The sequence below is a fragment of the Mobula birostris genome, chromosome 23 (genome assembly GCF_030028105.1).
Source record: "Mobula birostris isolate sMobBir1 chromosome 23, sMobBir1.hap1, whole genome shotgun sequence".
Lineage (NCBI taxonomy): Eukaryota > Metazoa > Chordata > Chondrichthyes > Myliobatiformes > Myliobatidae > Mobula > Mobula birostris.
Window position 1 is genome coordinate 43,430,165 of NC_092392.1, and position 144,179 is coordinate 43,574,343.

At 39.4% G+C, this 144,179-nt stretch overlaps 1 protein-coding gene across 1 annotated transcript; it reads right to left on the reverse strand.

Annotated features, from left to right (window-relative positions):
* Positions 1 to 12,941: 12,941 nt before the first annotated feature.
* On the reverse strand, positions 12,942 to 111,211 carry LOC140187006 (uncharacterized). The gene is made up of 43 exons (XM_072241867.1): positions 111,144 to 111,211; positions 106,798 to 106,851; positions 104,748 to 104,822; positions 104,420 to 104,648; positions 101,396 to 101,513; positions 95,850 to 95,940; positions 91,742 to 91,830; positions 82,036 to 82,225; positions 81,773 to 81,895; positions 78,264 to 78,384; positions 78,034 to 78,172; positions 77,842 to 77,934; positions 77,694 to 77,766; positions 77,473 to 77,610; positions 74,492 to 74,647; positions 72,124 to 72,218; positions 70,896 to 71,022; positions 66,110 to 66,344; positions 65,963 to 66,024; positions 65,784 to 65,875; positions 59,292 to 59,440; positions 58,401 to 58,539; positions 57,552 to 57,656; positions 57,228 to 57,413; positions 54,176 to 54,421; positions 53,257 to 53,413; positions 48,174 to 48,299; positions 46,605 to 46,743; positions 38,341 to 38,369; positions 33,891 to 37,616; positions 31,389 to 32,026; positions 29,069 to 29,228; positions 28,709 to 28,941; positions 27,931 to 28,117; positions 27,597 to 27,813; positions 25,417 to 25,592; positions 20,488 to 20,557; positions 19,516 to 19,616; positions 19,397 to 19,428; positions 17,745 to 17,855; positions 16,705 to 16,753; positions 14,459 to 14,576; positions 12,942 to 13,276 (listed from the first exon to the last, which is right to left on the reverse strand). The coding sequence occupies exons 1-43, from the start codon at positions 111,190 to 111,192 to the stop codon at positions 13,096 to 13,098; spliced, it is 9,624 nt and encodes a 3,207-aa protein (XP_072097968.1). The 5' UTR covers positions 111,193 to 111,211; the 3' UTR covers positions 12,942 to 13,095.
* Positions 111,212 to 144,179: the final 32,968 nt, after the last annotated feature.

Sequence of the window (144,179 nt, forward strand, 5' to 3'; positions counted from 1 at the left end):
GAGGCAGAAGGGAGATAATTGGGGAAGGTTGAATTGATAAAAGATTATGGAGAGCGATCCCTGTGGTGAAGCAGAGAAGTGGGCATGGGGACAGTAAAGCTGTGTTTGGTGGAAGGATCTGTTGAGATGGCCGAAGTTGCAGAGATTGAGTTCCTTGGTTTTGTTGACAGTTTGCTGACATTACCACATACTTGACACATGAAAAACATGTTTTTAGTGGCTAGGTCAAAAGTGATTCTTGATGCTGCAAAACCATTTCATCACTTAGAAGCTAAAGAAAGTAGCTTGAGGGTAAACTCTCCAGCACAGAAAGGAGTGGGTACCCATTTCAATTTGCCTTCCCATTCCCATTCTGACATGTCTGTCCATAACATTCTCCACTGCCATGGTGAGTCCAAACTCAAGCTTGAGGAGTAACAGCTCATATTCCATCTGGGCAGCCGCCAAAGTGATGTTATGATCATCGATTTCTCCAACTTCCAGCAATTTCTACTCCTCCCTCCATCTGTCTTTTGATTATCTATTCTGGTTATCCCTGACCCCATACCCCTTCTTTTCTCTTCGCCTGGTAATCATCTGCCCCTGGATCCTCTTCTCCTTCTCTTTCTTCTAAGGTCTACTGTTCTCTCCTATCAGATTCCTTCTTCTTTGGCCCTCAGGCAGCGTCCATTATAAAGGACCTTCAGCACCCAGGGCATGTCCTTTTCTCACTGTTACCACCAGGTAGGAGATACAGAAGCCTGAAGACACACACTCAGCGATTCAGGAGCAGCTTTTTCCCTCTGCCACCCGATTTCTAAATGGACGTTAAACCCTTGAACACTACCTCACTTTCTTAATATATATTATTTTTGTTTTCTGCATGATTTTTATTCCATTCAAGGTACGTATACTGTAATCCATTTACTTATTTAATTATTATTATTATTTTCTTTTTCTTTCTTCTATATTATGTATTGCATTGAACTGCTGCTGCTAAGTTAACAAATTTCACGACACATTCCGGTGATAATAAACTTGATTCCAATTCTGATTCTTTACCTCTTCCACCTATCCACTCTCAGTTTCTTAGTTCACTGAAGCCACCCCTCCACCCACCTTCCCCTTCACCTGGTCTCAAATATCACTTGCCAGATTGTATTACTTACCCTCTCTCTCCCTTCTTAAGCTGGCTTTTTCCCCATTCCTTTCCAGTCCCAATGAAGCATCTCAATTTGAAATGCCAACTGTTTATTCCCCTCCAAGGATGCTGCCTGACTTATTGAGTTCCTCCAGCATTCTGTAGTGATATTCTCCAGGTGCCTGAATGAATGTAGCTTCCTCAAATTTCAGTCAGTCCACTTGAGTAGCACCTCATCCACCAATTAAGCTATCATTCACTCCACCACTACAGCACAACAATTGAAGTGAGCCCCTACTTGACCAGGTTACTCCAACAGCATCTGCAATTTTTACCACAAGGAGAACAAGTGTAATAAGTTTGAGAAAATATCACCAACTACAGGCTTCCCTGCAAACTGGATGCCTTCCAGACTTAGAAATACATCATTGGCCTTTTTCCATTATTGGTTCTAGTTACTGGTTTTCCTGACTTAATCGCAATGTTTATCTTCACTGGAAGGAGTAGCTCAAGGCAGCAACTCACCACCTCTAGGGAAGTAGACATTGTCTGTGCTGCCAACATTCAAAAATGAATTAAATATTTTGCCTGATCTGTTGACTGTTTCCAGCAATTTTGTGTCATATGTCCATCATTGTCAGCTATTTTTTTATCTGCTACCTGATTAAAACTTGCTGACATTCTTGGAAGTATGTCTTTGGATAGAAAGCATTAGCAAAGGTTCAAAACTATTATAGCCCAGAGGGGGCTAAAGGAGTTATGGAGCAGAACAGCTGAATGCCCCTGCTAGGAGAAAGTACAAGAAATGGTGAATAGACTGTTTAAAAATCAGCTGTCAATTAAAGCATTTCAGGAAGTTAACTTATAATCACACACTCCTACTTCCTTTACCATAAATGTGATATCTGATTCCTGTGAACAAACAACTTTGTTGCATACTATACACCGTAGAAAGAGAGAGCAGAGGAAAACACAAGATGCTTGGCTTGAGGAACATCAAGTTAGAACGCCAAACAACCAGTGTACCTGTGTAGTGAGGCAAAGTGTGCTATGCTCCAAATATGATGCCTATGATTTCAAGAACATTGGAGTGGCATTTTAAGAACTTAGCCACCTTTAGACATCCACACGTGACTAGAAGCTACAAAAGTGAATTTAACAATGTTGGATGAGGTTGTGCAATCCCAGAGGTCCAGGAGTCATAGTCATAGAGCATTAGAGCACAGAAACAGGCCCTTTGGCCCATTAAGTCCATACCAAACTGACAGTCTGCCTTGTCCCATCAACCCGCACCTGAACTATAGCTCTCCATGCCCCTCCCATCCATGTACTGATCCAACTTCTAAATGTTGCAGTCGAACCCACTTCCACCACTTCCTCTGGCAGCTCGTTCCACACTCACACCACCTTATAAGCGAAGATGTTGCCCTCAGGTTCCCCCTTAAATATTTCCCTTTTCACCCTTAGCCATTGATCTCTAGTCATATTCTCTGGTTTCTATTTAGTCTATGATAATCCCAGCTCTTCTCTTTAAAGGTTCACCCTGACATCAATATACAGAACTTCATCACTGGTGAACTTCTATGCATAACAAATAAATCTGAAGAATCAGAATCAGGTTTATTACAGGGTATCATCAGCATGTGTCATGAAATTTGTTAACTTAATGCATTAATTCAATAGTGACAGACTTAGGTAGAACAAAAGATGATTGGTAAAATGTGCATATATACATTAAATTTAATGCAGAATATGAAGTGATATACCTGGTTACTATATTGTAATACAATGTAAATATTGTAATTTTAAAAGATGCAAAAGTAGAAAAAAATGGCGTATATCTATAGAAATATTTAAAGGTGATAGTTCTACGGCGGGAGGAGAAGATAGCAGTGCGACGCAGCGTGCGCAGCTCTCCGGTGAAAATGATATCATATCTGTTAAATAGGGGCCGTGGACAATTCTGATTTGATGAAGACAGACGTGAGAAGCAGAGGAACATCTGGAGAAATTTCTGGAATGCCTGGTTCGCTGCTGTTATTACTGTGCAATCGAGAATCTCTGAAGGGTAGGCCCCAAAAACCCCGGCTTTACCTGCTGCTGGCGACCGAGGCTGAGGTCGAAACGTTTGGATAGAGATGGTGCTCGGTACTCGGTGTCGGAGGGATGATCACAGCTTGAAGTTTTCGGACGACTCAGAGTCGGACTGTGGTCGGGCATGGCAGAGAGAGTTTTCTTCCTTCTCCCGTCTGCGTGAGATGTGGGACTTTTGAGAAACTTTGAACTCTTTTACTGTGCCATGGACTGTTCTTCATCAAGTTATGGTATTGTTGCACTGTTGTAACTATATGTTATAATTATGTGGTTTTGTTAGTTTTTCAGTCTTGGTCTGTCCTATGTTTTTGTGATATCGCATCGGAGGAATATTGTATCATTTCTTAATGCATGCATTACTAAATGACAATAAAAGAGGACTGTGTGTCCTCATAATCTAATAATCTAATAATCATATGGGACCTTTGTCCTTACTTACAGAAAAATAAGTTACATAAGCAAAGTGTGCTATTTTTTATAAAACATTAGTCCTCAAACAGAAAATTGTGTTTGGTAATAGGAAACTTGCATTTGAAAGGATGAGAGAGGTTTTAGTTATAGAGGTAGAGATGACTAATAACTAAATGACTAGATGACTAATGACTAATGACTGCAAAATATTTCTAATTCACTAGAAAGGCAAGAGAACTAAGCTTGGCTTCTGCATCCTTCTTTTCCAGTCCCAATGAAGAATCTAGGCCTGAAATATCTACTTCATAGATACTGCATGACTTGCTAAATTACTTTGGTTTTTTATGTGTGTTGACCCAATGTTGGTGTTCTGGTATCTAGGTGCTATGATGTACTGGTATTGCCCTGATATGAAAGCCTTAGAAGAGAGCGTTAAGTGACCATAGGACCTTTTATGTCTATCACTTCATTCCAAGTCACCCTCATTAACCAGTTTAAAACCACAAGAATGGAAATAAGTAATCCTCCATTGCAGGGGTTTGTCAAAGATATCAGTGATTATGGACACACAGTTCATATCTGAAGCCCATCATCAGGTTAACACATCTTCAGTTTAATTTTTAAATAACGGTCAGAGAAAGTGATGGAGTTGGCGAGCAGGTTACTGACAGCTTTTGGCAGTAGAGAAAGAAAAAGCTTGTGTCTTCCCAATACCTTGTACACATTTCTATTCATTCAGTTTCATCATCCAGTCATCATCATAGAAATAAACAATTTTCTATCTATTAATGGGAATAATATTATTAGCAAGAGTCAGTAATAATGATCAGAAACCACTACACTCAGCCTTTAACTTGCTGACCTCATACCTACTCATGCTTCCAAATACAGTTGTCTGAGCAATGAGCCTTCACAACCTAGTTACAAAACTGATATCCACTTGCCAAAACAGACAAAGACTAATCAAATCCAATATAACACTTTGCATACAATTAACCTACTTTCAATTCATCAGCCAATTGTATCATTAAAATGGTATTGCAATGCTTTCTTGCTAGGAATCTGATAAGTAATGCCAGTTTTTGTTTTACTGTGGCCACAGTTCTAAATTTGATTACAATGTCGATCAAGATACTCTAATAATTGGAGTTACACTGACACACACAAAAAAACATGGCCTATCACCCCAGCTACAGGATAACCCTTCATATCTTCCTCCAGGCTGTATCCTCTGCCCAATTATCTTTGGCAACTTCATCAATTACATTCTATACATTCTATACCTGCATGGAGCTACAACTAGACAATGCTTAGGAAAGTACTGATAAATGGCAAGTAATGCTCTTGTCACAAAAAGTGGCAGATATTATCCACATCTAACAAAGGAGCCCAAACACTAAGTTGAAAGATTATTCCTGCTTCTACTTCATTTGTTTATGTTCATGTTTATTGTCCTTGGGAACCCTGAAAGCTTCTTGGTTTAAACATTCTTTTTAAAACTTGACAGATTCATGGATGGACAGTATCACTGTTCTCATGAAGGCTTTCTTCATTTTTATTAAGATCAGGACATTTTTATTCATGATGTTTGTCTACACTCATGCTCCTTTGATCCAACTTTTCTTCAGTATCGTTTCTAATAGTTCTCCCAGCGGAAACCAACAAACATTGCCTTCAAAATCTGTAGGATTTGGCCCATTATTAATTAGTGGATAAATTACAGAACTGCAGCTTTCCTGTGATAATCACAATATCTTTTATATGTAATGGTTTTGCTGCATTTATCTTCCAAATTTCCATGCATTTTCAGTTGCCCAGGTCTTTAATGTGACGCGTAGATTATGCTCAGTAACAAAAGTACCCCAATGCATTACCATCCTCTGAGAAAACATTTTGTCTTGGCAGTCTGCAGTGGCCCAGGGAGTTCAAAGGTAGGTTTCCTGTGATCATAAGACCATCAGATATAGGAGCAGTATTAGGCCATCTGGCCCATTGAGTCTGCTTCACCATTTCATCACGGCTGATCCAATTTTCCTTTCAGCCCCAATCTTCTGCTTTCTCCCCATTTCCCTACATGCTCTGACCAATCAAGAATCTATCAATCTCAGCTTTAAACATACATGAAGACTTGGCCTCCATAGAATTCTGCAGATTCACCACTCTATGGTTAAAGAAATTACTCTTCACCTCTGTTCTAGAAGGACACTCTTCTATTCTGAGGCCGTGTCCTTTGGTTTTAGACTCTCCCACCATAAGAAACATCCTCTCCACATCCACTCAGTGTGGTGTGTGGCCAAGTGGTTAAGGCATTCGCCTAGTGACTTGAAGGTCCCTAGTGCGAGCCTTGGCTGAGGCAGTGTGTATGTCCTTGAGCCAGGCACTTAATCACACATTGCTCTACGACGACACCAGTGCCAAGCTGTATGGGTCCTAATGCCCTTCCCTTGGACAACATCGGTGGCATGGAGAGGGGAGACTTACAGCATGGGCAACTGCTGGTCTTCCATAAAAACCTTGCCCAGGCCTGCGCCCTGGAAACATTCCAAGGCACAAACCCATGGTCTCATGAGATTAACGGATGCCTTAAAAAAATGCTAACATCCACTCAATCAAGCCATTTTATGATTCAATAAATTTCAGTTAGTTCACTCCTCATTTCTTTGAATTCTAGTAATTACAGGTCCAGAGTCATCAAACACTCTTCATATGACAAGCTTTTCAATCCTGGGATCATTTTCATGATCCTGGAAATTATACATCATGCCAATCAAAACAATGTTTTTTTTAGCAGAAAAGAAAAGTTTTTCTTAAATAGGGAGTAGAAGTACTTCACCCAAGAGATCTTCAAAATTTGCCACATCAGTTTGACTTCTCTCAACTACTGATCAATGTCTATGCCCATAGGTGTGGATTGATTAAGGAGATACAACATGCCTTTGTGCATGGTAGGTTATGTCAAACTTAATTTTATACAGTTTTTCAAGGAAGTTACCAGGAAAGTGGATGAAGGCAAGGCAATAGATGTTGTCTACATGGACTTTAGCATGGCATTTGATAAGGTCCTGCATGGGAGGTGGGTCAAGAAGATTCAGTCACTTGGCATTCAAGAAGAGGTAGTAAAATAGACATTAGCTTTGTGGGAGAAGCCAGAGAGTGGTAGTAGATGGTTACCTCTCTGCCTGGAGACCTGTGACTAGTGATGTGCTGCAGGGATCAGTGCTGGGTCCATTGTTGTCTGTCATCTTTATCAACGATCTGGAGGATGATGTGGTTAACTGGATCAGCAAATTTGCAGACGACACCAAGATTGCGGGTGCAGTGGACAGTGAGGAAAACTATCATGGTTTGTAGAGGGATCTGTATCAGCTGGAAAAACTGGGCTGAAAAATCGCTAATGGCATTAAATGCAGACTAGTGTGAAGTGTTGCACTTCAGAAGGACCAACAATGGTCTTACACAGTGAATGTTTGGGCACTGAAGAGTGTGGTAGAACAAAGGGATCTGGGAATCCAAGTCCATCTCTTGTTGAAAGTGGCGTCATAGGTAGTCATAGTCCTGGTCATAGTCATACTTTATTGATCCCGGGGGAAATTGGTTTTCGTTACAGTTGCACCATAAATAATAAATAGTAATAGAACTAGTAATAGTAATATTACTATTAGTAAATAGTAAATAGTAATAGTCATGGAAATAATAAATAGTATAGAATAGTAATAGAAAAATAGTAATAAATAGTTAAATAGTAATATGTAAATTATGCCAGTAAATTATGGAATAAGTCCAGGACCAGCCTATCGGCTCAGGGTGTCTGACCCTCTAAGGGAGGAGCTGTAAAGTTTGATGGCCACAGACAGGAATGACTTCCTATGATGCTCTGTGCTGCATCTCGGAGGAATGAGTCTCTGGCTGAATGTACTCCTGTGCCCACCCAGTACATTATGTAGTGGATGGGAGACATTGACCAAGATGGCATGCAACTTAGACAGCATCCTCTTTTCAGACACCACCGTGAGAGAGTCCAGTTCCATCCCCACAACATCACCGGCCTCACGAATGAGTTTGTTGATTCTGTTGGTGCCTGCCACCCTCAGCCTGCTGCCCCAGCACACAACAGCAAACATGATCGCACTGGCCACCACAGACTCGTAGAACATCCTCAGCATCGTCCGGCAGATGTTAAAGGCCCTCAGTCTCCTCAGGAAATAGAGACGGCTCTGACCCTTCTTGTAGACTGCCTCAGTGTTCTTAGACCAATCCAGTTTATTGCCAATTTGTATCCCCAGTTATTTGTAATCCTCCACCATGTCCACATTGACCCCCTGGATGGAAACAGGGGTCACCGGTACCTTAGCTCTCCTCAGGTCTACCACCAGCTCCTTAGTCTTTTTCACATTAAGCTGCAGATAATTCTGCTCACTCCATGTGACAAAGTTTCCTACCGTAGCCCTGTACTCAACCTCATCTCCCTTGCTGATGCATCCAACTAGGATCATAGATAGGACACTAGATAGGATCATGAAGAAAGCTTTTGGCACATTAGCCTTCATAAATCAATATATTGAGTATTGGAGGTGGGATATTATGTTGAAGTTGTATAAGATGTTGGTGAGGACTAATATGGAGTGTTGTGCATTGTTTTGATCACCTACATACAGGAAAGAGTACAAGAGAAAATTTACAAAGATGTTGCCGGGTCTGGAGGATCTAAGTTATAAGGAAAGATTGAATAGGTTAGGACTGTATTCCTTAGAATGTAGAAGATTGAGAGAGATTTGACAGAAGTATATATATTATGAGGGATATTGATAGGGTAAAAAGAAGTAGGCTTTTTTCCACTGTGGCTGGGTGGGACGACAACCAGAAGTCATGAGTTAAGAATGAAAGGTGAAACATTTAAGAGGAACATGAGGGAAAAAATCTTCACTCAGAGGGTCGTGAGAGCATTGAATGAGCTGCCTACACAAGTGGTGGATGTGAGCTCGATTTCAACATTTAAGAAATGTTTCAGTAGGTACCTGGAGGGCTCTGAGCCCAGAGCAGGTGGATGTGAGTGGGCAATTTAAATGGTTTTTGTATGAACTAGTGGGCCAAAGCACCTATTTATGTACTGTACTTCTCTATACTCTACTGCAGAAGCTGGAACAAGTTTTTCCTCATGGCCAAGTAGCCCCTCTCTCAAATACCTGCATAGAAATCCAATGCTATCATATCTTTCAGAACTGCACATTCCAGCTGAGATCTGACCAATGTTTATAAAAAATTTCCCTGCTCTTGCATTTAACGCCCGACTAATTAACAACACTATATCATATGTCTTTTTAATCACATTGTCTACATACACTGATACCTTCAAGAACCTTTAAACTTATACACCAAGATCCCTCAGTTCTTCAAAACTCAGTCAAACCTCCTCCATTATTTTCTGTCATCTATCTCCAATCCAACTTTGGATCCCATTTTCCAACTTACCTTGGATCAAATGAGCCTCCACCAATAATTTGCCATTTGATTTTCTTCTCTTTACTCTCAATAGATATGAATATCACCCCTCGTTGTCCAATTCCAACATACTAGAATTGAGCTCAGGATTTTAGCATTTGAAATATCATGCAAAATCAGTGAGCCATAGGTGAGCAGCAGATTTTTGACTATTATGCCAAAGAGCATTACCCATGGAAATGTGAACAAGCATTAGATTTTCAGTAATCTACTTACTTCATTTTGTGGAATCAGTAGGCAGGAGAACGAAAACTCTGTGGAACTGTTAATTGTACTAAGTCAATGCAATTTCAACCAATCCATAACTGCAATAAAACAAAATTGTTACGGAAACCGCAATGGAGAATCTTACTTTAATTTTTGTTGAGGTAATAATGCAGAATAGGCCCTTTCAGCCCTTCGAACCACTCTGCCTAGCAACCCTCTCGCCCATTCAACCGTAACCTAATTACGGGACAATTTACAATGACCAATTAACCTACCAACCTGTACATCTTTGGACAGTGGGAGGAAACTGGAGCACCCAGAGGAAACCTACATGGTCACGATGAGAACATACAAACTCCTTACAGACAGTGGCAGGAATTGAACCCTTGTCGCTGGTACTGTGCAGTGTTGTGCTAACCACTACGCTACCATATCGTGTTTGCTACATCTGAATGCAATGGTATTCCTGATTGTCCATCTGGGAATTGCATGACTGACAGTAGTGAAAACTAATGAAGGAAGCCTTGAACACAACTACAGAGGGAGGATCTTCAATACTGCCCTAAACACACACACACACACACACACATAACTACAATGCAATACAATCAAATTTAATGACCTTTCAATGATGGGCAAAGCAAGTCATGGAACAACTTTCAGCTCAGCTCCAGTATTATTACATTCTCTAACAGTCAATGATTTTTTTTTCAATATCTCTCAACACTCTACAGCAAGAGGCAAGGTGGTAGTGTCTGCTTTATGAGCAATACTTTGCATTGCACTGATGTGTTGAACTACAAGGATTCTCTCAAACCTCTACAGATGTGCTATGGATACTTTCCTGACAAGCTGCATTTTAGCCTGTTTGGCAAAATATACTGTTCTAGATTACCAGAACCTGCAGAGACTGGTAAACACAGTCCAATCTATCACAGGCTCTTAATATCTTTCCATCCAGTCTATCCTCACAGTGCAACGCAGCAGGAAAGCTAACAATGCCGTCAAGAATGCCTACCACTCTGGCCATTCCTTTTTCTCCTTTCTACCTTCTTGGAGGAGGTACAGGAGCTTGAAAGTCCAAACAACCAGATGCAGGAACAGTTTCATTCCCACTGCTGTTAGACACCGGAATCAATCACCTTTTCATATTCCCTTCCCAATGATGCTACCATGCTTTTGAACACTTAATTCTATCTGTTCTTATTCTCACTTTAGCATTTCTTTTTGCATTATCTCAGTTTACATAACTGTGCTTTGTACCGTTCCATTTTTTTGTCCCTTCGTGGTATTTATTGTTGTATTTATTATTATCGTGTATACTGTTTATTGTGAGTTTTACACGATTAAGGAATTTCATAAACCGACTTGAATTTTCTTCGAACAGTCAAATGCTATTTTTACTCAAAAATCACTGTTAGAACAATGCCTGAAAATGGAGAATTACTAGAGTTTGAGAAAAATTGATTATGTGCTACATCTCCAGTCATTATGGGCTTCAAGTATCTCCATGAAATACATTTCTAAATTATTTGCATTCCTTTATTAGTTCACTATTACCTTTACCCCAAAGAAATAACCTCTATCCATCAAAAGATAAATAAGGCAAGTCCCACACTTAGAATATTAACAGATTTTCATTTCCCAGATATAATCAGAGAAAACCTCAGTTTGTGTATAAATGATTTGCTCTTTCCAATCTAGTCTCCTCTATTGCATAGAATATAGAGATTTCCTTTCGAAAAATTTGCATTGAAATCTTCACTAGTTCTAAAACAGATTTAGATGAAAGGAACCTCCAAGTATCAAAACTACTTACTACACAGGCAAAATAGCAGTAACTTCTTTTTGCCACCTCAAAACAGTATTCCCTTTGATACTATGTGATTTTCTTACACAGTGGCAGTGATGTTTTAGAATAAAGGTGAGGAAATTATTTGAAAAGTTCAGTTTTTGACAGACTTTTCAACAGACAACACCATTGCCATCACCCTCCACCTGACCCTAACCCACCTGGATAAAAAAGACATGTGCATTCGAATGCTGTTCATAGACTTCAGTTCAGCATAATCATTCCTCAGAAACTGATTGGAAAGCTGAGCCCACTGGGCCTGAACACCTCCCTCTGCAACTGGATCCTAGACTTCCTGACTGGGAGACCTCAGTCAGTCCAGATTGGAAGCAGCATCTCCAACACCATCACACTGAGCACGGGCCCCCCCCGCCCCCCCCCCGCCCCCAGGGCTGTGTGCTCAGTCCACTGCTGTTCACACTGCTGACCCACGACTGTGCTGCAACACACAGCTCGAACCACATCATCAATTTTGCTGATGACACGACCGTGGTGGGTCTCATCAGCAAGAATGATGAGTCAGCATATGGAGAGGAGGTGCAGCGGCTAACGGACTGGTGCAGAGCCAACAACCTGTCTCTGAATGTGAACAAAGCAAAAGAGATGGTTGTTGACTTCAGGAGGACATGGAGCGACAACTCTCTGCTGAATATCGACGACTCCTCCATAGAGATCGTTAAGAGCACCAAATTTCTTGGTGTTCACCTGGCAGAGAATCTCACCTGCTCCTTGAACACCAGCTCCATAGCAAAGAAAGCCCAGCAGCTTCTCTACTTTCCGTGAAGGCTGAGAAAAGTCCATCTCCCACCCCCCCCATCCTCACCACATTCTACAGAGGTTGTATTGAGAGCATCCTGAGCAGCTGCATCACTGCCTGGTTCAGAAATTGCACCATCTCCGATCGCAAGACCCTGCAGTGGATAGTGAGGTCAGCTGAGAAGATCATCGGGGTCTCTCTTCCCGCACAGACATTTACACCACATGCTGCATCCGCAAAGCAAACAGCATTAAGAAGGACCCCACGCACTCCTCATACAAACTCTTCTCCCTCCTGCCATCTGGCAAAAGGCACTGAAGCATTTGGGCTCTCACGACCAAACTATGTAACAGTTTCTTCCCCCAAGCCATCAGACTCCTCAATACCCAGAGCCCGGACTGACACCAACCTACTGCCCTCTACTGTGCCTAATGCCTTGTTTATTATTTATTGTAATGCCTGCACTGTTTTGCACACTTTATGCAGTCCTGGGTAGGTCTGTAGTCTAGTGTAGTTTTTGTGTTGTTTTACGTAGTTCAGTGTGGGTTTTGTATTGTTTCATGTAGCACCATGGTCCTGAAAAACATCGTCTGGCTTTTGCTGTGTACTGTACCAGCAGTTATGGTTGAAATGACAATAAAAAGTGACTTGACTTGACTTGAGTTACATTCATACTCCACCATTAAAAACAAAATGGCTTTGTCCTAGTAACTTAAAAATACCATGCTTTGGAGAATATTTCTGGTACATTGTATAATGGCAGATTTTAGTAAATCTTTATGCTCCTTTTCTGTCCAGGGCTGCTCAGAACTGACAACAAACAGTTGTGAACTTTAAAAAAATGTGATGAATGAAGTGTTCATCTATGTTTCAATATTTTACAAACTAAACCATCTTGAAACAGATAGTAATTGACCATGGAGATTTGCTTGCAGTTATTTATTGATAAACTTTAGTAAGTAAGTACAAGTTTAAAAAAATCATGCAGCAAATTAGCTAACGTTACAGATATTTTTGTCTCAATTTGAAAATCAGTTAGAAGCAATTCTTTCTAAACATAATGTGATTGGCTAAATGTAATGAATTATATTTTTTTGTCAAAAGGTAATAAAAAAATTGGGTTTAGTATTAGGCTTAATCATCTAGAAAAGTTGTTTAAAGAATAGCCGGCTTAAGACAGATGCTCTTCCCACAGCCACAAGACTTAATATAGGTGTAACTGTACAAAATGTTTGATGTACCATCTTGGGAAATCAGATTCACATTCTTATTTTCAGTCTGTGTTTCTTGACAGCACTCACATTGATGTTCAATTTTGTCTGTCTTAGTGTTGTATCTGGAAAAATAAGATGACAGTTATAAATACATGAACAACAGTATAGAATTATATAGTCGCAATAACCAATGTAACAAAATATACCTCTTTCATTGTGGTGGTCACTTCATCTAAAATATTTAAGTGAACTTCATATATAATGAATCGTATGTTGAGCCCAAGAAATCTTATTACATTTAAGATATATAAATCAAAACAAAGATAGAGATTAAAATATTGTAATGGAATCAGCTACCAAGTGGTTTCTGTGTCAATAAGGCCTTCTTATCTGAAAGTCTGGATTATATATAAATACTATGGCTTAAATGTGCTTGGAAAGCTTAATATAAACTCCTGCATGTTTAGCGTTGAAGTGTCAGTAACAAGCAATTTTTGTGGAACTGTATTGTAAGCAAGCATTCACTTCCACTGATGGTGGGTACTAGATGATGCAAAAGTAAAATTTGAAAAAGTGTGAGGGATCAAAGCAGAGGGTTCATGGATTCTCAGATGTAATACTGGAGGTCCTTGGAGTGCATTTGAGAGAAGGAAGTTTCAGAAGCAACAAATACAGAGGAATAGGTTGTTAATTTGGCCTGTAGCTTTTCAGCTAATCACCAGTAACAAATATGACTTCAAAAAGCTCTCAAATCCTCAGCAGTAATCGGTTTAAGTTAATAATGTATAGCTAATCACAATTTCGCTATGCAGCCTCTCTGAGCTAAATCACAATGAAGTTCTGGGCAACTGTTCCTAAGAGGCAATTCACCATATTTACCAGGTTCTTGGGTTAAAAGAAGGGCAAATCCAACACTTTAGCTTAAGACTCCACCTTGGTCAACTAACAGTGGAAAAATTGTCCTTCATGAGGAGTGAACAGGAAAGACACTAAATAAGCAAACTGCATCAACTTTGTTGTGCTCACGATCTGCAGGCTTCCTGGATAAAAAAAAATACTTCAAACATCGGTACTTAAAACATCCATATAGACAGGGAATATGTGGGAAATGGAGCGAAACAAACTTATCATATGGAAGGTTAAATTTAAATTTACCGGCATCTTTCAAACAGAATTGATTAGTTATTGAGAAAATAGTCCTCTAGTTATTGTCCAGTCCGGTTACTATTTAATCTCTCTTATAAAACAGTATTTAATGATTCATTTTTAAAATCACAATGCAAAATTAATAGGTAAATACTTACTCAGTTACGCCAGGGCAATTCCCTTGACAGATATTCATTTCAACTTCTGCTGTATAGGTTGTACTGTTGATTACTTTCGTGATGGTGGTTGCTTTAGTTATCTGCTTACATGTAACTTCTGGAATGAATAATATTTTTATACCTCAGCTCTAATTGAATAGAGTTTATTTTTATACATTTCAGACAGTAAGCAACTTTGACTTTTGGCAGGTTCATTTACACTAAGATATCCTTAACTAATCTTTACAGATTTTCTTCCAGAATGCCCGTGGCTGCATAAAAGCTAGTAATGTTAATCAAGATAAACATGCAAAAGACACTTATTTATTCTAATATTGTGAAAGAAAACTTTGCCATGATTTATTGGAACTCAAGGTATTATTTTGCTTCAAGGTAAGAATCATGAGGATTAATGTTCAACCTCAATAAAACTAGAGCTAATGAGAATGGAGAGACATAGTCTACTGCTCCTAAAACTCTGATGCCCTAACAATGATCCTCTACTCTGTTCACAACACTGTACAGTGAACAAGTGTGTTAGTTTTCAATTTATCTTTCTGCTAATGCAGCATCCCAGGTATTAAAAATTAATGGAAATTTCATGCTGTTTTTGTATTAGTTATGAGCACATAGCCTCATGTGCTGATTTGACGTCATATAAACTAATTTCAAGGTAGATTCTTATGGTTGTTAAAGATCTCATGACATCATTCATTTCAGAGAGCTATAGTAACTCACAAAGTCCAACCCTAAGTTTCCATCGTGAGAGGTGAAAATAGTTAAGACCTTCCAACAAGACTCTGGTGACGCTGTAAAGGTCAATCCCCTGTACAGTGATACAATGGATTACAGAAACATTGATGAACTCCAACCATACCAATGACTTTGGATTTTGGAGATGGGAGTACATCAATGGCATATGCACCACTTGGAGATAACAGCCCAAGCAGAAGAAGAAGGGAGTTAACTCAGTGCCCAAACAGCATTTATCCATAACAACAAATGGTCAACATCATTGTTGTTGAAAGGGCTTTGCTTTACATAAATAGGCTGTGCTGTTCTTCAACTGTGAAAATATATCAAAATTATGCTGGCTTTTTTGTAGATTTTGTAGTTCTTGGCATCTCTCAGAGTTATATATGAATGGAAATCTTTACATTCAAGTGACTCTTTTAGCTTGACCTTATATGTCACTGGTCAAAGTTCAAGGTTTAATAACCCAACATTGTGCAATTTATCACTCATAGTGCTGCCTGGTAAAATGTTTTGGGTAGGAGAGACTGTATCATTAGATCTAGCAAAGATGAATCTCTAAGATTGACTTATATGCAAAAAGGTATTGGTAATAACTTGAGGCCTATCACTATTATTCCATAATTAATAATCTTTTAGGTCAAATGTTTCAACATTATCAAAACATTGTAATAATTCCTAGTAATAACATAATATTAATTCTGAAGAAAAAAACAAAATTCTGATTTGAAGATGGATATGGTCCAAAATGACAGCAAACACTCTTTAGAATCTATAGTGTGTTATATTAATAGCTTCAATAGGTACATTTAATGTCAGAAAATGTATACAATATACATCCTGAAATTCCTTTTCTTCACAAACATCCATGAAAACAGAGGAGTTCCCCAAAGAATGAATGTCAGTTAAATGTTAGAACCCCAAAGCCTCCCCCTCCCAACTCCACCCTCCCATGCAAAATCAGCAGTAAGGCATGACTCCCCCACCCCCACCAGCCACCAAAAAAAAAGCAATGACACCCCCTACCGAGCACTCAAGCATGCAGCAAAGTATCAATAAAGACACAGACTTGTAGTACCCCAAAGACTACTCGTTCACCTGGTATTCAACATACAACAGAATCTCCCTCTCTCTCTCCCTAATAAGGGAGAAAGAGATATCTCCATTTCACAGTGAGAGGGGAGACATAGCAAAACAACTCCCTAATTTACCAATGTAAGCCAAAGATTGTAACAGAGCTTCTATGGTTCATCAGAGCTGGGAACATGAATAACAACTGGGTGTTTTGCTCCTGATGATAATTAATAATGTTACAGAAGATCCCGGTGTTAGGATAGAAAAAAAGCAAGCATAATTAATTAATTGTCACTGAAGTGAAAGTTCTATTCCTTCAGCTGATTCAAAATTAGATCTAGTTAGGAAAGTTAGATTTGATTGATCATTCATATAATGCTCTATAGATGTAAGCCTTTTGTTAATAATTAAATGCTTACTTGGAGCACACGTGTGGCAGCAGTGGTCGTCATCCCATGTCTTGTCAGACTGAACAATGAGAATTAACAGTCAGTTAATATAGTAATGACCTATGTATTCATTGTTAGACTTTGATTATATAGGAATCTCAAGGTGGTCATGTGTTAAGTTGTGAATTAAAAAAGTAAGGTATCTGCTTACGTGCTAACAAGTCTTTCAGAAATACCTCAAGTTACAACACAGAATTCTCAAATTATTTTCAAAGGTGGCAGAATCATTGTGATTTCCTTGGATCTGTTAGTTAGCAACTTGTTCCTGAATATCTGAACGCTCAGTTATGTATTTTTCTTGCCGTAAATTTTATAACATTAGCCTATTTCAGTTGTTGAGGTTAATGACAGACAGCTTCCACCATGGATGGCCTTCTGCCATGGAAGATTATTCTATTTGATTCCAATATTCAGTTGGCATGTCGATCTGCTGCTACTAGTCTTTATTTGTTTTATCCTGGAGTTACGCTGATGGCCTAAACCATAATATGTATGTGAATTGGTACACATTAGGCTGAGTACATTTCTGCTGTGGGAGGGGTTGGGAGATAAACTGAAAATGTGACAAAGTGTGGCACAGAAAATAAAAAAAAGGAGTAGGTGGAGATGGAGAGGGAAGCCACTTAAAATGGCATTGAGGAAAGAGAGTTAGAAGTCAAGTAAAGGCAAACATAAACAGAAGATGAGGCATTATTTCTGTTTGAGTGTTGACTATAACCTAACTAGTGTCTCTGCCAACATATTAGATTAACAACTTATTTATACCAAATACATGAAATGTTTTTGATGCTAAAAGAATAAAAGAAAGCACATCGTTGTCTATTTGATTTTTTTTTGTAGTTAAGGTTCCTTGGATATTTTATAATCCTAGGTTTATTCATCAAATTATTTGCTTTGTAATGATTGTTACTTTCAGTTAAACAATTGCACTTTTCATTTCACCATATCTACCTAGTTAACAACCCTTAGGATAAAGAAGTTATCAAATGTAACTTAACTAATGTACAAACCTCTTTGCAATTAGTCGTAATGGGACATGTCTTTACAGTTTCTATTATGCCCCTTGCAGTACAACTGTAGAAAGTGCAATTATCATTCCCATACTTCCATACTTCATTCATCTTGGAAAGAAAGAAACAAAATAAGTACATTCAACTGGCTTCACAGAATTAAAAAAAAATTATATTAACATTTCTTGAATCAAATGGGCAGTGACAGAAATTCCATGATTGACATTGTAAATAAACAAGTATATATGTTAACAAGTATATTGTTTAAATATAATGTGCCTAAGCATTCATTCCCATGGAACTTCCATGGCCGACACATACAGGATTGTGATGTGAAGGGCAAATCCATTTAAATCAACTCCTTTGCCACAAGTGAAACTTGGATGTTAAAATACTGAAAAGATTGTAAGCTCTTTGAAAATAAACTGTTAAAGATTGTTTTTAAAGATTATTCAGGGCTGTGATCCTAGAACCACGGCCATTTCTTAGTGTGCCTCATCTCAGCTAGCATGTTGACTCTGTAATCTTGCATGTACTTGTGGGGCTGTAGTTTCTAGTCCAGCTTGCTTTCATTTGCATCTTTTAAGAGATATAGTAGGTGGGCTGAAACTTTTCACCTTCCCACATGACCAAGATTTTCTTTTCCAGAATCCTTTCTTAATATCCAATCCTTCTGGTAATTTTCTGTTAGAAGAATTGGGAATACATGAATCACTATGAATATTTGGGGGCAATATCCTGGTTACGTGGACATGTAAGAATTGGATTTATTAACCACAAAGTTATCAATTCAGACATGTAATTGATTGTAAGTATCAGCCTGGAACTTTGCAGGAGTAATACAACAAGAGATCAATAGTTCCCTCAAGAAACTTTGTGAATAGCCATTTGTACCATTTACTTGGGATTGCTACTGAAATTACAACCAAAATTTAGGGAGAAATGCTCTGAAATTCTCAACATAGATTCTTGTTTGCTAACAGGTAGTTATTGCTGTTCCAGAAAGCTAATGTTTACTTCTTAATTTGTTAATAACAAACCTGGAAGCTGCCATTAATGTTTTACAACAACTACTTCTGTTTGTCATTTCTTGCAAGCCAGTACATGAATTAACACAGTCAATAATTTGGTTCAAAGTTATGATAACAATTTTACTAATCCAAAATATAATAAAATTTTATGACTTGGAAGGCAAAGGACTGATTCGAGCTAAATTTCCATTCCACATATTTATCTGTCTCATCAAACTGTTTCAACAAGGTTGTATCAGTAGGAAAGATGGAGTGAAAAACAAATTGTGTTTCCCATTCTAAAAATTCAAAGATCAAAGTAAATGTATAATCAAAATCATTATATACAGCCTGAGAATTCATTTTCTTGCAGTCATACTCAATAAATCTAATAACTCTAATAGAATCAATGAAAGACCACGTTCAACAAGGCAGACAATCAGTGTGCAAAAGCCAAAAGCAAGAAATAATAATTAAAATAAATAAATAAACAAACAAACAAACAAACAATAAATATCGAGAACATGACATGGAGAGTCCTTGAAAGTTGTGAAAGCCACAAATACCACTGGTAATTAATGTACTCTATGTTCTTATGAAGTATTTTTTACAAAAAGGGAATATCAAATTCTGAATTCCTACCGATCTTCGTTTTCCGTCCCTGTCCCGACAACCTGTTTTTTCAGGGAAAAGGGTTCATGAGTTCTGTGATTTTAATTGATACAATAATCAAAATTATTTGTTATTAACTCTGAGCTTACATGATGAAACACATTTTGTCTTGTCCTCAGATCTCATCATTCCATCTGGGCAGTAACAGCCTTCTTCATAAGAAAGTAGATTTTCTCCCTTCATTATTACACTAAAAAACAGAATGTAAAGTTATTACATTCAGAAGTTGTTTATTTTCCCAAAATACTTCTAGACTTTTATCCCAGCAGTTTGCCAGAAGAATGGCTACATTCTCACACCAATCCTGCTGCAGGTTCAGAGGAATAATACAAAATATTCTTGCAGTGGACCAATGGTTCAGTATCAGGAACATTAATCATATTGCCTAGTCAAGTGACAAACACCACTGTGTTGTCTTATAAGTTTGCATGATTAAAGAATTTAGCACCAGGAGTAAGTGGATTTAAAATAGCTTTAAATTTTATTTTGGGCAAATTAACTATTTCTCGGACTTGAATTTCCTTAGGATTTCCTTAATTTATGGCCTCCAGTTTTTGCTTGCCTAGGGTGAAAGATAATATTGCTATACTAAGCCATATGGCAGGTGGTGTTGGCGCCAAGTTTGTCTAGTGATCTGAAGGTCGCTAGTTTGAGCCTTGGCTGAGGCAGCGTTTTGTGTCCTTGAGCAAGGCACTTAACCACACATTGCTCTGCGACGACACCTGTGCCAAGCTGTATAGGTTTTAATGCCCTTCCCTTGGACAACATCGGTGGCGTGGAGAGGGGAGACTTACAGCATGGGCAACTGCCGGTCTTCCATACAACCTTGCCCAGGCCTGCGCCCTGCAAGCCTTCCAAGGCGCAAATCCATGGTCTCATGAGACTAACGGATTCCTACATGGCAGGTGACCTATTTGCTTATTTGACAGCTTAATTGCATGCTATAACAAACTTCTGAAGAGAAGAATATGTTTGGAAATTATTTATTTATTCCAGGGGGCAATGTAAAAACACTAACTGCAATCCAACTAAACTATAAAACAAAAATGTCCCATACTTACCCCTCCTGACAATAATCATCAGATTTCCGGGCACAAGCCTTGTAAATAAAATTTTCCTTACATTCCATTTCTAAAAAAAAATTTAAAAATGTATTAAAATGTACAACATTAAGTATTCTGAGCAACCATCATACATAAATAAATAAATAAATAAATGCTCAATTTTAAAAGAATTGAGTGCAAAAATGCCAATATTTTGATACAAGTATGAATACACATTCCTGCACTGGAATTCAAAATCTTGAAATTAAACTTATTCATATTGCTTGGTCACTCCATTCAGAAATCTGATGGTGGAAGGGAATGGATTAACTACTGGTAATGATCGAGATTGCAGAAGGTAAATCTTCTTAAGTCTCCACCTCTCTTTTCTTAGTTACTGTCCATGATGTTTTCCATGAGTATATTATGGTCTGGCATTATTAAAAGACCATAATCTTTTCCCCTATTCCAATAAAACAAAACCCAAGACATTGTGATGTTGTATAATGACCAGCGGACAGAATGAAAATATTTTCTAATTGGATGGAAAGATCGTGCTCAGAAAGCCACATAAAAATAGAAAATGTCTGCATTTTGAGGAGGACAGCACCTCTATAAAATTTGATTGCAACACCTTAGGTAAGCACATGGATGATAGAAAAATGGAAGGCTGTCCAGGAGGAAAGGGTTAAATTGATCTTAAGAGTAGGTCAAAAGGTTGGCACATCATAGGCTAAAGGGCCTGTACCATGCTGTAATGATCTATGTTGTATCTTTTTAATGTAGAGAAGTCATTCTAAATGAAACAAGTCAGCTGGATTTGGATGGTCACTAGATGCTACTATTGCTAGTATAGCTACCAAAATGACATCAGTTATCAATATAGTATTTTTTTAAAAATTATCATTTAATTAATTACGTAAATGTACTTCAACAGTTTCTCACTATCACTGACAATCAGCAGTACATGGAGTAACGATGGGGCCTCAAATGCCAATGCTTTCAAGTCTGGTTATAAATTATGGACTTTTCCACTTCATGGGGAAGATGTGATAAATCGCAGAGCTGAAATAGGTAAACACAACCTTGTTATTCATAATGAATGTAAACTTAGCTAAGGGTAACCTTGGGTACAATGCAGCCCATAAGTTTCTGTTCCCTTGACTTCTTCTGACAAACTGATTAAGTTGAATGATATCTAGAATTTATGATATCTCTTTAAGAGGCTTTAAAATGAGCAACATGCAGAATTTGCTAGAAGCACTCAGGAAGTTAGGCAGCATCTATGGGACAGAATAAACAGTCGACATTTCAGGTCAAGATCCTGCAGTAGGATTAGAAAGGAAAGGGACAGAAGCCAGAATAAGGTGCTGGGAGGGAAGGAGTACAAGCTCGGTGTTGACAGATGAGGGGGAAGGCTGGTAGGGGATGGGATGCAGTAAGAAGCTAGAAGTGGATTGGTGAAAGAGGTAAAGGGTTGAAGATGAAGTGGACTATGGAAGAAAGGAAAGGAGGAGAGGGACCAGAGAAAGGTGATGGGTAGGTAAGGGAAGAAATTACCAGAAGTTAGAGAAATCAATGTTCATGCCATCAGGTTGGAGGCTGCTCAGACAGAATATGATGTATTGCTTCTCCACTCTGAATTTGGCCTCATCATGGCAGTAAAGGAGACAAGCAATGGTGTGTCAGAATGGGAACATGAAGTTGAACTGAAATGGATAGACACTTGGAGATCCTGCCTTTTGTGGTGGACAAAGCAAAATGCTCGACATAGCAGTTCCCAAATCTGCAACAGTCTTACTGATGTACAGGAGGCCGTACCTTTATTCTAGGCTTTGTGTGCTCAAAGTTTCCAGTATTTGCAGAATCTCTTGTGTTTAAGGTGAACATGTCTTCACCTATAAATCTGTTGGGGTTGCCTATTGTATCCAATCTCGCCCGATTTGGCCTCCTCTACATTGGTGAGACCTGATGTAAATTGGAAGACTGCTTTTTCATGCACCTCCACTCCATCCACTTAAAGCAGAATTTCCAGGTAGCCAACCATTTTATTTCCTGTTCTGACATGTTGGTCTATGACCTTCTCTTCTGCCAGGATGAGGCCACTCTCAGGGTGGAGGAGCAACACCTCATATTCCATCTGGGTAGTTTCCAACCCGATGGAATGAACATCGATTTTGCCTTCTGATAATTTTTTTTCTTTTCCTCTCCCGCTTTCCCTTTCTTCTATTTCCCACTCTGGCCTCTTACCTCTTGTTCTTCCCTACATATCACTTCCCCTCCTTTCCTTTCTTCCATGGTCCTATCAGATTCATTCTTCTCCAACTTTTTACATTTACCATCCACTTGAATTCACCTATCACCTTCTAGCTTGTTCTCCTTCCCCTTAGCCTCATTTTTATTCTGGCATCTTGCATCTTCCTTTTCAGTACTGATGATGATGGGTCTTGGCCTGAAACATTGACTGTTTATTCATTTCCATAGGTGCTGCCTGACCTGCTGAGTTCCACCAATACTTTATGTGTGTTGCTTTGGATTTCCAGCATTTGCAGAATCTCTTGTGTTTAACATCAAACTGTTTTGTTTCACTCTGAATCATTCACCTCAGCAAAATGCCCTATCAGAGTACAAATAACTGTGGAATTATAGACATGTGAGCCCTACTTCAGAGGAGGACAAATTATGTGAGAAGATACTTAGAAAGGGGATTTATGAGCATTTGGTGAAGCATAGTTTGATTATGGAAAGCCAGCTTACTTGTTGAGGAGCAGGTCAAGCCTCACGGGCCTGATTGAATTCCTTGAGACTGTGACAAAGCTCACTGATGGAGGTAGAACTGTGAATGTGATGTGTATGTATTTTAGGAAGACATTTGATAAGGTTTCCCATGGTAAGCTTATTCAGAAAGACAGGAGGCAGAGGATCCAGGGAAACTTGGCAGACAAGATATGAATTGGTTTGCTCATAGAAGACAAGGTTTGGTGCAGTTAGAGTGTACACTGTCTGGAGACTGGTAACCAGTGCAGTTCTACAGGGACCTGTTCTTTTTTATTTTTATAAATGATTCGAATGAGGAAGTGAGGGTGGGTTAGTAAGTTTTCAGATGACCGGAAGGTTGGTGGAGCCGTGGATAGTGTAGAAGATTATGGTAGGTTATAATGAGGCATTAATAGGATGCAGAGCTGGTCTGAGAATCAGCAGAGAGAGTTCAGCCCGGAAAAGTGTGAAGTGACACACACAAGATGCTGGAGGAAAACAGCAAGCCAGGCCACATCTATGGAAAAGAATAAACAGTCGATGTTTCAGGCTGAAACCCTTCAGTAAGACTATTGATGAAAGGTCTCGGCCCAAAACATTGACTGTTTACTCTTTTCCGTAGACGTTGCTTAACCTGCTGAGTTCCTCCAGCAGATTGTCTGTGTTGCTTTGGATTTCTGGCATCTGCAGATTTTCTCACATTTGCGAAAGTGTGGAGTGATCACTTTGTAACGTCAAATTTGGAGGCAAAATATAGGGTTAACAGCAGGATTCTCAGAAGTGTGGAGGAACAAAGGGATCTTGGGGTCAATGTCCCTAGATCCCTTAAGGTTACCACACAAGTTGATAGGGTAGTTAAGAAGGAGTATGGTATGCTGGCATTTATTACTGGGGGGGGGGGATTGAGATCAAGGGCCATCAATATTGAAGCTCTATAAAACCCTGGTTAGATTACACTTGGAATTTTGTGTTCAGTTCTAGCTGAAAGCTTTAAAGACAGTGCAGAGAAGATTTAGCAGGATACTGCCTGGATTAGAGAGCATGACTTATGAGGATAGGTTGAGTGAGGTAGGAATTTTGTCTCTGGAGTGAAGGAAGATGACTGGTGACTCGATAGAGGTATACAAGATGATAAGAGGCATAGATCAAGTGGATAGCCAGAGACCTTTTTACCAGGGCAGAAATGACTAATACAAGAGGGCATTATTTTAAAATGATTGGGAGAAAATATGGGGGGGGGGGGATGTCAAAGGTATGTTTTTTTAAACAAGAATGTGGTGAGTGTGAGCAACACCTTTCCAGGGATGCTTGTAGAGGCAGATACAGTATATCAGGGGTATATAAGAAACTCCTAGCTAGGCACATGGATGATTCAAAAGTGGAAGGCTATGTTAGAGAGAATGGTTAGATTGATCTTAATAAACATAGCTGAGGGTTCTGAACTAATATCTTCCTTTAAAATTTCCATTAAATTATGAATTTATTCACAAAGTGAACATCATAACTTTTTTTCCCAATTTATGTTCTCTGGCCACCTCAAGTTTACTCTGCTACTGGCCAGTTACAATTTTATCTCTATTGGGAAGATCATTAACTACACACAGAAGGAACCACGGAATTAAAATATCCTAGGATGGGTACCTAAGCCAACAGTCTGCTCCTTTCCCTGTTCTGCCTGCCAACCAACTGTACTACCTATGCATTTAAAATGATCGAACGAGGATGCAGAAAGCTGGAGACTCAGCCAGCTCCATCAGGAGCACGGTCTATCCATTATCGAGGATATCTTCAAAAGGCAGCACCTCAAGAAGGCGGCATCCATCTTGAAAGAAACTCACCATCCTGAACATACCATCTTCTTATTCCCACCATCAGGGAGGAGGTACAAGAGCCTCATGGCTCGCACTGAACATTTTAGGACCAGCTTCTTCCACTCCACCATTATAATTCTGAATGGTCCATGAACCCATAGACACTACATCACTATTCCTCTTTTGCACTACTTATTTATTTTGTTTTTAATTGCAATTTATGGCAAATTTATGCCTTGCACTGTACTGCTGCCACACAGCAACAAATTTTACAACATATGTCAGAGATAATAAACCTGATTCTAAATCAAAATTAACAAATAAAATTAAAATATTCATATAAACTGTGTCATAAAGATTTTAGATTCATAGTACTTACCGCAAACACCATCATGTACTCTGGATCTCCAGTCAACACATGTGTCACCTTTACAATGGTCAGCAGCAGATTCTATGGCGGTGCAGACAAGACTTGAATTTTTTGTTAGACAAAAGTCCGTTACACAACTTTCATAATAAGGCTTAAGCTGATCCATTGTGCAATTTTTAAATACACTGTAGGGGAAAACACAAACTGGTCAAAGAAAAACATTACATTTTCTATAATGTACTTATGGCATAATGTACTTTTATGTTTTAAACTATATATTTGGTCAATTGTTTAGATCATCAATGTAAAGCCAAAATAGGGCTTTCTATTTTAACTCCACTGAGAAATAAAATTACTGTATATTTCTTCAACTTATTTAGTTGATTAATTTATTGAGATACAGTGCAGAATAGGCCCTTCCAGCCCTCCGATCCCCGCCACCCAGCAATCCCCTGATTTAATTCAAGCCTAGTCACGGGACAATTTACAATGACCAGCTACTAACTGGCATATCTTTGGACTGTGGGGAACTGGAGCACCCAGAGGAAACCCACATGGTCACGGGAAGAACATGCAAATCCCTTACAGGCAGCAGCGGGAATTGAACTCGTGTTGCCTGTACCATAGGTGTTGTGCTAACCACTACACTAATTTGCTGCCTTATTCATGATCAAAACAATCCCAGAGTGAAAAATCATTTCTATATTTTGCTGAATAGTGAAGAATTTGAAGTAAATGGTCACATAACTTGCACTGACCATTGAACAAACACTGGCATTACCTCACTAAACATCAACTTCTTGGTGATCATGAGTTCCATAAAAGTGTCAACTTCTCTCATTGAGTCCTAACAAAGAACATATATTTCCTTGACAACATGAGATTTGGTGAGAAAGCTAAAAAAAATCATGTGTTTTTAGGGTTCTTATTCTCATAATGAAACAAAATATTTCTTATGGCCGGGCAAATATGTCCCCAATGTAGCCAGTTGTCAAGGTTATCTATTCTAAAGGTTTCATTGAAAAACATCAAGAAAATTTAAATGCAATGAACAACTATTCAAACCACAAAATGTTTGAAAATAAAAAGCCCCAAAATACTTGAAACATATAATCATATTCAAACATAATACAGGTGATATTTCTCTTCAAAATATGAACCTATGTACCAATTTCAGTCTTCATCTCAACAAATATCTCAACCATTTTATTTAGTTTAAGATAATAAATTCCCTTTGAATTACCGAAGTTTGTTTTTTTCCTCGAAGAGTGGGGATTAAAAAGGATGGTCAGAACTAAGTTACAAACACTGGCAAATAATTGTCTAGAAATTCAGTTCTCAGGGTTGAATATGGTGATATGTATGTACTTTGATAATTACTTTGAACTTTAACTTTAATTCTTTATGTCATAAAATCATACAGAAGTACAGCACAGAAACAGGCCCAAAGACCCAGCTAGTCCATGCCGAATCATTTAAACTGCCTACTTCCATTAACCTACACTGGGACCATAGTCCTCCAGACCCCTAACATCTATGTACCTACCCAAACTTCTCTTAAATGTTGAAATCAAGCTTGCATGCACCACTTGTCCTGGTGGCTCGTTCCACACTCTCATAGCCCTGTGAGTTAAGACATTTCCCCTCATGTTCCACTTAAACTATTTCCCTTTCACCCTTAACCCAAAACCTCTCATTGCAGTCCCACCACACCTCAGTGGAAAAAGTCTGCTTGCATTTACCCTATCTATAACCCTCATAATTTTGAATACCTCTATCAAATCTCCTCTCAGTCTTCTATGTTCCAAGGAGTAAAGTCCTAACTTATTCAATCTTTCCTTATAACTCAGGTCCTCTAGACCCGGCAACATCCTTGTAAATTTCAATCTTATTTACATACATCCTTCCTACAGGCAAGTGACCAAAACTGCACATCATACTCCAAATTAGTTTTCATCAATGTCTTATACAACTTCAACATAACGTCCCAACATTTTGCTCTGTACTGCTGCCACAAAATGACAAATTTCGTAGCATATGTCAGTAGTAATAAATCTAATTCTGATTCTAAATTGCTGCATGGAGATGCATGGGTTATGATCCCAAGGCTTCATCATGGCCTTCCTAACTGGCATTGCCCAAAACACACACACACACACACACACACACTTGAATTTTATTTTACATACTCTGGTGAAATGGTATCACAAAAAGGTTCAGGGGGACTGCAGGGTGTTGGTGTGGCTGGGGGGATATTGCAACTTTTATCTGTAGGAGCTGTTTTACACTCTGGCTTAGTGGGATCATCATATTTCCAATCGAATGCTGTGGTGGGACAGCAGTCAGTAGCCTCCTTTGTCCCATTTGGTCTCATGCAGTCATCATCAGGAACATCTGTACAGGTGCCTAAGAAATAAAAAGAAACAATGTAGTGAACATTTGAACATGAGTAATTTAAGACTACCAATAAAATCTTAAGGTAAGGGAGGAAATAACAAATATGTGAAATTTAAAACAACATACCACACTGTCCTTGGGTATTATCAAAAAAGTGTTTTCCTGGCACACTTATCTTAAAATAAAACCGCTTAGCAATAATTGTTGTTTGAATAGCAGTGAAGTAAATCTTTACACCGCCATTAGGCATTTCATTTATCCTTATTCCATCACTTCTGTGGGGAATTCCTGTTTTAATTCCGCCAAACGTTAACTGCAAGATTATAAAACAGAGTTTCACCTAAACATCAGAACTATAGAGCAGCAAAGTAATAACGGTTGGTAGCTTATGTTTATATTTAGAGAGACAGTGCAGAATAAGCCTTTCCAGCCCTCTGAGCCACATTACCCAGCAACCCCTGACAACCCCAATTTAACCATAACATAATCAAGGACAATTTAGAATGACCAATTAACCTACCTGATAGGTCTTTAGACTGTGTGAGAAAACCACGCATTCTACAGGGAGGACGTACCAAGAGCTTTGATGGCCCGAGCTGTGGTAGCATTGCGTTAACCGTTGTGCTACCATGATGCCCACTGTGAATTACTTTGGATCTGGTTAATCATGAGGCGTTTATTCATTAAATTAATAAAAGAAATATCCACTGCCCCTAAGGGAATCTATTTAAATCAGTTCATTGCCCTCTCATACCCATTTAAAAGGCACCAAACTCAGAAATTGCGATGCAGTTTCATTGGTGCAAGCAACCCTTTATAACAAATATTAGAATATTATCAATGGCCAGTTCAATTGAAGTAATGTGGTTTTGGGCAGCAATACCATAAAAATCATAGTACTTACCACGTTGCCTTCATGGGTTGAAATGGTGAGATTAACGTCATTGTAAAAAATGATTAATCTTTTTGGGCATGAAAAAGGTACAAAAGGAATGCAGTAGTAATTGTCTACTAGAACACGCAAGTTGTGTTTTGGTTTCCGTTCTTCCATAAGAACATAGGTGCAATCCTTGTAAAAACTATAATAATGCTGATTGAAGGTCATATAATGTGGGTCACCATACACCCTGCATTCACCTAAAAAAAAGTAAGCACAGTATGGCTTGCATGTTCTTGTGAGAAGGCAAACAAAACAAAGAATGTTAATGTTTCAATTATCCATTCTACAGTATATAAGTAATTAGAAAAAGAAAGTGATACTAACATCCACATTCCCAGCCTGGGCAGCCACATTCATTGGTTACTTCAATGGGTGTTAAATTGTTTTCACATACAGGCTTTTTAGTTTCACATTCTTTAACAATTTCAGTTTTTCCATTTTTACATCTTTTAACAGCACAGTCTTCAGTCCAGGTCCCAGTGCACTGGAATTATAGATAATTAGGTTTGTAAATAAGTGGATTGCCCTATGGATTCAGCACATGTCATTTCAGTATAGAAATGTTTCAAAGCTTACCCAACATGAGTGAAACATTTTGCAAAAGTTTAGCTTTTGCATTGATTTCGTCCTTTGGGGTTTTTACCCATCTCACATAAACCGAAGATGTGAAAATATGGTTACAACCCAAAATTCACTCACAATCAAATGGCCTAGATAAATGGTCAGAAGAAGTCATTTACATGCTCTCATGTACTCTCTAATATTGTAACAGGTTCAGCTACTGAATAACAGAAGCCACCAAAAAGTTTTATGTTTGCAGAAATGCAAAATAATTCTTTAACACACAATATGCTGCTTACTATAGTGTGCAAAGTTACATTGATAAAATTGATGCAGCCCCATAAAGGACATTGAGTCCACATTGATTACGGTCATAGTACATGAAATAATATTTTTGAAAACCAACCTTATATAAAACATTTACTTCAAAGAGGGCAATTCTTTCAAAAAGCTGTAAGAGGGGAAGAGACTGCTGGTAGATTCTTGTTGGAGCCAACAGAGCTTGTGATGGATGTGGAGGCAGGTGGGATGTAAGGTAAGGACTAGGAAAACGCTGTCTGTGCTCTATCCAGAAGAACGAGGTGGAAGTTACAAGTCAAGGGTTCTGTTCAGTTTGGTAGAGGGGAAGAGCCACAGTTCAGGAAAAAGGAAGACATTTCAGAGCCACATGCAGAAGGTCTTATCTTCAGAGCAAATACAATGGAGACTAGAAAAACAGTGAAAAAGGAAGGCAGGATAGAAATACGCACAGTCAAGATAGCTATAGGAGTCTGTGGGTTTGGTAACTGATGTTTATAGGTTGTTTGTCCCTTGAGATAGAGATGAAGATGCAGAAAGAGAAGAGAAGAATTAGAGATGTACCATGTGAAAGTGAAAGCAAGAAGGAAATTAGAGCAAAATCAATGAAATTGTCAAGTTCTGGTTGAATTCAGAAAACAATGCTAAAGCGGTCATTGATATTCTGGAGAAAGAGTTGAGGGAATGCAGCTGCGTAAGAAGGAACCAAAGAGTGTTCTGTGTGTTGCCCAAGACTGGTGTAACTGGGCCCATCCAAGTCCTCATAGCTGCATCTCTAATTTGGAGAAAGGGAGTGGACTTGAAGGAGAAATTGTTCAATGTGAGTACGCATTTGGCCAACAAGATGAATGCAGATTGAGTGACTGTCTTTGAAACACATGCACGAGTGCCCTGAGCATCTAGTTTCGAATTACTTGATTCCGCCATTCCACTTAGACATTTCACTGACATTCTGCAGCCTGCCAAATACTCAATATCAAATTCTCTAACTTTAGCTAACTTGTTCTTTCTCTATATCTGCATCAGAACTAGCTATTTCTGCCAGTAATCTATCTGTGATTTTGGCTCTGTTTCCCTGTCTCCATTTGTCCACTGTTCTACAGGTCATGTGTCATAGCTTTGCCATTAGCCACACATAGACAGACAAAATGCAACGTATAAAAATGCATTTTGGAGATGATTCAAAAGTCAACAGAATTCTAATTAAACACAAGGCTTGTCAAGAACATGGTAAGGATATATATATATGGAGAAATGGAAAATAATGAAATATTCACATTTATTAGTCAAAGAAATTCCATTTTCAGGGAGACAAAATAAACCTTTAGGTCAAGACAATTGGGCGAACCAAATGTGAGGGGCTACATAGAGTCCTGAAATATTGTGAGCTTTTATCATTTAATCAGAAGCAGAAAGAAAGATTGATTAGATTGATTAGTAGCTTTAAAAAAAACTGAAGAAAATAGAAATATGATCATCCCCAAGTCAAAGTTTTTTTTTAAATATTGCCATTGGTTGAAAATTCAAATGGCTTATTGGTATTATTTATATTGTTCTTGTGGATTTAATATTTTACAAATTGTGATTGATGACAATTCAAGATTTAAAAAATGGTGTCCTACACATTTCTATGAATAAACGTTTTTATGAGAAGGAAGAATATTGATTCCCTTATGGAATATATATGTTAGAGAAAAAATAGTCAATGAATCAAATCAGTAAACTCTTTTCCTCTAAAACACTTGCAGTCTGGTCTACTACATCATATACTTCATAGCAAACTCACCTTATGTTCTTTGTTCGCTAGGCAGAAACAAGGGGTTGGTGTGGTTGTTGAGATTGTTGGTGTTGTGGTAGAAACAGTTGTTGAGGTGGTTGTTGGAGTTGTGGTTGTTGTGGTTGTTGGTGTTGTTGAAACAGTTGTGGTGATTGTTGTAGTTGTTGGGGAAGTTGTTGGAGTTGTGGTTGAAATAGTTGTTGAGCTGGCCGTTGGAGTTGTGGTTGAAATAGTTGTTGAGCTGGCCGTTGGAGTTGTGGTTGTTGGAGTTGTGGTTGTTGGTGTTGTGGTTGTTGGAGTTGTGGTTGTTGGAGTTGTGGTTGTTGGTGTTGTGGTTGTTGGTGTTGTTGTTGTTGAAACAGTTGTGGTTGTTTCAAATGTTACACAACATACTCTAATTCTGTAGTCAGGGCACATTAATTCATTGGATGATGCAATGCATATAAGTCCTTCTGGCAAGCCACATGTCACATTGTTATTTGTTTTAGAGATTGGTTTGTTGGGGGATTTAACATTTTGACATTGTATATTACTAGGTCTAGCATTGGGATCACAGGCACCCTTTGGTGATTCACGATCTCCTGTGTTCATTATATTGGGTTCATTTCTATTTATCCAAGCTGTCCACTGACCCGCACAAGGAATTGCTGCAAAGCAAAAGGGAAGAAGTATTAGGTTCAGTGAAGGTCATCTGAAATGCAGCTACTGTTCTAATGTTTGAAAGTTACTAGTTCATTTGCACTTATCAAGAATCAAAAAATTGCCATAAAATTAAACAAACTGAAATCTCCTGTCCTACTTTGCAAATCTTTATTTTCTAACTGTTAAGTGAGACTTGCAATTAATTTATGATCACAATTTCTTAATATTGACTATATCCTGCATGGAACAGGTGCTGTTTTTATAGACATCAAAAAACACCACTTGATATGGTAACCATACTGCAACAGTACTGCAATGAATGGCATCAAAAACAAGTGTGAATGATAAGAAAGATCATTTACTTAATGCTGGAGATAGGGGAAACTGGCTATGCTGTTCATATAATTGAATGCATAAAAATCTCATGGCATGGGTACGGATAGAAGACAGGCAACCAACAGAACCAGAGAGTCAGGAAATCAGTTACCATGATATAAACAATCTACTGTCACAGGACTTGGCATTAGAGCTTCAGATTTGTTGATCACTGTTTTAGTCTAAATGGAGGTGATGAATGCACTGAAGAACCTTTTCATTATTGATCCTAAGGAGGTTTGACCTTTGTGTGACAGCAGGAAGCTCAAAGGGGAGCATCTTAATGTTTTCATTACACAGAAATTTACCTAAACAACCAATAGGATACTATACTTGGGCACCTGGCAATACTCTAGGAGAAAAGGGAAATAACAAGTGATCTACCAGCTGTTATCCAGGAACGTACAGATGCTGAACATGAACAGGTTGTTTTATTTTCTGAACAGTGAGATATTCCACAAAAGTAAGTTGCTAACTCTCAAGAGGAGGATTTAAACACAACATTCTGTATGTTTTCTTAGCAAAGCTCCATAAAGTTGTAACACGATTTCCCTTACTTGTGTGTCATACACCCCCGCACCCCCATCCCACAGAGAAGCTTTTCAAATTACTTGCAGGATCTCATCTTCTTTTTGCGGAAACACACTCATAGCACCACATATCAAACCCTCAACATCATTGTTCAGACAGGTGGCAGAGGAAAACAGTGAAGGTAGCAGGGAGAAAACACATGTGACTAGGTGTATGTCTGCCATTTCAACCCTTGGTTTGGAGGCAGAAACAATGCATAACAGTTGGAGTACTGACTGGTGCACCATCATCTATACAGTTTACTAGACCTGTAATTCAATGTGCAAGATAGGTAATAATTTTCTATCAAGTTATCTTCCACATTGGTTTTTGTCAGGCAATACACCGACTCATACTCCACAGCCGGACATTTGAACCTCTTGACCAATTCTGCATGCTTTTGTGCATTGAGTACTGTCACATGATTGGCTAATTAGATACTTGCATTAACAAGCAGGGTACAGGTGGCACCGCGTGTACATTGTTAAAGTATAGAAAAATTAAAGGTAATCACTTTGAAACAAATTTAATTCAGGGATGGGGGTGATATGGCAGATGTTTCCCTCTTTGCGGATCTAAAACAAGAGGGCATAACCTTAAGTAAAGAGTCACAAATTCATGATGGAGATATTTTGGAGAGGTTAGTGAACTTTTGAAACTTTCGATCTTTGAGTGCTATTGAGTCTAAATTATTGAAAATTTTTAAGGTTGAAATGACTTGTGCATTGGATAAACCAGCAATCCAATGTGCAGGAATCAAGCAGAAAATAAACTTGGAAAGATCATACCATATGCACACCTGAGGTTCATGCAAGGGACTGTATCATGCTCAACAGATATGCAACCTGTTCTGCTGTTGCCAAGAATCCCTGTCCATCACTGTGTTTCCTCCCACATATACATACACTTTGCACCCAGACTTACGTGTTGTGGTCAGGGTTGTTGTTGGAGTTGTTGTTGGAGTTGGTGTGGTTGGAGTTGTTGTTGGTGTTGTGGTTGGTGTTGTGGTTGGTGTTGTTGATGTTGTTGTTGTAGTTGGAGTTGATGTTGGTGTTGTGGTTGGTGTTGTTGATGCTGTTGTTGTAGTTGTTGTTGTTGATGTTGCAGTTGGAGTTGATGTTGGTGTTGTGGTTGGTGTTGTTGATGTTGTTGTTGTAGTTGGAGTTGATGTTGGTGTTGTGGTTGGTGTTGTTGATGCTTTTGTTGTAGTTGTTGATGTTGCAGTTGGAGTTGATGTTGGTGTTGTGGTTGGTGTTGTGGTTGGAGTTGTTGTTGATGTTGTTGGTGTTGTGGTTGGTGTTGTTGATGTTGTTGTTGTAGTTGGAGTTGATGTTGGTGTTGTGGTTGGTGTTGTTGTAGTTGTTGTTGATGTTGCAGTTGGAGTTGATGTTGGTGTTGTGGTTGGTGTTGTTGATGTTGTTGTTGTAGTTGGAGTTGATGTTGGTGTTGTGGTTGGTGTTGTTGATGCTGTTGTTGTAGTTGTTGTTGATGTTGCAGTTGGAGTTGATGTTGGTGTTGTGGTTGGTGTTGTGGTTGGAGTTGTTGTTGATGTTGTTGGTGTTGTGGTTGGTGTTGTGGTTGGTGTTGTTGATGTTGTTGTTGTAGTTGGAGTTGATGTTGGTGTTGTGGTTGGTGTTGTTGTAGTTGTTGTTGTTGATGTTGCAGTTGGAGTTGATGTTGGTGTTGTGGTTGGTGTTGTTGATGTTGTTGTAGTAGTTGGAGTTGACGTTGGTGTTGTGGTTGGTGTTGTTGATGCTGTTGTTGTAGTTGTTGTTGTTGATGTTGCAGTTGGAGTTGATGTTGGTGTTGTGGTTGGCGGTGTTGATGTTGTTGTAGTTGGAGTTGATGTTGGTGTTGTGGTTGGTGTTGTTGATGCTGTTGTTGTAGTTGTTGTTGATGTTGCAGTTGGAGTTGATGTTGATGTTGTGGTTGGTGTTGTGGTTGGAGTTGTTGTTGATGTTGTTGGTGTTGTGGTTGGTGTTGTGGTTGGTGTTGTTGATGTTGTTGTTGTAGTTGGAGTTGATGTTGGCGTTGTGGTTGGTGTTGTTGATGTTGTTGTTGGTGTTGTGGTTGGTGTTGTGGTTGGTTTTGTTGATGTTGTTGTAGTTGGAGTTGATGTTGGTGTTGTGGTTGGTGTTGTTGTAGTTGTTGTTGTTGATGTTGCAGTTGGAGTTGATGTTGGTGTTGTGGTTGGTGTTGTTGATGTTGTTGTAGTAGTTGGAGTTGACGTTGGTGTTGTGGTTGGTGTTGTTGATGCTGTTGTTGTAGTTGTTGTTGTTGATGTTGCAGTTGGAGTTGATGTTGGTGTTGTGGTTGGCGGTGTTGATGTTGTTGTAGTTGGAGTTGATGTTGGTGTTGTGGTTGGTGTTGTTGATGCTGTTGTTGTAGTTGTTGTTGATGTTGCAGTTGGAGTTGATGTTGATGTTGTGGTTGGTGTTGTGGTTGGAGTTGTTGTTGATGTTGTTGGTGTTGTGGTTGGTGTTGTGGTTGGTGTTGTTGATGTTGTTGTTGGTGTTGTGGTTGGTGTTGTGGTTGGTGTTGTTGATGTTGTTGTTGTAGTTGGAGTTGATGTTGGTGTTGTGGTTGGTGTTGTTGATGCTGTTGTTGTAGTTGTTGTTGTTGATGTTGCAGTTGGAGTTGATGTTGGTGTTGTGGTTGGTGTTGTTGATGTTGTTGTTGTAGTTGGAGTTGATGTTGGTGTTGTGGTTGGTGTTGTTGATGCTGTTGTTGTAGTTGTTGATGTTGCAGTTGGAGTTGATGTTGGTGTTGTGGTTGGTGTTGTGGTTGGTGTTGTGGTTGGAGTTGTTGTTGATGTTGTTGGTGTTGTGGTTGGTGTTGTTGATGTTGTTGTTGTAGTTGGAGTTGATGTTGGTGTTGTGGTTGGTGTTGTTGTAGTTGTTGTTGTTGATGTTGCAGTTGGAGTTGATGTTGGTGTTGTGGTTGGTGTTGTTGATGTTGTTGTAGTTGGAGTTGATGTTGGTGTTGTGGTTGGAGTTGTTGATGTTGTTGGTGTTGTGGTTGGTGTTGTTGATGTTGTTGTTGTAGTTGGAGTTGATGTTGGTGTTGTGGTTGGTGTTGTTGATGTTGTTGTTGTAGTTGGAGTTGATGTTGGTGTTGTGGTTGGTGTTGTTGATGCTGTTGTTGTAGTTGTTGTTGATGTTGCAGTTGGAGTTGATGTTGGTGTTGTGGTTGGTGTTGTGGTTGAAGTTGTTGTTGATGTTGTTGGTGTTGTGGTTGGTGTTGTGGTTGGTGTTGTTGATGTTGTTGTTGTAGTTGGAGTTGATGTTGGTGTTGTGGTTGGTGTTGTTGTAGTTGTTGTTGTTGATGTTGCAGTTGGAGTTGATGTTGGTGTTGTGGTTGGTGTTGTTGATGTTGTAGTTGGAGTTGATGTTGGTGTTGTGGTTGGTGTTGTTGATGCTGTTGTTGTAGTTGTTGTTGATGTTGCAGTTGGAGTTGATGTTGGTGTTGTGGTTGGTGTTGTTGATGTTGTTGTAGTTGGAGTTGATGTTGGTGTTGTGGTTGGTGTTGTTGATGCTGTTGTTGTAGTTGTTGTTGATGTTGCAGTTGGAGTTGATGTTGATGTTGTGGTTGGTGTTGTGGTTGGAGTTGTTGTTGATGTTGTTGGTGTTGTGGTTGGTGTTATGGTTGGTGTTGTTGATGTTGTTGTTGTAGTTGGAGTTGATGTTGGCGTTGTGGTTGGTGTTGTTGATGTTGTTGGTGTTGTGGTTGGTGTTGTGGTTGGTGTTGTTGATGTTGTTGTTGTAGTTGGAGTTGATGTTGGTGTTGTGGTTGGTGTTGTTGATGCTGTTGTTGTTGTTGATGTTGCAGTTGGAGTTGATGTTGGTGTTGTGGTTGGTGTTGATGTTGTTGTTGTGGTTGCTGTTGATGTTGTGGTTGGTGTTGTGGTTGGAGTTGTTGTTGATGTTGTTGTTGGTGTTGTGGTTGGTGTTGTGGTTGGTGTTGATGTCGTTGTTGGAGTTGTTGTTGGAGTTGTTGTTGGTGTTGTGGTTGGTGTTGTTGATGTTGTTGTAGTTGGAGTTGATGTTGGTGTTGTGGTTGGGGTTGTTGATGCTGTTGTTGTAGTTGTTGTTGTTGATGTTGCAGTTGGAGTTGATGTTGGTGTTGTGGTTGGTGTTGAAGTTGTTGTTGTGGTTGTGGTTGATGTTGTGGTTGGTGTTGTGGTTGGAGTTGTTGTTGATGTTGTTGGTATTGTGGTTGGTGTTGTGGTTGGTGTTGATGTTGTTGTTGGAGTTGTTGTTGGAGTTGTGGTTGGAATTGTTGTTGGTGTTGTGGTTGGTGTTGATGTTGTTGTTGGAGTTGTTGTTGTTGATGTTGTAGTTGGAGTTGATGTTGGTGTTGTGGTTGGTGTTGATGTTGTTGTTGTGGTTGTTGTTGATGTTGTGGTTGGTGTTGTGGTTGGAGTTGTTGATGTTGTTGGTGTTGTGGTTGGTGTTGTGGTTGGTGTTGATGTCGTTGTTGGAGTTGTTGTTGGAGTTGTTGTTGGTGTTGTGGTTGGTGTTGTGGTTGGTGTTGTTGATGTTGTTGTTGTAGTTGTTGTTGATGTTGTAGTTGGAGTTGATGTTGGTGTTGTGGTTGGTGTTGTTGATGTCGTTGTTGGTGTAGTCGTCGTTGGCGGTGTCGTTGTAAATTCTAAAAAAGAAATATAATTACAATTACAAAAGTACAATAATGGTTTCTAAAAAAGTAATCAAATCAGTAAACACTTTATTTCGTGCCATAGAGATACTTAGGAAATGATTATAAAATAATTATGACATTTTGCTCTTAAATATAGTCATCTGGAGATTAACTGGAATATTAAAAGTTAGAACATTATTAACTTTATAGTATCTTTACTAATAAAGTTATGAAGCTATTATTGAACATATGGTAAAGTGAAATAGTATTGATCCCATCAAGATAGCAACAGTGTTCCATTGTCAGTTTATCATGTTACCATAAAAGTTAGGAAGAAAACTTATTAAATATATCTCCAGATTTGCACTATGTTTAAATATTCAGGTATATTGAGTAACATCTATGGAGGAAACAGCAATAATTTTCTTTGATGACCTTTTATCTAGTCCTGATTAAGGGCATCCGGGTGAAAGGTTAGCTCTATTTACGGATCCCGCCTAACCTGTTCTTTCTTTTCAGCATTTGTTTTTTCCAGTTTTAGATTTCCAGCATCTGAAGTTTTTTGTTTTGTATTGAAATCAACTTCTGATGTTAAAAAGTAGTCTATAAATTACTTGAGTTATCAATAATTCATTTAACAAAGAGTCAGATGAAATATCAGCCTAGTACCCGTTAATTCTTTGTTTCGATGGATTTATTCTAGTAAATTCATTGTTGAAAAGGAAAATTTACTTACCACATTCAACCTTTCCTTTGCTGCATTTACTGTAAAATATGAAATGGTTTGTTGAGTTTTAGATAATAAATTTTTTTGTCTAAATCAATGCAAAACTTCTCTCTAGAGCTTCCATATCATCTAAAGTCATCTTTAAGCCAAGGAGATATTGCAGCCTTGTATATTTATATTACAGATAAATGGAGCAGAATTATATATTCAACCCCGCTTCATTAACCAGTGAGGAAGATATAAGCATTTTTGCACACCTACCTAGCTATACCTAAAAATCATTTACAGGTTTAATCAATAAATTTAATCTAATATGCAAAGAACCAACATCCTTTAATGAGTACATTATTCCAACAGACAGGATAGTTTGATTTTGTTTTGCAACATTTTCACTGATATTGTGGCCAGTGCAAAACCCACAGCACTTGAGGATACAATTTGGCCACTGTACATGCATAAACTGATGAGACTAGTGAGAATTATTTAGTGACTTGTTAAAATTGTCTTAAGTTATTTTCATATCTTAACACCCAAGACTTACATTATTTTCATCAATCACGAGGAAGAATTATTTCCAATATTTCCAGGAGGCAAAATTACATTATTTTAAACTATTTTATCTCAAACATTTGTATTAATGGCATAATCAAACCACTTTAAAGTAGTAAGATCTGTCGAACTCATATCAAATTGTTTAAGATGCAGTTGTCATTCTAACATCTCCTGAGGAAATAGTGAAAAAAAAAATCTGACATAGGAGTTGAAAGATGCTCTTGATGTGTTGCATTTCAGGATAGTTTCCCAAACCTTTTCTATGTTTTAACTGCAATTTTTAATTCAAGATAATAAAAAACAATTTCAAGTAGGATATTAATGTTAAAATGAGAGGATATATTATTCTGTTCATGTTCTTAGTTATAATGTTGTGGAACATTTTAATTATTGCACATTCAAAACAAACAGAGTGAATCTGCTAATGACAGTAGTCATACATTTACTCATTTTAACTGCCCCTAGAAGTCCAACCCTACACCCCTGTCGTGAGAGGTGGAAACAGGCAAGGCTGACTAACAAAGCTCTTGTGAAGCTGTATAGGTGAATCACCTGTACAGTGGATACAATGGATTACAGAGACATTGACTTTCAGTCATACATAGAAACACAGAAAACCTCCAGCACAATACAGGCCCTTCAGCCCACAAAGCTGTGCCGAACATGTCCTTACCTTAGAAATTACCTAGGGTTACCCATAGCCCTCTATTTTTCTAAGTTCCAATTACCTATCCAGGAGTTTCTTAAAAGACCCTATCGTATCCGCCTCCACCACCATTGCTGGCAGCTCACTCCATGCACTTACCACTCTCTGCATAAAAAACTTACCCCTGACATCTCTGTACCTACTTCCAAACACCTTAAAACTGTGCCCTCCCCTGCTAGCCACTTCAGCCTTGGGAAAAGCCTCTGACTAGCCACATAATCAATGCCTCTCATTACCTTATACACCACTATTGGGTCACCTCTCATCCTTCGTCACTCCAAAGAGAAAAGGCCAAGCTCACTCAACCTATTCTCATAAGGCATGATCCCCAGTCCAGGCAACATCCTTGTAAATCTCCTCTGCACCTTTTCTATGGTTTCCACATCCTTCCTGTAGTGAGGCGACCAGAAATGAGCACAGTACTCCAAGTGGGGTCTGACCAGGGTCCTGCATACAGTTGAAGTCAGAAGTTTACTTACACCTTAGCCAAATACATTTAAACTCAGTTTTTCACAATTCTTGACATTTAAACCTAGAAAACATTCCCTATTAGTTAGGATCATTACTTTATTTTAAGAATGTGAAATGTCAGAATAATAGTAGAGAGAATGATTTATTTCAGCTTTTATTTCTTTCATCACTTTCCTAGTGGGTCAGAAGTTTACATACACTTTGTTAGTATTTGGTAGCATTGCCTTTAAATTGTTTAACTTGGCTCAAACATTTTGATAGCCTTCCACAAGCTTCTCACAGTAAGTTGCTGGAATTTTGTTCCATTCCTCCAGACAGAACTGGTGTAACTGAGTCAGGATTTTAGGCCTCCTTGTTCACATGCGCTTTTTCAGTTCTGCCCACAAATTTTCTATCGGATTGAAGTCAGGGCTTTGTGATGGCCACTCCAATACCTTGACTTTGTTGTCCTTAAGAAATTTTGCCATAACTTTGGAGGTATGCTTGGGGACATTGTCCACTTGGAAGACCCATTTGCGACCGAGCTTTAACTTCCTGGCTGATATCTTGAGATGTTGCTTCAATATATACACATAATTTTCCTTCCTCATGATGCTATCTATTTTGTGAAGTGCACCAGTCCCTCCTGCAGCAAAGCACCCCCACAACATGATGTTGCCACCCCCATGCTTCATGGTTGGGATGGTGTTCTTCAGCTTTCTAGCCTCATCCTTTTTCCTCCAAACATAACGATGGTCATTATGGCCAAACAGTTCCATTTTTGTTTCATCAGACCAGAGGACATTTCTCCGAAAAGTAAGATCTTTGTCCCCATGTGCACTTGCAAACTGTAGTCTGACTTTTTATGGCAGTTTTGGAGCAGTGGCTTCTTCCTTGCTGAGCAGCCTTTCAGGTTATGTCGATATAGGACTCGTTTTACTGTAGATATAGGTACTTGTCTACCTGTTTCCTCCAGCATCTTCACAAGGTCCTTTGCTGTTGTTCTGGGATTGATTTGCACTTCTCGCACCAAAGTACGTTCATCTCTAGGAGACAGAATGCGTCTCCTTCCTGAGCGGTATGACGGCTACGTGTTCCTATGGTGTTTATACTTGTGTACTATTGCTTGTACAGATGAATGTGGTACCTTCAGGCGTTTGGAAATTGCTCCCAAGGATGAACCAAACTTGACATCATTTTCTGACCTCAATCCGATAAAAAATTTGTGGGCAGAATTGAAAAAGCGCGTGTGAGCAAGGAGGCCTACAAACCTGACTCAGTTACACCAGTTCTGTCTGGAGGAATGGAAAAAAATTCCAGCAACATACTGTGAGAAGCTTGTGGAAAGCTACCCAAAATGTTTGACCCAAGTTAAACAATTTAAAGGCAATGCTACCAAATACTAACAAAGTATATGTAAACTTCAGACCCACTGGGAAAGTGATGAAAGAAATGAAAGTTGAAGTAAATCATTCTCTCTACTATTATTCTAATATTTCACATTCTTAAAATAAAGTAGTGATCCTAACTGACCGAAAATAGGGAATGTTTTCCAGGATTAAATGTCAGAAATTGCGGAAAACTGAGTTTAAATGTATTTGGCTAAGGTGTATGTAAACTTCTGACTTCAACTGTAGCTGCAACATTACTCTCAGCTCCTAAATTCAATTCCATGATTGATGAAGGCCAATGCACCGTATGCCTTCTTAACCACAGAGTCAACCTGTTAGCAGCTTTGAGTGTCCTATAGAATCTGACCCCAAGATCCCTCTGATCCTCCACACTGCCAAGAGTCTCGCCATTAATACTATATTCTGCCATCATATTCGACCTACCAAAATGAATCACCTCACACTTATATGGGTTGAACTTCATCTGCCATTTCTCAGCCCAGTTTTGCATCCTACCGATATTCCGCTGTAACTTCTGACAGTCCTCCACACTATCCAAAACACCCCCAATCTTTGTGGCATCAGCAAATTTACTAAACCATCCCTCCACTTCCACATCCAGGTCATTTATAAAAATCACAAAGAGTAGGGGTCCCAGAACAGATCCCTGAGGCACACCACTGGTCACTGACCTCCATGCAGAATATGACCCATCTACAACCACTCTTTGACTTCTGTGGGCAAGCCAGTCCTGGATCCACAAATCAATGTCCCCTTGGATCCCATGCCTCCTTACTTTCTCAATAAGCCTTGCATGGCGTACCTTATCAAATGCCTTGCTGAAATCCATATACACTACACCTACTGTTCTACATTTATCAATGTGTTTAGTCACTTTCTCAAAAAAATCATTAGGCTCGTAAGGCATGACCTGCCTTTGACAAAGCCATGCTGACTATTCCTAATCATATTATGCCTCTCCGCTATCTTTACTCCCTTTCTTCATGTCATGTCGCTTTTATGGTTATTTCAACCATAACTGCTGGTATAGTACACAATAAAAATGAAACCATGTTCCTCCAGGACCATGAATAAGGGAACAACATCCACAACCCTCCAATCCTCCAGAACATCTCCCATCCCCATTGATGATGCAAAGACCATTGCCAGAGGCTCAACAATCTCTCCCTCACCTCCCACAGTAGCCTGGGGTACATCTCGTCCAGTCCCAGTGATTTATCCAACAATGCTTTCGAAAAGCTTCAGCACATCCTCTTTCTTAATATCTACATGCTCAAGCTTTTCAGGATGCTGTAAGTCATCCCTACAATCACCAAGGTTCTTTTCCATAGTGAATACTGAAGCAAAGTATTCATTAAGTACCTCTGCTATCTGCTCTGGCTCCATACACACCTTTCCACTGTCACACTTGATTGGTCCTATTCTGTCACATCTTATCCTCTTGCTCTTCACATACTTGTAGAATACATTGGGGTTTTCTTTAATTCTGTCCACCAAGCCCTTCTCATGGTCCTTTCTGGCTCTCCTACTGTCATTTTTAAGCTCCTTCCTGCTAGCCTTATAATCTTCTAGACCTCTATCGTTACCTAGTTTTTTGAACCTTTCGTAGGCTTTTCTTTTCTTTTCCCAATAGCCTTTGTACACCACACTTCCTGTACCCTACCATCCTTTCCCTGTCTCATTGGAACATACCTATGCAGTTCTCCACACAAATATCCCCTGAAACATTTGCCACATTTCTTCCATACATTTCCCTGAGAACATCTGTTCCCAATTTATGCTTCCAAATTCCTGCCTGATAGCCTCATATTTCCCCTTACTCCAAGTAAACGCTTTCCTAACTTGTCTGTTCCTATCATTCTCCAATGCTATGATAAAGGAGATAGAATTGTGATCACTATCTCCAAAATGCTCTCCCACCGAGAGATCTGACACTTGACCAGGTTCATTTCCCAATACCAGATCAAGTATAGCCTCTCTTTTTGCAGGCTTATCTACATATTGGATCAAGAAACCTTCCTGAACATACCTAACAAACTCCACCCCATCTAAGCCCCTTGCTCTAGGGAGATGCCAATCGATATTTGGGAAATTAAAATCTCACACCACGACAATCCTGTTATTATTACACTTTTCCAGAATCTGTCTCCCTATCTGCTCCTCAATGTCCCTGTTACTATTGGGTGGTCTATAAAAAACAACCAGTAGAGTTATTGACCACTTCCTGTTCCTAACTTTGACCCACAGGAACTCCATAGACAATCCTTCCATGACTTCCTCCTCTTCTGCAGCTGTGATACTATCTCTGATCAACAGTGCCATGTCCCCACCATTTTTGTCTTCCTCCCTGTCCTTGCTAAAACATCTAAAGCCTGACACTCGAAGTAACCATTCCTGCCCCTGAGCTATCCAAGTCTTTAATGGCCACCACATCATAGCTCCAAGTACTGATCCATGCTCTAAGCTCATCCGCTTTGTTCATAATACTCCTTGCATTAAAATAGGCACACCTCAAACCATCGGGCTGAGTGCGTCCCTTCTCTATTGCCTGACTATCCTTCCTCTCGCACTGTCTCAAGCTTTTTCTATTTGTGAGCCAACCGCCTCTTGAGTTTAGTTCCCACCCCCCAGCAATTCCAGTTTAAACTCTCCCCAGTAGTCTTAGCAAACCTCCCTGCCAGGATATTGATCCTCCTGGGATTCACATGCAACCCGTCCTTTCTTGTACAGGTTACACCTGCCCCAAAAGAGGTCCCAATGATCCAGAAATCTGAATCCCTGATCCCTGCTCCAATCCCTCAGCCATATATTTATGCTCCACCTCATTCTATTCCTATGCTCACTGTCACGTGGCACAGTCAGTAATCACGAAATTATTACCTTTGAGGTCCTGCTTCTCAACTTCCTTCCTAACTCCCTGTAGTCTGTTTTCAAAACCTCCTCCCTTTTCCTACCTATGTCATTGGTACCAATATATACCACGACCTCTGGCTGTTCTCCTTCCCACTTCAGGATATCGTGGACACGATCAGAAACATCCTGGACCCTGGCACCTGGGAGGCAAACTACCATCCATGCTTCTTTCCTGCATCCACAGAATCGCCTGTCTGACCTCCTAACTATAGAGTCCCCTGTCACTGCTGCCATTCTCTTCCTTTCCCTACCCTTCTGAGCCACAGAGCCAGACTCTCTGCCAGAGGCATGGCCACTGTTGCTTCCCCAAGGTAGGCCGTTCCCCCCCCCAACAGTGCTCAAGCAGGAGTACTTATTGTTAAGGGGGACAGCCACAGGGGTACTCTTTAGCATCTGATTCCTACCCTTCCCTCTCCTGACTGTTACTCACTTGACTGTCTCCTGAGGCCCCGGTGTGACCACCTGCCTATAGCTCCTATCTATTGCTTCCTCACTCTCCCTGACCAGATGAAGGTCAACGAGCTGCATCTCCAGTTCCCTTAACATGGTCCTTAAGGAGCTGCAGCTCAACGCACGTGGCGCAGATATGGCCGCCCAGGAGGCTGGGAGTCTCCAGGACTTCTCACATCCGACACTGAGCACAGAATACCGGCCTCACACACATACTCCCTGTCTGTACTCTACACAGGCAACTTACCCCGCTTCGACCCGCTATCACCGAAGCCCCGTTAAACAAAAGCCCTCCTACTCTGTCTTCCTTTACTCAATGTTCGCTTATACAGTGTCTCCTTTCAAACTCTTCTCGCTGTTCTAACTAGCTGATGTCCACGCGCTTGCGCAGTCGTGCCTCGATCAAACTGCTGAAGAAATACCAGCGACTTCAGCGGGCGATGGAAACAAATTGTCATCGATGGGCTAAGCATGATTTGGGAGCTAAGGGTGCAAACCAAAAGAAACTATTATTGTGTACTAATATTATTAATCTTATAACTCATCTGTAAATATTGCTTACACCTTCATGTCTTATAAGACAAAAGTAAAGTTTCTTAGTGGAGTCAATGCACATGAAAGAGCTGTACAAGTTTACAGCGAGAAAGCAGACATTGCACACTGATGTGTTTTGTGAGCTGACTGTTTATTTCTTTCATTTGCATCTCATGAGTGAAGTTAGAAAACTTTCACATATTAGAGACATCTGTCCAAAGCAGTTTTGATGCTTTGGTTATGTAGATGGACACTGTGCTTGCATTGCTATATGTTGCTTTATATTAGTTTGACATACTCTACCTAGCTTAATGTTTATTGATAACTTCAGTTATTTCAGTTTTAGTTCATGGAAACATTGTTTTTGCTATTTTACAGGTAGTCATGATTACATAAGAAATATGCTGTCTACTGCCAAACCAGTCTGACTTTTATGGGCCAGTTTTATGGACCCTTAGTAAAAGCTTAAACCACGCAGCGGATGTATTCTTCAGAAATAGTAAACAAATACCCAAAAGATAAAAAAGAACTCAGGCAGAAAGATAAAGGTATAAATGAAAAATTTTCAAGGCAATACAAAGAAGGTGATACTTCATGTTGAAGATTGAAGACATGACTTTTAACTAACGTGACAATTTGTGAAAAGAAATCTCCCTGGTTCCCATGTCAGTGACAGAAGTTTGAACTTGGTAAGGCATTTAGATTAAAAAAATAATCCATAACCTTTTATCAATTTGGAGCAAATCATGACCAAAGCCCTCCAACCCACTACAAGCTAACAGTTTCCATGAAACCCTAATTTTCATGAAAGATCTTAAAATTCAACTTACTCCTTCATTATAGACCCCCAATTTAACTCTAATAGTGAGAATGTAAGATCACCAAGTTACTTCCAGTATTCTTAATGAATGTCTGTTTGGAGTACATGGATTTTTAATTTTAAAGTATTTCTGATAAGAACAGACAACTTTCAACTTTAACACTATGTTAAGCAGTATTTTCTGCACAGAAGCAGGGTATTCAGGCAAATTTTTGGGGCATCGTAATTTCTTTCCAATGCATTTCCTTAATTTAACCTATTAATATATCATCACATTCTTCTTATCCAGACATGTTCATCCAGCAATACTTGATGTACATCTAGGTTCTGCCTTCTAATACATTCTAATACACCTGGGAAAAAATTGCTTTGCTTTGGACATCCCAACAAATATAATTAATTTCCTTTCAGATTAATAACTATGAAAGTACCTTACCAGTGTTCACAATCAGTTATGGTATCATTTGGATTATATATTTGACCATTGTAGTAACAGGTACACTCTTCTAGATTGACACATTTCATGTTATTTTCATCCAGATAAGGAGCCGTCTCAGGGCACTTTGGATAGCAGCCTAATCAATACAAAAAAATTAAATTTAGTCAATGTTAAACATTTATTAGTAGATTATAAATAGATTAATTTGTGGTTTTATATAATTATACCACAGTACTTAATTTACTGGCTGGACTCTTGGAATGAAAAATGAAACTTAACTAGACCAGTCACATAAATACTGAGGTTACACGAGCAGGATAGAAGTTTGGTATACTGTGGCAAATGACTCATCTCCTAAGTAATATGGCAATTTCCAGGACAAAAAAAAAACCTGCTTAGCTGGCACCCTGCCACATGCATTCCCATCACCCCTGACTGAATGGCTGCAGTTTGTAACATCTTCCAATATGTATTGTAGGTCTCTGTCTCAGTTATTCTGACTACACCTCCCAAAATATATAATTTACAGTCAAGAAGGATAAGGAAAGCAGGTTCATGAACCACTACACTCAGGTTTCTTCCAAGTTGCATACCATCCTAACTTATATTGCTGGAACTTGTTTCTCAACAGCACTGTGGCAGTAACTTCACCAGCAGGACTGCAGTGGTTCAAGTAACCTTCTCAAAGGCAATTAAGAATGGTCAATAACACTGACCATATTGCCAGTACAGATAGTATAAACCTATTTGAAAATACTACTTACTTTAAGAAGTATTTTACAAAGAAATTAAATATATTAAAACAGGAATACACAAGGAAGCACATCTAAACCAGAAAATTAAGCAATTCTCATTTATATGTTTGATTTGCATGCTATCCTTCTCTCCCTTGTGGCTTTTTTTTATCTCACTTTAATTGGTTTGCTGGAAATGCCACATTATCTGGGTAGAAGCTTGAAGAGCAGATATCCCGTTCTGAGAATTGAGAAAGATTGTCCTTCCTTGCTAGTGTCACAACAGAGCCCAGTTGTTCATGGATTAGTGATACACTGAGCAGATTTTCTGATTTACTCCTATTTCTAATGTTAATTCTGTCCCTATCTTTCTTTCATGGATTTTATTTTAATAAAGCTGAACTGCTTCAGCCAAAAAAAGGTTCTGGCTTTCATTACACCAATCTGGCCTACACTTCAGGCTGTTTCCTTGTCTGATTAATTCTAAATATGCATTAGTAGAAGAAAGAATTAGCAATAAATTTCAACTTCCCAACATTCCCAGAAAAAGAACTAACATAATTCATGAACGGAAACCATGAATGACCAATCCATGTAAAAAACAACAGAGAGTTAAATCAATGCCTATTCCCCTCAATGCTGATCTGAACTAATGTAACATCGTAACAAGATACTGAACCTCAAACCTTCTTGTATGTGACTTAGCAGTGAAATATTAGCAGTATCGGAAAACCAGGTTAAAAGTTTGGTTAAAAGCAGCGCAAACATATAGGAAACAAGTAGAATTCCTCCAAAACATCTAAACTATAGTAAAATTATGAAATAAGCCCACCTTCAAGACGTGCAGAAAGTTTTCTTCGAACTGAATGATCAGAACATGTTTTAGCAGTTAATGTTCCACATGGCTGGTAGTGCCAGGTACATTCATTGTTGCCATTGTAGTAGTCACAGTATACAGCTGCAATGTAAAATGAAAGGAGTTAGTACATTATTGTCAGTAATTTATTCACCACCAAGTGATTAAAAAGGTTTGATTTATGTATAATCCAAACAACATTGAAATAGAATGGAAATAGTTACCACTTTTTCAAGACCTTGCCATGTAATCTGTCTCAAGGTGCAGGTCTGTGTACCAGCTAATGTAAATTAAAACTAAACGCCCCAGTCCAAGAGTCTGATACAAAACATTCAGCATTCCAAGCATCACACACACATAGGGATGGTAAGAGAACATACTTTAAAGAGGTATTTTAAAATATATCAGTTCCAAAAATTTGCCACCAGCAGTAGGGTATCTACACTAGTTAATGACTTATATGGTGGTGGCGGTAATGCACCATAAAGCTGGGTGCCAACCACCGTAAAACAAGACGGAAAAGAGTTATATGTCAATTTAACAAAAATCTTTTAGCTTTACTGGCTAAAGACATCTTGCTCCAACTTGGTGACTACCTGAGCTTTATAATGCCATCACATGGCTGGGACAACAGAAAATAAATCTAACAAATTAAAACTTTAAAAATGAAAACACACAAGAACACTTTTAAACAATTAGAAACATTTACACAAGCATAATTAATTCAATATAAACTTATCCTTCGTTATACACTTTGCAAACAGTCCTCTCCAGGCAAGTGATTTTCAAGATTCACTAGATTCTGAAATAGTTCCAGAGGACTCAAAAATTGCAAGTGTCACTCCACTCTTTAAGAAAGGAGGAAAGCAAAAGACAGGAAATTTTAAGTCATTTAGCCTGACTTCAATGGTTGGTGAGACCATTATTAAACATGAGGTTCCTGGGTACATGGAGGTATATGATAAGATAAGCCAAAGTCAGCATTGTTTCCTTTAGAGCAGTGGTCCCCAACCATCGGGCCACAAGCATGTGCTACCGGGCCGCAAGGAAATGATATGATTTGGCGATATGAACTGATATGAGTGAGCTGCATCTTTCCTCATTCCCTGTCATGCTCTGTTGAACGTGAACACCACCCCCACCCCCTGGTCGGCCGGTCCACAAGAATATCGACAATATTAAACCGGTCCACGGTGCGCAAAAGGTTGGGGACCCTTGCTTTCAAGGAAATCTTGCCTGATAAATCTGTTGGAATTCTTTTCATAAATAACAGGCAGGATAGATAAGGGAGAGTTAGTGGATGTTGCTTACTTGGATTTTCAGAAGGCTTTTGACAAGGTGCCACACATAAGAGCCATGGGATTATAGGAAAGATACTAGCATGGATAGATTGGCTGACTGACAGGAGGCAAAGAGTGAGGAAAATGGGGACCTTTTCTGGTAGGCTGCTAGTGACCGGTAGTGTTCCTCAGGGATTGGTTTTGGGACAGTTTCTTTGCTTCTTTTCACATTATATGTCAGTGACCTGGATGATGGAATTGATGGCATGGTGGCCAAGTTTGTGGATGATAAAAGGATAGATGACATGCAGGCAGTGTTGAGAAAGCAAAGAGTCTGCAAAACATCCTGAACAGATTAGGAGAAGGGGTAAAGAAGTAGCAGATGGAATACAGTGTAGGGGAGTGTAAGATCATGCACTATGTTAGAAGAAATTACTAGTTTCTAAACAGGGAGCAAATTCAGAAATTGAAGGTGCAAAGTGCCAACCAACCAGTTGGAGTGTTCAAGCATATTTTTAGTCTTTCAGTTTCCTACCTGCTTCAAAAGGGCACTAATCATACCAATGCCCAAGAAAAGCAGAATGAGCTGCCTCAACAACTTTTGTCCAGTTGGACTCACATCCAGTATGATGAAGTGCTTTGTGAGGCATAGCATGGCCAGAATTAACTCCTGCCTAAACAAGGAACTGGACTCACTGCAATTCGCCTACACCACAATAGGTTTACAGCTGATGCAATCTCACTGGCTCTCCACTTGGCCTTGGAACACTTGGACAACAGCAATACCTACATCAGGCTGCTGTTTATTGATTACATCTCAATGTTCAACACCATCTTCCCTTAGTACTAATCAATAAACTTCAAAACCTGGGACTCGGTATCTCCCTCTGCAACTGAATTCTTGACTTCCTTATCTGGAGAGAACAGTCAGTGTGGATCAGAAATAACATCTCCTCCTCTCTGACCATCAAAACTGGCGCTCCAACGCACCTCAAGGGCATGTGCTTAGCCCGCTGCTCTACCCTCTCTCCACTCTCCGTGTGACTACGCACAATGCAAACACTATGTATAAATTTGCCAATGACACAACTGTTGTTGACATAATCTCTGATAGTGATGAGGAGGCGTACAAGAATGAGTTAGATTGGCTGGTTGAGTTGTCTTGCAACAACCACCTTTCACTCAAAATCAGTAAAATCAAATAATTCATTCTGAACTTCAGGAAAGGGAAGACAAGAGAACATACGCCAATCAAGAGGTAAGCAATGGAAAGGGTGAGTAATTTCAAGTTCCTGGACACTAACATCTCTGAAAATCTATCCTGGATTCATCATTTTGATGTAATTATGAAAATGGCACTCTAGTGACTATAATTCATTAGAAATATGAGGACATTTGGTATGTCACCAATGATTAGCAAATTTCTACAGATGTACCATGGAGAGCATTCTAACTGGTTGCATCACCGCTTGATATGGAAGGGTCACAGCGCTGGTTGAAAAAAGCTGCAGAGGGTTGCATAATCAGCCAGCTCCATCATGGGCTCTAGCCTCCCCACTGTCAAGTACATCTTCAAAAGGTGATGCCTTAAAACGGCAGCATACATCTTTAAAGACCCACTCCACCCAGGACATGCCCTCTTCTAATTACTATCAAAAAAGGGAAGGTACAGAAGCCTGAAGACATGCACTCAATATCCTAGGAATAGCTTCTTCCCCTCCGACATAGATTTTTAAATGGCCAATGAACCCAGGTACACTACTTCACTATTTTTGCACAACTTAGTTAATTTTAATAATCATTTAATTATAATTTATCTACTACATTGTATAGCTGACACTAAAAGAATTAATGACATATGTCAGCACTAATAAACCTGATTCTGATTCTGTTTCTGACTTGGGAGCCTCAGTTCAGGATTCCCTAAAGGCTACTTGCAGGAACAATGAAATGTTAGCATTCATTTTAAGAGGACTTGAATACAGTATAAAAGCAAGCAAGGATGTAATGCTGAGGCATTGGTCCATCAGTCCATTTGGAGTATTGTAAGTGGTTTTGGGCTCTTAATCTAAGAAATGATGTGTTTGTATTAGAGAGAGTCCAGAGGATCAACGATCAAGGAACGACTTAATTCACCATATATATTTATATGTATTAGGAATTTTCTGTGGTGTGTTGGCCCAACATACAACAAAACAGCATCTAACAAATTATCTAGAGCAAATATATTTATAAAAATAAAGTTGGAAGTACAGATTCGGAATAAAATGTGCAAAATACATGTATACCATTATGTATTTTAAATGTAAACAGCGTATAAAAAGTGTTTTAAAATGCTTACAGTGCAGTACAGTGAATGAGGTCATACATAGAGGTGGGAGGGGTTACTAGAATAGTTGATCTGATTAACTGCCCGTGGGAAAGAACTTTTAAAATGTTATGAACTTTTTGTTTTAAAACCTTTATGGCACTTTCTGGAAAGCGCACCAGAATGATCTTGAGAATGCAATGGTTAATATATGAGGAGTGTTTGATAGTTCTGGGCCTGTACCTGCTGGAGTTTAGAAGAATGAGGAGGGATCTCTTATCAGGTACTGATAGGTATAGAGAGAGTTGGCGTTGACAGGATGTTTCCAATAGAGGGGGAGTCTAGGACCAGAGACAGCAGTCTTAGAATACAAGGACATCCCTTTAGAACAGAGATGGGGAAGAAATTATTTATTCAATGCATGGTGAATCTGTAGAATTTATTGCCACACATGGCTGTGGAAGTCAAGTCATTGGGTATATAAAAAGCATAGGTTATTGATAAGTAAGGGTTTCAGAGATTACGAGGAGAAGGCAGGAAAATGGGGATAATAAATCAGCCACAACTATGCAGAACATATTCGATAGGCCAAATGGCCTAATTCTGCTCCTGTGTCTCATGGGCTTATGCCTTATGAATGGACTCACTGTCTCTGCACCAGATCTAAAGTGGAAGAAGATCAGGAGCCAGATTTCCCAACATAACTATTAGGGAACTGCTGCTGAATACTATAAGGAAACCATCTTTGCAGCAAATTCACAGTGTGTCAACAAGTTTCGGACTTCCAGATTTGCTTTCTTAGCATGTACTAGTAAACTAAATCAGTGTTATAAAAGTAAGTATCAGAAATTACTATTATGTGATCAGTTTAACCATAAGTATTCATCTTCAGTGAACTATGTAACTTCAACTTAATCCAAAAAGCTTTCCTGCAAGTATAGAATATAGTAAGCTTCCATTAATCCAGCACCTCAAAGACTTTGGTCTTGACAAATTAGCAGATTTTCTGTGCCATTGGAAGTATTTTATTTATACAATACACTATTATTTCTTTTTTAAGATGTTATAAAATGATTTTTCAGTGGACCCAATAAATTTTAAAAGAGCATGGGAAGTTGACCCAAGGGATTGTAGCCCTCAGACCCAGAGGAGTTCAAAGAAAATATATGAACTAGGAACTTGATGAATGAACATGAGAAAGGGAACCAAAACCCAATGTGTGGATGGGAAGTGTGGAAACAGAGTCTAGTGCATGAGAAGCATTGTGGGAAGGCCACAGTGTGTGGATGATGTGGATCATAGGAAATAGGACAGGATGAATGGAAAGAAGCACAGAAGGTGAAATATGACAAATGGACAAACATTAGCTGATGAGACAGATGCTGAACCCTTGGAATTTCAGAATGGATGGAGGAATAGTGGAGTTTTATTGTAGTTTAAATTAAAATTTCTGTGAAACTAATAGACTTACGACATCGTTCAGGTGTTCTCCAGCGAATACAAACATCAGCTTGATTGCAAGCCTCTGCATACACTGCTACAGCAGTACAAAAACCCAGATACTTCCCCTCCTTATCACATGCACACGCTTCCTCAAGACAAGCTGCATAGTATGGTTCAGGGTCAACCTGTTAAAGTGTCAGAAAATCAGAGACCAAATCGATACTTTAAAAAATATTTGTTTTAAATGTGAAGAACAACCTTAATACTACTTTTGTTCACAGACGCACAGGAGATGATTTGGGTAGAATATACACTGAGGAAATTTTCCAAAGAACTCCTGGGCTGGCAGCGATTGGCCTCTATTCAATATGACCTCCTTATTTCCCAATCAGCACAGATCTAGATTTCAGAAGATATCCCATTTGACCATTCTTGGCCCACCACATGCAGTAGTAAACTCAGTATAAAGCTATCTTAATGTTAAGATCTGTTACCTTGTCCTCTCCTCTATTCCAGTTAGAGATGGCTAGGTTGTAAAGACAATGAAAATATTGGTGCCAAATCACGTATTTGTATGTGTGTCAATGAGCAGATCATGGAAGGGGAACCTGAAATGGGTGGATGACTACTTCCATCATCTTAGTATTAAAGTCATACTGCACAAGGAACAGGCAGTTTGGCCCACCAGATCCATGTTAACCTTTTTGTCTATCTACATTAATCCTTTTTGCTCAAGGCCCATATCTTTATATGCCTGTCTAAAAGCCACTTAAATTTATTATGTCTTATTTCACCATGTCTTATGATAGTGCCTTCCACTTTCTCTCTGTGATGCTTAGAGAATGGCTAATGAACAGAAATTTACTTTCACAGAAACTATGTAAAAGCTATAAGCTGCAGGAACAAATTGTGAAAATGTGAAGAGTAAATTTAGGACAGCGTTTTACCTTATTGTGACATTGTCGAAAGACTCCATCTGCATTTGTAATAATGGAACATTTCTTTTCTGCCCATACAGCACAAAATGGATTGTCTTCACAAGGAAAACTTTGATTCAGTGAACTGGGACATGATTCTGTAGTTTGCCAACTGTTACCAAACTCAATGGAATTACTTGCTTCGGAGTTAGATTTTGTTCTTTGGTCATCGTCAGTCTTCTCATTGAAGTTTCCACAGAGACCACACACGTTGCCCTGTTGTACAAGTTACAAAGTAGTCAAAATGTTATTAAAATATTAATCAGGCATTTCAAAATCAATTCAAATAAACTAAATAGGCTAACATATTCCTCCTTTCAGGCGTATATGTTGAAAACATTTAATCAGGTTATGTTTATATCTGCATTGGTTCATACGAAATAAGTCAGTTCAGCACGGCTGGCATGCCAGAACTTACACCACAGCATTGCTGGATTAGGTAAAAGGACAGGGAGAATAATTATAAACACCAAAGATTCTGCAGATGCTGGTAATCCAAAGCAACACACACACAAAATGCCAGAAGAACTCTGTAATGTGAAGGGTTAATTTACTTGCTGGTCGAAAGCAGCTTCTACAGTACTGACTGTTGACTGGCCCATTTGAAGGATGCTGAAGCTCTTTCCCATTGGTTGCCTTGCTTGCCAGGACATCGGTGTCTGATTCTGGGCTCCTCAGGGGTGTAAGAATAACACATGCGAGAGACTTGCTCACTTTTCCTTTATCTCCATAGGTTCTTCTTCACACTGATGTTACAGCCATTAGGAAAGTATGCTGCAGATATAGAAGAGCTCACGTGCACACCTAGTTAAGTATCTGTTGAATGTTTAGCTTAGTAGTTGTGCAACTTGGGGGGATGAAATGAAGTACCTGTTGAGTTTGGGGTGTAGTTGGCTGTTTGGCGCCAAAGTATTTGTGGCTTGCTTTGGCATGGATGAGTGTACATTTGCTTTGGATGTTTGGTCGAGTATTTTATTGTTAGTCTGTGGATTAATGGTTGATGTGCTTGCTTGTGGTTGGTGTCTTCTGTCTCACTTACCAAACCCATGAACCCGCTTCCCTGTAACAAACTCTCAGCCTGAAACATCAATTGTCTGTTCATTTCCAATAGAAACTGCCTAAACTGATGAGTTCCTCTAGCATTTTGTATGTGTTGCTGGAGAAAAAGATCAATTGAGTAGATCTCAACAGTAGAGAGCACTGAAGGATAAGACTTCAGAAGTCATGTGACAATTGGTTAGCCCACATTTAAAGTACCGTGTACAATTCTGGTCAATTGTGGTGGTAATAGAAAGAGTGCAGAGAAGATTCACCAAGATGTTTCCTGGAATGAAAGGCTATAATTATAAGGAGAGGTTAAATAGTCTCTCATTAGAACACAGGAGGTTGAAGAGCCATTTTATACAGGTTTATAAAATTATTAGGGGCACAGATGAGATGGATAACATCTTTATCTTTCCCCAAGGCAGGGGAGTTTAGAACTAGAGAGTACAGGTTTAAGAAAAGAAGGGAAAATTTTAAAAGACATCTGAGGAGTAAGTTTTTCACAAAGAGAGTATTGAATATCTGGAACGATGTCTCAGAAGAGATGGTGGAGGCAGATACCATGAAGATGTTTGGACAGGTCCTTGGAGAGAAAGGTATTGAAGAATGCAGGAAAATGGGATTAGCATAGTTAGAAATCATGGTTAGAATTGAGGGTTGAAAAGACCTGTTTCTGTGTTGTACGTTTCTATTATTCTAGGTTCTCATTAAATAGAACCATTCATAGAAATAGCATGTGGTTAACAGGACAGAAGTGGACTGGAATATAGAACAACTGACCACATTCTTTTGCATCATATTTGAACAATGGGTCCTTGATAGTACTGGGTAGTCAGTAATGCCTCAGGAACTCCACTCCAACACCTGGCAATGTCTTTGAGAAAGTAAACTGGGGGAAAACAACACTGTTTTGATCTAGTTTGTTGCTGGATTAAAGTGAATGGCAAAACAGGTAATAAAATGTCTTACTACCCATTAACATCCTATAAATAATTACTCTCATCTGCAACAATCTGAAAACAAGTAGGCTTTTTTAATTGTGAGGACCAAAAGAATTTTGATAATTTCCTGTGGTTTCTCAGTACTTTAGCTCTACTGTTAACTGTCACCTTAAATTTATGTACTCTGGTTCAACAGGCCACAAGAGTCATTTGGAGTAAAACAACAAACAATTCTTCCAATCATCATCCATACTATTAGTGAAAGCGTACAGGAGCAGAGGTTATAGTTTCCCTAAGGAAAGATATTCTTGCCACAAAGGAAGGGTAGTGAGTGTTCTCTGGATTTATCCCTTGAAAGATAAATGGAAGAAAATACATTCATTGTTTCTGAAGCTCAGAAGAATGAAAGACAATCTTGTTGAAACACCTATAATTCTTAGAAAGTTCAACAGGTAGAATTCTTTGGTTAGAGAGTTATGCAAATAGACTAGAGTCTGAGGAAAAGGGCTCATCAACTTTGTGACAGCCGTGAGTCGAAATTTCTGCACTTGAACAAGCTGTGGAAATTTATCAAACACAAACAATAACTTATGGCTAATTCAGCAGTGTTTTTTCAAGATCTGTTATTTTCCCATTGATGACCCGAGAAATTCAAAGGGCAATGAAGGATGATGAGGAAAACAATTTTTCATTTGTTGGTTGGAATTCAACTCCTGAAGTTATGTTACTTGATTGACCATTGTTTCTCTATTCCCTATTCATCTAATCCAAAATTGGTGCATATTTGATGATATTCTAAGATGATAATAGTTTTGTTCTCTGTCAATATTATTCTGATGAGGTTTGGCTCAAAGAAGAATGCTTTTGTTTAGCTCTCTCACGTGGTCTTTTTGAATCAAGTGCATATGCATCGCATTGCTGACAACCTACCTGTCACATCTTCATATGTGTACCATCAAAATGTCATTTGTCTAAATTCAGAAAAAAATCATAAATCTTATACAAAAGAGTACACTTAAATTCAAAGCCCAATTTACCATCCAGCGTTGATCCAGTGTGACTGAAAGCCTTGTGTGTTTGTCCCATATCACATTGATTCCATTGGGAAATGTAATGCTTAAATAAAGGCCAATGGTGTGAACTGAATAGGAATCCAGGCAACGTAAACTGGAATTTCCAATGGCCTCTTTTACTTTTCCGTCTTCCAAAATTAATACTTCTCCCTAAAAAATCACAAGTTTGGCAAAGTTATGCTCAATGGTAACTTTTATCATTGATAGTCATAAATAAATTTTGCATTCTGAAAACTTCTTTGACGACAGCAGCAGAGCTAAGTAATAACTGTAAATTGGGAGATATACCTGATTAATAATTTTAATCTTTCTTTCACATGTCACTCCATTTTCACAACAAGGAACACTTTCTATAAGTATTTGGAATGTTCCATGTTTTCCATTGCAGTTGTCCTGAGTGAAAGATAATTTAAAAAAAACATGGAGTATAACTTGTATTCCTGTGAACAGTTCAATGATTAATAACAACAGTCACACCAATATGGTGAGAAAAATATACAAAACAATTTCACTTTTAAACCAATAACATGATTAGTTATACAGTCAGATTGAAAAGTAATTCCAAAGAGCCATGCTGTTAGTTAGGTACTGAGAAAAAGTATTATAATATCTCTTTTAAGTTCAAGTTCAGTTTATTCTCATTCAACTGTACACATGTATATCGCCAAATGAAACAACGCTCCACCAGACAAGGTGCACAACGCAGTACATATAACTCAAATACATAACATTTAAAGCAATATTATCACTAGTAAATTAATAATTACTAAGGTGCTTTTACAACACAAGTTAGAAAGTAAGAAGTATAGCACTACTGGTGCTTCACACATGATGAGACCTGGGTGATAGCTAGGAGTTCAGTAGTCTTACGACCTAGGAGAAGAAGCTGTTTCTCATCCTAACAGTTGTCCTAATGCTACTGTACCTTCTTGCCTGATGGTAAGGGGTCAAATAGAGTGTTGGACAAATGGCAAGGATCATTAACAAATACTAGGGGCCCTGTGTATGTAATGCTCCTGATAATTCCTCTCAGAGACCCTGATGATCCTCTCAGCAGTCACCACAACAAGTAAAAATGTAAATATATTAATCATTTCCTCTGAAAAGTAAATGAAACATTTGGTAATTTCAACTTACCCCAACAAACATATATTCACAACTACCATCAAATTTGAATCGCAGATCATCAAAAGTTATGTAGTGACCTTCACCATAAACATGACAGGTCTTTGCACATGACTTCTTAGTACAATTCCAACTTCCACCTTGGCAAGTGCTACAATATAAAGAATGGTGAAACTTATTTCATAATATCAGGCACTTTTTAAAATATGAAATATAGAGCATATTTAACACCAAGAATTAGACATCAATTGGGACTGGTTCCTGACCCTTATTGCTCATTTTGCCCCCATGGAGCCATTGGCTCTTTTATACATTTTGTATGGAAATGTCCAGGGGTTTTTGATTTGTGGGGGAAGGTTATCAGTACTCTTACAGAACTAACAGGGGTACAATTACCAATGGACCCCGCTGTACACCTTCTAAATGATGACTCCCACCTTTCTCTTACGGAAAAAGCACGCAAAATCTGGCTGGCAGGCCTGACTGCAGCTAAGAAGATTGCAGTCCAGCGTTGGAAACCTCCCCATGATATTTCAAATACTCACTGGCTTCAGAGCTTTTTGGACATTTCTTACCTGGAACTTTCATCAGCAAGAGTAAATGATGCACGACCAAACACAATCATAATGTGGACAAATTTGATATCTAACTTAAAAGATCTTTTGTTAAAATAGGAATGCTTTGTCTGTGTATGTACTACTATTCAGTTGATTGGTGGAGGGGAGAGGGATGGGGCGGTGAGAGGGGTGGAGGGGGGATGGTGATGAAGGTTGGAGGGTAGCTGGATTAAACAGTCAAAATGTAATTGGCAACTTCTATTGAATGTAATTTGTTGGTGTTGCAATAAAAAATTAATAATAAAAAATATGAAATATATAAATTTTACCATTTCTTGGACCTCACCATTTTTTGCAATCATTTTCAATAACTTTTCCTTTGGCATAACTGATTCCTTCTACTAAACAAGGGCAATTTTCAGTGGAAACACAGTTTCCATTGTCATCTTCAGCTTTCCCTTCAGGACAAATACATTCAGGTACACACTTGTCTGGCTGTTATGAAAAGAAAACATAAAAGTTATTTCTTGAGAGTAATTATTTAATATCAAAAAATAATTAATAAAAAATGGATAGATAGATAGATAAAACTCAAGACAGATAAAAGATGAATGAAGTTGTGTGTATGTGCCCTACATTTGGTAATGAAAAACTGCACTATGGGATAGAAGAGCAGGAAATGGCAGAGTGGTTAAGTAAATATTTGCTTTAGCCTTCACAGTAGAGAACACAGGTAACTTAAAAATGTTAGGGAAACATGAACCAAATGAATTAAAGTTCAAAAGAAAATTACTATTAGTAAGGAAATACAATTGGCACAAAAGTAAATAAATACCAAATAATGTTCACTGTTGAAAACTGAAGGAGATATCTATGGAAGTAGTGGACTTATTTCAAGTCAAGTCAAGTCACATTTTATTGTCATTTCGACCATAACTGCTGGTACGGTACACAGTAAAAATGAGACAATGTTTTTCAGGACCATGGTACTACATGAACAATACGAAAACTACACTGAACTACGTAGAACAACACAAAACTACACTAGACTACAGACCTACCCAGGACTGCATAAAGTGCACAAAACAGTGCAGGCATTACAATAAATAATAAACAAGACAACAGGCACAGTAGAGGGCAGTAGGTTGGTGTCAGTCCAGGCTCTGGGTATTGAGGAGTCTGATGGCTTGGGAGAAGAAACTGTAACATAGACTGGTAGTGAGAGCCCAAATGCTTTAGTGCCTTTTGCCAGATGGCAGGAGGGAGAAGAGTTTGTATGAGGGGTGTGTGAGGTCCTTCATAATGCTGTTTGTTTTGACGATGCAGCGTGTGGTGTAAATGTCTGTAATGGCGGGAAGAGAGACCCCGATGATCTTCTCAGCTGACCTCACTATCTGCTGCAGGGTCTTGCGATCCGAGATGGTGCAATTTCTGAACCAGGCAGTGATGCAGCTGCTCAGGATGCTCTCAATACTACAACCTCTGTAGAATGTGGTGAGGATGGTGGGGGGTGGGGGGAGATGGACTTTCCTCAGCCTTCGCAAAAATCAGAGAAGCTGCTGGGCTTTCTTTGCTATGGAGCTGGTGTTCAAGGAGCAGATGAGGTTCTCCTCCAGGTGAACACCAAAAAATTTGGTGTTCTTAACGATCTCAATGGAGGAGTCGTCGATGTTCAGCGGAGAGTGGTCGCTCCATGTCCTCCTGAAGTCAACAACCATCTCTCTTGTTTTTTTCACATTCAGAGACAGGTTGTAGGCTCTGCACCAGTCTGTTAGCCACTGAACCTCCTCTCTGTATGCTGACTCATCATTCTTGCTGATGAGCCCCATCACGGTCATGTCATCGGCGAACTTGATGATATGGTTCAAGCTGTGTGTTGTAGCACAGTCGTGGGTCAGCAGTGAACTGAGCACACAGCCCTGGGGGGCTCCTGTGCTCAGTGTGATGGTGTTGGAGATGCTTCCAATCTGGACTGACTGAGGTCTCCCAGTCAGGAAGTCTAGGATCCAGTTGCAGAGGGAGGTGTTCAGGCCCAGTCGGCTCAGCTTTCCAATCAGTTTCTGAGGAATGACTGTGTTGAATGCTGAACTGAAGTCTGTGAACAGCATTCGAAAGTATGTGTCTTTTTTGTCCAGGTGGGTCAGGGCCAGGTGGAGGGTGATGGCAGTGGTGTCATCTGCTGAACGGTTGGGACAGTATGCGAACTGCAGGGGGTCCAGTGAGGGGGGAAGCAGGGTCTTGATGTGCCTCATGAAGAGCCTCTCCAAACACTTCATGATGATGGATGTGAGTGCGACGGGACAGTAGTCATTGAGGCAGAACACTGAAGATTTCTTTGGCACGGGGACGATAGTGGTGGCCTTGAAGCACGTAGGAACAAAGGCGCTGCTCAGGGAGATGTTGAAGATGTCATTGAGAATCTCAGTTAGCTGGTCTGCACATCCTCTAAGCACTCTGCCAGGAATATTGTCTGGTCCAGCAGCCTTCCATGGGTTGACCCTGCACAGGGTTCTCCTCACATCGACCATGGTAAGACACAGCACCTGGTCATTTGGAGGAGGGGTGGTCTTCCTCGTCACCACATCATCTTCTGCCTCAAAACGAGCGTAGAAGTTATTCAACGCATCTGGGAGGGAGGCATCACCAGCACAGGCAGGTGGTGTTGTCTTGTAGTTGGTGATGTCCTGAATGCCCTTCCACATGCGCCACGTGTCGCATTTTCCAGAATTCTATACATTATAGAATAGTTCTTGCAGATTGTGAATAGTAAATGTAACCCCACTATTTCAAAGAGGCAAAATTGCTGTGAAATTTGTTGTTATGCAGCAGAAGTACATTGCAATGCATAATATTAAACTCGCCGATGGCAGAGGGAAGAATCTGTTCTTGGATCATTGAGCATGTGCCTTCAAACTCTTGTACCTACTCCCTGATGGTAGTAATAAGAAAAGGGCATGTCCTGAGGACAGGGGTCCTTAATGATGGATGCTGCCTTTTTGAGGAATCGCTCCTTGAAGATGTCCTGGGTGCTGGGGAGGCTAGCACCCATGATGAAGTTGACTAAGCTTATAATTTTCTGCAGCTTGTTTCAATCCTGGGCAGTTCCCGCATCCCACCCACCCCAATACCGGATACTAATGCAGCCAGTTAGAACACTATTCATGGTACATATGTAGAAACTTGCGAGTGTATTTGATGACATAATAAACCTCCTCAAACTCTGAATGTTATGCAGCCACTCTCATGCCTTCTTTGTAATTGCATCAATATGTTAGGCCCAGGATAGATCCTCGTAGATGTTGACACCCAACAACTTCAAATTGCTCCCTTTCCACTTCTGATCCATCTGTGAGGACTGGTATGTGTTCACTCGTCTTGCTCTTTCAGAAGTCCACAATCAATTCTTTGGTCTTACTGATGCTGAGTGCAAGGTTGTTGCTGCGACACCATTCAAATAGCAGATATATTTTGCTCTTGTACACCCTCTCGTCACCATCTGAAATTCTGCCATTGATAGTTGTGTGATCAGCAAATTTACAGATGGTGTTTGAGCTATGCCAAGCTACACAGTCATGGGTGTAGGGAGGGCAGAGCACATGTCCCTGAGGTGTGCCAGCAGATTATCAGTGAGAAAGAGATTTTATTTCTGATCTGCACAGACTGTTATCTTCCAGTTAGGAAGTCAAGGATCCAGTTGCAGAGGGAGATACAGAGACTCAAGATTTGGAGCTTCTTGATCAGACCTATAAAAATGATTGTGTGAAATGCTGAGCTGTCGTCAATAAACAGCAGCCTGACAACCATAAGTAATAGTACTGTCCAGGTGATCTAAGGCAGAGGTCCCCAACCTTTTGGGGGGGATGGGGGGTGGTAGGGTTGCCAACGAACAAGAGTAGCAAGTCAAATACATTGAGTTTACCCCGAGAAAGACTACAATGACCATGAAGCCTTGCGCGGGCACCAGTGCGCATGCGTGATTTGCGCATGGGTGTACGCGCCGATTTTTTTCTATAAATCGTTTTTGGCAATTCTGTTCGGTGGCGGGGGAATGTTAACCAGGAACGCTATAAAGTGATAAGTGGCTAATACACTCAATTTCGTTTCTAAAAGGGTTTATCTAACTAATTTAATATTAAACACACAGCGCATATTTTCCTCGCATGAATATAGTGATAAGTCAATTATCAGGGGAGTTTGAAGTAAGTGTTGAACGAACTTCCAATAGAAGTGGTAGAGGCAGGTTCGGTATTATCATTTAAAGAAAAATTGGATAGGTATATCGATAGGAAAGGAATGGAGAGTTATGGGCTGAGTGCAGGTCGGTGGGACTAGGTGAGAGTAGCGTTCAGCACAGACTAGGAGGGCAGAGATCACCTGTTTCCGTGCTGTAATTGTTACATGGTTATATAAGTCAATAGCATCATAACATTTAAATTAATGTTTGGATATTAAACATACAGCACGTATTTTCCCCGTATGAACATATAAAATCATTGCAACACACCGATATCGCTGAACGAGTGGGAGCCTTGGGCTTGTTTTCCTGCAACAAGACGGTCTTATCGAGGGGTGATGGGAGACAGTGATACTCGAAGGGGGTTCCTTATGTCCAGTTTATTCCGCAATTTAGTTTTCGTTGCATTCATTGCGGAGATATATTGGAAATGGAAGCAACATTTTCGGCACTTTCGTGGCTGTCTCAAGATATTTAGCCTTAACTTTGATCCAGAATGCCGGCAGAGATGTTATGTCAAATATGCTTTTCAGCCCGCCGTCATTTGCAAGCTCGAGGATTTGATCTCCTTCTCGCACTGACATGGATGACGCATGCGTAATGACCTCCCGCGCATTCAAGCTCAACAGTGGGCGCGACAAGGAATGAGGAAAGGTGCAGCTGACTCCTATCGCCAAATCATATCGTTTCCTCGCGGCCCGGTAGCACATGCTTTGCGGCCCGGCACCGGTCCGTGGCCAGGTGGTTGGGGACCGCTGATCTAAGGCTACATGAATTACCAATGAGATTGCATCCGCTGTAGACCTACTGTGGCAAAAGGTAAATTGCAGTGGATCCGGGTCCTTGCTGGAACAGGACTTGATTCTAGCCATAACCAACCTCTCAAAGCACTTCATCACTGTAGATGTGCATGCTACTGGACGATAGCCATTCAAGTAGTTCACCCTGCTCTTCCTAGACACTGACAGAGGTAATATAATGTGAGGTCATCCAGTTCAGTAAGAAAAGCAGAAACCCAGTGTATTAACAGCAACTGTTAACAAGACTTGGGTATTCCTAAACATCAGTTAGTGAACATAAACATTCATATATAATGCCTTGTAAAAGTATTCAGCCCCTGCAACTATTTTGACATATTACTGTATCATTTTTTAAATATAAAGTATATTGAAGTAGGAATTTTTGAGCTTTTCTACAAAACATTGTGCATCGTGTCAAATCAGAAGGAAATTCCATAACCTATCAGAAATTTGCTATTAATTGAAAACCAAAATTGTGAGGCTGAAAATGTATTCATTTCCTTTGTAATTATTACACTAACTTTCCTCAGGTACAATACTGTATATTATCTTACCAACTCACTCAATTTGTTGATGTCAAAAATTGGAGGATAACCTGTTTTCAATGAATTCCTCAGAACAAATATCATGCTCTCTGTAAGATCCAACAGTACGATTGGTTTTCAACAGACCGAAACAAAATGAGACAAAGAAGCATTCAACACAAGTCAGGGAAATGATAATAGAAACACACAAATCTGGGAAGAGACCAAGACCATCCGAAAGGCACTGAACATACTTCAGAGAGTGCAGTCCATCGTGAAAAAGTGGAAAACAATATGAAACCACTGCCTAGGTCAGGCTGTCAATCTAAACTTGTTTTCCAGAGAAGAATGACAATTGTAAGAGAGGCTACTGTGATGACAACAGTCACTCTGAGTGAGCTGCAGAAGTCAGTGGCTGCAGCTGGAGATGAAGTTCATGGCAATACAATCTCTAAGGCCTTGCACATAAAGGGTATTATGGAAGAGTGGCAAGGAAGAAGCCCTCGTTAAAAAAAAAGCATGCCCTTGTATGTAAAGACTCTGCAAAGTGTCACTTAGAAGATACTATAACGATGTGGGAGAATGTATTTTGGTCAGATATGCAGGGCCCTTGAGTGGCCCAGTCAGAGTCCTGACCGTAACATGATCAAACATCTCTGGCAAGGCCTCAAGTTTGCTGTCCACTGCCGCTCCCCAACTAACCTGGCACAGCTTGAGCAATTTGGTGAAGAAGAATGGGCAACTCTTGCTCTATCACATTGTGCAAAGCAAATAGAGACCTACCCTGAAAGAATACAGACTGTAATAGCTGCGAGATGTGGTTCAGCTAGGTACTGAGCAAAGGGGGATGAATACTTTTGAACTGCTGACATTTCAGTTTTTGAATATTTAGTTTTTCATGCTTTACAATTTTACCTGTTTTACCTGTACTGTGAAAAAGGAGCATGTGATTTACAAAGAAAAAGTCTCAGTTAAGTTGATCAAAATCCCTGGTTGTAATAACTCATGTGAAAAAAGAATTGTGGGCTGAATCCTTTTTGCAAGGCACTGTACCACAATAGGTTAAGAAAGCAAATGTTATGTTGGTTTTGATCGTTACTCCGATCCTCAGAATTTCTCTAGTAATGTAACCAATATATTACCCCTGATTTGAATGGCATGTTCAATGATATTTTGTGTTTAAATTAGAATAGATTGTTATGTTAATGCGCAATATTTTGTTTTGTAAGCCAGTTTTTTTTTTCAATTTTAACAAGCTTGTAATGTTGGACATCACTTACACATGGTGATTGCAAGTTTCTGCATTTCTTTCCACAGCGAGCTGGACCTCCAGCAGCAGGGCAACGAAGAAGTTCCTTTCCCCCTTTACACACTAATAAACACAAGAAAGGAGAATTACTTTATGGAGATTTCATCGCATGCCTCAGAACATAAAAGCTCGAAAAGATACTAATTATACCTTCAGGAGCAATCGTGGTTGTACTAATTGGATCGCAGATAATTGAACCACTTTCGCAGTAACTGATGGAACAGAAGAAGAAAGGTAAAAGATCTAGTTTCACCTAGTCAATGATTAAATTTTGATAGTCTTAACAGGTTTTCTTACCAATTATCAACTCTCTCTCCAGGTTGAACATACACACCCTTGTGATAACATGAACAGTCTTCACGATCTACGCAGAATCCATTTTCATTCATGTACTTGCCCTCAGGACAGCCACAGCCATAAACAGGAGTATCCTTCACATTACAGGTGAAATCAACCTTTGATAGAGATCTGCAGTTACGGTTACAGCTTGTCATGCTATTGCCAAAAATTTGATTTTTTTCACAGGTTGTATCTGGAAACAAAAATACAAGAGTAAAGATGACAGCCAACGAAATATAATTCCCAAAGTACTCACAATCATCCTGGAAAAGTATGAAATGATTTATTTTGGAAGGTAGAACTTGATAAGGTCGAACAAGGTTAATGACAGGATCCTGAACATTGTAGTGGACAGAGGGATCTGAGTGTCCATGTCCATAGATCCCGCAAAGTTAGCATGCAACTTAATAGGGTTGTTAAGAAGGCCTGTGGTGTGCTGGCCTTTATTAGCTGGGGGATTGAGTACCAAAGCCATGGTGTAATGTTGCAGCTCTATAAATCTCCAATTAGACCACACTTCTGTTCAGTTCCAGTTGCCTCATCATAGGAAAGATGTGGAAGCTTTAGAGGAAGAGCAGAGGAGATTTGCCAGGATACACAGAGTGCTTGGTGTGTGGTAGAAACAGATACATTAGGGGCATTTAAGGAACTCTCAGATAGAAACATTGATAATAGAAAAACAGAGAATTATGTAAGAGGGAAGGGTCCAATTGATCTTCGAGTCGGTTAAAAGGTCAGCATACATTATGGGCTGAAGGACCCGTCCTGCCTTTAATGTTTTATGCTCTAAATTCTACTGTATGTTCTAATTATCTTCAGAAAGAAATGTTAGTGTGGCAGACATACTTTGAATATGCAACACACACAAAATTCTGGAGAAACTCAGCAGGTCAAGCAGCATCTATGGAAAAGAGTTAACAGTCGATGTTTCAGGCCGAAACCTTTCATCAGGACTGGAAAAAAATATGAGAAGTCAGAGTAATAAGGTGGTGGGAGAGAATATACGTCAGTGAGTCATATAATGTGGTTGCAGATGCCAGGCCTCAGGTGATGGTACTCAATATTCCAAAGTAGCTGAGATATCCACTGAGCCATGGCAATACAAGATCAGAATAATTCACTTCATCAGGACGTTTGATAAAGCGTCTTTGACCTTAAAGTTTTACTCTGTATCTCTCTCCAAATGTGTTGTGTGACTTTCTGAGAGAGAATTTTTAATACTGATTAGATAGGATTCAGTTCCAATTAAAAATCTTCAAATAATGAAGCAATCCAGAGCTCCATCATATTTTTATCTGGACTGATAAGTAATAAATAGATTTATTCCTCATAAAGGAGGAGTAATGGTCACCTCCAAAATGACAAGGTGTCTCTTCATGACATTCAATGGCATTATAATGAAAACTGCCATCAGTATTATGCATGGTCAAATATTACAGCCACATAAATACTTTGATGTTAGGAGCATAAGTATGATTGGATATTCTACAGTGTCCAACTGCCCTCCTGACCCAGTTAAATCTTGCACCATCCATTAGGTACCAGTCAGTAGAATGATGGAATCCTTTCCATTTGTCTGCAACAGTCCATCTTTAGTGTTACTCAAAAAGGTTAGCATTATCTGAGACAAAGCAGATCTCTTTTTTTTTGCAAAGCATTCACCATATTCACCATCTCTGCAGTGACACATTTGACTTCAGTGAGCTATCTGAAGAAGAAATATAGAAACATAGAAAACTTACAGCAAGCCAGTTCTGGATGCACAAATCAATGTCCCCTTGGATCCCATGTCTCCTTACTTTCTCAATAAGCCTGGCATGGGGTACTTTATCAAATGTCTTGCTGAAATCCATATACACTACATCTACAGCTCTACCTTCATCAATGAGTTTAGTCACATCCTCAAAAAAATTCAGTCAGGCTCGTAAAGCAAGACCTGCCATTGACAAAACCATGCTGACTATTCCTGATCATATTTTACCTCTCCAAATGTTCATAAATCTTGTCTCTCAGGATTTTCTCCATCAACTTACCAACCACTGAAGTAAGACTCACAGGTCTATAATTTCCTGGCTATCTCTACCCACTTTCTTGAATAAGGGAACACAGTAAAAATGAAACAATGTTCCTCCGGGACCATGAATGAGGGAACAACATCTGCAATCCTCCAGAACATCTCCCATCCCCATTGATGATGCAAAGATCATTGCCAGAGGTTCAGCAATCTCCTCCCTCGCCTTTCACAGTAGCCTGAGGTACATCTCATCTAGTTCTTGTTCTCATTCTCATTCTGGAGACTTATCCAACTTGATGCTTTCCAAAGCTCCAGCACATCCTTTTTCTTAATGTCTATATGCTCAAGCTTTTCAATCTGCTGTAAGTCATCCCTACAATTGCCAAGATCCTTTTCTGTAGTGAATTCTGTAGCAAAATATTCATTAAATACCTCTGCTACCTCCTTTCATTCCATACACACTTTTCCACTAACACAAATGATTGGTCCTATTCCCTCATGTCCTATCCTCTTGCTCTTCATATACTTGTAGAATGCCTTGGTGTTTTCCTTAATCCTGCTTGCCAAGGCCTTCTCATGGCCCTTCTGGCTCTCCTGATTTCATTCCTCAGCTCCTTCCTGCTAGCCTTATAACCTTCTCGATCTCTATCATTACCTAGTTTTTTGAACTTTCTGTAAGCTTTTTTTTCTTCTTGACTAGATTTTCAACAGCCTTAATACACCACGGTTCCTGTACCCTACCATCCTTTCCCTGTCTCATTGGAACCTACCTATGCAGAACGCCACACAAATATTCCCTGAACATTTGCCACATTTCATCCGTACATTTCCCTGAGAACACCTCTTCCCAATTTATGCTTCTAAATTCCTGCCTGATAACTTCATCAGTAAAAGAGATAGAATTGTGATCACTATCTCCAAAATGCTCTCTCACAGAGAGAGCTGACACCTGAGCAGGTTCATTTCCCAATACCAAAGCAAGTGCATCCTCTCCTCTTGTTTTCTTATCTGCATATTGTGTCAGGAAATCTTACTGAACACACCTAACAAACTCCAACCCTTCTAAACCCCTTGCTCTAGGGAGATGCCAAACAATAGTTGGGAAATAAAAATCTTTCACCATGACAGCCCTGTTATTATTACACCTTTCCAGAATTTGTCTCCCTATCTGCTCCTCGATGTCCCTGTTGCTTTTGGGTGGTCTATTAAAAAAAACACCCAGTAGAGTTATTAACCCCTTCCTGTTTCTAACTTCCACCCATAGAGATTCAGTAGACAATCCCTCCAGGACTTCCTCCTTCTCTGCAGCTGTGGCGCTATCTCTGATCAGCAGTGCCACACCCCCACCTCTTTTGCCTCCCTCCCTGTCCTGTAACAAATTCCATCAGTTTGATACTATACTTCCCAAACTCTTAATTATACTGCTAAGAAAGCATCATTGCCTCCAGATTCCCCTTCGTATTCATAGAATTCAGAAGATTGAAGGGTGACCTTATTGAAAAATAGAGGGCTATGGGTAAGCCTAGGTAATTTCTAAGGTAAGGACATGTTTGGAACAGCTTTGAGGGCCGAAGGGCCTGTATTGTACTGTAGGTTTTCTATATTTCTATGAAACACATCGAATGGTAACAGGCCTTGATAGTGTGGATGTGGAGAGGATGTTTTCTGTGGAGGGAGAGTCCAAGACCAGAGGACACAGACTCAGAATAGAGGGGCATCCTTTAGAATGAAGGTGAGGAGGAATTTCTTTGGCCAGAGAGTGGTAAATATGTGGAATTCTTTGCTATAGGCAGCTTTGGAAGCCAAATCTTTATGTGTATTTAAAACAGAAGTTGATAGATTCCTGACTGGTCAGGGCATGAAAGGATATAGGGAGCGGGCAGGCAATTTGGGCTGAGAGAAAAATTGAATGATCCATGATGAAATGGCATAACAGACTCGATGGACCAAGTGGACTAATTCTGCTCCTATATCTTATGGCCTTATGGAGTCATAGACATCTTCATCAGGAGGAACTTAGCAGGCCAGGTAGAATCTATGAAAAAGAGGAAATGGTTGAAGTTTCGGGCTGAAACCATTCATCAGGATGTCCTCCAGCATTTTGTGTGTGTTGCTTGGATTTCCAACGTTTGCAAATTTTCGCATTTTTGTGCTCCATCTTAATCAGGATTTTCATCACTGACCTCAATGTCAGTCACTCAAATTCCTGTAATCTTCAACAAAATAGGGAAACAGAATAAGGCAACGTATTAATATTAATCTAAGAACTAGGTAATGAGGTCAGAGTGCTCAGCTGCAGCTAAAATTTTGGTAATGTAGCCTACTTTAGCTCTATAGCTTCTTCAAAGAATTATCTTGGAGGATATTGAATAGAATAATCCAACAGGAACAAAAGATATAAGGTTTCAAGGATACAAAGAGCAAATTTCCAATAATGTCAGTAAACATCTTTTTAACTGGAGGTTACTCCTACTGGGATCAATGGTCAGGAAGGTTTTTTAAGGTCACAATGCTGTACTCACGTAAGACCCAGCTCCTAATTTTAATGAAAAGATGGTAGGTTTAATATTCTGAAAGTAAGACGTTTTCAAAATATAAGCAAGTGCACATGTTGTTGAGCCTAGGTTTCTGGACATCAATAATCTCAAGACTTTATTCAATAGTATAAATTGATTGTCCTTCTGAAGGGAAGGCTATGAAATTCTGCGAAATCTAAAGACCGCAACTTACTGCAAATTCCTCTAGCCCAACCCGTCAGTATGAGATCTCTTGCAGCACACGCATGGACATATGACCCCAGTGCAGCACAGATACAGTGATCAAGATTCAGGCAGTTGCATGTGGAAATCTTGCACATCTTTAAAAAAATACAAGCACAACGATCATTTTCTTCATTGAACATCTACTAAATTAATATAAACTGGGATCTAAGGATACAACACAAGCCAAATAATCACACCATTTTAAAGCAAAATGGGGTCTCCTTCAACAGTTCAGCAGTCAACGTGTGATTTTTGAGGCCCTGTCTCATGTTAGTTTGCTAGAAGAGCCACTGTCTATCCAACCCAATTTGCAAAATGACCTCACATAAAGGAAGATGGTTATGATTGTTACGATCTGTCATCCCAACCCCAAGATTTCACTATAGAAGTTTCTCAAGGAAAGCACTAGACCCAACTATCTTCTGCTGCTTCATCAATGGCCTTCCATCATAAGGTTAAAAATGGAGATATTTTCAGGTTAATGGGCAATGGTCATGTCTGTATGCAGCAAGAATGAGGTGACGTTCTGGGATGGGCTGTTAAGTAACTACTAACATTCAGTCTGATGCAATGAGAATTTTTGGTAAGAGTGAACTTAACCATCTATCCTTGATGTTTAATGCTATTTCCATTTATGAAGTTCTTCCTTGACCCTCCCTGATCTCACCCACCCATCAAAGATCCAGAAGGTCAGAATTGAGCAGAAACTCAATCGAACCAGCCATATAAATACTGTTGGCTACAAGAACATGTTAGAAGCTGGATATCTTGCGCTGAGAGTTTATCTGTTGACACCTCAGGACCTTTCCACAATCAACAAGGCAAAGATGCATGGTTTACTTGCCTGGATGAATGCAGTACCAGTAATCCTTAGGAAGCTCAAGGCCATCCAGCACAATTCACCCCACTTGACCACCCGAGATACTTATTTGTTCCAGTTTTGGTTCACACTGGCTGCAGAGTATACAGTCTAAAAATACACTGTGTTTATCTGTACATGCGACCTTAACAGCCTGAGTGGCAGCTTGCAAAGTAATTGAAGAGACTAGGAAAGTCATTTTCAGACAATTTTAGGTATGTTTAACTTTTGTCACTTCCATCATTATTGCAGATGTTAAATATGGCTGTGTAAGTTTCCAGTTTACTTGTTATGAAAGATTTTTATTTGCACATATTTACAAAACTTTCTTCATTACCTGATAGTATTCACTGTAATCTACTGTGTGATGACATTTAGCAAATACATTGTCATCGCGTTTCAACAGGGAACAACGTTCTTTTGCATAGTATTCTGCAATAAAATTTGGATAAGATATGAATGATTGTATTTATCATTCAGATGTTAAAATCAAACTAAATTTAATACAAATATAGTGAAAATAAATTAACCCTGCCAAAAATGTTATCAGCATGAGCAGGTCACAATAGATCAATGAAATTACACAAGCATGCCAAAATCCAAGTTCAAAATCAAACTGAGGTTTTGGAGCTGTGCAGCAACAATACTTTCTGCCTCTCTGCTATGCATCAATTTGCTGTGCTCACTGCGGCAGGCGGGTAGACCTCTCTGTGTCCATTTGCGTGGGGTCCCTCCATTTCTGTGATGAAGGAGGATGTTACTGTGGTTTCACACTAAGGATTGGACTACTGCGTTTATGGATTGTGGACTTCCTTGGACTACTGGTTTTTATATTCTGAGTTCTGTGCCCAGTTCATTCCATTTTGTTGTGCAAGGGAGGGGGCTATGGGGTTGATATACTTGTCCCATTTTGTGTAGGGGAGGGGTTTTGGGGGGTCGGTGTTCTTGTTCCATTTTGTTCGGGAGAGGGGTTTGGTGTCGGATATCTTATTCCATTTTCTGTGGGGGAGGGGGTTTGGGATCAATGATCTTGTTCCATTTTGTGCGGGGGAGAAGTTTTGGGTTAATTGATCTTGTTCCATTCTGTGCAGGGGAAGGGGGGTTGAGGTCAATGATCTTGTTCCGTTTTGTGCGGTGAACAGTTTGGGGAGGTCAATGATCTTATTCCATTTTGTGCAGGAGAGGTGGGATTTGGGATCAATGATCTTGTTCCATTTTGTGTGGGGGAGGGATTTATGGGGTTAATGTTCTTGTTCCATTTTGCCTATTGTGCAGGGGAGGGGGTTTGGGATCAATTATCTTGTTCCCTTTTGTACAGGGGAGTGGGGTTGAGGTCAATGTTCTTATTCCGTTTTGTGAGGGGGAGTGGGTTTGGGGTCGATGATCTTCTTCCATTTTGTGTGGGGAGGGGGGTTTGGGGGTCAATGATCTGATTCCATTTTGTGTGGGGGAGGGGGAGTTGAGGTCAATGATCTTGTTCTGTTTTGTGCAGGAGAGGGGTAGTTTGGGGTCAATGATCTTATTCCATTTTTGTGCGGGATTGGGAGTTTGGGGTCGATTATCTTGTTCCATTTTGTGTGGGGGAGGGGATTGAGGGGTCATTGTTCTTATTCTATTTTATACAAGGGAGGAGTTTATGGGGTCAGTGTTCTTATTCCATTTTGTGTTGGGGAGGCGGAGTTGACCGCAAAGATCTTGTTCCGTTTTGTGCAGGAGAGGGGTTTGACGAGGCGGGGGTGGTCAATAATCTTGTTCCATTTTGCATGGAGGAAGGGGTTTGGGGTCAATAATCTTGTTCCATTTTGTGCGGGGGAAGGGGGGTTGTGGTCAATGATATTGTTCCGTTTTGTGCGGGGAACGGTTTGGGGGTCAATGTTCTTATTCCATTTTGTGCGAAGGTGGGGTTTAGGGGTTATTCTTCTTGATCCATTTTGTGCAGTGATGTGGGGGGTTGAGGTCAATGATCTTGTTCCATTTTGTGTGCGGGAGGAGTTTGGGGGTCAGTGTTCTTGTTCCATTTTGTGCGAAGGTAGAGTTTAGGGGTTATTCTTCTTGATCCATTTTGTGCAGGGGAGGGGTTTTGGGGGTCATTTATCTTGTTCCATTTTGTGTCGGGGAGGGGAGTTTGCAGTTGATGGTCATATTACCATTCTTTTTTGTGCGAGGGGTAGGTTTGATGTTTGTCTATGAATAGCTTTCACATCCTTTCTTTGTTTCATGGCTATCTGGAGAAGTCAAATCTCAGAGTTGTATAGGGATACAAACTTTGATAATAAATCAACCTTTGAACTTTTGTACATTTGTTTCTTCCCAGCATGAAGTTATGTCTGATTGACTGGCATGTCCTCTTGGTGATTGGGAAGCACACTGGAGCAGGCCGTAGTTTAGTGGGGACATTGTTCATTCTCAGGGTTTATGGGTCTAACCTTGGGCATGGACTGTGGAGATCTGATGAAAGTGGGAGCTTGGCAGAGATGGCTTATCACTGAAAATTGCACCAGACCCTTGCACTCAACTTAGTTTTGAATCACCATGACAGCAATATCTTGGGCCTCCTCTTGTGCCTCCAGAGACCCAATGCAAGCCATCGTTTTTAGCATGCAAAAATTAACACAAGGTTCAGCAAAATGATCAATGGCAAAAGTATTCTGTGTTAAACTGCGCACTTATTGCAGCAAGAGATCAGAACAGAATCAGTACATTACCATTTTCTGAACTGATGCATGGTGGCTTTTCCTTATCAGGCTTGCATTCAGAGTCAATAGCCCACGAAGAAGCAAATATGAGATGTGAATTTTCCACCATATTCTGCGGAGTCTCAAAGTCGTCATCAGCATTGCCATTAAAGTTGCCACACAAACCTACAAAGTAAGCAGCAGCAAAACTTCTGATAAATACAATTTAGTTTGATTGAGTAGTTGTTTTAATTGAGTCACATCATAAAATCACAGCCCGTTTCTTTGAACAGATTTACAGAATTTGTTGCTCAAACACAGTACAAAGTAAAATTTAACACGTTATCACTCTAGTTGTTTAATGTATATCTTTGCCCCATCTTAAATTTTTTCATTTGCGAGTTAACCGGTGCCCCATAATGGTTTCTCTTATTTAATGCAGTTACTAACACCTCTCTAAAATCGCCATATTAATTCAAACTTTCTTCATTCTTCACAATCCTTGATTTGTCTTCATATTTTGTTTTAGACTTCCCGCCTTGTCCACTTGCTGAACTGATACTCAGACAAGATTTAAAATCTTCCCCTTTGTCCCTGATGCATTTTTCTCTTGTTTTCCTCTCCAATGTAGAAAATTCTTGAGGGAGAGGGTGAACAGCCAGGAGTCATTTTACAGTACAAGTCAGTACAAATGACACAGGTAGAATGAGGGATAAGATCCAGCAGGATGAGTATTGGAGGTTAGGTAAGAGGAAACAGTGCCTTGAGAGTAACGATCGCTAGAATATTCCCAGTGTCACGTACTAGTGAGGTCAGAAATAGAAGGATAGGCCAGATGAATTTGTGGCTGAGGAGCTGATGTGAGGGTGGGAGGGCAGGGATTCAAGGCTTAATGAGTAAGTTTGCAAATGATATGAAAATAGAAGGTTTTGTTGGTAATGAAGAAGGTTATCGTAATTTCAAGGGATCTTGATCAGTTAATGAAATGGGCTGAGGGGTGGTAAATGGATTTCAATGCAGCTAGATGTGAAGTGATGTATTTTGGAAAGAGCTATACAATGAATGGCAGGGTGTTAGGGTGAATAACTGAACACAAGGATTTATGAGTACAAGTGTAATAGCTTATTGAAAATGGCTTCACAGGTAGACAGGGTGGTAAAAAGGACATTTAGTATTCATCAGTCAAGGTACTGAGAGTAGCAGCTGTGACATTACATTGCAGTTGTGTAAGTCACTGACGAACCCACACTTGCAGTAGTGTATACAAGTTTGGTCATCCTGTTATAGGAAAGATGTGGTTAAAATGGAAACAGTGCAGAAAAGATTTACAAGGGACTAGGAGGAATTAGTAAAGAGGCAAGCCATGATAGGTCTTTGGAACATAGGAGAATGAGGGGTGATATTATAGAAACGTTTGAAATAATGAGAAGCATAGATAAAGTGGATGGTAAAAGTCCTTTCCCCAGTGTAGGGAGATCCAAAACTAGGCAGCATATATTTAGGGTGAGAGGGGAAAGATTTAAAAGGGATCTGAGGGACAACATTTCCACGTAGAGAGTGGAGACTATATGGAATGAGCTGCCAGAAGAAGTGGTTGAGCTATGTACAATAGAATAATTTAAGAAGCACTTGGGTAGGTACATGGAAAGGTGGGCTTAGAGGTACCATCTGACTGCAGGAAATTAGGACTAGTTGGATGGGCATCCTGGTCAGCATGGATTTGTTGGGCTGAAGTGTCTATAGCAGTGCTGTATTGCTGTATGACTCTATAACTGCCATACAAGTTTTGTCATTCTTTCACCATTCTAAAGGTCCAATTACCTTTCTTCCATTTCAGGCTATAAACCTAATAAGGTATGCAAATACTACTCTTTCATGCTTCCTTGAGCATAGCTATTCTTAACAAATTCTGCATGGGTTTAAATCCACTTAACCGTCACCTCTTAGAATGAATAAGGATAACAAAGTTAGGGGTGATCTTGGCAAAACAAGACAAATCATGATATTGCCCAGTAAGATATGTAAATTCCACTTGGTTGTTACTTCTAAGCAGATGCTTTGACTATGAACAAGTGAAAGCTTGTCTTGCTTTTTTTTAATATGCTTGAAGTTGGGATTCAGAGGCACAGGTAATATCCCAGAACACTGTGACCAAAAGTCCGCGTTACTTAAGCTTAGAAATTTGAAAATGCAGCATGTGTTCTTCAGGAGATCATACGGCAGCCTATTTCTGGATTAAAGTGCATTAATCACAAACCTGTATCAGGTGTTTGAAGTCTGTTCAATATTAGAAACATTTGAAATGACATCATATTGTCAGACACCCCACCATACTGAATTAAATGGCCATTCTTTCAGTGTTTGGTCACAGCATTTGTTCTACTCTCGGTTACCTCAGTTTTGAATGCTCAACATATTCAATCATCTTCCATACTCCACTATTCTTTGCAGCCTTCTCACTTTATGTACTGCACTATACTTATTTGTTGTCCTTACCCTACTGACTTTCCTGCAGCTCACAGTAAAGCAGGGCTATCTATGCCATGGAACTCCAACACAACAGTGGATTGTGAGGGAAGTGACCACACACATCATCGATCACATTGGCCTTCAACGCCTTACAAACATTTTTCATGGAAGGCTTTTGACAGACATTTGGATGTGATCTTTAAGATCTGGCAACCTTCCCTGCACACAGCTAAACAGAATCTTGACAATCACAATGAATCTTTTCCTTTCCCTCAAAGAAATAGGTATTGAGGATTCATTTTATTGAAGGTGAACATCAGTTCGATTTTCAATGGCTGTTATGACTAACTGCTCAATGTTTTGGGGTGACATGACCTCGTGCCTGTGTTGAAGTTGATGGATTCAAAATATTTTTTATACAGTATTACCTGTGTCAAAATGCTTAACTTTGGTTAAATTAACTTGTTCTGAAGCTACTAGATTATACATTACGGTTAATTAATTCAAATATTGTTCACTTGTAAATTATCATTTAGCCTTACCTTTTAAACTTTGATCTTTATTATTCGGCAGTGAAATGTAAAGCTGCATAATGGGAGAAATTTGTATTTGCATTTTCAATCCATGTGTTGTTTCAAATTGAATGAAATGTGATGATTGCTTGAATATTATAGTTCCATCTGTGAAATTAAAAAAATGTTGGTTTAACGTAATAATAGTTTCATCTTTAAGGAAATTTAATTTAATTTAACTTTGCTCATACCCCTTTTCAATGGAAGTGCAATGTCTTCTCCATCCAAAGTAACGTCACCATTGTTATTGAATTCATAAGAGGTCTATAAAACAAAATATTGTTTTCAAATACCATTAAAAATTGTAATAGAACACTAAACAACATCGTAAATCAATACCTGATTCCTGTAAACTCCAACATGCCGTAGGCATATATGTTCAGTTGCTTTGTGGCATAAATGCAATTGAATCGTCACTCTCCAGGAAATTCCCTATAGGATTTACAAAAGGAGGTTTTAGAATGTATAGATTTAAACTTATCAAACAAGAATTAATACCATAGTTATCCCTACAACAGATGTCTCACTTACCTGAACTGCAATGTATGTGCAATCTTTTCTCAAATTATAGCTTTTCCCATCAAATGTTGAAATATGTGTTCCTTCCTCCACTCTGCATCTCCTGGGGCACTCCTTTTGAGTACATACCCATATCCCACTGCTGCAAGTACTGAGGAAAAAAAAAGGCCAATTCTTTTAGAGAAATATTTGATAGGAGAGTGAATGAATGATTCAAAATGGGATAGATTAGAAGCTATTACCATGTTTCACAAAGAGTGCTTCTGTTGGCTCCAGCATTATAAATCTCTTCACCATATTCACATGGACAATCTGATTTTTTAATGCATTCATTCTTACGTCTTATATTATCAAGAACGGTGCCTGAAGCAGATAGAATACCTAGTTAATGCATTGTTTCATGAATGAGGCAATGTTTGAGAGTTTCACAACTGAAGAGCTTACTGTAATATTTTTGACTAGTTTGGAAATTGAAATTGGATGATGTATTTAAACTCGGATTTTGATATCTGTTAGACAAAGGAAATTTCCATTCATTGACAGAATGTTGTTGAATGGCAATAAAGGAAAGCAAAGATACAAGAACTGAAACTGGAGGAGGTACTTTGATCCACATTACTGTTCCATTATTCACTAATGTTATGTCTGATAATTCATCTTGGAGCCACTTTTCTGCAGCATTCCTATATACCTTGACTTGATCACTATATAAAAAAAAAATCAATCTCCGACTTATTTGTCTCAGCATGAACCTTCACACTCTTCTTCAGGTAGAGAATATCAAAGCTTCAATATCCATGAAGTCAGTGATTCCCAAAGTGGGTTATATCCCCTCCCCTTAGGGGTGTTGGGAGTTTCTAAGGAGATGATAAAGATAAAAGGACAGTGGGGGAATGCATGGTAGCAAGAAATTACAGCCTCAATTTAAGAAATTAATTATTTGTTATAAGCATTTGATCCTCCGTGCCTCATAATGATCATGTAATCAGCTAATCTCTTGCTAAGTCACCATCCCTTAGACTTTGCTTGAAGCATGTTATAATTGTTGAAACGCAATGTGGCACTCCTTTATTTGGAAGTGTAACATTGCTTGAAACAAACTTTTCAATTCCCGTGCCTTTCTGAATTGGAAAAGAAAGAAAGGATACCAGATGATGATCTTCAATTATACTGTGCCCACCTATGTGAGCTGCATAAAGATATGTCAGAGAGATTGCAGGATTTTCTCTTGATCCAAATTCCAGATTGGATCATAAATCCATTCCTGAACACTTGTAATGAGGAATTAACAGGAAAGATGGAGGAAGAACTGATCTTGCTGCAAAATGACTTTGAGCTGAAACCCATGTTCAAAAAATCATATCAAAACTTTTGGTTGTAGAAAGAAAACCCTGAATACTATCCTGCGCTATGGAAAAAAAATTCAAGAAGTTCTTTAGTGCCTTTCCAACATCATATTTAGTGGTGTGTGGTTTCATTTACAGGCACCCAGCTTCTTTCAAAGCAATGAAACAGACTGCAAATTACTGAACATGGGGTTCTGATACACTTTCTGAATGACATTCAGCATGATATTGAAAAGAAAAGCTGATATTACTGCACAAAGCCCATCCATCTCATTGAAAGGTGAAAAGTAATGAATAGTTGGACTACTAATGTAAGCTCTAAAATTGTTTATGAAAATAATTTTTACTGTAATTAAATAAAGAAATAATTTCATTTGGAGCTTTAAATTTGCTTGCAAGAAAATTAATCTCGGGGTTATATATGATGATGTATATGTACTTTGATAATACATTGACTTTGAACTTTGAAATATATTTGAATATTTTTGCAATTATTTATTACTGCTTTGAATTTGCAGTTCCTAGTTTTCTTTCACTGTGCATCATAAATCAAAATTCCTTATGGATTTTTGTAATGGCTAGAAAGGGAGAGGGGGCACTTGGATGTGGTCTGGGAGCCAAGTGGCAGCAACCCAGAAAAGTTTGATGAATTGAAATGAACATATTTGTCCTGCAAAGCCAATCTCTTATTTTGAAACTGTGACCCCTGGATCCCAACCTTAGAGGCCAAAGTCTTGTTCCAGGAATCAATCCAATTATCTTTCATTGGATCTCCTGCAAAGTATGTATATTCTTGCTAAGTTGATCAGACCTATATACAATATAAACCTTGTGGAATTTCTAGTGGGTGAATTTTCATAAGAATCTGCACTTTTTGCATATGTAAAAAGAAATATTAATATAAATATAAAAAACTACTGTGCATTCTAATGTTAGATATTTATTTATTGCTGCTGGCCTAAATAGTGTGAATGATTTTATAGTTTCAGTATTGTAATACCTTATAAGATTTTCTAGAATTTGTGCTAGTGTCTTTGGCTTTTTTGACAATGAAAGAAATTAGGGGTCAGTCTCATTAGCATTAAACTCTGGGCAAAAATTTGTATCCATTGTATTTTCATGGGGTGCAAAGAAGTTGGGATATGGAAAGATTTAAATCTGAAATAATGCTCATTGTGGAACGAGAAATGTTGGTTATGAATATCTCACCATAGTTCAGGTACCAAGACATGGGGATTAAGGAGCAATTTGCAGTGAGGGAAAGAAAACAGTTCTTGTTCTAAGGTGCATCTGTTAATCCCACCTCTAGCACCTTCCATCACTTCATCAATCTCAGGCTGCAACGCATGGCCCCTCAACTGCCAAATTGTTCTGGAATCTTCCTTTAATTGGCTGAGTCCCAACCTCCAAACCCCACAAGACAACACTGATCACTAGGCAGGTGAATTAATCTGTAATCACCAGAACATAGTGACTGCTGAGCCTCTACCCCGGTGCTACCCATCTCCGCCACCCACCAACTTCACCCCACCTCTGGACCCAGCCGATACAGTTTTCAATATAGAGTGTGCAATGATGATTCAACTGTGACTAACAACTTGGTTTCATTGTCATTGAGGTTTGCAGTATAACCTTAACAGTTATGGGCACAACACCATGATCACTGTGTATGCCCACAACAGTGGACAGAAATCTTTAACTATCATATATTTATCAGAAGCTTTATTTTTATCCTCCATTGAGACTTTGAAGGAGTGTTTGCCTAAAATTATTCAAGTCTTCCCTCATTATAACCAATTTCACCACCATAATAATGTTTTACAACAAAATGCCTCCTAACGATCATAAAACTTCGAACGCAACTGCCATTCAGCTAAGTAGAATGTTCAGGAGCCATAGGCAGGCCAGCCCCATCCTGTTGGCTTCTAGCAGTGTATATGTTTTTTTCACTATATCTAAATTATTCTGGTGATCCGACACATTGGAAATTTGGAAAACATTAATAAGATATTATTAAAAGAAAACATAAAGACATAATAAGCCATTATCAATTAATTAAAGGCACAGTAAAATTTTAAAGAATTCCCAAAATTCACCTTTCAAATGAAGGTTACCAACACTATACAAATGGATGGCCGGTGAGAGCTTGGGAAGCCAGATATAAAATTTATTCAGTCACACAGCTAAGCAACAACAGAAATTCCCAGGAGTGAATTTGAATTTGGAAATTGAATGGCAGGTCAGATGCATTTCCAAACCTCTGCACTGCAGTGTACAGTTACTTAAGTCTAGAATGTACCATGGATAGCTGGCAGCTCTCTATGGGCTTTCTGGCTAGCCATCAGCATATTCTGCTTCAATAAGTCCATCATAATGAATCAGCCATAAGTCAAAAGTACTCTTACCACTTGGACATTCACAAGTATGTTCAAGAGTGTCAATCTGTTGTGGATCTAGATTTGTACAAGTTGGAATAATTGGTTGACCAGCATCATTGTAGGTCAGATTCCCAGGGCACTTAGGAATTTCTGGAAAGGAAAATTAATGCACTTCACACATTCAGTTAGTACAAATGCATATCTGCCACTGTGCTGTTTCAGAGTGACAATATTTGGGAAATTTAACCGTAAACTATACATTTAATTTCTCAATATGGAGAAAATCTTACCACATCCTGAGGTTTCCCTCCAACCGGGCAGAATGTCATCAGCATTGCACTGATTTGCTAGCTCTTGTAAAATAGGGCAGTGATCCTGAGGATTTCTTGGAGAAGCACAGTTGTCCACCATGCATAATGATATGTAACTCATAGAATCTTCACAAGAAAATAAATGCTTTGAGATGGTCTCAATACATTTCTAAAGAAAAGAAGGAAGGCAATAAAATGTATAATCACAAACCAAGTAAATATTGATCTGGCTGTGAAATCAACCTTGTTAGAATATTTTAAATCAAGCCCCTTCATAGTTTTAAGGTAAGCAGTGAGAAGTTCTAGGGGGATATTAGAGGAAGGTTTTTTACTCAGAGAGTGGTTGGTGAGTGGAATGCACTGCCTGAGTCAGTGGTGGAGGCAGATACACTAGTGAAGTTTAAGAGACTACTACACAGATATATGGAGGAATTTAAGGCAGGGGCTTATATGGGAGGCAGGGTTTGAGGGTCTGCACAACATTGTGGGCCAAAGGGCCTGTAATGTGCTGTACTATTCTATGTTCTATAAAGCCAATGAAATGCATTTAGCATCTGACTAGAAATGCAAAGAATAGTGTTATTTACAAAATAACTGTGAATAAAAAGTAAGTGCTACAGCACACAAATATAAAAGTACTGAGACAGTACAATATGGATGCAATACTGCTTAACGCTGTGATGTGAAGTTCAGCAGTGTCACAGCCTCAGGGATGAAGCTCTTCCTGTGCCTGCTGGTGTGGGAGTGGATGGGAGGAGTGTAAAAAGTCCATGGTTAGGGTGAGATGCATCCTTGATAATGCTTTTCGACCCGCCGAGGCAGCGTTTATGGTAGATGTTCTCAATGGTGGGCAACTGGGTGCTGATAATCTGCTGGGCAGTTTTCACCACACGCTGGAGTGCTTTGCGGTCCAATATGGGACAATTGCCATACCACACTGAGATCAGTCGGTAAGACCGAGTTCATTCAACCTATTTTCAAAAGGCATGCTCCCCAATCCAGGCAACATCCTTGTAACACACATCAAAGTTGCTGGTGAACGCAGCAGGCCAGGCAGCATCTCTAGGAAGAGGTACAGTCGACGTTTCGGGCCGAGACCCTTCGTCAGGACTAACTGAAGGAAGAGCTAGTAAGAGATTTGAAAGTGGGAGAGGGAGGGGAGATCCAAAATGATAGGAGAAGACAGGAGGGGGAGGGATGGAGCCAAGAACTGGACAGGTGATTGGCAAAAGGGATATGAGAGGATCATGGGACAGGAGGCCCAGGGAGAAGGAAAGGGGAGAGGGGGGAAAATAAAACCCAGAGGATGGGCAAGGGGTATGGTCAGAGGGACAGAAGGAAAAAAAGGAGAGAGAAAGAGGGAAAGAATGTGTGTATATAAATAAATAACCGATGGGGTACGAGGGGGAGGTGGAGCATTAGCGGAAGTTAGGTAAATCAATGTTCATGCCATCAGGTTGGAGGCTACCCAGACGGACTTCTCTAACTTCCGCTAATGCCCCACCTCCCCCTTGTACCCCATCCGTTATTTATTTATATACACACATTCTTTCTCTCTCTCTCCTCTTTTCCCCTCTGTCCCTCTGACTATACCCCTTGCCCATCCTCTGGGGTTTTTTTCCCCTCCCCCTTTTCCTTCTCCCTGGGCCTCCTGTCCCATGATCCTCTCATATCCCTTTTGCCAATCATCTGTCCAGCTCTTGGCTCCATTCCTCCCCTTCCTGTCTTCTCCTATCATTTTGGATCTCGCCCTCCCCCTCCCACTTTCAAAACCCTTACTAGCTCTTCCTTCAGTTAGTCCTGACGAAGGGTCTCAGCCCGAAACATTGACTGTCCCTCTTCCTAGAGATGCTTCTTGGCCTGCTGCTTTCATCAGTAACTTTGATGTGTGTTGCTTGAATTTCCAGCATCTGCAGAATTCCTCGTGTTTACATTTTTAAGCATCCTTGTAAACCTCCTCTGCACCTTTTCTATGGTTTCCATGTCATTCTTGTAGTGAGGTGACCAGAATTGAGCACAGTACTCCAAGTTGGGTCTGACCAGGGTCTTATATAGCTGCAACATTACCTCTTGGTTCTTGAACTCAATCCTACGGTTGATGAAGGCCAATGTACCATTTGCCTTCTTAACCACAGAGTCAATCTGCATTGCAGCTTTGAGTATCCTATGGACTTGCATCCCAAGATCCCTTTGATCCTCCACACTGTCAAGGGTCTTAACATTAAAGCTACATTCTGCCATCATATTTGACCTACCAAACTGAACCACCTCACACCATCCGCCACTTCTCAGCCCAGTGTTGCATCCTGTAAATGTCCCGCTGTAACTTCTGACAGCCCTCCACATTATCCACAACACCTCCAACCTTTGTGTCATCAGCAAATGTACTAACCCATCCTTCCACTTCCTCATCCAGGTCATTTATAAAAATCACCAAGAGTAGGAGGTCCCAGAACAGATCCCTGAGGCACACACTGGTCACCGACCTCCATGCAGAATATGACCCATCTACAACAAATCTTTGCCTTCTGTGGGCAAGTCAATTCTGGATCCACAAAACAATGTCCCCTTGGATCCCATGCCTCCTTACTTTCTCAATAAGCCTTGCATGGGGTACCTTATCAAATGCTTTGCTGAAATCCATATACACTACATCTACTGTTCTACCTTCATCAATGTGTTTAGTCACATCCTCAAAAAATTCAATCAGGCTCATAAGGCATGACCTGCCTTTGACAAAGCCATGTTGACTATTCCTAATCATATTATGCCTCTCCAAATGTTCATAAATCCTGCGTCTCAGGATCTTCTTCATCAACTTACCAACCACTGAAGTAAGACTCATTGGTCTATAATTTCCTGGGCTATCCCTACTCCTTTTCTTGAATAATGGAACAACCTCTGCAACCCTCCAATCCTCTGGAACCTCTCCCGTCCCCGTTGATGCTGTACAGATCATCGCTAGAGGCTCAGCAATCTCCTCCCTTGTTTCCCACAGTAGCCTGGGGTAGATTCCGTCCAGTCTTGGTGACTTATCCAACTTAAATCTTTCCAAAAACTCCAGCACATCCTCTCCCACTGACAGGCCTGACACCTGACCAGGTTCTTTTCCCAATACCAGATCAAGTACAGCCTCTCCTCTTGTAGGCTTATCTATATATTGTGTCAAGAAACCTTCCTGAACACACCTAACAAACTCCACCCATCTAAACCCCTCACTCTAGGAAGATGCCAATCAATATTTGGGAAATTAAAATCTCCCACCACAACAACCCTGTTATTATTACACCTTTCCAGAATCTGTCTCCCTATCTGCTCTCTGTTATTATTGGGTGGTCTATAAAAAACACCCAGTGGAGTTATTGACTCCTTCCTGTTCCTAACTTACACCCACAGAATCTCTGTAGACAACTCCTCTATGACTTCCTCCTTTTCTGCAGCCATGACACTATCCCTGATCAACAGTGCCACGCCCCCACCTCTTTTGCCTCCCTCCCTGTCCTTTCTGAAACATCTAAAGCCTAGCACTTGAAGTAGCCATTTCCCCCTGCACCATCCAAGTAATGGCCACAACATCATAGCTCCAAGTGCTGATCCATGTTCTAAGCTCAGCCGCTTTATTCATAATACTCCTCGGATTCAAATAGACACATCTCAAACCATCGGTCTGAGCGCATCCCTTCTCTATCACCTGCCTATCCTCCATTTTGCTTGTCTCCAAGCTTTCTCTATTTGTGAGCCAACCTCCCTTTCCTCTGTCACTTCAGTTCGGTTCCCATCCCTCTGCAATCCTAGTTTAAACTCTCCACAATAGCCTTATCAAACCTCCCCGCCAGGATATTGGTCCCCCTCAGATTCAAGGGCGACCCGTCCTTTCTGTACAGGTCACACCTGCCCCAAAAGAAGTCCCAATGACCCAGAAATCTGAATCCCTGCCTCCCGCTCCAATCCCTCAGCCATGCATTTATCCTCCACCTCATTCTATTCATCAGATATGTTCCCCTTCTTTAAAGAACAGGGCTCCCCTCCCTCCATTCTTGATGCTGTCATCAACCACATCTCCTCCATTTACTGTACATCCACACTCAGCCCATCTTCCCGCCACCTTAATAGTGATAGAGATCCTTACCTACAACTCCATCAGTGTCTGCATCCAGCCCATTATCCTCCACAGCTTCTGCCATCTTCAAAGGGATCCTATCACTAAATACATTGTTACCTCCCCGGCCCTCTGCTTTCCACAAGGATTGCTCTCTCTGTGATTCCCTTGTCCATTCCTCCCTCTCCAATAATCTCCCTCCCTGCACTATTCCCTATTCCCCGCAATCATCCTAAGTGCTACACCTGCCCATACACTTCCTCCCTCACCTCCATTCAGGACCCCAAGAAGTCCTTCCAGGTGAGACAACTGGAAGAATCTGTGAGACAACTGTGAGAATCTTCTGGGGTCATCTATTGTGTCCAGTGCTCCTGATGCAGCTCCCTCTACATTAGTGAGACCCGTCGTAAATTGGGGGACCGCTTCGTCGAACACATCCGCACCACCTGCCACAAACGGGACTTCCCAGTAGCCAAACATTTTAATTCCTATTCTCGTTCCAACATGTCGGTCCATGTGACGAGAAGAGGCCACTCTCATCAATTTCTCCTTCTGGTAAACAAATTCCACCCTTCCCTCCTCTACTTCGCCATTCTGACCTTCTTACCTATTCTCACCTACCTGTTAGTTCCCCGTGTCCCCTCCTTCCTCCTTTCTCATGTGGTCCACTCCTCTCTACCACTTACTCTTTCTGCCCACCTGTCTTCACTTATCACCCTCCAGCTAGCCTCCTTCCTTTCCCCCCACTTTTTATTCTGACCTCTTCCCCCTTTCTTCACAGCCCTGAAGAAGGGTCTCAGCCTGAAACATCGATGATCTATAGAAGCTGCCTGACCTGCTGTGTTCCTCCAGCATCTGCAGACTTCCTTGTGTTTATTATTTATTGTGTTTTATTGCGTTCTTTAGCAGCATCAGATCTGGAGTAACGGTCATTTTGTTCTCCTTTACATAAACAATCTTGAATTTTGTTACCTCAAAAAAAGTTTCCTTAACAAATCCACATTAACATCCTTTGTTTCAATGTTGATTTACGCCATCTGTCAGAGTTTTCTGGACAAATTGCCTTTGGCTAATCTCAGCTCTGTAGCAACTTTCATTTTCTCTATTTTAATCAGGCTTATATAAGTAAGTTTCCAACCCTCTGGCACCTTGTCCATAACCAAGCTACTTTGAAAAATGGAAGTAATGGGAAAATGGAAGTATTTCCTCTCTTCTTTCTTTTAAAAGGCTGAGATACATGATATCCAGCTATTATGATTTATGCACTCTCCATCTTTACACAAGTGTTAGTTGTTTGTTCTTCACAGACTAACCTTTCCTTAGTATATATCTATAACATATCTTGGGTTTGATTGTTTCCATCTCCCATATTTTTCCGTAACACTCAGTTTGCTATTCTAATTTCACTTTAATATTGGAGGAGGAGCGGGTAGTGTTGAGGAGACAGAGAGCCTGCAGAGAGACTCAGATAGTTTGGGGGAATGGGCAAAGAAGTGGCAAATGAAATACAACATTGGAAAGTATATGGTCATGCACTTTGGTGGAAGAAATAAACTGGCAGACTATTATTTAGATGGGGAGAGAATTCAAAATGCAGAGATGAGAAGGGACTTGGGAGTCCTTGTGCAGGATACCCTAAAGGTTAACCTCCAGGTTGAGTCAGTGGTGAAGAAGGCAAATGCAATGTTGGCATTTATTTCTGGAGGTTTTGCATATAAGGGCAGGGATGTGATGTTGAGGCTCTATAAGGCACTTGTGAGACCACACTTGGAGAATTGTGTGCAGTTTTTAAAAAGGATATACTGACATTGAAGAGGGTTCAGGGAAGATTCACGAGAATGATTCCAGGAATGAAAGGGTTATCATATGAGGAACATTTGGCAGCTCTTGGGCTGTATTCCCTGGAGTTCAGGAGAATGAGGGAGGATCTCATAGAAACATTCCAAATGTTAAAAGGCCTGGATAGATTAGATATGGCAAAATTATTTCCCATGGTAGGGGAGTCTAGGGCAAGAGGGCATGACTTCAGGATTGAAGTATGCCTATTTACAACAGAGGTGCAGAGAAATTACTTTAGTCAGAGTGTGGTAAACCTGTGGAATTTGTTGCCACAAGTGGCTGTGGAAGCTAAGTCATTGTGTGCATTTAAGGCAGAGATAGATAGGTTCTTGATTAGCCAGGGCATCAAAGGGTATGGGGAGAAGGCAGGGGAGTAGGGATGATTGGAAGAATTGGATCAGCCCATGATTGAACGTGGAGCGGACTCAAGAGGCCAAATGACCTACTTCTGCTCCTGTATCTTATGGTCTTATATTAATCTTTGCACCTACTCCAAAAGCCTTTCCGTGGTGTTGATAGAACATAGAATAGTACAGCACAGTACAGGCCCTTCGGCCCACAATGTTGTGCCCACCCTCAAACCTTGCCTCCCATATAAGCCCCTACCTTAAATTCCTCCATATATCTGTCTAGTAGTCTCTTAAACTTCACTAGTGTATCTGCCTCCGCCACTGACTCAGGCAGTGCATTCCACGCACCAACCACACTCGGAGTAAAAAACCTTCCTCTAATATCCCCCTTGAACTTCCCACCCCTTACCTTAAAGCCATGTCCTCTTGTATTGAACAGTGGTGCCCTGGGGAAGAGGTGCTGGTTATCCACTCTATCTATTCCTCTTATTATCTTGTACACCTCTATCACGTCTCCTCTCATCCTCCTTCTCTCCAAAGAGTAAAGCCCTAGCTCCCTTAATCTCTGATCATAATGCATACTCTCTAAACCAGGCAGCATCCTGGTAAATCTCCTCTGTACCCTTTCCAATGCTTCCACATCCTTCCTATAGTGAGGCGACCAGAACTGGACACAGTACTCCAAGTGTGACCTAACCAGAGTTTTATAGAGCTGCATCATTACATTGCGGCTCTTAAACTCTATCCCTCGACTTATGAAAGCTAACACCCCATAAGCTTTCTTAACTACCCTATCTACCTGTGAGGCAACTTTCAGGGATCTGTGGACATGTACCCCGAGATCCCTCTGCTCCTCCACACTACCAAGTATCCTGCCATTTACTTTGTACTCTGCCTTGGAGTTTGTCCTTCCAAAGTGTACCACCTCACAATTCTCTGGGTTGAACTCCATCTGCCACTTCTCAGCCCACTTCTGCATCCTATCAATGTCTCTCTGCAATCTTTGACAATCCTCTACACTATCTACAACACCACCAACATTTGTGACGTCTGCAAACTTGCCAACCCACCCTTCTACCTCCACATCCAGATCATTAATAAAAATCACGAAAAGTAGGGGTCCCAAAACCGATCCTTGTGGGACACCACTAGTCACAACCCTGCAATCCGAATGTACTCCCTCCACCATGACCCTCTGCTTTTTGCAGGCAAGCCAATTCTGAATCCACCTGGCTAAACCTCCCTGGATCCCATGCCTTCTGACTTTCTGAATAAGTCTACAATGTGGAATCTTGTCAAATGCCTTACTAAAATCCATATAGATCACATCCACTGCACTACCCTCATTTATATGCCTGGTCACCTCCTCAAAGAACTCTATCAGGCTTGTTAGACACAATCTGCCCTTCACAAAGCCATGCTGACTGTCCCTGATCAGACCATGATTCTCTAAATGCCCATAGATGCCTATCTCTAAGAATCTTTCCCAACAGCTTTCCCACCACTAATGAAAGGCTCACTTGTCTATAGTTACCTGGACTATCCCTACTACCTTTTTTGAACAAGGGGACAACATTCGCCTTCCTCCAATCCTCCGGTAGCATTCCCGTGGACAACGAGGACATAAAGATCCTAGCCAGAGGCTCAGCAATCTCTTCCCTCGCCTTGTGGAGCAGCCTGGGGAATATGCTGTCAGGCCCCGGGGACTTATCCATCCTAATGTGTTTTAACAACTCCAACGCCTCCTCTCCCTTAATATCGACATGCTCCAGACCATCAACCTCATCATCATCAAGTTCCCTCTCATTGGTGAATACCGAAGAGAAGTATTCATTGAGGTCCTCGCTCACTTCCACAGCCTCCAGGCACATCTTCCCACCTTTATCTCTAATTGGTCCTACCCTCACTCCTGTCATCTTTTTTTTCTTCACATAATTGAACAATGCCTGGGGTTTTCCTTTACCTTACTCACCAAGGCCTTCTCGTGCCCCCTTCTTGCTCTTCTCAGCCCCTTCTTAAGCTCCTTTCTTGCTTCCCTATATTCTTCAATAGACCCATCTGATCCTTGCTTCCTAAACCTCATGTATGCTGCCTTCTTCCACCTGACTAGATTTTCCACCTCACTTGTCACTCATGGTTCCTTCACCCTACCATTCTTTATCTTCCTCACCGGGACAAATTTATCCCTAACCTCCTGCAAGAGACCTCTAAACATCGACCACATGTCCATAGTACATTTCCCTGCAAAAACATCATCCCAATTCACACCCGCAAGTTCTAGCCTTATAGCCTCATAATTTGGCCCTTCCCCAATTAAAAATTTTCCTGTCATAACTTTCCATTCTGTCATTCTGTCTGTCATAACTTTCCATTCTTGCCTTATCCTAGACATGAGTGATGTTCAACATACATGGGTATCCAGAATTTGGAGCTCTTGCTTTTTTTAATGGGTATGTGTTTGCTCTGGACCCTTAGAATCCAGCTCATATTCATAGCATAATAACTTGCCCATCTAGGACTGACATGAGTAAAAAATTGTTATGACCTTGGACTGTCGATAGAATATTCTGAGGGTTCTGAGTTTTTTGCTGTTGGTTTTTGTTTTGTATTCTTGGCACCTTATTAATTATAATTATGTGTATTGTTGTGCTTTGAGGTTTTTAATAAGTTATTCTCAGGTCTTCTCTAGTTTACATTTAAGATACAATTGACCTTGAATACTTCCAATTAATTCTCTGTGACTTTGCAGGTATCCTTGGACTTTTGTCTCTTATTAGAATAGTTACTTGTAAGCCTGTTATTAGCCTGGAGTTTTATCAGTTGGACACAGACACCTTTGTGCCCTCAATTGTATTTAAAGGGGCAGTGCTAAGCCTTTGTTGGCTTGGTTGTCCTGATCCTTGCCTAGTGAAGTTCTGGCTGAGTGATCTAAGACCTTGTAAGTTCAACTGCTTTGCTTTGCTAATAAAATTCCCAGTTTAGTTTAACCCTTCTGAGTCTCTGTGTGACCCTGTGCATGAGTCTGAAGATACAGTGTGACAGAAAATTCTTCATTTAATATTTTGAAGTTTTGAAAATTTCTAACCCAAGAGCTGGATATGCTCAGGGGGAAGTTGGTAAGAATGTCAGTCATAATCTTATTGGATGGAAGATCAAATTCACAAATTCAAAGTTTTTCTTACTTCTTATGTCCTTCTAAAAGAAATAAGAAATTAAACAGAACTGAATAGCTAAATATTCAGAAGAGATTTCTTTGTTGTTTGTTTACTGATCAGTGTTTTGCACCAGACCTGTACCTAATTAATAAATATCTATTCCTAGATTGTGTCAGATTAAAAGCATGCTAAAGTGAATTACAATGGGAGTACAAGAAATCATACAGAAATACAAAACTTACCTGAGCATCTGGACAATTTTCAATTTTAGGTATATTGACTTGGCAACTGGTGGTTGAAACAGACTCACTCAAAATAAAGGTTTCAGTCACTAGAAAAGAATGAAAAAATAAAACTCTATTTTGAAATATAGCTAGTACCATGCTTACAGTCAAACCACTAGATGAACTTGGATTGTCTGAGTTACACCAGAAAGACGATTCATGATAATGATTGCAGTATACCAAACATTTGGGGATATTCATTTGATAAATTCATTTTGTACATATATCATTGTCACTAAATCCCTTGGAAGTTTTTCTCTTGGGGATTTTTAAGTTTATTTGCAAGTCTAGAAGTGAAGCTAGATTGATTGATTTTATTCTCCTGCCGTTTACTATTTTCTGTTATTCAGCATTCTTTGTGTACAATTCCCACACGTGTTCCTTCATTTGTCATTTTATTTTTGCACTGCATTCCATCATTTACACTTACGGCTATGTTACATCAGAAGGAGAAACGGAATCCTAAACTAATGCAAAAAGTCAAGTGAACAGCAGCAAAAGAACAATTTAGTAAGATGAAATCATGATAGCTTTGTCTGTTGGAATAAATCTGTTTTCTACATTTCAGCAAGAAATCTGTTACTGAGGTCTATCCAACATACAGCACAAAACACAACCCAACTAGTCTATATACTAGATACTTCTCAACACTCATCCTGCCCTATCATTAAAAACTGCTACTTTCTTCTTCAGTCTGAAGGAGGCTCAATGGGCTGAATGGCCTAATTCTGCTCCTATATCTTATGTTCCTTTTATCTTGTCTCCCTATAAACAGTTAATAACATTCACCCATCAGGCTCCTGAACCAGCATGGATAACTTCACCCACCTCAACACTGAACTAATTCCACAACATATAAACACACTTTAAATGACTCTACAACTTGTGTTCTCAATGTCATTTATTTATTTACATGTATTATTATTTGCTTTTCTCTGTATTTGCACAGTTTCTCTTCTCCTGCATGTCAATTGTTTGTCCACCTTTTCATTGATTCTACTGTATTTTTTGTATCTACTATGAATGCCCACAAAGAAATGAATCTTAGGGTAGTATTTGGTAACAAATACATATCTTGATAATAAATTTACTTCGAACTTTGAAATCCAGCTATGCTGCTGTTACACTTTTCTGCAGTAATTCCAAACTGCAAACAATGGGAAGGAAAGATTCTTCTGAATTCCTCTTTGAAATTAAAAGTAACCATTTTATTTTTATAATCACTATTTCTATTTACTTCCCCTACAAGTAAAAATATATTCCTTGAATCTACCTTATTAACTTACTTCATGTTGGATAACTCTGTGAAATCACTCATTGGCATCCCTTTTCTACATCTGATTTTTCCTTATAAGTATACTGCAACTCCAACTTCCACTGTTATTCTTGTAAATCTTCTCTGCATCTTTTCCAATGCTGCTATGTCACTTTTTTATGGCTATTTACTAGCCTTGGGGGAAGGGAGAAGAATTTCCAATAATATAATGCCTTTCAACACATCAGCATGTCCCAAAGAGCTGAACAGGAGTATTTTTTTAAGCATAGTCATTCTTGCAATGCAGAAAACATTACAATCAGCCCATGGTGACCAAGAGCACCTCATTTCCTGGTCACTTTTTCAGAATAAGACTTCACCTAATATCAGTATTCTAAACTATCCTTTCCCAAATGATACCCAAAAACTTACTTTCATTTTTACTAGTGTCCCTCAAAACTGACTCAACATATATCAGCAGCTGCATTAAATATAAACTAAATGGTGATCTGTATTGATACTGATTGAAATCTTTATTTCTTGCAGATGCCATAATGTCATCGTGTAGCAAAGGAAAGTATGTCATCCTTAAAGCTACACTCCCCATGACAACCATACTGTAGCATTTGACAGTATAGCTTTCACTGAAGCCAGAGAGTCTAAAGAGGAACAGAAAACTCCTAATGTTCCCTAAGAGACACAACGAGGTGTTAGTGAATGTGAGGCCAAGTTGGTAAAAATAATTGGATAAAGTCTGACATTACCTGGAGAAAGAAGGAGTTTATCTGAAGGTTGGAGAATGAAGGTGCTTTCTTGTGTCCAGTGCCAACCAGACGAGAGGAAAGCATTGTTCTGATGACTGGAGCACAGCTTAGATGTTGGTTAAATTTTCCAAGATGTATATTTTCCAAATTTGACCTATGTCTGGTCACTTTTAGTTTGTGAGCATAATAAATTTTTAAATCGTATCTATACATCAACTTTTACAGTTTGTACTGTTTGCCTAGAAAATAGATTTCACTGCCTTTTAGTGAGCAGAAGCATTTTTTTCCAAATCATATGCCCCAAAAATTATCTCAAAAATTGTGTGTAAAAGGTTCAGAAAGCCATCAGTGCTTGGTTGTGTTAATTTGAGATCTGTCTGAGAACCAATGGAAGCTCCTCAATTCCCATAGTTACCACAAATTTGCTGTGTAATAATCAGAAAATGAAATATCCTTCCCCACAGTAATATTAAGACCAGACACATTGTGGGATGATGTATATCTTTGCTTGCTGAAGAGGCATAGAAAAGGGCACCAACATTTTCAAAGAGAAATATTTAAATATTGGCCAATGAAATACAAGGAGCTATTCAAAAATGGAATATTATGAATCACTTGACAAGTCAAGGTAATTCTTCACAGCACCCAAATCTAGTTCATTCGGATCTGTGCTCAAATGTACACACACACCTCTGTTTCCAACATTCCCCGCAGTTATCTGTCCAGCAAAGATTTCAAGCCTACAGATGTGTAATAAATATATATTTGATTTAAATAAGGTTTCAGGAATAGTAGGAAGTCCGCTGATAGGTCTTGCAGCCCTTTCTGTGGGCAGAGGGATCACTGAGGCTATGTCCACACTAGACCGGATAAATCCATAACCAAAGCTTTTTCTCTTCGTTTTGACCCTCTGTCTACACTGAAATGGCAAAAGAGTTCATCAGTTTTCCAATGTTCATCGTTTGCCGGGTCACACCGTCAATGAACTCCCTGTCGGTTGCCTCCATATGCTCCAGTATTTGTTTTTTTTTAGTTTTAAGTCCTCCTGCGCAAGAGCCAACAGCTATCCGTTGTTTGGCAATTTCCTTTTAAGTTTTTCTAGTCTGAAACCGCACAAACGCGCACTTTCACAGTGAGATTCGACACCAAACATGTCACTTGCTTTCTGTAGATGCGTCCTGCGCATGCCCAGTAGGAGGAGATTCACCTAAATACCCGTTTTAATGTGGACGGAGGTATTTTCAAAAACGTGGACACCTATCGTTTTTACGCGAAACCGGTGTTTTCAAAATTATCCGGTCTAGTGTGGGTGTAGCCTCAGACACTCATTATTAAATGACTTGGTTAGTAGACAAATTATTTGTGAGTTGGACAGCAGTATGCACTTTGGGAAGTGAGTTAAGTTTCCAGTGAGTTTTGGTGCTGCTTTGTGAAGAGTCCGATTGTGAGCTGAGGGTTCTTGTAAATGACGTCAAGGTGATGAACTCAGATTTGATGCATTTTGCCAAACAACAGCTATTTTCTGCATCTAAGAACTCTATTTTGAGTGCAGAAAGTTCCAAATGCGCTATGTGATATCACAGAATGTCTAAGGCAAGGGGAAAACAGTAATACAGTAAAGTAGATCCCACCTGGAGCGCCATTCTAATTTTGAGATTGGAATTAGCTTATCCAGAAATGCTCCCTATTGTCATTTACTTCCTTATTACATTGATTTTGGACTGCATAGCATTCATAAAGCCAACACAATGAATCTATTTTCCAGGATACATACTCTTACTGTCAGTAAGTCTGTTTAGTTCTTTCTGTTATTTTGTCTCTCAGTTCACCATGTCTCATTATGGGGTTGCAGTGTGAGAATTCTAATATACTGCTGCACATAGTACATTCAGAAAGAAATTAAATTTCCTCGAAAGTCAACATGATTTTTGCACTTATTTTTATAATCACATAGAATTACATTTTCAGCAATTCATTTTGAGAGAAAAATTTAACTAATGTCATAGAAAAATACATGCTAACTTAAAAAACAACAACCTATGCTTACTTGGGTTAAATGTCTGTTTATTGTTTTTAGACTTATCAAAATCTCCACAAAGTCCGCAAACACGTCCACTGTATCTAGGGTGAAGTTTTAGCTGAAAGACAAAATTGTAGGACCAAAATTATTTGCAAAGATTGTTTTTTAGGTTTCTTGCAGAAACAGCATCACCATAAATTGCATCACCACAAATTAATCTAAAAATAAATTTGTTCTCTGTTGATCTTTAATGCATCCTTTAACTGGTATGAAAGGCTAACAATAAAGATAAAATCGACCAGATTGAAATTGATCAGTGTGGCTTAAGTACCTCTTAGAGACACTTCAAACCAAATGGCCAAAAAATAAAACATCAGATACCTGTATGAAGGACTGGATTAACCATATGGTGAGATAAGGCCAAGCCAGAAACTGAGATAAATAGGCAATAATTTAAATGTATATGCATATCACTAAGTTGTAGATCAGAAAATATTGGAAAGGCAACTATGAGAAAACAACAACTGCTACTTATATTCCAAGACAACCTGCAACCTCATAGTCCAAAATAAGTAAATGTCAAAGAACATAGGCAAGTTCACCACAGAAGTAGACTCTTTGACCAACTGTGCCAAACTATTAGTGATCAAGTGTTCCATTAAACTAATCCTCTCTGGCTACAAAATGTCCATATCCCGCCCACCCCATCCTTGCATATTCATTTGCCAATCTTAGAGCCTTTTCGACACCTCTATTGTATTTGCCTCCAGCCCCACCCTTGGCAGCTCAATCCGAGCACCAAAGACTCTGTGTTTAAAAAAAAACAATTGTACATCTCCTTTGAAATTCCCACCTCTATCTTAAACGTGAACCCTCTGGTATTATACATTTTTATCCTGGAAAAATATACCAGCTGTCTACTCGATTTTTCCCTCTCTTAATCTTATAAACCTCTATCAGATCTCCACTCAGCCTCTGCCGCACCAGAGAAAACAACCCAAGTTTGTCCAACTTCTTAGAGCACATGCCCTCTGATCTAGGTTGCAATATGGCCATCGATCTACAGGACAGTCAGCCTGACATCTGTAGTGGTGAAATTACTACAGGGAATTCCAATGGACTGGATTGACCAGCATTTGGATATACAGAGTCTTATTTGGAGCAGTCAGCATGGCTTTGTGTGTGAAAAGCTGTGTTTGACAAACCTCTTGGATTTTTTTTTAAAGAGGTAACCAAGGAAGTAGATGAAAGGTAGAGTAGTCAATGCTGTCTATTTGGACTTTTGCAAGGCCTCAACAAGTTGCCACATGGTAGGTTGGTCTGGAAGGTTGGTCTCATGAAATTTAGGGATTTAGCTGGATTCAAAATGGCTCAAGCAGAAAGAAGAGGAATCTAGTTAAAGATTTGTTTTGGAATGGAGACCAGTGACTAATGGTGTGCCGCAAGAGTTGATATTGCTACCCTTGTTATTAGTTATTAGTATAAATGATTTGGGTGCAAATACCACTAAGTTTGCAGATGACACAAAATTAGAAGGTGTTGTTGATAGTGAAGAACATTATCATAGATTACAAGGGGATTGCGATCTCTTTGTTGAAATAGGCAAATGGATTCCAATTCAGATAAGTGTGAAGTGATGCAATTCATAGTACAAGAGTCTGACTTGTACTATAAATGGTAGGGCACTTGCAAGCTTAATGGAACAGAAGGAATTAGAAGTAGAATTCTATAGTTCATTAAAATCAATATTACAGGTGAAAAGGACATTTAGCATACTGACCTTCATCAGGTAGAGTACTGAATATAAGAGTTAGGACATTATGGTGTGATATGTAAGTCATTGGTGGAGCTGCACTTGGAGTACTGTGTATTGATTTGGTCACCCTGTTATAGGAACTATGTGGTTAAACTGGAAAGAGTGAAGAAAAGATTTACGAGGATGTTGCCAGGACTAGAGGACCTGAGTTACAGGGAGAGATTGGACAAGCTAGGTCTTTATTCTTTGAAATACAGTAGTGGAAAATGAAGAGCAACCTTACAGCAACGTTTAAAATATGAGAGGCACAGATAGAATGGGTGGTAACAGTCATTTCCCCTGGGTAGAGGAGACTAGAACTAGGGGGCATAGATTTAGAATGAGAGGGAAAAGATTTAGAAGAGACGTGATGGACAACCTTTTCGCACAGAGGATGCTGAGTATATGGAATGAGCTGCCAGAAGCTTGAGCCTTATAAAGTTCAGTCATAACACTAGGTATGAATTGATCCAGCATCTGCTGACTTTTTGGAAACAGAGTTCCAGATTTTCCCATTATGTGAAAGTTTTCCTGGTTTTGGTCCAAAATTCCCTAGCTTTTGTTTAAGGATTATGCCGCTTATACTGGATCCTTGAGCCAGAGAAAATAACTTAACTGTATCAGTATCATGTTAACTCAAAGAAATAGGGACAACATTTATTCACCCTGCGTTAGATACTTAAAGCTGGTGTCATTTTTGTGAGTATCTACTGACGTTCTTCAAGCCCAATAAGACTATCAGACCAGAGGTTTTAAGAGCAGAATTAGGCTATTTGGACCATCAAGTCGGCTCTGCCATTTTTTCATGGTGGATCCATTTTCCCTACCAGCCCCAATCTCCTGCCTTCTCCCCGTATCCCTTCATGCCCTGACTAATCCAGAATCTAGCAACTTCTGTATTAAATATACCCAATGAATTGGCCTCCCCAGCCACCTATGGTAATGAATTTCACAGATTCACCCTCTAAGGCAAAAGAAATTCCTCCTCATCTCAATTATAAGAGAACAAGCCTCTATTCTGAGGCTTCATATAAGCTGATCTCACCAGTGAAGACATTACTCTGGACAGAGTCTGATCAGATTCCTTGAGAGAATTACCAAAACTCCATTAGCCTCATATTCCAATTACTTCAGCTACCAGGTAATCCATGACATTAAATAGCATTATTATCATAGGTCCCCAATCATCACCAGTCTGGAGGGGCCATCACTGAGCTGAACCTTATCTGCAACCATTCATTAATAGAGTGGTGCAAGAGAAAATTAGAGGCTGGGTATTCTGTAACAATGATCTCAGATCCTCACTTCCAAAGATCTTTTTTTCATCCAAAAGTTAGGAGTGTGATAGAACATTCTCTGACTGTCTGGATGAGGACCGCTTCTACAGATCTCAAGTTCAGAACCACCAGGACAAAACACCTGTTTAAGTAATACTATCACCTTCCTAAACATTTATTCCGTCCATCATTGGTGCATAGTGATTGTTATGTATACCACTTACAAAATGCACTGTAATTACTCATCCAAGCCACTTTACTAATGCATCCCAGAACCATGACCTCATCACCAAGAATGAGCAGATTAACTCTGCAAGTTACCCACCATCATGACTTGGAAATCATTGTTACTGAGACTAAATATGGACCTTCCTGTCTAATAGCATTTTGGGAGAGAATCACACCATTAAATTTTCAAGAGCAATTAAGATTGGGCAATGGGTGCTGACCTTGTGTCTAATGCCTGGATTACCAAAAATGAATAAAATTTTCCCAACAATGAACTCCAGTTGCTGCGATTGTCCCTTTCAGTTATATGACTGAGGTTTGTTGAGTCATCATGTACTTACGAAAGCAAAATCACACTCAACAAACATATTGTATATTTTTTAATGTAAGGGAAGAGCTAAACCCAAACTAATTGATGTGATCTATTTGGACCTCGAGAAGGCTTTCATTGAATTGAAACACAAAGGATTATTATTCATATTTCAAGTGCACATTATTGAAGCTGATGAAGTGATGAAGCCTGAGCAATGTTCAATGGATAGAGAAACAAGAGTGGAAATAGACATGTCAGTTTGACTTGGGAGGCTATGACCAGTGTGATGCCAAAAGATGACAGCTGGGTCCCAGGCACTCACAGTCTACATCAATGATTTGGATGAGTGGTTCAGCTATAATCTACCCAAGTCTCCTGTTGGTAGGAAGCTGGGTGACATATATACTGTGAGGAGGGCACAGAGAAATGCTGGGGGAATAATAATAGACATAGTGAATAAGCAAGTATGTGGCAGATGGAATATGTCATATATACATTCAGTAGAAAAATAGAATAGCAGTGTAAGATGTCAAAAGATGTTGATGTTTAGAGTTAGAATTAGCTCTAAACATCAATATCTACATTCTTACATGCAGATCCACCATGCAATTAGGAAAGCAAACAGTACTTAACCATTGTAAGAGCACATGAGTGCAACAGTAGATACCTCTTACAATAATTACATAAAGTACTAATGAGTCCACTCCTGGAATATTGTGTTTAGACCAGAAGATCCATAGATCTAGGAGCAGAATTAGGCCATTTGGCCCATCGAGTCTGCTCTGGCATTTAGGCATATTCTCCAACCCTAAAGAAGGATATACTAGTGTAAGAAATAATGCAACCTAATTCACTAGAATCATTCCTGAGACACAGGTATTTGAGCTATGAGGACCGATGAACTGATTGAGTCCATAAAATGAAGGCTGATCATAGAAATTCCTTATAAGGCCTAAAATTATTGATACAGAACCGATGATTATCTTGGCTGGTGTTAGTATGAGGGACCAGAATGTCAAAACAAGAGGTTAGGCATTCAGGAAAGAGGTGAGAAGAAATACTGTTACTCAAAGGTGAAGAATTCTATTAATGAAAGGGCTGTAAAGGTTCAGTAATTTAGTATATTCAAGACAGAGATCAACAGATATTAGATATTTGTTGGACTTAAGAAATAAGAACTCAAAAGTACTGAGGTAAAAGATCTGCCATGGTATTACTGAATGGCTCAGCATACATGAGCAGCCAATTGCTTACTCATGCTTCTATTTCTAATATTCTTATGAAAATTTGCCTGCAAACCTATAATATCTGAAGAGTTTTGAAGGCTGAATATCAGCTAGAGTGAGCTCTGATAGGCAGATATTCTTTTCACAGATAAACTGTATTTTGCTTCCAAACACACTGATGTGAAATTAATATGTACCTTTTTATTATTGTGCATTATAATATTTTACTTCATGTAAAATTTATTTGTTCAGGTGTAAGAAATATCTGTTTTGATGAGATAGGATTTAGACCAATAAAACTCCATGAGACTGGTTGATAAAATGGTAGCGTTTTTCTGAGGTTGCACAGAGGTATTTTTGAGAAATGTGACTTCACCTTCCCTTGTCTTCAAGAGAGCACATACAGGCTGTTTGTATTATGGAAATTAACCCTTGTAGAATTCACATAGGATAACTCAAAAAATTCAGTTACAAAATAAAATTTGCTTCCATAGAATTCATGTGTGCATTAACTAAATTAATCAACAAAAAATAATATTTTTCACAGCATGTGCACATAATACAGCTCTGTATTACGGAAAATCATGATACGCCCTGTTTTCTAGGAACACAACCCACAACCCTCCATCCACCCAAATTATGGAGAGGTTATCTGTATCCCAATAATAAAGACTAAGTATAACATAATAAAATGTTATTTCCTAAAATGGAAGGCTATACTTAGAATATCTCACCGACAATGCATCGTTTCCATTCCAGAGCAGCGATATGGAATTCTTCTTGTTTGTAATTCTGGTGTTAATTCCATTACTATAAATTTTGACCACCTTGTCAATATATGGCAAAGTTACTCTATAAATAATAATGATATGAAAATAACATTAAAAATTCTGCAACATATCATGAAGTCTTTTTATCTCTATTAATGTATTGGGCAAAATTGTGTTTGATTCAGTATCCTTTCTTCCTCAGCTTCTAGGTCAGGCAATAAGGAATGACCACATGGGCAACTAAGACTCAGCTGGCATTCTGGCAGTCAAAACTTCTATGGCATTTGCTGGCTGTCCATCTTTTGAATAGTGTTCATATGTCTTTAATACTCAATGGCATTTAAACCATAAAAATAACTAGAATAATAACTATTTATACATAATAAAAATACAAAAAAAAGTTAAATATATAAACAGATTTGTATTTGAGATAGCTTTTAAAGTATCTTGCACAAGCCTGCACCTACAACTTTATCCTCAAGGATGGAGACCTCATTTAATTAGGGTCGCTATACTGCATGCACACCAGCTCTCCCTTTTGTAGTATCTGTGAAGTGGCTTATGTAAGTCCAAAGCATTATGAATATTGGAAAGCTGATCATCTGCAGAACCACCAGCTGCTAGTAAGCACCAATCAGATCAATACTTCCCTTGTGATGCCTGATTTACTATTGACATAATGAATTTAACAAGCTGGAGAATTAGACTTTTGCCCTTTCCACACCCCACCACAGCCTTTCAAGATACAGATTCACAATGTGCATACAAATAGGAGCTTCTTTCGCCTGAATGGCTGGTTGCTGGTGGTTCCATTGATATATAGCTGAAATGTCCAATCATGAACACTTATGATTGGGATATTGGCTGATTATTGACAATATGCAGTGAGTGCAAGTAACATTACTTAGTTGCCCTCCAAGTAAACAGCCAGAGTGTTATTAAGATCAGTATGTACAGCTATCGTTAACAGCTATAAAATTGGGGAGAAGCTGAAAAATAGGGAAATAATGTCACAGAAGCAGAAGTTATTGATCTTGGTCAAAAGGTACTGTAAAAATTAAACTGAACAAATTCAGTAACTTCATGTGAAAGAATGGCGAGGTTTGGGGCCAAATGTGTGTGACTGTGTGCGAATATATGTTGAAGTTAATAAAGTATTATTATAGAAAGCGTTATTAAATGTAAAACCTGTTTTATAATAAAGATAGTCTTGTTTGATGCCAAAAGCTAGAAATCAATGAAATGAAAACATGTAAATTCAGAGAACATTAGAAAAATTAAAATATGTTTATCTCAACATACTGCATATCAAGAAAGAGGTTTTGGCTTCTGTTGAATAAAAAGCTTTTTTAAATTGCAAAATCAATCAAATGAATCTTTAGAAAATTTCACAAGTGAAAACAAAATGAAACTAAAAATTAGAATTACTGTGCACCATTAACACATTTATTATTCAGGTCAAAGGTCCATAAATTTAAAAGTAGGCAATTCCAGTGGAGAGGAAGCACCTGCTTAAGGATTGCTGGATCTACCTGATTCACCTATTGATCAGGAATGACTTCCTGTTCTCCCTGCTCATAGATTCTGAAACCACTTTATTTTCAGAAAACTTTTTTTTGATGAGACACAATGTTGCAGTATGTAGGTAACTGCTTTTAAGGTTAGAAATGCAAGACTCAATTAAGATCAGACAAGAACTTTGGCATTCTATCAAGCTCCAAAGATCAGGATTTTTGGTTCTTAATTTTCTTATGACATAAGGTCTTTTCAGAGACTTTTGGATAGGTATATGGAGCTTAGAAAAATAGAGGACAATGGGGAAGTCTAGTAATTTCTAAAGTAGGGACATGTTCAGCACAACTTTGTGGGCCAAAGGGCCTGTATTGTGCTGTAGGTTTTCTATGTTTCTATAAAGAAGGATATTCAGCCCACTGAGTCTTTGCCAGTTTTTGAATAATCTCCTTAATTCCGTTTCTTCACATTTCCTAATAAGCTATTTCTGAAACATGCCCATCCATTCCACCTTGATTCTACTACCACTTATTGACACTAGAAATAAGTTATAATAACCAACTAATCTATAACCAGCACATTTTTGGTATGTGGGAGAAACTGGAGCATGCACAGGAAACCAGTGCAATCTTGGAAATTTGCAATGTTCTATACAGAAAGCACCATAGGACAGTGTTGAACCTGGGCTACTGCAATTGTGAGTAACAGCACTCTGTTTCTGTGCCATCCAATTTATGGCCAACAAACTGACTTAAACTGCATTGAGCTAAACAGCAGCATTATTATAAAATAACTGACTCCAAGCAATTGCTTAACTGCCTTTTAGAGTCCTGATGAAGGGTCTCGGCCCAAATGTCGACTGTACTCTTTTCCATAGATGCTGCCTGACCTGCTGAGTTCCTCCAGCATTGTGTGTGTGTATTGCTTCGATTTCCAGCATCTTCAAATATTCTCTTGTTTGTTTAACTGCACACTAATTTTTCACTGCCAAGATTGCACTAATTAACAGAGAGTATTACATTGTAGCCAATTCTACCTTTAGTAGTACTGCACTGTTATCTTGTGACATTTTAAGCTATGAATTAATGTGCCATCTGGCATGAAAAGAACAATCAAATCACAAATCCATTTTACCTTATTAATAGTCAGTTTTAATATTCCACAGTTGGGAACAAATTCAGGAATTAATATTTTATAAGAACATGAAGTAGTTACACTAATTGTAAACTTTCCTGTAAAATTCCTAAACCAACCAATGATCATTATTGGATGAAAGGATTACTATATTATTCCCAGGTTTGAATGGGTTTTCAATCATGCCATGATAGCACTGTTGTTGCTTTTAAATTATTGCTATTAAAATATATTAAATGTTGAAAACTTGGAGATAGAGATCTGAAGGTATAGATTATGTGGATAAATTACATGGAAGTCTTACAACTGAAATTATAAATAATTTCTGCAGAAGTAACTTACATTTTGTTTTTAACTGTAATTACCCCATTGTTCACAACAATGATGGTGGTTTCAATTTTAATGAATATATGCTCTAGCTTTTTGTCTGATCCTCGGCGGAACTTCACCTCATAGAAATCAAGCTCAGAGTTGCACAGTTTACTCATGATGAGGTCACAGTTTGAATCAAAAAAGGAAAGTTCATTATTAAATTTCTTGAATACTCCTTTTCCTAATGTTTTGCAGGTATCTAGAGGAAAAGAAAGAATACCCCTGTTATAAGAGTTGAAAATTACAAGCAATCTAAATGTAACTGGTGGATCAAGCACACAGAAGACAATGTACTTACGATGGTTTTCTGTTCCCTTTTGGTCACTGCTCACTGAACGCCTGAACACTTGGGTAAGCACAGCCCGATCCAGATCTTACACAAAACAATATTTTAAAATTAATATGTTATTTAATATACAGTGCTGGTATAGAGTTTATTTCAAATACTGTTCTTGTGCTTTTATCATGTTTTATTAAAATAATTAATCGAACAGAAGAAATGAGTCAACTCTATTTTTTAAATTTGAAGTTTCAGCCATCAACATATCTAAAATGTAGATAAATATGATAATATTTCAAGCAGTTCTAGAAATTTTTATATTTTTGAATGATCATTGATAAAATAAAACCAGAGAATATGGAAACAGCTATTAATTCTGATCATTGGAATCTTTTAAATATTGATATTTTATGCCGTTTAGAATCACTGGTTATTTTCAGCTGCAGACTTAGCGTTCATTATAATAAAGAGCATATCTTTTCTCATTCAAGATGGATGCAAGTTGTTAAATGTTAATCTACATTTTGCCTGAGTTACGTATAACATAGAATATAGAATTTTGAACAGAAGTGGGCCTTTCAGTCCATGTTGCTTCTGCCTGCAAAAGATCCATATCCCTCAATTCGCTGCCTATCTGAAAGCCTCTTGAATGCTTGAATGCCACTATCATATCTCTCTCCACTACTACCATCACTCTCCATGTAAGAAATCTTGTTCTGCATATTCCCTTTACAATGATCACCCACCGCCTTTTCTGCTTAAAGCCATGCCCTCTAGTATTCAACATTTCTACGCTGGCAAAAAAGATTCTGGTTGTTACCCTATCTGTGCCTCTCTTAATTTACTCTATCCATAGCTTGACTTACAACCTGAGGGTTTTTCAGTTCACTGGATGGCTATATGGTATCTCAGGCAAAGTTAGGTGCACAAGGCTCTGCTTCTTAATCAACTCATGGTGCTTGGACGTGGCAGTTCTGGTGAGCTCTTACTTAACCAGTTTGGAATATCTAATGTTGAAGTGTTCTACATATTAACTGCCATAGGAATTCACTTCAGCTATCCTAACAGCAGTCTACATCCCACTCCAATGGATGTGAAGCCTGCACTCCAAAAAATATCAAGTCATGGTGCACCTTAATCTTCCTGATCAGCCTACGATGAGAGACCTGTTCAAAGGCTTCTGAAAATCCATACCAACATATCTACTGCCCTATGTTCATCAATCATTGATCACCTTGGTCACATCCTCAAGAATTGCAAACACATTTGTAAGATTGTTAAAACTTGCCCCACACAACACTAGGCAGCCTGTTCCTATTTAGCCCACTATCTTCCATATGTGGATCTTAAGAATCCCTTCAAAGAGCTTCCCTATCTTACTCTATATTTGTCACAGAAAAACTTGTTTGTAAATTGTTGTAGACATTCGTTATTTGAGCTTTTCTACAGATATTAATGATACTTTAGATTTTGTTTTCATCATCAGCATGTGACTTCTATATTTCACATGAGAAGCACGAACTCAATAAAGGCTAATTCCTTCCTGAGAAAAGACAAAGGAGTGAATTTTTACATGGGTGCTCTTGATTAACTGTTGCATTATATAAGAAAACCTGGGAAAATAGTGTAAAAGAACGCTCAAAAGCTAAACCAAAATGTTTTTGATTATAAGGAAGGATTGATAAATATAGAGTCTAGGAAGCAAACTCCAAATTGTGGAAGAATAATGCCTAAAAATTGAGTAGCAAGGGAAGGTCTCATTGGGTAAGGGAATGGCCTGAAGGAATTTAATCATGAAAATACACAATTCAAAATGTGAATCAAACAAATAAATGAAAAAAAAACATGAATAACAGCAATATGGATCATGATGAGAAAAAGAAAATTAAGGCTCAATTACCACTTTCAGAGAAATGCCCATTGACAAATCTGTCAAAGTGAGAAAGGTTTATGACAGTAGCTCAATAAGAACTTGGGGTTCCATTAATACACTTTAATCTGTGTTATTGAGTTTGGATGTTTTCACCGCATTACAAAAAGATTCTGTTTCTTTCTGATATCGACTTACCAAAAGAGGACTGTGAATAGTCTTGGCTAGACCACCCAGCAGATGAGTCATAACCTGTGATAGAAAAATAACAAATAAGGAAAATAATCACATATTTCATCTGCAAACTATCTGAAGTATTCAATGGTCTGGATATTCAAAGTATACAATATACATAAAAATTTACTTTGAATATAACAGTAAAACACTTAATTATGACTCATCTTACATCAGGTCCAGATGAGATTTAATACATAGTTGAATCTGAAAGCTGCCATCCAAGATGTTTTGCTTCATTATTAACTTTGCAATAATTTTTTGACTAGTCCCTTGTTGAAACCAAGTACTTCGTTACTTTTCTATATCTGATCTGACACGGAATTCATTTTATAACTTATCCTTCCTGTTGCGATGCCCTTTGGATGGCTGCACACCCTTTCCATTTCCGACATACAGTGACTTCCATTAGAAAAGCAGTTCAGTGCTGTCAGATATTATTGTATATTTTTCATCTTCAGTTCCCCTAGCTAATCTTTGCTAGAATGGTGATTTGGAGACGAATAAAAAAGATGAATAGTTTTCCAACTGTTCCAACCATCTACACCCTTGATCAAAACTATCATGTCCTCTTTCTTATTCACCAGACTGACTGAACCAATTTGGTGAATGTAGATTATTGCAATACCTTTTTTCACTGAATGAAACTAAATATACAAGAGCACACAGGAATCAAGGATAAAATGGGAGGGCAATGATTCAGCAGACTCAAACTATGGTTCTTTGGAATTTTTCCCTAAAAAAATGATACTCAGTAAATACCACATTCAAACCTTAACCAAAAACACCATAGACCATTTTGGGAGAATGAGATATATGGGAACAATCAATGTTCCAAAAGAAAGGTTAGCAGAAGGCAGGATGAATTTAGAAGTTACTAATTCAATTTTCTGATTAAAGCACTTGCTCTCCAAAACCATTCAAAGATGAAAGTAATGGAAGGGGATGTGAGAAAACGCAATGATGGCAATTGTATATAGGACATACTATTTTCTCTTTTTAAATAAGAACATATGAGAAACTGAAGAGGTGATTTCCTTGGCAACCATTAATTAGCCAAGGATTTCATCATTACTGTTTCTCTTTCTTTCTTTCTTTATTAACCTTTTTATTGATTTTGAGAAAACATATATACAGACAAGGGGAGAATTATCTCAAATATATATCAGCAACAATATAAACAAAAGATAAAATAGATATTATCATAATCATACATAGTAATCAAATATGCAATATAAAAAAAAGGACAGCTAATTCTCCTCTTATCAATTCAAAAAGAAAGGGAAAAAAACTTTAGATTTAAAATAGAGGGAAAAAACCTCACTACACTAAAAAAGAGAGAGAAAAAAGGGGACTGGGCAGTCTATTCAAAGGATACAACCAAGAAAAAAGGAAAGACTTTCTGATCAAATCTAAAACTTTGAAAAAGTGAAATAATTGGAATAATAATAAATCAAATCAGATGGAAATATAAAATAAAAGGTCGCCACATTTGCTCAAATTTAAAGGATGTATCAAATGTCCGACTTCTTTTTTTCTCTAAACTTAAACAGCACATAATGGAGGAAAGCCCAAAAAAGACAGAAGGTGGATTAGAATCCTTCCACTTTAATACAATGGTTCTCCTAGCCAATAAAGTCATAAAGGCTATCAGACGTTGAGAAAACAGGAATATTTCCCGCTTCCAATGGGATAATCCCAAAAATTGCCGTAAGTAAATTAGGTTATAAATCCAGATCCAAGACTTTTGATAGGATTTTAAAAACATCTCTCCAAAAGTAATCTAGCTTTACACAAGACCAAAACATATAAGTGGCCACCTCAATATTACATCTGTCACAAATAGGATTAATATTGGAAAAAATACGCACTAGTTTATCCTTTGACATATGGGCACGATGCATTGTCTTGAACTGTATCAAGGAATGATGGGCACAAATTGATGAGTTATCAATGAAATGAAAAATTTTACTCCATTGATTATCTGAAAAAGACTTGGAATTCCAATTCCCAAGCATGTTTAATTTTATCATTAGATATTACCCGTGAATTCAATAACTGTTTATAGATTATAGCTATCAACCCTTTTTGAAATGGCTTAAGCTGAAAGAGAGCATTTGTCATATTAGGTGGATAAATAGAAGGGTAATTTGGCAATAAACCACGTAAAAAAATCCTGATTTGTAAATATCTAAAAAAGTGTACATTAGATAAATCATATTTATCCACTAACTGAGAAAAAGACATGAAACAATCCTCTAAAAATGAATCTGAAAAAGTTATTATTCCCTTGGTTTTCCAAATTAAAAAGGCTTTATCCAAAATTGATGGATATTAATAGAAAGGATGAAATTATTTAACTCAAAAAATCTATGAAACTGAAACCAAGTTCTTAATGTATGTTCAATAATGGGATTAAAATCTTGTCTACTAATCTTAGAAAACAAAAAGGTAGGAGGAGCTCACAGTAAAGAGGCCAAAGAGAACCCCTTCACCGAGTTTTCCTCCAAATCCAACCAGGAAGGACATCCATGTATATCTGAATAGTGAATCCAAAAAGTAATATATCGAATGTTTATTGCCCAATAGTACATTCTAAAATTTGGCAAAGCCATACCACCATCCTTTTTTAATTTCTGCAATGAGGCTTTACTCAATCTAGGATTCTTATTGTTCCAAATATAAGATAAGGTTACTGAATCTATTCTGTCAGAGAATGTTTTAGGAACAAAGGAAGGAACTGCCTGAAATATATATAAGAATTTTGGTAAAACTGTCATTTTAATAGCATTAATTCGGCCTATTAATGTTAATGTCATAGGCGACCATTTAGAAAGCTTTTGTTTGGTGTATTCAATTAATGGATAAAAAATTATATTTATAGAATGTGTGGTAAACCATATATAAGTTGTAACTGGGTTAACTGTCTGGACACGCCCCTCTGCTGACTGCCCCTGTGGTTCCTCCCACAGATTCCTGTATAAAGGTGAATTCACCTTGCCCCTCCCCCTCAGTTCAGGCAGACACTCAGCATGGAGGTCATATTGTACAGCGAATAAAAGCCTTTCAGTATTTTACCCAACTTCAGTCTTTTGGAGTTATTGAAAGTGCTTCATAGAGGTCCTTAAAATTTTTAATAATTTTAATACTAAGATAGGTAATGTAATTTTTAGCAATACTAAAAGGTACTTGATAATTTGGATCCGAGTAATTATCAACAGAAAATAACTCACTTTTATGTAAATTTAATTTATACCCCAGAAAAACTACTGAATTCAGAAAAAAATAGATAACATAGAAGGAATAGATTTCCTGAGATATGAAATATAAACCAACAGGTCATCTGTATATAACGAAACCGTGTGTATTTTGTCACCTCTCTTAATACCCTGAACAGTATTAGAATCTCTAAAAGCAATAGCAAGGGGTTCTAAAGCCAAGTTAAATAATAAAGGGCTAAGAGGACATCCCTGCCAAGCACCCCTATATCATCTAAAATAGGGAAATTTTTGATTATTACTTATAACCGTAGCCATACGGGCACTGTTTCTCTACTTCAACATTTTTATATTGTACTTGAAATACTGAAAAGAGCAACTGAGTTAGCTTGGAAAGAATTGCAGTTATCTTCTCAGAACCAATCAATTAACAAAAATTATTTTCTACACTTTAAGGAAACTATATTAGAAAGTGGTACCAAAATAAAAACAGCACGACTCAAGTTAGGCTAGTAGTTACTCTATTTTGGAAATTACACATTTACCCCACCAAGACTGAGTGGGTGCTCTGTGTACAAGGTGGAAGTAAAGAAGAAATAAACTGTTTGATATGGAAAAACTAATATACATTGATTTTAAAGACTTAAAATCAATGTAAGGACTTAATGACATTCACATCTATAAAGTAAAGAGATAAGCATTCTAACAAAGTTATAAACACTACTCTTATAATTGTTCTCTGTACTATAATTGTGTGTTATAAGTTTTGTTTCTAATTAGTGATCATGCATAATAAGGGGTCTAAGTAGCACAACCTATGCTAGAGAAATTGTACTAAGATTATTATTTTGTATTTTAATATGATTGTAAAATTATAATTTTCATCAACTGACTGCGATGTTGTTTGTTATCATTAATCAATTATGTACAAAATAGTAACATACATTACCAGGTAAGATCCCTAAGTAACTTGCAAAATAAAAGGAGTAATTATTAATAAATGGTTGTTGTTTAGAATACCAATATACTGTGATTTAATCAGTTTAAGCATTTTTATATAAATAAATCATGTAATCTTACAAAAATACTTACAGTTACTGAGGGTAAGAACCCAGATTATAAGTAATGCAATGTGCTTCATAGTTGCTGCTGCTGGCAAACTTACAGCCCTTTGAATGGTTTTTTATACTTACGATCAGTTCGTACCCATGCAAATGGAATGAGGAAGTGAAAACTTGAAATATTAGTTTCAAATCGTTAAGTCCCAGGCAACTGTAAAGGATTAATGCAAATCCTCACAGTGTGAGTTATGACACTTTAGCTCTGATTTTCTAAAGAACAATATTGCAAATTAAACAAATGCATTGAACCTAAGTTCTTAAGGATCTTTTGTACATTAACATTGCTGGGTTTTGCCTAGTGCCTCAAAAGCATTCTCTTGTAAATCATTGTGGAAACATTAAATTTACTATCCATTATTTAGGAAGTAATATATGAGATTACTTTTCTCTACTTTTTTGGATATACTTATCATTAATTTTCCAAAATATTCAAACACCTATAAACAAGCCACAAAAAAAGTTTCATTCTTTAATGGCTAAAATTAGTGCAATGAATTACTCAATTAGTTGGCCGTCCATGGATTGAAAATGGACTACTAAAGTTCAGATCAAAGTTTATTGATACTTAAGATATTTACAATACATTCATAAAATCTGAAATGATAATTAAAAAGTATGAGGATATTATGTGAACTCCTCTGGTAATAATGCATTGTCTATGATATTCATCTCAATCGTCAGATAATCTGTTTTATAATATGGATCCACTACCCATCAAGAGCAACAATTACCCATGGTGGCAAAGAAATTTTAATTTACCACTGAGTATGTACACTCCCCCATAGGGTTTGTTCTGTTTGCCACTGCATTTGACATAGCTGCCTAAACTGAAGTGAACAATAAAAGAAATATATGTTGAAGTTTGCTTAGCATGGCGAAGCAATATATGGAAACAATTTCAAAAATAGTGAGTTCTCAATTAAATAATTCTATTACAGTGGTTTTTCAGTGTTTTATGCAGACATATAATTTCATGAAGAGAACTGAGGAAAAAGAACTTCAAAATAGATAGGCATTGCCAAGAGACAACATCAATTTTGTTCAGCATGGGGAAAGGTGAGGCTTACTCACTCTATACTTTACAGAAATACCTGGAGGAAATATCTGAATTTATTTTCTATATTTTGGCCATGGGTTGGTTTGTCTCTTAGCTCATTGATATTTTGGTTCTATTATTATTTTTGAGCTCATCTGCTGTCAATGGCATTTTCATTCAATAAAAGCAAGAATATTAACAGTCATATCATTTCAGAAAAAAAATCACATGTCCATTCTATAATCAGTTCTGCAATCAAAGCGCCAGGGGGCAGTAAACATTTATAACAATAAAATCAGATGCCCTGATATACTAATAAAATGTCTTCCAAAGGGTGCCATCAAACCACAAACTTGAAACACCAATAGCCTTACAAAAGGCAATAATTGAATGATGAAACTATTGGAAAAATAAATCTACAACAAAGAACATCATGAAAGGCCCCGGCACAACCATATTTTGGGTAAGTGCACTCTTACATTTTTCACACAATGCAAGCAAGGACTATTGTAAACCTTAAGGAGATTGAAAGAAAGGAATTGAATTTAAAATCTTATATATCAGAATGCCTTGAAGGAATTGAGGTTCTCTTTCACTAGAGAAACAAAATAAATTGTTTTTAAGATCTTAAGTTGATGACAATCTAATTAGTTTTAAGTTAATCTAATCAGAAAAATGTATGAAAGGGAACAGATGAAGCAAATGCTAAGGGACACTGGTGCTGGGAGAGCATGAAATTCAGGCTCCTAACTCAATGTCATCATTTTACAGTCCAGGGAGCATGAAAAGCAGTTTATTGCCTCAGGATATACCCACTGGGTTCAGTTTAAGTAGCAGTGAGCTCCAGGTAGGGCTTGTGGCACTGATTAACCCTTACATACTGTTCATATTCTATTCTTTCACAGTATGGTTTGGGTCAATTTTGACCTGGCCCAAGAATCCCCTCTTAACAAGTGTCTATACCAAATTTTGAACCACAGGTGTATTTATAATGTATAAATAGCCTATCTAACATTAATAAATGGGTGATTAATCCTTAATAATACACACAAAGAATGCTGGTGAACGCAGCAGTCCAGGCAGCATCTATAGGAAGAGGTACAGTCGATGTTTCAGGCCGAGACCCTTCGTCAAGACAGACGAAGGGTCCTGGCCCGAAACGTCAACTGTACCTCTTCCTATAGATGCTGCCTGGCCTGCTGCGTTCACCAGCATTTTTTATGTGTGTTGCTTGAATTTCAAGCATCTAGAGATTTCCTCATGTCTGGATTAATCCTTAATTAATGTTTCAGAGATCTAAAATCCATTTCAATAGATAGGGGTCAAATTTGACCCAGAACAGCCTCAATGTACATTAATCCTTAATTAATGTTTCGGAGATCTAAAATCCGTTTCAATAGATAGGGGTCAAATTTGACCCGGAACAGCCTCAATGTACTAAATTTGTAGCACCTGTACAAAAGTATAAGTTTAATTATTTTCATTTTTGCACATTTTGGTTCACTTTAGGAAAAGTCATCAAATTTCAGCTAAAAATTGGCATTTAGGGTGTTTTTACTCCTGTCAAATATCAAAACGGGTCAAATTTGACCCTAACAGTATGTAAGGGTTAAAACCATTTATCTAAAGAGGGCACACTCACTGCTTGCAACTTAAAGTTTAAATCCTTTCAGGTTTTGGAAGTTAAAAGAAGTCACATAAAGAATGCAGGGGACAGCCATCAATCTGAGAAAAAAAAGTGGAGACAGCTTATAGACACATCTAGACAGCCTGATAGAGAATTCCATAATTCTCTATCATCTTAACTGCTCTATAAAACAAAATTATAATATATTGCAATGGTATAGAACAGTTGAGGCACTTTGGTTTATTGTGTCTATGTTAGCTTGTTGACAACTCTTTTATCCCACTTCCCTGCTCTTTCTCTGAAACCTCTCCCCTCCTGTTAGTTATTCAATTTCCTTTCAAAAGCTGTCATTAAATTCACCTCCACGCTTCTAGTTCAAACAACATGAACTTAAATGTGTGCCCTCTGTTTACCCATATAACTGAATTCATCATGAATCTAATTTGGCTTCAATAATTAAAACTATAATTTAAAGTAAGCTCTGACCAATTGTGAACTTCAACTGAAGGACTTCTTTTCTGTAATTTTATTTAAATCAAATATATTTTCTCAAGTTCTAAGATTCAGTTATTGTTCCTGGTTTAGCATTTAATATACTCACAAAGAGTTTGGAATTTAATCCTTCAGGTAAGACTAATAAATTATTATGCATGAGAGACATTTGTTCTTCTGAATAGTCAATAAAGCAAACATTTAATATAATTTCAATTGTTGGTGGCAAGAATTGAGGAGGTTTTTTGGGGGGTTTGAATTGCAGCTTGATCATTTGCAAGCACAACCAGGAAATCAGAATAAAAAATACCTAACTAATGATAAGCAATGTCTTTGTAAAGTGAAATAAATGAAAGGTCAAGTGATATTGTCAATTAGATCAGTATGATTTGGAAATAATGCCAGGATTGATTCATGTATTAAGCATTGCGTTTAGCTTAGCTCATCAAGATACCATGATAAAAGGAATCCTCCCCTAAAAGAATGTATAGGCAAAACAGGTAGGGAGCCTTGTTTCTGAAAGAGAGAATATTGTAAGAGATCATAAATTGTTATATGGTTAAGATTAATTCCACCATTACTTCAAGGCATATCGGGTTCCAGACTGAAGGGACACAGTTTCAAAATGAATGGAAAATTAAGAACTAAGAGCAAGACATGCATTATGAGGAATAATAGTAGAGGCAAAGAGTCATACAGTACAAAAACAATCCCTTCAGCCCAACATGTCTATGCAAACAATCAAGTAGCCGTACAACAACATATACCAGACTCTTCATAAATGAAGCACTATATCTCAGTAACACCCTGGTAAACCTACTCTACACTCTCTCCTGTGCATTCATACCTTTCCTATAGTGCAGTGAATAGAGCTAAGCACAATACTGCCAGCTCTAATGAATCAAAATTTTATGAAGTTGTTCCATTAACTCCATGGTCTTATGCCTTGACTAACGATGAACAGAATTCTTTATGCTTTCATTCCCACCTTGCAAGCTTGCAACCGTGGCTAACAAAAGAAGTCAAAGCGAACATATGAGGGGTGATTGATAGGTTCATAGCCTAAGGTAGAAGGAGCCAATTTTAGAAAACCTAGCACATTTATTTTTCAACATAGTCCTTTCTTACATTTACACACTTAGTCCAGCGGTCGTGGAGCATATGGATCTTGGACCTCTACAAAGTGTCCACAGATGGGTGATTAATAAGTTTGTGGCCTAAGGAAGAAGGAGTTGAAGCTATACAACTCTTGTTACATGCACATGCAGGTCAACTCTATAAGTGATTATGCAGAAAGTTTGAAGTTAATAACTCATCTCCTTCTACCTTAGGCCACCAACTTATCAATCACCCCTTGTAAAAGTCAGAGAGAGGGCATATAATTGAGTAAAACCTAGTGAAAAGTTGGAGGATTGCAAAACTTTTAAAAACCAACTAAAAAGTCATTAAGATGATAAAGATAGAATACTAAAGTAAGTTAGCCATTATCATCATGGTTATCCCTCGAGGTCGAGGATGATGGTCTTCGTTCTGAAGAAGTGGCCCACAGAGCGAAGACGCCTGTGTGTGTATTTGTGTAACGTGTACTTGATGTTACACTCCAAGAAGCACACAATACTTCACAAATCAACCAACTGTTTCCAATGGCATGGAAACCACAACGATTGGAGCTGATGGATTTGTTGCAGCCTTCATCCGCCTTCACAGCCATTGAGTTCAACGTAACTTTGTCCGCCTGTTCCACCATTGAGGTCTTGGTTGGATTGTTCTTTGTCAGGAACTCACCCTTGACCTTACCGCCATGGGTGACCCTACCAGGAGCATAGCTCCAGACGGCATTGCTCTCAGGATCATAGGACCGCACAAGCTTCTCCACCACGACAAGGTGACAATCCACGGAGAAGTCTAGCCATTAATATTAAAGAGGATACTAAAAGTTTCTTCAGATACATAAAGTGTAAAAGAGAGGCGTGAGTGGATATCAGACCACTGGAAAACATTGCTGGAGAGATAGTAATGGTGGGCAAGGAAATGGTGGATGAATTGAATAAGTATTTTGCATCAGTCTTCACTGTGGAAGACACATGTGGTATGCTGGAAGCTTGAGAGTATCAGGGATCAGAAGCATGTGAGGTTGTCATTACCAGGGATAAGATTCTAGGGAACTGAAAGGTAGATAAATTGCATGGAGCAGATGGTGTTCAGCCTAGGAATATGAAAGAAGTGGTCAAAGAGATTATGGAGGCACTAGTAATGATCTTTCAAGAATCACTAGATTCTGCAATGGTTCCAGAAGACTGGAAACTTACAAATATCACTCCACTCTTCAAGGATGGAGAGAGGCACAAGAGAGAAAATTATAGGCCAGTTAGTCTGACCTCAGTGGTTGGTAAGATGCTGGAGTCGATTGCTAAGGATAAAGTCTTACGGTACTTGGAGGCACATGATAAATAAGGCCATCATCAGCATCATTTCCTTAAGGAAAATCTTGCCAGACAAATTTGCTGGAATTGTTTGAAGAAATAACAAGCAGGATACACAGAGGAGAATCGGTGGATGTTGTGTACTTGAATTTTCAGAAGATCTTTGACAAGGTGCCACACACGACGTTGCTTAACAAGCTACGAGCCCATGGTATTAAAGGAACAATACTAGCACGGATAAAGCAGTGGCTGGTTGTCAGGAAGCAAAAAGTGGGAATAAATGGAGCCTTTTCTGGTTGGTTGCCAGTGATTCGTAGCATTCCACAGGAGTGCATGTTGGGACCACTTCTTTGTATGCTATATGTCAATGACTTGGAAGACAGAATTGATGAGTTTGTTGCAAAGTTTGCAGACAGTATGAAGATAGCTAGAGGGGCAGGTAGTTTTGAGGAAGTAGAGTGACTACAGAAGGACTTAAACAGATTAGGAGAATGGGCAAGTAAGTGGCCGGCAGAATATAGTATCAAGAAGTTTAAGCTTATGCACTTTGGTAAAAGAAGTAAGAGTGTATACTATTCTCTAAATGGAGAGAAAATTCAAAAATCTGAGGCACAAAAGGGCTTGGAATTCCTTGTGCAGGATTCCCTAAAGGTTAATTTGCAAGTTGAGTCAGTGGCAAGGAAGGCAAAAAGTGATATTACCTTTCATTTCAAGACGACTTGAATATAAAAGCAAGGATGTAATTTTGAGGCTTTATAAAGCACTGGTGAAGCCTCACTTGGAGTATTGTGCACAGTTTTGGGTCCTTATCTTACAAAGGGTGTGCTGACACTCAAGAGGGTTCAAAGGAGGTTCACGAAAAGTTATTCCAGGATTGTACAGCTTGTCATATGAAGAGTGTTTGATGGATCTGGGCCTGTATTCATTAGAGTTTAGAAGAATGAAAGATAAGTTCTTTGAAACCTGTCCAATGTTGAAAGGCCTCCATATAGTGGATGTGGAGAGGATGTTTCCCATGGCAGGAAAGCCTAGGACCAGAGGACACAGCCTCAGAATCAAGGAGCATCCTTTTAGAACAGAGATGAGGAGGAATTTCTTTCACCAGAGAGTGGTGAATCTGTGGAACTGGTTTCCACAGGCTGGCCATCAATCCATGGCCTCCTCTAATGTTCCAATGAGGCCACACTCAGGTTGGAGGAACAACACTTTATATTGTGCCTGGGTAGCCTCTAACTTGATGGTATGAACACTGACTTCTCCAACTTCCTGTAATGGCACCTGCACCCTACTTCACCATTCCCCATCCACTATTCACTCTCTCAGCTTATCTCTTTGCCTGTCCATCACCTCCCTCTGGTGCTCTTCCCTCTTTTCTTTTGACCGTACTTTTTTCCATAGATGCTGCCTGGCCTGCTGAGTTCCTCCAGAATTTTGTGTGTATATCTTCAAGTAGTTCATACCTCCCTTCTAGTTCTTTACTAAACCCTTGAAATTTTCATCTTTCACTTTCACAGGAAAATGTTGGCCCTGACCTATAACCATTTCACTTTTCAAACACCCCCATTTGTTAGATGTAGATTTACCTGTAATAAGCTGTTCACGGTCTATTTTAGCAGCTCCTATCATATAAAGATAAAAGAGACTGTTGCTGCTGGAATGTGCAGCAACAAACAAGATGCTCGATGAACTCGATGAACATCTCAATTTTCAAAGTACATTTATTATCAAAGTATGCATATATTATATAATTTTGAGATTCATCTGCTTACAGGCACCAGGCAGCCACAAAGTAAGAAACCTAAAAGGACCCAATTAAAAAAAACATAACAGCCAATGATCAGAGCGAGAGAAAAAACACAACCCGTGCAAACAATGGACCTTAGAAAAATAGGGGGCCAGGGGTAACCCTAGCTAATTTCTAAAGTAAACACATGTTTGGCACAGCATTGTGGGTGAAGGGCCTGTATTGTGCTGTAGGATCTCTATGTTTTTTATGTTCTATGTTCTAGTAAAAAGAAGCAACAGCATTCAGAACAATAGTTAGTTTACAAACCTGGTACAGGCTCATAGCCTCAAGCTCAGTTCATCACACAATGGGGCAAGTTGCCACGAAGCTTGGAGACACCAATCACGGAGCAGCTGGAACAGCCTCACAGCCTCAGCTCCGTGGAGAGGAGTTAACGTTGCAGATGGGCGAGCAAGCACAATCGGCCTGATCTTCACCTCCAGTCCCTGCAGAGGGAAACAAGCTGTTGACTTTGAATGGACAATCAGGTAAAGACCTTTCATATGGACAGAAAGATAGAGGGAAGGTAGAATGTAGAAAATTTCAGCACAGTTCTGTAACGTTCAATGTTCATTTGAACATTAGAATGTTGTTACGACCCTTTAATCTATTCTAAGATTATATAAAGTTTCCCTCCTGCAGAGCCTTCAATTTGTCTATCTTCCATATACCTATATGAGTTGCTCAAATGCCTCTAATGTATATACCTCTACTATTACCCCTTGCAGGACATTCCAAATCAGGTTCAACATCACTGGCATCTGTCATGAAATTTGTTGTTTAATGGAAGCAGTGCATAATCATAAAAAGTCTTAAATTACAATAAGAAGCATATATAAAAATAGGTATTGCAAAAAGAGTGGGACAACTACGCAAGTAGAGTCCATGGGTTCATTGTCCATTCAGAAATCTGATGGCAGAGGGGAAGAAGCTGTTCCTGAAACACTGAGTGTGTGTCTTCAGGCTCCTGTACCTCTTCCTTGGTGGTAGCAATGAGAAAAGGGCATGTCCATCGGGCATATCCTGGGGATGGGGATCCTAAATGATGGATGCTGCCTTTTTGAGGCATCCATTTTCGAAGGTGTCCTGGATGCTGGGGAGGTGAGCTCCCATGATGGATCTGGCTGAGCTGACAATTTTTTGCAGCTTTTTCTTATCCTCAACCAGCTAGAATGCCCTCAACGGTACATCTGTAAAAGTCTGTGAGTGTCTTTAGTGACACACCAACTCTCCTCAAACTCCTAAAGAAATATAGCCACTGCCTTACCTTCTTTGTAATTGTATCAATATGTTAAGTCCAGGATAGATCCTCGAAGATGTTGACGCCCAAGAACATCAAACTGTTCACCTTTTCCACTTCTGATCCCTTGATGAGGTCAGGTGTGTGTTCCCTCAACTTCTCCTTCCTGAAGTCCACAAGTAATTTGTTGGTCTTATGACGCTAAGTACAAGGTTGTTACTGCAACACCACTCAACCAGCTGATTTATCTCACTCGTATCGCCATCTGAAATTGTGTCATTGTGCCTACCAACAATAATTATGTTTCAGCTGTGCCTAGCACCAGTCGTGGGTGTGTGGAGGAAAGAGTAGCGAGCTTGTTGATTAGAACTGAGGGTATGATTATGTTGAACGCTGAACACTCACCACTCCCTGTCTAAAAAAATAACTTACCTCTTACATCCCACCTATATTTTCATGCAACCTCCTTAAAATTATGCCCCTTGTATTAGCCATTAAAACTGGTATAAAAATATGAAGAGAGGGGATGAAATAGACCTAGCAAGTAACAGGTGAATCCAGGTGAGGATGGGGGTGTGGAAACAAGTGATAGCTGGAGGAGACAAAGTGCTGCTGCCGTGATTGAATCTGATAGAAAAGGAAGATGCAGCATGAAACAAAATAAGGATGGTACCAGTAGGGAGAGGAGGCTCACTGAAAGCAGTGTGCGGATGACTGGTAGTTGGAGAGGATGGGGGAGGGGAAAGCAACTGGATGACTTCTATCCCCCATCAGGAAGGTCTCAAAGCTCTACGCTTCTTTTTGGATTCCAGACCTAATCAGTTCCCCTCTACCACCGCTCTGCTCCGTCTAGCGGAATTAGTCCTTACTCTTAATAATTTCTCCTTTGGCTCCTCCCACTTCCTCCAAACTAAAGGTGTAGCTATGGGCACCCGTATGGGTCCTAGCTATGCCTGCCTTTTTGTTGGCTTTGTGGAACAATCTATGTTCCGTGCCTATTCTGGTATCTGTCCCCCACTTTTCCTTCGCTACATCGACGACTGCATTGGTGCTGCTTCCTGCACGCATGCAGAACTCGTTGACTTTATTAACTTTGCCTCCAACTTTCACCCTGCCCACAAGTTTACCTGGTCCATTTCCGACACCTCCCTCCCCTTTCTAGATCTTTCTGTCTCTGTCTCTGGAGACAGCTTATCCATTGATGTCTACTATAAGCCTACTGACTCTCACAGCTATCTGGACTATTCCTCTTCTCACCCTGTCTCTTGCAAAAACGCCATCCCCTTCTCGCAATTCCTCCGTCTCCGCTGCATCTGCTCTCAGGATGAGGCTTTTCATTCTAGGACGAGGGAGATGTCTTCATTTTTTAAAGAAAGGGGCTTCCCTTCCTCCACTATCAACTCTGCTCTTAAACACATCTCCCCCATTTCATGTACATCTGCTCTCACTCCATCCTCCCGCCACCCCACTAGGAATAGGGTTCCCCTGGTCCTCACCTACCACCCCACCAGCCTCCGGGTCCAACATATTATTCTCTGTAACTTCCGCCACCTCCAACGGGATCCCACCACTCAGAACATCTTTCCCTCCCCCCCCCCCTCTCTGCATTCAGCAGGGATCGCTCCCTACACAACTCCCTTGTCCATTTGTCCCCCCCATCCCTCCCCACTGATCTCCCTCCTGGCACTTATCCGTGTAAGCGGAACAAGTGTTACATATGCCCTTACACTTCCTCCTTTACCACCATTCAGGGCCCCAAACAGTCCTTCCAGGTGAGGCAACACTTCACCTGTGAGTCGATGGGGGTGATATACCTCGTCCGGTGCTCCCAATGTGGCCTTTTATATATTGGCAAGACCCGACGCAGACTGGGAGACCGCTTTGCTGAACATCTACGCTCTGTCCGCCAGAGAAAGCAGGATCTCCCAGTGGCCACACATTTTAATTCCACATCCCATTCCCATTCTGACATGTCTATCCATGGCCTCCTCAACTGTAAAGATGAAGCCACACTAAGGTTGGAGGAACAACACTTTATATTCCGTCTGGGTAGACTCCAACCTGATGGCATGAACATCGACTTCTCTAACTTCCGCTAGGCCCCACCTCCCCCTCGTACCCCATCTGTTACTTATTTTTATGCACACATTCTTTCTCTCACTCTCCTTTTTCTCCCTCTGTCCCTCTGAATATACCTCTTGCCCATCCTCTGGGTCCCCCCCCCTTGTCTTTCTTCCCGGACCTCCTGTCCCATGATCCTCTCGTATCCCCTTTTGCCAATCACCTGTCCAGCTCTTGGCTCCATCCCTCCCCCTCCTGTCTTCTCCTATCATTTTGGATCTCCCCCTCCCCCTCCAACTTTCAAATCCCTTACTCACTCTTCCTTCAGTTAGTCCTGACGAAGGGTCTCGGCCTGAAACGTCGACTGTACCTCTTCCTAGAGATGCTGCCTGGCCTGCTGCGTTCACCAGCAACCTTGATGTGTGTTGGATGACGTGGGGCTGAGGTGAGTGTAAGAATGACTGGATAGATGAGAAGAAGAGAGAAAATGGACAGCAGAACAGTTTACATAATATTGCGGAATTCAATGTTCATGATGTTGAGATTCCTGAGAAGAGGGCTTCCACTCCGAGATGTTCCCCTTTCTCTGAAATCAGGGTCCCGCATTCAGTTATCGATGGAGCCATCAGCCACATCTCCTCTACTTACTGTACATATCCTTTTACCCATTATATCATCAGACCCCCAGACAGAACACGGACAGAGTTCCCCTGATCTTTAACTATCACTCAGACATACAGCACATTATTCTTTGTTATTTCCACCAGCTACATGATTCCACATCAGCCACATCTTCTCCTCCCCACCTCTTTTTGCTTTCCACAGGGATCACTCTGTGTGTGTGTGTGTGTGTGTGTTATTTCCACCAGCTACATGATTCCACATCAGCCACATCTTCTCCTCCCCACCTCTTTCTGCTTTCCACAGGGATCACTCTCTGTGTGACTTCCTGGGCTGCTCGTCCCTTTCCATCCACCAACCCCTCTCTGCAGGCACTTTCCCATCACAAATCAGTTGTGACATCCAACTATGTATGCATTACCAAAGAGGAGGTATCATTGAGCATGAAGGAAGAAAATATCTAACTCAGTTGAGTCGACAACAATGGCAGTAAGCAAACCAAATATCTTTGTTCTTGCCATGTGGAGGAAAGAATGGATGTTGCCATTTTGTGATTGCATTATGGTTTTGCTCAGGAATAGCTGAAACAAATGTGGACACACTGATGCCCCTACAAATAATGTGCTGAACTAGAGTTCATTTCCAAATACAAAGTTGTTTGCGAGATGTCTTTGGTAATATTGAACATGCAGGTTTATGACTAGGGCAGTCTGTCATGACCTGAGTAACTCTAGCCTAGCAAATTGCTGATCTGCTTAACTGCTCTGATTCAGGAAGAACAAGGAAAGAGGCATTAATTATAAGTTATTGCTTGTAAGAAGAGCAATAAGAGCATGCAGTCTTAGACAAGAATCTGTGACAAGCTGAGACATATTAGCCAGATAGGTCAGAGCCAACAAGATCGAAAAACAACATTTTGTACTGTTATAAAAAGGGAATAAGAATGAGGTGCTTGAGAACAAAGCAGTAAGAACTCTGGAAATTAACTATCACAAGGAACATCCAATGCCTGGGGTTAGGAGAAGGATCGATCGTTTGGTCAATTGACGATCCCCTATATCAGTTTCATAAGTTGGAGTGGTGGTTGAAGTGAATATTGGTAAAAAGGGAACAATAGAATTAATGACTTTTGTAAGAAACTGTAAAGTGCAAGCTTTAAATTAATTACAAAATGTGTATTGAATTTCCTAACTATACAGTTGATGATAGATCAATAAATTTATCATCTCTAGGTTGGCTCAAAAAGGAAAAAAGAATTTGAGGTCTGGGGCCTCATTACAAGTTGAACCACCAACATGGTTAGGATATTAAAATGAGAAAAGGAAAAGAAGACAAAAACAATCCGGGGGTTTGGATGATTAGAAAGATTACGTTCATAGTTGTATACAAAGAAAATGGCCTGCCTAAAATGAGTGGACAGGGAAGGTTGAAAGTGGAAGATGGGGGTCATCGAGGATGCATTGTGGAAAGAAGTTAGTAAAAAAGAAATCAAAGAAATTACGAGGGATTAAAAAAGCAATTAAAAAGCTATATGAATGGGAAGTATGTAAAAAGACATAAATGAAGTGAAGAGTGTAAAACAGAAATAGGCAGAGGAATTGTGTAAGTGCAGAGAAATGCAAAGAAAATGAAATGCAAAGGGAGCAGGTCACGTGAATTTGATATACGAGTCAGCTTCAGGCTCAGTGTGAACTTGTGACAAGAGTAAAGGAGAAAGGTGAAGAAAAGTGAAAAGGCAAATATGAAAATAGAGAAATGGAAAAGTCAGTGTTGAGATTTACAGACTGTTATGAACGTTATGCAGAAATCAGTAGCTGGGAACACACGAAGTGCTTAATACAAGCAGAGAAGCTGCAAAGTCATCTCTCAGCTCAGAGAGGAGTGATATCTGCATTTGGGATGAGAACATAATGATGAAGATATAGACTGGGGTGATTTGGCGAATGAGGCAACACAGTATAATAATGAGGATGATTGGGGCCACCTCCCTCTGGATTTTTCCGAGACAAGGTAGAACCTTCAGCATCCCTGCACTTGTGGTAACGGAGGAGACAACCAAGCCAGGGGTACCAAAAATGACATGGTATTCTACCTCTTTTGACAGGGCTCAATTGAGTGATATAGCTGCGAATATATCTAAATGTGGGCTGTGAAATGATCCTCAAGCACCTGAATGAATACACCATGGTTGTCACTGACATTATAAAGACACACATGGACAATTGCATTACCACAAAATCATTCACAGCCTTCCCTAACCAGAAGCCCTGGATGAAATAAGAGATCCACACTCTGCTGAGGGGTAGATTAGTGGTGTTTCGATCTGGTGACAAAGGAAAATAAAAGAGGTCGAGGAATGACCTCCAGAAAGCCATCTCACATGTAAAGTGGCAATTCCGGACCAAACTTGAATCACAGAAGGATCCTCAACAGATGTTGGAGGGCTTAAAAGTTATCCCCACTACAAAGCAAAACCAAGTGACGTACTCTCTGACAACAAGGTTTTGCTCCCAAGTGAGCTCAAACCCTTTTAATACTCATTCTGACCGATAGGACACGGAGGTACCTTCATGAACTCTCACAGCCCCCTGATTCTCCTCTAGTTTCAGTCTCTGAGGTTGATGTGAGTGCATCCATCAGCAGAGTTACTTCACAGAAAGCTTCTGGCCCAGACGGTGTACCTAGCCAAGTACTGAAGACCTGTTCTAATCAACTGGCTAGAAGTGTTTATGATACCTTTAACCCCTCACTTTGGCAGTCTGCTTCAAGGAAGCTTTAATCATACTGGTGCCCAAGAAGAATATGTTAACTCGTCTTAATGGCTATCATCCAGCAGCACTTACATCCACAGTGATGAAGTCCTTTGAGAGGTTGTCCATGAAACATAGCAACTCCTACTTGTGGAGTGACTTGGATCTGCTCCAGTTTACTTACCATCACAACAGATCAATAGCAGGTGCCATTTCATTAGCTCTTCACTCAGCTCTGGAACATCTGGACGATGAAGATGTATGCATCAGGATGCTCTTCATTGCATTCAATGCTATCATACCCTCAAAATTAATCAATAAGACTAGACCTCGATATGCTCTTGTGGAACTGGATCCTTGAATTCCAAGAAAGGATCATCTATCATGAAGGACACCCACCACCCAGGGGCCATGCTCCCTTCTCATTGGTACCATCTGCGAGGAGCTACAGGAACCTTAACTCCCATTGTACCAGAGTCAGGAACAGTTAATATCCTTCAACCATCAGGCTCCTGAACCAGTGTGGATAACTCACCACAGTACTGAAATTATTCCACAACTTATAGACTCACTTTCAAGGACTCTACAATTCATGTTCTCAGTATTTATTTATTTATTCATTCATTCATTCATTCATTCATTCATTCATTCTTGTTTTTACTTGAATTTGCACAGTTTATCTTTTGCACATTGCTTATCAGTCTTGGTGTGTAGTTTTTCACTGATTCCATTGTACTTCTTTGTTCTAATGTGAATGCCTGCAAAAATGAATCGCAGGGTCATATATTGTGACATATACGTACTTTGATCATAAAATTGCTTTGAACTTTGAAAGTTCAGAATTATGCAATACTAATATTTTAATTGAATTTACTGGACATTCGCAAGTAGAGGAGTTGACTGCACCACTGAGTTGTGCTCTCAAGTTGCCAACCACTCAAAAACATATTCTGTGAAGTGAGTTTATAAGGAAAGCAGATTTGAGTTTTGATTCGATTAATTGCATGGTATGGCAGTTTAATGTTAATAGAGGGCAAAACCCTATGGACATTCCTATGGCAAATCCCTATGGACAGTAGGGCAATATGAGGACAGGATATGAACAGTTGAGGAGATGTGGGAGAAGGCAGAAGATATGACTGAGGTCTCACATGCCAGACAATTTACAGGTTTCCCCCGCTATCCGAAAGTAGAGCATTTCTATGAAACTTTTCGTAAGTCGAAATGGTGTAAAGCGAAGAAGCATTTCCCATTAATTTATATGGGAAATTTTTTGAGCATCCCCAGACCTAAAAAATAGCCTACCAAATCATATCAAATAACACATAAAACCTAAAATAACACTAACATATAGTAAAAGCAGGAATGATATAATAAATATACAGCCTATGTAAAGTAGAAATAATGTATGTACAGTGTAGTTTCACTTACCAGAATTGGGAAGACAGCAAGCACACTGGAAGGTTGAGAGGTGGTGGTGCTGATGATGATGCGGTGTTAGGCTGAGTCATCGGAGGTTGGAGTGGTGGGAGGTACAGAAGACTGGAGTGTAGGACAGAGAGGGATATTCTTTCTCACTACGTAAAAATAGTACGAATGGTGGACACAAGCAAGTTCAAAGCACGCACAATGTCTTTATTTCATTCACCACTATTGAAACATTTAGTTACGTCCAGTTTTACTCTAAACTTAACACCCTTACGAGCTCTCTTAGGCTTTTCTGATACCTTCGGACACATCTTGCTGATGGATTCAAAGAGACAGGTCAAAGCTATGGCGGCTTGATGCTGAGATGCTGAGTGTAGTTCCTGGGGAAGGAGCTTGGCGGCGTCACTTTCGCTGCTCAGGGTACGCACTGCCTCTATAACGGCTCACTGCAAAACAAACGCTAAACATTATTTTCGCTTTTTGCCTTTTTTCATAAAAGCGAAAATCCTCTTCGGATTTCTTTCGGTTAGCGAAAACAGGTACTAATATAGGTCTTTTGTAAAAGCGAAGTAACGTAAAGTGAACTCTCGAAAAGCGGGGGATACCTGTAATTTAAATTGCCAGACAACGTTTTATAAACATAACATGAATGGAAAGAGAAGAGTGTAAGACAGTGATGCATAACCCCCAAGATAAGTTTAGGCAATGTACAGAAAATTGTTCAGAGTTTGTTAACACAGGAAATTTCGTGAGAAATAGCATTTACGAACAATTAACCATTTGGAAGTTGGAGACTCTCCAGACATTATTGGAAACTGAATAAAGTTACTTCTTTAACTGACTCCACAGTAGCCACGAGTCTTGAGACTATAATTAAAGAATTGCTGCAAAAGTTAGATGAGGTGAGTTTGATTGTCAAGTCTTTAGGTACCACCTTGTTGGTTTTGCCATCAAATCTTACCTACTTAAAGGAATGGAAATTAGAATACACTAAGACAGTATCAGATCTTAAAACTAGCCTTGCAGAAGCATCTGTTCTTAAGACCTTAAAACCTTCTAAGCCACTTTCTTTGGAAATTGCTGCCATCAGTAACTCGATATCCACTGTTACTCCAGGAGATGCGAGTATTAGGTTACAGTATAAAAACATCAACAAGACCATTCATTCCCATTTTAAAATCAGGAGAGGAAAATAGATTCATGCAACCGAAAAATTCCTGTTTAAGGATCTTTGTTGATGGACCATCATCAGTTCCGGATGGAGCAAGGCTTACAGGATGTGGTATAAATGCAGAGTACAAATAGAGAGTGCTGAGATCAAGTTATCTAAGGCATTGAGTACACAAGTGGCAGAATTTACTGGTTAGATTTTGTTTTTGGCAGACATCCTTCAGGAGTGATATTACACTCGGGTAGTATCTATGTTTGTAATAGTTTGACTAATATTTACCATTTGGCAGGTTAGAGGTTACTTTTCAACAAACAGTGGACAGTGCATTTGAGAAAGTGACAAGAAACGCTTAAAGAGTAAAAAAATGAAGGCTCACTCAAAAACTTCTCCAGAAGGAACAGGAAGTCCGATGAGTTAACAAGATTAGGAGGGAGATGTGGGGTGAAATAGAATCCGGATACTAAGGGAGTGATGACACAGAAACCTGCAAAGAGTATACTTATAGACCTAGTCAAGGTACAGCAACATGATCAGAAGTTAGCAAAGATACAGAAAGGAGAGAATTCTGAAAAAATTGGGAAGCATCCAGGAATTCAGATATGGAATGGGATTGTACTTAACAATGTTAGATTGGTGGTGCCAGAAGGTGAAAGAAACCAGAAGATATATTGATACCATGACATTTTGGGGCATCAAGTAGCAGATAGAGCTACAGAACAATTAAAAAATGTGTCCTGGTGGCCAGAAATGCAAGGAGACGTAGAACATTATTGTAAAATTGTTTGATTTGAGCCCAGCATAACCCAAATAAATTGGCTAGTAGCAGTTTAAGAATCTTAATTAAGAGTTGTATAGCAAAGTGACTAATCAAGGGCATTTGGCTGTAGGTCATCAGTTTTGGCAGCCTTAAAGCACAGGAAGATGGAAGAAGTACTCAGGGTTTGACCAAGTGCATCCTCAGCCTTTGTGGAAAACTGGGGGGGAAATGCGGAGTCCCTTATGCTACTTTTAGGCACAGATCAAGTTCCAAAACACTAGCAGATAACTAAAGTTATACCATTATCTAGGACAGCAAAGCCATACTAGAGTTATAAAGGCCAGTTAGCCTAATATCAGTGGTAAGTTTCTGGAAGCGATTTTCAGGAACAGCAATGACCAACATTTGGATTGACACGGACTGTTTAGGAATAGTCAGCTCAGTTTTGTATGTGGGAAATCTTGACAAATCATTTGAGTTTTTTTGAAGAACCAAGAAGAGTAATGAAGGCAGAGTGATGAACGTCATCTATAGGAAAAGCCTTTGTCAAGGAGGTCACATATGGAAGGCTTGTCTACAAGGTTAGATTGAATGGGATCCAGCATGAGCTAGCTTAGTGGACATAAAATTCGCCTAATGGAAGGAAACAGAGGGTAATAGCAGAAGGTCTTTTTTTCAGACCGGAGCCCGGTAATTGGTGGTGTACCATACAGATCGGCCCTGGGCCACTGTTCTTCATTAACTCTTGGCACAACATTATTTCAGTTCAGGGTGTCAGAGTTCAAACTTCAATCCCAGTGTCCTCTGTAATGAGTGGAATGTGTAGGGTTTCACTGAGTGCTCCGGTTTCCTCTCACAGTCCAAAGACGTACCAGTTAGCAGGCTAATTGGTCATTGTAAATTTTCCCGCAATCAGGTTAGGGTTAAATCAAGAGGTTGTTGGGGGTAGCTGGTCAGTGTGGTTCAAAGGGCCAGAAGGGTGTATTCCACACTGTATCTTTAAATCAATGAATGAATAAATAAATAAACAAATAAATAAACAAACAACTTGGATGAGTGAGAATGTTCAAGGCATATTGGTATGACACTAAAATTGGCAGTACCGTAGGTAGTGGAGGTTATCAAAAATTAAAAGGGGATCTTGATCACCAGGTAAGTGGGCAGAGGAATGGCAAATGGTTTCCAGTAAAGTAAGTGAAAGGTGTTACATCTTTGGAAGTCAGATGAGGGTCGGACTTCCACAGTGAACAGTGCAGTTCTGGGAAGCATTGTAGACCAGAAGGACACAGGAGTACAAGTACATAATCCCCTGAAGGTAGTGTCCTGGTAGACAGGGTGGTGAAGAAGGTGTTTGGCATGCTAGTCTTCGTCAGTCAGGACATTAAATATAAGAGTTGGGATGTTATGACTCCATGACTCTAATTACCTGCCAACATGTCACGAACTGGGTTGCTGGTCTTTTTTTCTGGGAAGTGTTTGTGGGTATCTTGTCTTATGAGGATGATGTAATGGTTTTGTGGAGGTCACATGATGTAATTTTCACGCCGATGTGAGATCACGTGTGGACATGTTCACGACAAGTATGGTGTGACACAGTTTCGTTTCAGTTGAGTTGTTGTCTGTTTCGTTTGCTACTCCGTTATGCTGCGTATTCGTCTTATGACGCAGTTCATTTTTAAGCCAGAGTTTTACTTTCTATTTTAAGGTAGAACCTTTGTGCTGGCAGTTTTGGCAATATCTACCAGGTTTTTGTTTTAGTTTTACCTTTGCAGTTCAGTATCGGAGAGTGAAGACCTTTATCAAAATACGGAACCCGAAGAATTGAGAAAAGTTGGTGTCGTTTGGCAGTTTCATAAAGGATCGACCTTATTGAGTCTTCGGTCAAGAAATAGTAACCTGCATCTGAGATAACTCCTGCCAAAAGAGCAAGGAAGTTCGCGCAGGGTTTGCTCATCAGGAAAAGGTCAGTTCCTTTTCAGCCATTTATTTCCTTTGTCGTGAATCCTTTGGACAGAACCAGCAGAAATATTGCGTCTATGGAGAAATCCTTCTCCAGAGAAGTCTCTCCTTATTGACTGTGTAAATCACTTGGACTTTCGAATTTACCACTTTAAGAACTGTTTTCAAATTTACCCTGTGAAGAATTGTTCCAGAATTGCTGCATAGCAGTTAACTTCTGGTTAAGTTAGTCGTTTGAATATATTTTTCCACTATTGTTGAGCAGAGTTTAATAAACGTTTATGTTTGTTTAATATAACCTGTCTCAATTTGATATTTATTGTTGCCGGTCACGTGACAAAAATTGGGGGCTCGTCGGGATCGTTCCAGTTTTGAGTTTAAGTGCTTGTTTAATTATCATTCTGATTTGGAAAAGGAAAAACTCGATTCTTTTGTTTGTTTGGTCTGTGTGGGTGGTATTCAGCAGCAATGAATATTGACGACTTTATGGAATCGCCAAACCCGGAGTTATTAGCGAAGGCGAATAAGGGTGATGTATCCGAGATTGCTAGAAGGTTGGACCTAAAAGGAATTATGAAGGTTACAACAAAGCCTGTAATTCAGAGAAAAATCGCGGAACACTATATACATTTGGGTGTTTTTGATGAAGCGGAGTTAGATAGGTTCCCTGTAAGTAAAGCAGCGATCCAGTTACACCTGGAACAGGTAGCATTAGAAAAGCTTAGAGTAGAAGCTGACTTAAAACAGAAATGATTAGAAGCTGACTGGGAACGATGTCGGTTAGAAGCTGCAAATAAACAAAGGGAATTTGAAGAAAGAGAAGCAAATAAAAGGAGGGAGTTTGAGCTACAGATGGAGAAATTAAAATCCGAGAATCAGGCTTCTGGTTCTAGGAAACAGTTTGTTGCCAGTCGAGAGGTTTGTTACTAACCTGAGGAAAGACGTTCTTGCCATAGAGGGAGTACGAAGACGGTTCACCAGATTGATTCTTGGGATGGCAGGACTTTCATATGATGAAAGACTGGATTGACTAGGCTTGTACTTTCTGGAATTTAGAAGTTTGAGGAGGGATCTGATTGAAACGTATTAAATTCTAAAGGAATTGGACAGGCTAGATGCAGGAAGATTGCTCCCAATGTTGGGGAAGTCCAGAACGAGGGGCCACAGTTTGAGGATAAAGGGGAAGCCTTTTAGGACCGAGATGAGGAAAAACTTCTTCACACAGAGAGTGGTGAATCTGTGGAATTCTCTGCCACAGGAAACAGTTGAGGCCAGTTCGTCAGCTATATTTAAGAGGGAGTTAAATATGGCCCTTGTGGCTAAAGGTATCAGGGGGTATGGAGAGAAGGCAGGTACAGGGTTCTGAGTTGGATGATCAGCCATGATCGTACTGAATAGCGGTGCAGGCTCAAAGGGCCGAATGGCCTACTGCTGTACCTATTTTCTATGTTTCTATGTTATTTTGGCTCCTCCATTTAATGAAACAGAAGTGGACAAATATTTCCAACATTTAAGGCACAAGAAGTTTATACATCTTTAACTGCTGAGCAAGCACTTGATAATGATACTATGAAGGAGCATATACTGAAAGCGTATGAGCTGGTTCCAGAAGCTTATAGAGAGAGATTCAGAAATTTGAAGAAATTCGTGGAAAAAAATTATGTGGAATTTGCCTAAGAGAAATCTGTGTGTTTTGAGAGATGGGTTTCCTCTAAAAATGTGAATGGGGAGTATAATAAATTGAAAGAGTTGATTTTATTGGAGGAATTTAAAAGGAGCATTCCTATTGAAGTAAGGACATACTTAAATGAGAGGGACAGTGCTACATTACAGGAGTCTGCTAAGTTAGCTGATGAGTATGCTTTAATCCATAAAAGTAGATTTCCTCAGGGTAGAACTTTTAAAAGGAAAGATAGCACAGAGTCAAGGTAAACCACAAGTTAAGTCAGAAGTTAATGAGAAAGGTAAGGATGAAAGAAAACATGTGAAGGAAAGACATTTTGTTCTTACTTGTAATTATTGTAAGAAACCTGGACACATAATAACTAACTGTTTTCAATTGAAGAAGAAGGAGAAGGAAGCAGTCCCAGATGCTTGTGTGCAACGTATTGAAACACCTGTAAATCCACAGGGTTTGATAAATACAAATGAAGCTTTGTCAGACTCTGACCAAGTTAAGAGGGGATATGATCATTTTATAACTGAAGGATTTGTATCCTTGAAAGAGGGATCCAATCCAGTGCCAATAAAAATTCTTAGGGATACTGGAGCTTCTCAATCACCTATATTAGACCGTGTTCTAAAATTTAGTGATGAGTCTGACACTGATGAGGTGAACTATATAAGAGGTGTTGGGAGTGCCCTCATGCCTGTACATTTACACAGAGTAAATTTAAGGTCAGGGTTAGTTACAGGACTTGTTAAAGTAGGACTACAATCCAGTTTACCTGTGAATGGTGTTTCTCTATTGTTAGGGAATGACTTAGCAGGCGGACAAGTTTTTTCCAGAAGTGCATTTGACAACAGGGCCTATTTCTGAGGAACAAAAGAGGGATTCTAAAACAGATTCTTCCTGTGTTGTAACCAGAGCTATGGCTAAAAAGATTGATGTGCAAGATAGGTCTGTTACCCATCATTGTTCAACTCGAGATTCAAATTTTGAGGATGTGTCAGAAACTTTCTTACCTTCATTGTTTGATCAGAATTTTGGTAGTAAGTCTGACCATGAAGATTTGCCTTTATCTCACAAGGAGATGATAGTAGAGCAGAGTCGAGACCCTGAGATTATCAAATTAAAAGAACAAACTCTTCCAGATAGTGAAATTGAGAAGGTGCCAGTAGGATATTATTTTGAGAAGGGAGTATTAATGAGGAAATGGAGATCACCTACAATTCCTGCAAGTGAAGAATGGGAAGTTCATCACCAGGTAGTAGCTCCTAAAGTTTACCGGAATGAGATTTTAACTATGGCTCTGGGTATGCCTTTGGGTGGCCATCAAGGTGTAAAGAAAACTATGAACAAAGTGCTTAAACATTTTTACTGGCCTAGTTTAAGAAAAGAAGTGGCGACATTCTGCAGAACATGTCATACTTGCCAAATTGTGGGTAAACCTAATCAAATTACTCCAGTGGCCTCACTGCAACCTATTCCAGCATTTGGTGAACCATTTTCCAAAATTATTATAGATTGTGTAGGCCCATTGCCAAAAACCAAGACTGGACATCAATATTTGCCGACCATCATGTGCACAGCGTCTAGGTTTCCAGAGGCCATACCACTCAGGAATGTAATGGCTAAAACTGTAATAAAGGCTCTTATAAAATTCTTTACTTATTTTGGGTTGCCTAAGGAAATACAAATCGGATCAAGGAAATCCCAGTGGCCACACATTTTAATTCCACATCCCATTCCCATTCTGATATGTCTATCCACGGCTTCCTCTACCGTAAAGATGAAGCCACACTCAGGTTGGAGGAACAACACTTTATATTCCGTCTAGGTAGCCTCCAACCTGATAGCATGAACATTGACTTCTCTAACTTTCGCTAATGCATCACTTCCCCCACTTACCCCATCCGTTATTTACTTATATACACACATTCTTTCTCTCTCTCTCCTTTTTCTCCCCCTGTCCCTCTGACTATGCCCCTTGCCCATCCTCTGTTTTTCCCCCTCCCCCTTTTCCTTCTCCCCAGGCCTCCTGTTCCATGATCCTCTCATATCCTTTTTGCCAATCACCTGTCCAGCTCCTGGCTCCATCCCTCCCCCTCCTGTCTTCTCCTATCATTTTAGATCTCCCCCTCCTCTTCCCACTTTCAAATCTCTTACTAGCTCTTCCTTCAGCTAGTCCTGACGAAGGGTCCCGGCCTGAAACGTCGACTGCACCTCTTCCTAGAGCTGCTGCCTGGCCTGCTGCATTCACCAGCAACCTTGATGTGTGTTGCTAGTAATTTTATGTCTGGATTGTCTCAGCAGATAGTTTATAAAGTGGGAGCAAAACAGATGACCTCATCTGCATACGATCCAAAATCACAAGGAACCTTGGAGGGGTTCCATTCTACCCTTAAAACCATGATTAGGACGTATGGTGTGGAAAAATGAAAATGACTGGAATGAGGGCATACAAGGATAGGAAGGTAGATAAAGGGGGTGGCGTGGCCCTGACGGTAAGTAACGATATCAAATCAATAGAAAGAAGGGACATAGGATCAGAAGAGGTAGAATCCTTATGGGTAGAATTAAGAAATGGCAAGGGTAAAAGGACACTAATAGCAGTCATATACAGGCCTCCAAACAGCAGTCGGGATGTGGACTACAAGTTGCAGCTGGAAATAGAAAAAGCGTGTCAGAACAACAATGTCAAGATAATTATGGGGGATTTTAATATGAAAGTGGATTGGGAAAGTCAGGAAGGTAATGGATCTCAGGAGAGGGAGTTTGTAGAATGCCTACAGGATGGCTTTTAGGAGCAACTTGTCCAGAAGCCCACCAGGGGACCGGCTGTTCTGGATTGGGTGCTGTGTAACGAACCTGAAGCGATTAGGGAGCTGGAGGTAAAGGAACCTCTTGGAAGTAGTGATCATAATATGATTGAGTTCAGTTTCAAATTTGAAAAGGAGAAGCTGGTATCAGGTGTATCAATATTTCAGTGGAACAGGGGAAATTACAGTGGAATGAGAGAGGAACTGGCCCAAGTCAATTGGAAAAGTAAACTAAATGGAGGGACGGCAGAGCAGAATTGGATGAAATTCCTACAAGAAATAAGGAAAATGCAAGAAAAATATATTCTGAGAAAAAAGAAAATCATGAATGGAAAAGTGGCACAAATATGGCTAACGAGAGAGGTTAAGGCAAAAATAAAAGCAAAAGAAACGGCGCACACGGAAGCAAAAATTAGTGGGAAAAATGAGGACTGGAAGACCTTTAAAAACTTACAGAAAGAAACTAAGAAAGTCATTAGGAAAGAAAAGATGAATTATGAAAGGAAGTTGGCGATTAACATAAAAAAGGATACTAAGAGTTTTTTTAAATATATGAAGAGTAAAAGAGTGACAAGGGTAGATATGGGACCAATTGAAAATGATGCTGGAGTAATTATAATGGATAACAAAGAGATGGTGGAGGAACTGAATGAGTATTTTGCATCAGTCTTCACAGTGGAAGACAGGAGCAATATACCTAATAGCCAGAGGTATCAGGGAATAGAACTAGGTACAGTCAAGATAACTAGAGAGAAGGTGCTTGGGAAGCTAAGTGGACTAAGAATAGATAAGTCTCCTGGCCCGGATGAGGTGCACCCAAGGGTTCTGAAGGAGGTAGCTTTGGAGATTGTGGAAGCATTGGAAATGATCTTCCAGGAATCAATAGACTCTGGCATGGTTCCAGAGGACTGGGAGGTTGCAAATATAGTTCCGCTATTTAAGAAAGGAAGGAGGCAGCAAAAAGAAAATTACAGACCTATTAGTCTGACATCGGTGGTTGGAAAGATATTGGAGTCAATCCTCAAGGACGAGATTATGAAATACCTCGAGGTGCATGACAAGATAGGCCAAAGCCAGCATGGTTTCATGAAGGGAAGATCCTGCCTTACCAACTTATTGGAATTTTTTGAGGTAATCTTGAATAAGATTGACAAGGGAGAGTCTGTGGATGTTGTGTATTTGGATTTTCAAAAGGCCTTCGATAAGGTGCCGCATATGAGGCTGCTTAATAAGATGAGAGCCCATGGAATTATAGGAAAGATATTGAAATGGGTGGAGCATTGGCTCATAGGCAGAAAACAAAGGGTGGGAATAAAGGGATCCTATTCTGATTGGTTGCTGGTTACTAGTGGTGTTCTGCAGGGGTCGGTGTTGGGGCCACTTCTTTTTACGATGTATATCGATGATTTGGATTATGGATTAGAAGGTTTTGTGGCCAAGTTTGCGGATGACACCAAGATAGGTGGAGGAGCAGGAAATGTTGAAGAAATGGAAAGGTTGCAGAGAGTCTTAGTCAGTTTAGGAGAGTGGGCAAAGAAATGGCAGATGAGATACAACGTTGACAAATGTACGGTTGTACATTTCGGAAGAAGAAATAATCAGGCAGATTATTATTTAGATGGGTAGAAAATTCAAAACTCGGAAGTGCAAAGGGACTTGGGGGTCCTCGTGCAGGATACCTTAAAGGTTAACCACCAATTTGGATAGGCGGTAAGGAAAGCGAATGCTATGTTGGCATTCATTTCAAGAGGAATAGTGTATAAGAGTAAGGAGGTGTTGATGAGGCTCTATGGGGCATTAGTGAGACCTCATTTGGAATACTGTGTGCAGTTTTGGGCCCTCTATCTTAGAAAGGATATACTGATGTTGGAGAGAGTTCAGAGAAGATTTACGAGGATGATTCCTGGAATGCAGGGGCTAACATATGAGGAGCGTCTGTCGGCTCTTGGATTGTATTCATTAGAGTATAGAAGAATGAGAGGGGATCTCATAGAAACGTTTCGAATGTTGAAAGGGTTGGACAGAGTAGATGTGGAAAGGTTGTTTCCCTTGGTGGCTGAGTCCAGGACAAGAGGCCATAGTCTTAGAATTAGAGGGTACCCAGTTAAAACAGAGATGAGGAGAAATTTTTTTAGCCAGAGGGTCGTAGATTTGTGGAATTCGTTGCCACATATGGCTGTGGAGGCCCAATCATTGAGGGTGTTTAAGGAGGAGGTTGACAGGTATCTAATTAGTCAGGGTATCAAGGGATATGAGGAAAAAGCTGGAAATTGGAACTAGATGGGTGAATAGTTTAGCTCATGGGGGAGCTGTGGAGCATACTCGATGGGCCGAATGGCCTACTTCTGCTCCTTTGTCTTGTGATCTTGTGATTTACTACTTTTTGCAGTACAGGAATCCCTAGGTTTTAGTCCTTTTGAACTTGTGTTTGAGCATAGAGTTAGAGGACCTTTGGCCTTGTTGAAAGAAGAGTGGATTAATTAAGAGGTACATATGAAATTGTTGATTATATTTTAAAATTCAAGGAAAGATTACATAAAGCTTGTAGCTTAACTAAGGAAAATTTAAAATTGACTCAGGAGAAAATGAAAACGTGGTATGATAAGGGAGCTAGAATGAGGTAATTTAAGCCTGGAGATAAGGTGTTGATTCTTTTCCCAGTGTAAACGAACCCATTACAAGCAAAATTTCATGGTCCTTATGAAGGTATATCCACAGTTAATGATCTGGATTATGTGATAAAAACGCCAGCTCGAAGAAGGTTCACACAGCTTTGTCATATGAATATGATAAAACTATATTATGAGAAACAGTCTGCTACTATGACTGTTGTGGTCAATACTGAGTCTGATCCCACTAGGAATTTAATGGATGATTCATCTGAAACCCATTTTAAACCCAACATTATGTCTACCAGGTTACCAAACTCAACAATTCTGGAAAATATTGATGAGAAATTAGCTCATTTACAGCCAGAGCAGAGGCAGCAGATGAAACAGTTAATTTTTAAATATAGGGATTTTTTTCCAGACATTCCTAAAAGAACCACAATAGCTTCGCATTGTGCAAAACCCATAATACAATGTCCATATTGGATGAACAGGGAAAAATGTGAACTTGCTGAACAGGATATTAAGTATATGTTGGAGAATAATATTATTAGACCTTCTAATTCGAATTGGAGTTCACTGTGTGTTATGGTGCCTAAGCCAGACAGTAATATTCAGTATTGTACTGATTACAGGGAAGTGAATGCTGTGACAAAAACTGATGCGTATCCAATCCCTAGAGTGGATGATTGTGTGGATAAAGTGGGAAAAGCAAAGTTCCTTACAATAATTAATTTGTTAAAAGGGTATTGGTGTGTTCTATTGACAGATAGAGGTAGAGAGATTTCTGCATTTGTAACCCCATCTGGGTTATATGAATATAATGTTCTTCCATTTGGGATGAAGCATGCACCAGATACTTTCCAGCGGATGATTAATAGTGTGATTCATAGGTTAAAAGATACAGGTGCCTATATTGATGATTTAGTGACAGGAAATGATACTTGGAAAGTACATATTACTGCAGTGGAGAAACTATTTGAAAGACTTTCAAAAGCTAACTTAACTATTCACTTAGCTAAAAGTGAATTTTGTCATGCCACTGTGACTTACCTTGGATATGATGTGGGTCAAGGTAAGTTAGCTCCTGTTAGATCATAATCTGTTTGTATTTTTGAGTAAGATGAAAAACAAAAATAGAAGGTTACTTAATTGGAGTTTAATGTTACAGGAGTATAATATTTTGATAACTCATATTAAAGGCAAAGATAATGGGATCACTGAATGTTTATCTAGATATTGAATGTGTAATGTAATTTTTTATGGAGTGATATTTTAACATTTGTAACACTCCTACTGTATAATAGTTTGTAAGGTGCTGTATGATAATACCGTGTATACTGTGTATATTATAAATTTTATACATTTGTGTTTTTTTTTGTAAAAAGTTAGTTGTTAAAATTTTGCTCATAAAAGAACAAATTTTGTGGAGGGAGGTGTTACATACTTTGTGGGTATCTTGTGACTGTCTTATAAGGATGATGTAATGGTTTTGTGGAGGTCACATGATGTAATTTTCCCGCTGATGTGAGGTCATGTGTGGACATGTTCACGACAGGTATAAAAGGGAGACCCCTGGTGTGACACAGTTTAGTTTCAGTTGAGTTGTTGTCTGTTTCGTTTGATACTCCGTTATGCTGCATATTCGTCTTATGACGCAGTTTGTTTTTAAACCGGAGATTTACTTTCTATTTTAAGGTAGAACTTTTGACAATATCTGCCAGGTTTTGATTTAGTTTTACCTTTGCAGTTCAGTATCGGAGAGTGAAGACCTTTATCAAAGTACGGGACCCAAAGGATTGAGAAAAGTTGGTGTCGTTCAGCAGTTTCATAAAGGATCGACCTTATTGAGTCTTCGGTCAAGAAATAGTGACCTGCATCTGTGATAGCTCCTGCCAAAAGAGCAAGGAAGATCGTGCAGGGTTCGCTTGTCAGGAAAAGGTCAGTTCCTTTTAAGCCGTTTGTTTCCTTCGCCGTGAATCCTTTGGACAGAACCAGCAGAAACGTCGCATCTATGAAGAAATCCTTCTCCAGAGAAATCTCTCCTTATTGACTGTGTAAATCACTTAGATTTTCGAATTTACCACTTTAAGAACTGTTTTCGAATTTACTCTTTGAAGAACTGTTCCAGAGTTGCCGTATAGCAGTTAACCTCCGGTTAAGTTAGTCGTTTTAATATATTTTTCTGCTACTGTTGAGCAGAGTTTAATAAGTGTTTATGTTTGTTTAATATAATCTGCCTCAATTTGATATTCATTGTTGCTGGTCACGTGACAAAAGCAACACTCAGTCCCACCCCAATTACTGGCACTGGGTCTGACCCGGTGGTGCAGAAGGGTGGGACAGAGAAGCGGAGAGCTGTCGTCATTGGAGACTCTATAGTCAGGGAAGCAGTCAGGAGATTTTGTGGACATGAGAAGGACACCCGCATGGTTTGTTGCCTCCCAAGTGCCAGGGTCCGGGTTGTCTCTGACTGGGTGCACGTCATCCTGGTACGAGAGGGAAAGCAACCAGAAGTCGTAATACATGTAGGGACCAACGACATAGGCAGGAAAAGGGATGAGGTCCTGAAGTGTGAGTTTCGGGAACAAGGCAGAAGGCTGAAGAACAGGACCTCAAGGGAGGCGTTCTCAGGATTGCTGCCAGTGCTACATGACAGTGATGGTAAGAATTGGAGGAGATGGCAGTTGAATGCGTGGCTGAGGGGTTGGTGCAGGGAGCAGGGTTTTAGATTTTTGGATCATTGGGATCTCTTCTGGGGAAGGTGGGACCTGTACAGATTGGATGGGTTGCACCTGAACTTGAGGGGGAGCAATATCCTTGCAGGTAGGTTTGCTAGCATGGGTCGAGAGGGTTTAAACTAATTTGCAAGGGGGATGGGACCCAGAGTGATAGAGCAATGAAAGAAGTGCATGGAGTAAGTCTAGATCTAACTTATAGAGAGTCTTTGAGGAAAGGGAAGCAGAATAAACGGTGTAAAGACAATAAGGTAAAAGGGCTGAAGTGTATGTACCTCAATGCAAGAAGCATCAGGAACAAAGGTGATGAACTGAGAACTTGGATACATACATGGAATTATGATGTAGTGGCCATTACAGAGACTTGGCTGGCACCAGGGCAGGAATGGATTCTCAATATTCCTGGATTTCAGTACTTTAAAAGGGATAGAGAGGGCAGATAAAGAGGAGGAGGGGTGGCATTACTGGTCAAGGATACTATTACAGCTACAGAAAGGGTGGGTAATACAGCAGGATCCTCTTTTGAGTCAGTATGGGTGGCAGTCAGGAACAGGAAGGGAGCAGTTACTCTATTGGGGGTATTCTATAGGCCCCCTGGTAGCAGCAGAGATACAGGGGAGCAGATTGAGAGGCAGATTTTTGAAAGGTGCAAAAATAACAGGGTTGTTTTCATGGGTGACTTTAACTTCCCTAATATTGATTGGCACCTGATTAGTACCAAGGGTTTAGATGGGGCAGAGTTGGTTAAGTGTGTCCAGGACGGATTCCTGTCACAATATGTGGACAGGCCGACTAGGGAGAATGCCATACTAGATCTAGTATTAGGTAATGAACCGGGTCAGGTCACAGATCTCTCAGTGGATGAGCATCTGGGGGACAGTGACCACCACTCCCTGGCCTTTAGCATTATCATGGAAAAGGATAGAATCAGAGAGGACAGGAAAATTTTTAATTGGGGAAGGGAAAATTATGAGGCTATAAGGCTAGAACTTGCAGGTGTGAATTGGGATGATGATTTGCAGGGACATGTACTATGGACATGTGGTCGATGTTTAGAGATCTCTTGCAGGATGTTAGGGATAAATTTGTCCCGGTGAGGAAGATAAAGAATGGTAGGGTGAAGGAACCATGGGTGACAAGTGAGGTGGAAAGTCTAGTCATGTAGAAGAAGGCAGCATACATAAGGTTTAGGAAGCAAGGATCAGATGGGTCTATTGAGGAATATAGGGAAGCAAGAAAGGAGCTTAAGAAGGGGCTGAGAAGAGCAAGAAGGGGGCATGAGAAGGCCTTGGCGAGTAGGGTAAAGGAAAACTCCAAGGCATTCTTCAATTATGTGAAGAAAAAAAGGATGACAGGAGTGAAGGTAGGACTGATTAGAGATAAAGGTGGGAAGATGTGCCTGGAGGCTGTGGAAGTGAGCGAGGTCGTCAATGAATACTTCTCTTCGGTATTCACCAATGAGAAGGAACTTGATGATGGTGAGGACAATATGAGTGAGGTTGATGTTCTGGAGCATGTTGATACTAAGGGAGAGGAGGTGCTGGAGTTGTTAAAATATTTTGGGACGGATAAGTTCCCGGGGCCTGACGGAATATTCCCCAGGCTGCTCCACGAGGCGAGGGAAGAGATTGCTGAGCCTGTGGCTAGGATCTTTATGTCCTTGTTGTCCACGGGAATGCTACCGGAGGATTGGAGGGAGGTGAATGTTGTCCCCTTGTTCAAAAAAGATAGTAGGGATAGTCTGGGTAATTATAGACCAGTGAGCCTTACATTTGTGGTGGGAAAGCTGTTGGAAAAGATTCTTAGAGATAGGATCTATGGGCATTTAGAGAATCATGGTCTGATCAGGGACAGTCAGCATGGCTTTGTGAAGGGCAGATCGTGTCTAACAAGCCTGATAGAGTTCTTTGAGGAGGTCAAGGCATATAGATGAAGGTAGTGCAGTGGATGTGATCTATATGGATTTTAGTAAGGCATTTGACAAGGTTCCACACAGTAGGCTTATTCAGAAAGTCAGAAGGCATGGGATCCAGGGAGGTTTAGCCAGGTGGATTCAGAATTGGCTTGCCTGCAGAAGGCAGAGGGTGGTGGTGGAGGGAGTACATTCAGATTGGAGGATTGTGACTAGTGGTGTCCCACAAGCATCTGTTCTGGGACCTCTACTTATTGTTATTTTTATTAACGACCTGGATGTGGGGGTAGAAGGGTGGAATGGCAAGTTTGCAGATAACACAAAAGTTGGTGGTGTTGTAGATAGTGTAGAGGATGGTCAAAGATTGCAGAGAGACATTAATAGGATGCAGAAGTGGCAGATGGAGTTCAACCCGGAGAGGTGTGAGGTCGTACACTTTGGAAGGACAAACTCCAAGGCAGAGTACAAAGTAAATGGCAGGATACTTGGTAGTGTGGAGGAGCAGAGGGAACTGGGGGTACATGTCCACAGATCACTGAAAGTTGCCTCACAGGTGGATAGAGTAGTTAAGAAAGCTTATGGGGTGTTAGCTTTCATAAGTCGAGGGATAGAGTTTAATAGTCGCGATGTAATGATGCAGCTCTATAAAACTCTGGTTAGGCCACACTTGGAGTACCGCGTCCAGTTCTGGTTGCCTCACTATAGGAAGGATGTGGAATCATTGGAAAGGGTACAGAGGAGATTTACCAGGATGCTGCCTGGTTTAGAGAATATGCATTATGATCAGAGATTAAGAGAGCTAGGGCTTTACTCTTTGGAGAGAAGGAGGATGAGAGGAGACATGATAGAGGTGTACAAGATAATAAGAGGAATAGATAGAGTGAATAGCCAGCACCTCTTCCCCAGGGCACCACTGCTCAATACAAGAGGACATGGCTTTAAGGTAAGGGGTGGGAAGTTCAAGGGGGATACTAGAGGAAGGTTTTTTACTCAGAGAGTGGTTGGTGCGTGGAATGCACTGCCTGAGTCAGTGGTGGAGGCAGATACACTAGTTAAGTTTAAGAGACTACTAGACAGGTATATGGAGGACTTTATGGTGGGGGCTTATAGGGGAGGCAGGGTTTGAGGGTCGGCACAACATTGTGGGCCGAAGGGCCTATACTGTGCTGTACTGTTCTATGTTCTATGTTCTAAGTAGTATCCAACAGAATTTATTTGTTTGAGAGTGGAACTGCGAAAAGAGAATCCTAAACTACCTGTCTATGCCTATTGCCCTGCCTGGTAATTATCTACATGACATTTCCCCCTGTGCAGCCGGTAGCTTTTAAAGTTCAAAGTAAATTTATTAAAAAGTACATATATGACACCATATGGAACACTGAAATTCATTTTCTAATGGGCAAACACAATAAATTCAAGAAACACAATAGAACCAATGAGGGAAAATAATAGTAATTAATAAATAAGCAATAAATATCAAGGACATGAGATATAGAATCTTCAAAGGTGAATCTATAGGTTGTGAGAACAATTCAGTAGTGGGGCAAGTGAAGTTATCTCGTCTGGTTCAAGAGCCTGATGGTTGCTGGGTTCCTGAACCCGGTGGTGCTGGTCCTGAGGTTCCTGTACCTTCTTCCTGATGACAGCAATGAGAAGAAAGCATGGCCTGAGTGATGGGTTACTTGATGATGGATGCTTCTTTCCTTCTACAGTGCTCTGTGTAGATGTTCCCAATGTTCCCATGATGGACTGGACCATACTCATTACGTTTTGTCGAACACTCCGTTCAAGGGCATTGGCATTTTCATACCAGGCCATGATGCAACCAGTCTTCACCACATAGTTATAGAAGTTTGTCGAAATTTTAGATGTCATGCCAAATCTTTGTGAACTTTCTAGGACGTAGAGGCACTGC

Coding starts and splice junctions, on each gene's coding strand:
- LOC140187006 (XM_072241867.1), bottom strand. CDS start 111,192: ATGAAGCACATTGCATTACTTATAATCTGGGTTCTTACCCTCAGTAAC. Junction 77,935..78,033: donor GCACATACATTGCAGTTCAG/GTAAGTGAGACA, acceptor TAAATCCTATAG/GGAATTTCCTGGAGAGTGAC. Junction 19,617..20,487: donor GATGATTATTGTCAGGAGGG/GTAAGTATGGGA, acceptor TCTGTTTTTTAG/TGTAATAATGAAGGGAGAAA.